The following is a 121,896-nucleotide window of genomic DNA, read 5'->3' as shown; positions in this document are numbered from 1 at the left end:
GGCTAGAGCTGACGTGCGCATGGGCTGCGGAAGTCCCAGGGCTCTCTGTGCAGAGGGCGTCTCTACAGGACAGCTGAAGCTGAAGTGTGTACGGACTGCTAGTTCCAGGCTCTGTGCTGAGGGCATCCTGCGAGGCCAGCCGAAGTTGAACTGGGTAAAAGCTAGGATATTTTGGGGTGCTCCATGCCCCCTGCGAGTCTTCTGGGGTGCTTTGCATCTGTGTCACCTCGGTGAAAGGCTGGAGCTACAGTGAGCCCTGACCAGGGATGTCCTGTTGTGTACCATGCTGAGGCTGGTGTGCATTAGGAGCCAGGGGCTCAGTGAGGCAGCAGGCCGACTAGGGTGCCCATACTCTGCTCCTGTCCATGCCATCAGGGTAGAGAAGAAACATAAACTGTGGTGCTCACCAGCCCTTTCAACCCACGGAGAGTTCCAACAGCTCCCCTGCTGTTTGGTAGGATTTTAGGCCTGGATCTTTTATGTTGCTTTTATAAACTGTGGCTTTTTTTTTTTTTTCCGTCCCCCAAGGCAGATGAATCTGCTCAGGGTCCCTCAGCACTACCCATCCCCACTGCAGTTTGCATCATCAAGGTTGGCTTTCCTTTGTAAACTATGTCCCCATACGTCACCATTCTCTATGTGGTTTCTCCATCTTTTGGTGTGTGGAAGCTGTTCAGTCAGCAGTTAGTTCTTTAGGAGAAATTGATCTATAAATAGGTGTCGATTTGGTGTGTCCATGGTGAAGGTGAGTTCAGGGTGTTCTTGCACTGCCTTCTTCGATTGGAACTCCCAAGATTTCTTTTTTTTTTTTTATTGAATAATACACATATTTAGTGAAATAATAGATATTTAATGTCATATAGTAATATTTCATTGTAATATATACACTGCGCTTTCTTTATCCATTCATCAATATACACTTAGGTTGTTTACATATCTTGGCTATTGTAAATAATGCTGCAATGTCCCATTAACATGGGAGTGCATATATATTTTTGAGTTAATGTTTTTGGGTTTTCTTGGCTAAATATACAGCAGTGGAGTTACTGGATCCTATGGTAGCTCTCTTTTTAATTTGTTGAGGAACCTTCATGGGTTTTCTATAGTGGTTGCACCAATTTACATTGTCACCACCAGTGTAGGAGGGCTCACTCTTCTCCATGTCCTAGCCAGCGTTTACTATCTCTTGGCGTTTTGATAATAGCCATTCTAACAGGTAGAGGTGGTAGCTCATTGTGATACTGATTTGCATTTACCAGATGATGAGTGATATTGAGACTCTTTTCACATACCCTGTTGGTCATCTCTCTGTCTTTGGAAAGATGTCTGTTCAGTTCTTTGGTCCATTTGTTAATCACATTGTTTGTTTTGCTATTCAGTTGTGTGAGTTTATATATTTTGACTATTAATCCCTTCTCAGATATATGATTAGCAAATATTTTCTCTTATTCAGTAGGTTGCCTTTTCATTTTGTCGACGGTTTCCTTTGCTGTATAGAAGCTTTTTAGTTTGATGGAGTCCCACTTGTTTATTTGTTCTTTTATGGTATTTGTTTTTGATGTCAGATCCTAAAAAGCATCGCCAAGACCAATGTCAAGGAGCACACCGCCTACGTTTTCTTCTAGAAATTTTAGGTTTCAGTTCCTACATTCAAGTCTTTAGTCTATTTTGAGTTTATTTTTGTGTACAGTGTAAGATAGAGGTCCATTTCCATTCTTTCGCATGGGGCTGTCCCGTTTTTCCAACACCATTTATTGAAAACACTGCTTTTTTCATGATAAATTTTTGGCTCCTTTGTCATAAATTAGTTGGCCATATATGCATGGGTTTATTTTTGAGCTCTCTATTCTTTTCCATTCATCTATATGTCTGTTTTTATTCTAATAGCATACTGTGTTGATTACTATAGTTTCATAATATAGTTTGAAATCAGGGAGCGTGATGCTTCTGTTTTTGTTCTTTCTCAGGATGCCTTGTTTGGCTGTTTGGTTGTTTTTTGTTTTTTTTTTTTGTGATTTCATGCAAATATCAGGACTGTTCTATTTCTGTGAAAAATGTTATTGGAATTTTGATGGGGATTGCATTGAACCTGTAGATTGCTCTGGTAAGGCTTAACATTTCTAAACAAAGAATGGTAGAAACTCAGTTCAAAGATGCTTCATTTAATGTCTCTAATTTTTTGGTTTAATCAAGAACTGGTAAAATTATCATTATTGGTAGGGATAGCCTTAAAAGAAGCACATAAAAAGAATATTACCACTGGGCTTCTTTGTGAGAAGATCAGGTTATGGATCCCAAATGACAGCCTAACTATTACCTGTGTGTAGAATTTTGACTTGAAAAAATGCTTGAGGGGTGCCTGGCTGGCTCAGTGGGTGGAGCATATGACTCCTGATCTTAGGGTTGTGAGTTCAAGCCCCATGTTGGGTGTATTTTTACTTAAAAATAAAATCTTGGAAAAAAAATGCTTGAGAGCAAAACTTACCTGGTTAATGTCCATGACCAGAAACAAACAGATAAACAAGGAGAGCATCACCTGAATTTCACTATTAGGATACATAAAACAAAACCACATAAGAAGAGAAAATTCACATTTAAGTTGGAAAATTTTCAATCTGATGCCATGAATTTTTTAATTAGGATGAGTTGTGGAAGACAAAAAAAATGTGCCTGGCTGGCTTAGTTGGAGGAGCATGAGACTCTTGGGGTCCACCATGGGTGTAGAGATTATGTAAAAATAAAATCTTAAAGAAAAATGTGTCTGGGATGGTTTCGAAGAATTGCATAAGTGAATACCTGGGAAATGCCTTGGAGTGTTGTAGAGTCTATGTAGGAAAGTATCTTAAATATTCACAAAGCTTGAGAGCTTTTCAGTTTATGTGAGACTGGTGATTTCCATTCATCCAAATAGTATATATTTCATCACAGATGAAAATATTAGGATGCACAGAAATAGAATTTCAACCAGTTAATCTCCTCTTAAGATTTTTTTTTCCTGATTCTAGAAAGGCAATGCTAAAGTTTTTAAAGGGCAAGGCATATGGTGGACATTTGCTGTTATTTTGACCACTCAACATCTGAAACCCTTTTCTACTTTAGAATTCCCTGCTTTTTTGATCTCGGTGGTAGAGGCTGAAAAATTCCAGATGCTTGCTTTCCCATGCTTCTTTGGAGTTAATATGCAGACATATGACCTGGGTATCATCATTCAGATTCATCTGTACCAGATTTAGACTTAGGAGCTACTAACGAGAAACAAAACAAAACAAAACAAAAAAACAAGTAACAGCATACCCAGAGCAAAAATAGTCACTAAATTTAGAAATGATGATGTATGTTCTCTCTCTTTGGAAAACACTGTAGTGGATGTTGGAAAAACCACTGATGAAGTCACTCCTGGTACAGAACTAGGGTCAATGTTATTGGGCAGGGTGGGCACAATTGTAAGATCTCATTCCCTGCCGAGAGTCACTTAATGTTTTTAATCAACTTCTCTGATTAAAAAAAGGTAGTAACTGCTCATTCTGCCAAATTTAGAGAATATAGAAAAGGTCAATGTGTGTGTGCTTCCATGTGTATATATGTGTGTATATACACATACATGTAGGAATTTCTTCACAAAATTGGGAGCATATCATATAGTTTTGTGCTTCCCTTTTTAATGGTACTCTTTTTTTTAAGGATTTTTATTTATTCATTTGACAGAGAGCGAGACAGCGAGAGCAGGAACACAAGCAGGGGGAGTGGCAGAGGGAGAGGGAGAAGCAGGCTCCCCACAGACTGGGGAGCCTGATGTGGGGCTCGATCCCAGGACCCTGGGATCATGACCTGAGCCGAAGGCAGACGCTTAACGACTGAGCCACCCAGGCGCCCCTTTAATGGTATTTTTAATGCCATTCTTTGACAATACAGTTCTAAATAGTTGTATCATTTAATTGTTGTTATTGAATATTTAGAATCTCTAATATTTTGCTGTCATAATTCTTCAAAGAATATTCTTGCATATAAATCTTAGACTAGATTTCTGCTTATTGCTTCAGGATAAATTTCTAGAGAGCAGATTACTAATTCCTGAAATTCAAAGATTTTATTTTTTTGGTAAGTGTACTCTTTAATCCTCATCACGTATGTCACCCCCCCCCCCCACCTCCCCTCTGGTAACCATCAGTTTGTTCTCTAGAGTTAAGAGTCTTTTTCTTGGTCTCTGTTTTCTCCCCCCTTTGTTCTTTTATTTCTTAAATTCCATATATGAGCAAAATCATACAGTTTTGTCTTTCTCTGACTGATTTTGCTTAGCATAATACCCTCTAGCTCCATCCATGTCATCGCAAATGGCAAGGTTTCATTCTTCTTTATGGCTGAATAATATTCCACTGTTATGTATACACACAATTATATAATTTCATATATCACTATGTTTGTCTATATATCACTTCATCTTTCAGTGGACATGGGCTACTGCCAAAATTTGGCTATTGTAAATAATGCTGCTACAAACGGGTGCATATATCCCTTTGAATTAGTGTTTTTGTATCCTTTGGGTAAATATGCAGTAGTGCGATTCCTGAATCATAGGGTAGTTCTATTTTTAACTTTCTGAGGAACCTCCATACTGTCTTCCAGAATGGCTGCATCAGTTTGCATTCCCACCAACAGTGCAAGAGGGTTCTTTTTCCTCCACATCCTTGTCAACACTTGTTTCTTGTGTTTTTGATTTTAGCCATTCTGACAGGTGTGAGGTAACAGCTCATTGTAGTTTTGATTTGCATTTCCCTGATGGTCAGTGATGTTGAGCATCTTTTCATGTGTATTGGCCATCTGGATGTCTTCTTTGGAGACATTTCTGTTCATGTCTTCTGCCCATTTAATTGGATTATTTGTTTTTGGGACAAAGTTCTTTGTATTTTTTAGATACTAACTCTTTATCGGATGTGTCATTTGCAAATATCTTCTATTCTGAAGGTTGCCTTTTAGTTTTGTTTCCTTTGCTGTGAAATTTGAACCTTTTAAAGTTTTTCATACATTGTAAAATTTCCCTATATAGGTGGCTTACCCATTCTTGAATCCCTATACTGACACACAACTTTTATGGAACTGGAATGTCAGACAACATTTCTAAAAAATAACGAATATGGCCCTTGTTATGAGAGTGTACTAGTCGCGTGACCCTGCTGTGCTCTAGAGACATCATCACGTTTGATCCTCCCAATGACATTTTTTGTTGGTACTTTTAGTCACATAAATAAAATGGGGGAAAATGGCCAAAAATCTTCAGGTGACATAACTCATAAAATGTGGACCCAGGAATAAAGCATTATTTTTCTGATTTCAAAGTTCATTTTCTTTCCCCTGTATCAATGCCACCCCAGAATTTAGATCATTTTTGAGTTTTGAAATGGATACTTGGGAGGAGAGAAGTATGGGTAGTTGGAAGTAGTAGAGAGGAGGTGAGATGCAGTTAAAAAGGCCATGTTGTCTTAGTTAAAAGAGTTTACAAACTGACAAAACACAGTGTTAGCAGGGCATTTTAACCAGTGAGTATTTATTAAAAGCCGGGGCGGGGGGTGCACCAGGCACAGTTCTTGTCCAGGAGGCTAACAAATACAAAAGATGTAACCAATTCATTTATTAGCTTATCTGATTAAACAAAATACATTTCATAGAAATGATTATAAAATGCATTGCCAATAGAAACAGAGTATCATTTATATTACAGATCTTATGGTACCTAAATAATTATTAATAAAAACCAGCCATCCCATATGGTAGATAGAAGTTAGGAAACCACCAGTTACTTCTTTTAGTCAGCAAAAGAGAGAAGCATGCATTTGTCATGCTGAGAGGGGTTTCAGCATTCCATATAGGCATCCTGTTTCAAAACTATAACATAGTCCACCTATAAACTTAAAAAATCAGTGTTTTTCATCCAGTATCAAATCATTTTGTACTTTTTGGTTTAAAGATTAGTTTTGGTTTCAGAGTAAGTTTAATTTAGTACTTGTCACATGTGGTCATAGATTCTTGAGGTGGGGTGGGTGACGAACAGTCCAATTAAGTGTTAGTTATAGGAACAAAACAAAACATAAACAGGATATCTTTAATCTGCTTTGTGGTATTCCTGCCTGTCCTGAATTGAGAAGATACACAGGGTGATTTCAAGCAGAACAGAACAGCAGAAGAGCGGAAAAGAAAAAATGCTGGTGTTTGTTTGAGGCAAGTCTGTTTTGGAAGAGTCAGGGCTAATTCTTGAAAGGACCGTATCAGGTTTCTGGCACATGATCTATCCCTTAGTTCGAAGGCTGGTTCAGAGGGGTGTAAAGGAGAGAAAAGGAGCACAGAAAGGACTAAGAAGGCACGGAGTGGAGTGTGTTTGCTGACACAGTCACGAGAACTGTGGAACCACAGTCATCCGAATGAGTGTCCACCAGGCCTGTCCTGAGACCTCCAGAGATGGGTCTGTGTTGTTCAGGCAGCAGCACTGAGAACTTCCTCAGAGACAGCGGGTCAATGTTTATTGCACAGGAACCAGAATTATCCCGCCCCCACCCCTTCCTGAGCTGGAGACCTTCAAGTGCAAACATGGCTGGGGATGCCCGTCTGTCCGCTCCTCTGGCCAGCAGGGAGCGCTCCGCCAGAATGCCGAGGGGAACACCTTCTTCAAAGGGAAGCTCGAGGTATCGTGTTGGCCTGAACAATCCAGTCTGTCAGTCACCATTCTCAAGCAGCTTCTGTAGGTTGTTTTGTATCTGGAAATAATGAGAGAGAAGTTCCTGTTACTAAATAGAATGGAGTCTATCAAGGGACCATTTGCCATGACCTGTGTAATGTTTGAGATTAATCTATCCTACCTTGAATAAAAAGCCACTGGGGTGCCTGGGTGGCTTAGTCGTTAAGCGTCTGCCTTCGGCTCAGGTCATGATCCCAGGGTCCTGGGTTCGAGCCCCACATGGGGCTCCCTGCTCCGCGGGAAGCCTACTTCTCCCTCTCCTACTCCCCCTGCTTGTGTTCCTGCTCTCTCTGTCAAATAAATAAAATCTTAAAAAAAAAAAAAAAGCCACCCCCTGGGTTCAATTTAGATCAGGCAAATGCTGCTTAATGGATCCCAACTCCGTTGATAATCCACTTTAAAATGAAAAAAAAAAAAAAGGGCTAAATATGAAAAGAGTGGCACAAAGATGAAAGTGTCAGGAGAGACCAAGAGAAATCAGATGGAAGGAAAAGAACAAAGCCTTGGCAACACCAAGTGTGACCTAAATGCAGAGATAATGGGAAACCGATCCTTACAGAGCCTGTGTGTCATGTGGTGTCTGATTCAAACCATCAATGTTTAACACTCCTACTAGATACTACCCATTTCCCAGAAGACTGAGTTTCAAGGCCCAGGGTCCATGACGTATCTTTGGATCTCGAGACTACAGTACAGTGTTGGGCATCAAAAATGTGCTCAGAAGATGTTTGTTGAGTAAGTGAACTTTCAAGAATTCTGAGCAAGGAATTCTCAACAAGCAATACTGTGATGGGAGTGGGGAACCCCATGGAAGAAAAGAAAGATTTTATATATATATATATATATATATTTTATTTGAGAGGGCACAAGCATGAGTTGGGGGAGGGGCAGAGGGAGAGAGAGAATCTCAAGCAGGCTCCCCACTGAGCGTGGAACGCAATGCGGGGCTCTATCCCAGGACCCTGAGATCATGACCTGAGCAAAAAGGCAGACTCTTAACAGACTGAGCCACCCAGATGCCCAGAAACCAAACATCTGTAAGCATGTCATGAAACATAAAAAAATTCTCTTCAATTCTCAGCAACTCACATTTTAGAAAAGAAAACACTTTGGGTGCCTACACCCGACCTTCTCTAGGATGATTTTGAGTTAAAAAAAGAAAAAGTTTCCAAGTTTGTCCACGGATTCAATAGGAATTCTAGGTCATCCTTTGGTTTAGAACTGAATTTTGGAAACTCCTTGGAGCTCAGTACTTCAGTAGCTGAATGCTAACTACCATTTAGTCTTAGCAAAACTAAGCTAATTTGGCTCATTTGTATTTCACTTTTTTTTTTTAAAGATTTTATTTATTTATTTGACAGAGAAAGAGAGACACACAGCGAGAGAGGGAACACAAGCAGGGGGAGGGTCAGAGGGAGAAGCAGACCCCCTGCTGAGCAGGGAGCCCGATGTGGGGCTCGATCCCGGGACTCCAGGATCATGACCTGAGCCGAAGGCAGTCGCTTAACGACTGAGCCACCCAGGCGCCCCTGTATTTCATGGTTCTTACCGAGTAATCGTGAGTACACTGTTAGGGGAAGCCACCACATGCTGGGCATTTGTGGTAACAGTTTGAACTGAACCCTGCACTTGAAACCTTTCCTTAAGGTTTAGGGCAGAAACAAACCACCAGATGGAAGAGCTAGACATACGCTGGAAGGAGAAGTGAAGAAATGTTAATTAGGTCTAACTCTGGGCCATTTCTCCTGTGTCCATCTTCCTGTCCGCCCTCCTCCTGGCTTTGAAGAATGACACAGGCTTCAGGACAGATTTGCTCGAGAACTGCCCTACTGTTAGATACTTCTAGAGGGTAAAGGTACATCAGTGGCTTTCCTGACAAGGCCTCAGGTTGGACTGTGAGGAGCAGCAAACACAACTTTGGAATCCGACCTGGTTCAAATTCCAGATCTGCCAGCTTTCTCTGCATGTCTCCTTGAGCCAGTTACTGGACTCTTCGTCTGTCAGAAGAGTGACATCCATCTGGCAGGGTTCTTACAGAGACTGAACACAGTATTTCACGTATGGCAACCATCAGCCTGGGTGGGGCCGGCTGTGTGCCTCCACTGAGCCCTGTGTCAGCAGTCACTGGCTACCGGGCCCTTGTGGTAGACAGAAATCTTTCTAACTAAGGAGGAAAAGCCAAAGACACACCCATAAGGAGAATGAGACTGAAACCAATTTCTTGGTGGAAATTAAAAAAAAAAATACTCTTTCGTATTTACTGTGACATCCCCTGGCTGGGTTTTTGGTCACGGAGGCTGCTTGCTACACCCTGAAGGTGTTTGTGTGCATAATCCCTGCTCTCTGGCTGTCAAGACGCACTATGGCTCCCGCCCCAACCCAGGAAATGAATGAGTCACCTTTTCTAATTTCATTATGTTAGCCGTCAGCTCTTGGCAGAGGACCTCCACATTGAACTGTACTTGTGACCCCAGGCCGGATGGTGCTGTCTGTCTGTAAGAACAAAGAGAAAAATGATTGTGGGCAGGGGATGGCAAAGGAAGAAGTAGAATGAACACATTTTAAATTTATTTGAACAGAAGACTCGGTTACAGCAGTCGACCATAAGCCTTTCACTTGTTAACGTCGGGAAGGCCCTGTGGTAGTCCCCCCGGGGCTGAGTGGACGTGGAGGGGACTGCATCTTAGAAGCTCAGCTGGATGTCTCTTGAGCTGTTTTTGTTGAGGTGGCAATGTGGTGCCCTGGCTTCAGAACAAAAAAATCAGGCAATTCTGCTCAAGCACATGGTTTCTTAGACCTCTTGTGCCCCTCAGATCCTTGCTGCCCCCACCAGAGCAGAAATGGGCAAGAATCATTGCTCTTCTCAGTCACAGGCTTATTTCTCATGGGAGGAGGGACCATTTACACAGGAACTTTCAGAATGTATAGGGATTTTAGTCAAATTGCTGCTCAAGTGTGAGACTTTTGTAGTTTTTTTTTTTGGTTTTTTTTTGAGACTTGGCCATGCCCATGTAATTGCCCTTGTCTTATAATGGAACATGTATTCATTGTGCACCATTTGAACTATTTATGGCAGGAGCTCTTCCCCAGGGCCCACTAGGGTCCTATACCAGCTGAAACTAGGAAATTGAGAGCTGTATGTACATTTTCCTGGAGAGATGGTCTAAAAAGCCGTTGATCAGATTTTCATATTAAGGTTAACAACCCTGGTCTCTATCTTCTCCATATTTCTTGGTTGTAATTTATTTAGCCATTAAGTTTTTATTTTATTTTATTTATTTATTTTTAAAGATTTTATTTATTTATTTGAGAGAGAGAGAGAATGAGAGATAGAAAGCACGAGAGGGAAGAGGGTCAGAGGGAGAAGCTGACTCCCTGCTGAGCAGGGAGCCCGATGTGGGACTCGATCCTGGGACTCCAGGATCATGACCTGAGCCAAAGGCAGTCGCTTAACCGTCTGAGCCACCCAGGCGCCCTAGCCATTAAGTTTTTAGATGGCAGTGATGGGTCTAATTATTTTACACATGTACTTGGTGAATGACTGATGATCGTCTAAACATTAAGAAAGCCATTATATTTTTCTGTTTACCCTTACTAAAAATAAACAATTCTTTCTTTATCCCTGAGCCATACCATCAAAATCTTAGATCCCAAACAGGAACCTGAAGGGGAATCTTTCAGTGTCTAGAGGCAAGAACGGAGACCCACAGAGCTGATGGGTCAACATGTAATTCTGACAGCGTACAAGCTACGGACACACTCACAAAGCCGGTAAAAGGTACGGATTCCGTGACAACTAACCAACCCACTTACAAGTGCAGGTCTAGCTACTGGGCAGCATGGCTGGATCACCTTGGCAGGGAGAGACATGGGAGAAGCTCAGGTCCCTATAAATTACTTTATGAACATCTTCCCGTCATGGGTGTTCCTGGTCTCATGTCATAAATAATCCTTGTGATTTTTCCTTTAAATGATGATTTTTCAGACTGTACTTCTCCCTAAGTTGATTATTTAAAGAGTGGACTGAATATTCCTTTTGTCCTTGTTAGTGGAGTTTCCCCCCTCATCATCACCGAGTTAACAAAATGATAATAGGACATGAGGTACATTTTTGTGTAAAAAAAAAAAAAAAATCAACCCTATATGATACTGAACTAGGAAGGCATGCTAGATTAGTGTAGAAAAAGTATGTTAACATTTTTTTTTTTAAGATTTATTAATTTGAGAGAGAGGCAGAGGGAGAGGGAGAAGCGGACTCCCCGCTGAGCTGGGAACCCGACACGGGGCTGAATCCTAGGACCCTGAGATCATGACCTGAGCCGAAGGCAGACGCTTAACCATCTGAGCCACCCAGGCACCCCTGTATGTTAACATTTTGAACAAGATGGGAGAGAGGAAGTAAGGGCAGGGTATATTTCTGTTCTAGACTGTTTTTATGTTTCCGTATTATTGGCTCAAAGGTATATATTATGGTTCAAAAAGAACCTGTATGCCAGCAGACGTGTAAGCCACAGAACAAGACTTTTAGGTAGTTGTTTGAGCATAAAGAGGCCCTAGAATGGTATAGTCTAATAGTTCTCCAAGTGTAGAACCAGGCCGGCACCATCAGCATCACCTGGGAACTTGACAGAAATGCAAATTCTCGGGCCCTCAGTTCTAGTTCATCAGAAACTCTGGGGATGGGCCCTGCAATCTGTTTTAACAAGCCATCCAGATGATTCCGCAGCACACTCTAAACAGCCTAATCCAATTCCTAGGCTGTACCTCACAACCAAGCCATTGGTAGACTGGAAAGCCTGTCCTCCATGTAGTCATACAGGTGTGCATCTGAGTCCTGATTTTATTACAAACTGTATGACATTAAATTATTTATTTGGTCTCGTTGTCCTCGTCTGTAAAATGGGAATAAAGGCTATCTTAAAAGGTTATGGTGAATAAAATGAGAGGAAATTGTGCATATATATATATATCTATTCTAATAGAGTCTCTAGCACATGGTATAAACTCTATAAATGAGTATCTCTACTTTTAGAACTTAAGTTAGGCACCTGGCTGGCTCAGAAGAGCACATGACTCTTGATCTCTGGGTCACGAGTTTGAGCTCCACGTTGGGTGTAGGATTACTTAAAATAAATAAACTAAAAAAAAAAAACCCCAAAAAACCAACAGTTAAACAAACAAAAAAAAAAGAACTTGGGTTAAAAGTATGCTTTCTAACATGGGGTAATTTATTTCACTTTTTAGGTAATGGATCAAAATTCTTATGTATATGGATTTGAAGGAAAGAGCTCTGTCTGAAAGGTTTAATTAGGTCAGACCTGTTAAAAATGACAGTGATGGAAAATCTTCACAGATGCATTCAGCTAATTACTAGTCACAGAGATCTTAAAAGTGGTCAAGAGTTTCGTCAATATAAGAGTTAATGCATGATAAATGAGCTGAGTTACTTCCACTGCTTCTTTCCTATTAATGTCTTCACCCACTGCCATTTTACTAAGATAAACTGGTATATTTTAATAAATAGGCCAAGGTCACAACTGAGTCTTAGGCTACCAGAACAAGATAATGTAAAATCAGGCTTGTTTCTTGATAAACTGGCAACACTCTAGCAAGAACAATTCAGAGTCAGGGCATTCATCTCTAGGACCCTCCCACCTACCCCTTTACTTCCCACAGATAGGCTTAACAGAATGTCTCATACAGAATGTAACCTCGACTCATGGTTGCTGAGAAGGATGGTAAGTGCCCAACATTACACTAGTCTCGGTAGCAAGCAGATGACAGCACAGGAGGGAATCGTCTTACTCATGATGCTGAGTGTCCACAATGGAGGTTAGCGACCCCAGCCTCTCCTCCAGAGTATTAATTCTGTATCTCATGTAGAACGTCGAGATGATTAGTGCACAGACACTGCAGAGGGATAAAAGAGAAATTCTCAATAGGCTCATGAACTGACACGAAACCATCAACTCAGAGCCAGTGTTGTACCTTTAAGGCAAGATATTCTCCAAAATTAACTTGCCACAGAGACTTGAAAAAGGTCTTTTTTCAACAGACTGATGCTTGTCAACAACTTGAGAGCTAGAACAGGATTTAAAATCTTCTGGCCCAGGTTCCTCAACTCACAAACAATGGCCATTCTACTAGGGTCCCGTGAGGCCTTGCCCAAGGTGGATGACAAAGCTGTGCTCCCTCTCCCCCGTGGTGCCGTGGCCCTTCCTACGAGGGTCTGGCCACTGAGTGCCCAGTCTTCACAAGCTCCCTTCTTTATCTGCAAACAAAAGTGGGCACATCCTCCTTGGTAGTAAGGAACAGCCTAGAACCGGGCCAGCCTATTTTCAGAAAAACAACTGGTTAAAGGCTGGAAGCTGAGGGGAAATGTCTTAAAGTCTATGCCTGAGTGTTCACAGTTAAAGGGATGATGGCATTTTGACGTTGTTTTGGTCTCCATCCGGAGAACATGGGATAGATGAGAAAATAAATAGTAAGGCTAAAGATGCTTCATCATCCACAGAACAAGGTTCTTACTAATAGTATCCACTCAGAATGTAGTCCTCTGCTGGAATTGACCCAATTTGGTCTTCCCTCCTCCCTCTATTTATTTAAATAAGGAGATGAATAGGAAAGTGTGACCTAAGCCTAAGGAAAACAAAATGCTGGAATAGGAGATAAAAATTGTAAAAGGAAAGATGTCACATGAGACAACTGAGATTTACAATGACTCTTGGAACTGTGAGATTATTCTTTTAGAGAAATGAATGATTTTAAGTCACTCATAGTAAATTTATCTACTTACATGATTGCGTAAAATATAAGAATATGGTGGAGAGTCGTACATGTCTGAGACCTGACCTTGTGTAAGACTCCAATGGTTTCTGACTGACCTGTTGTGGGGAAAGAAACAAAAAAACAAGACAGTTTTAAAACTACAGCACACCTCCTTCATCCAGCAAAGTCCCTATGGGGAAGAGGTACTTGAAAGAGGTAATTCCCGGATAACAGACACTGAAGAAAACATTGACTGAAGCCTTCCCGGTGTCTATCCTTGCTCTCATATCAGTATAATTGGTAAACAGCTATTAGAATACTTACTAAATAAGCAGTAATTTAATAATTTGAGTTTTATCACCAATTTTTGAATGACATTCTCAAAATACTAAAAATAATGAAGGGACCTCCAGGAAGGCTATTCACCTTTGTATCCCTCACAATAAAGCACAGAACTGGATACCGTTTGGTGAATGAGTACATGAATTAATATGCACAGAACGAAGACCTACAGCAAGAAGGGAGGGGATATGAAAGGCAGTCATAAAGTGAAATAATGAGGGCCTTTTATTTTTTACTGAAGATTTCATTTCTTTAGTGAGAGAGAGAGTACACTAGTAGAGGGAGGGGCAGAGGGAGAGGGAGTAGACTCCTCACAGAGCAGGGAGCGCGATGCAGGGATTGATCCCAGGACCCTGAGATCATGACCTGAGCCAGAACCAAGAGTGGGATGCTTAACCAACTGAGCCACCCAGATGCCCCTGACATCTGAGGGCCCTTTAAAAGTTACAAGCAGATGACCGCCACCACCCCCTTTACCCAAGACATTCTGTTCCTTACCATGTACAGGGAGATTCTTGGCTTTTCCTTCAGGCACTCTATTCACATGGGCATCTGCCCGAGTTGGTTTTGTTTCTCCCTTGGAGACATTCAGAACTGTCTGGGATTCTGTCACATGGAAATCTGTCAAGCCAAAATGGGGCTGGCTAAGTTTTCTTCCCAATGCATTTAAAAACACAGCATCAACCAACGGAGCAAATCAATCTCACAACATGCATAATGGCTGAGAATATAAATGGATCTTCTCACATGTTGGTTAGGTATTGAAATTCAATGCGTAAGGAAGTCAGAAAATTATATGACAGTCTGTCCTTAGCCCACTGACTCATGGGGACCGTTCAGCTAGAACAGTGAATAATATGACTGAAAGAAGAGGTAAAAAAGACATTTTGTGTTTTTCAACCACTCTACTATTGTGTCGATTTAAGAGACATTTATTAAATGTGTATAAAGAAATGGATTTTTACCATGGAGACACTTCCTTTCCCTAAAACTTTCGAACTACCCTTTCTCCAGAGTCCCTTCTCAATTGTTAATTAATTGCTAATTGGTCCCTTCTTAATTACTTGACAAGGTGGTTTTTGTTGGTGGTGTTTTTGTTTTAAAGGGGGGAGATGAGGATATTTGGTGGAGCATTACATTTTGGTTAACATACAGAAATTTCTCAGACCTCGCGAGTTCTCGGATTCAGGAGTCTGAGACCCAGAGCTGCTGTATCCTTCCATGTCTTGCCTTCTTTGTCGAACCACTCCATCCAGATCTGAGAATTCATCGTTGAAATCCTGAAGGGAAACAAGGAAGTGTACAGAGTCCAATTCCCCTCAGTGAACAGACAGGCCTCTGTAACCCCCAGCCCTTTCACTTAGGCCTCACCTATAAAATACTGAAAGAGAAGGGAGGATTATTCCATACCGCTGGGATTTCCCCAACAGATCAGAGCATCTGATGACTGAAACAGATTTTTCTGGGCAGTTAAAATCCTGTCAGCAGTGGCCAACTTGTTTGAAACAACAAATGTCTAGAGAAAGAACTGCTGATGACTGAAAAGTTTCCAGAGTCAAACTGGAAAACTCTCATTAGCACTCTGTCATGAGAAAAAGTGAATGACGCAGATGTATACGAGAAAAAAAGAGACGCACGGTTTTCTAAATCCATGTTCTAAATGTGAAGGTATCCTTTAAATCATAGTTTAAAAAAAAGGTATTGGGCTGGCTCAGTTGGTTAAGCGATTGCCTTCAGCTCAGGTCATGATCCTGGAGTCCCGGGATCGAGTCCCGCATCGGGCTCCCTGCTCAGCGGGGAGTCTGCTTCTCCCTCTGACCCTCCCCCGTCTCATGCTCTCTCTCTCTCTTTCTCTCCCTCAAATAAATAAATAAATAAAATCTTTAAAAAAAAAGGTATTGGAGATGAAAGAAAAAATGGCTTTAACAAATTAGACACTGAAAGCAAATTTTTAGCTTTTCTTCCCCCCTCAACCAAATCAAAAGAGAGTCTGTGCTATCACTTTTGAATTATAGAGGGAGGACAGAGGGGTGAGCAGTAGGGAAAAAGCAGGGATGTTTTACTTTATATCCCCCAAATGCTTAAGAACCGGTGTCTTAAGAACAGGTGTCTTGTACTAGCTCTCTTGGGATCGTTTCAATAATTCATTTCAATTTCATGCAAGAATATATAGGGGATAGAAAGCTGAAGAATTCAAGTCTCTTCGATTTAATAATTATTGACTGAATGCCTATCATGTATCAGGCAGTATGCAGAGCTCGTTCGACAGATGACTGCACTTAATCTTCACCCCCGCATCATGAGGTTGGCATTTTGCTGGATGAAGAAACTGAGTCAGAGCAGTCAAAGAGCTTGTCTGATGGCATAACTCAGCTGGGTGGAACCCAGATTTGAAACCAAGTTTGTTGGATTACAAATCATATGTGTTGGCTTTTATTTTGTACTACTTCCCACTCCTTCCCCCCCCCCAACCAGGTGTTTTTTTTTTTTAGTTGAGATAAAAATTTATGTAATATTAAAGTCGTCATTCAAAGCATATAATTTAGTGGTTTTTAGAATAATCACAACATCAAGCAGCTTATTTCAGAACATTTCCACCACCCCCAAAGTGAAACCCTTTACCTAGTAGCAGCCACTCCTAATTTCTCCTTCCCCCATCCCTCAGCAACCACTAATCTACTTTTCCTATCAGTTTGTCTGTTTGGGACATTTCGTATAAATGGAATCATACCATATGTGGCCTTTTGTGTCTGCCTTCTTTTGCTTAGCATCGTGTTTTCAAGGTTCTTCCATGTTGTATGTGTCAGTACTCCTTCCTTTATATTCTACTGTATGGACATACTACATTTTATTGATCCATTCAGCAGATGATGAATGTTAGAATTGTTTCTATTTTTAGGCTATTACGAACAGTGCAGCTGTGAACATTCTTTTTTTGAAGATTTTATCCATTCATCTGAGATAGAGCGAGAAAGAGAGGACTCGGGGAGGGAGAGGGAGAAGCAGACTCCCTGCTAGAGCAGGGAGCCCAACGTGGGACTTGATCCTGGGATCACGAGATCACGAACTGAGCTGAAGGCAGATGCTTACCCGACTAAGCCACCCAGGCGTCCCAGCTATGAACATTCTTGGACAACTTTTTATGTGTACAAGTTTTCAACCCCTGTACTATATGACAGCTCTCAAAAAGAAAGATTTGGAGATGTGAAAACCATGGGCTCATACCATTGCACTCAAGGTATTCCAATATTTAACTAATCATTTTGGGAATAAGCACTTGAAGAAATATGGCAAGGACTCTCTTGGGCCAACATTATACCATCATAGGTATAAATCTTGTACAAATGGGGGGAATTACTTTCCACTGGAGATTTACTATGTAGTCAATGAAATCGAAAGGGGAAAAAAAAAAAAACTCTTTCACTTGGTCACTACAGAGTTCTTTTACAATTATTTCTGGATATTCCTCATCTTTTCTACTAAGCTGTAAAGTCTTCAAAGGCAAGAACTAGTTTTGATTTTTCTTGGTGTCTTTACAGCATACACTAGCACAGTGCCTGGAACAAAGAAGACAATCAACGATTTGTGGGGATGAACCATGCCCCTACCCTAAGAGACTGGTGAATCCCTCTAAAACAACACTGACAAGCAAAGACAGCAAGATTTTACAAACACCTCCACTGACCACTCACTCGCCCAGACAGTCCACTATACTGTTTCTTTCGGAGGACAGCTCTTTAGTTACTTGAAAAAAGTTTATAGCCTCCTATGTCCTCCCTTTTCTTCAGCACAGAAATGTCCTGTGTCTTCACATTTTACCTCAGATATTAAGGTCTACACTTCTTCCATCCCCTGATCCTGGTGTAAGGAGAAGTGTGATTGTGGGACACATGCCCTTTTGGTGGGATTTAGATAGTTACGTAGGCAACTCACCAGAGGCAGAGATGAAGGACGGTCTGCCCGGAAACTGTTTTCAAGAGAAGATGGGTTGGGACTGTTCCCGACGCTCGTGTTCTGAAATTAATGAAAAAATGAAAAACCAGATCAACTAGGAAACCAGAGGAAATAGAAAAGAGAGACAGCAACCGAGGCTCAGGAATGTTGTACTCACTTCTAAGTGTCCACACACAGATTTTAGTAGCTTGTAAGTAGAATCTCTGGAGAGTAGGGAGACAAATATGTACTGAAAAACAAGACAGAGTCATTATTAACAGATACTGCCTGGAAAGGTGTGAGGGTTCAGAGTGCAAAAAATTTATCTGTGTATAATTTTTTTCCTTTTTAAATGATGGAGACTGTTCTTTGGTCTACAGTCTCATTCACCCACACATTTTTTTTATTCCATTTCTGTAATAAACCAAACCTCTTCCCCCACAACAGCAACAAAACCATCACACCTCATTTAAGTAATAAAGCAACAGAGAGCAACATGAAGGCTCTAATACGCTGACACGGATGCCCCAAACATGCGCAGGCAGGCTTAAAAATAATAATGATGATGATAAAAAAAAAAAGGCTAGTGATATTTGCTAGATCCTCTTTAAAGCTTGTTTAAGGTATTTAATAATTCCCAAGGGTCCTCTCTGTTCTGACCTAGATTTCCATTAACAATTTCCCAGAGGCTCTCACAGGCTTGTTCTTTTTCAAGCCACTTCCAGATTCTCCCTTGTACAAATACAGAGATTTTCTAGTGGATGCGTATACATACGCGATGGGAAAGACGTGAAATCAGATGAGACAAAGAATTTGCAGACACAGGACATAAGGGAAAACGATTTTACCAAGAACAGTATGTTAAGAAAATACTAAAACTCAGTCTTCCTCCGTCTGTTTGGGCCACAGAATCTTTTCAGAGCCCCTTTCCAGAAGTTTGTGATTATCCTTTCACTCATCGACAAGAGCACTTGATAGGCTTTCCCAGCAAGCACGTATTCCAAAGGAGTTAACACTGTGGATTCTGCCGTTAGACCTAGTTGCTAGGTCTGGCTCTGCTGCTTACAAGAGGGTACTGGGCAGACTGCTACCACTCTTGGCTTCACTTTTTCTTTTCTTTTGAAGATTTTATTTATTTATTTACACAGAGTATGCGGATGGGGGGGCAGAGGGAGAGAGAGAATCTCAAGCCGACTCCGCGCTGACTGCGGAGCCCAATGCGGGGCTCAATCCCACGACCCTGAGATCGTGACGTGAGCCCAAATCAAGTCTCACACTCAAGCGATCCTTGGCTCCAGTTTTAACACCTACCCCTCCTAGGTAGCAGTGTGGAATCAATGTAAAAACAGAAGGAAAGCATTTCGCATATGCCTGACGAGAAGTACTTAATGCTTGTTAGCCATTAATATTAAAACTTTTTTTTTCAAAATATTAACCTATTTCCCACCTCATCAGATTAGGCTCTTTTGTCTTTTCTCCACCCACCTTCCTTCTTCAAGTTACCCAGTAGGGTTAGAAATGGAATGCAGCTTTTTTGCTTTCATTGAAATAGTAGGTAAAATCTTAAAAAAATAATTTCAAGTGAGAAATGAGTAGGTGAACTGTTCCACTCCCGCTTTCTGGCCAAACTGAAATGAACAGCACTCTCAATGCAAATATTTCTCATTGCAAGTGTGTGGGGCAGCCCAAGTCAGGAGTAGCTCTAGAATTTCTATACAGAACAGTACTTGAAGCAACATGGAAGCAAAGGGGGAACTGGTCCTGAAGCTGACCATGCATGGCAAGCACCGGGTTGACGTATCTGGGGCGGCTCTGGAGAGGGACCAAGTAAGGTTCTGGGGAGGGTGGCCACCCCGCCCCAGAGACTCTTCAGTCTCAGCCTACCTCACCCCCTCAACCATGTGGTGGCTGTGGCTGTTTTAAATATTAAAGAAACTCAATATATCAGCTTAGCCTCTTCTAAGAGATATTAGGGAAAGGGAAGTTGGGAAAGAATTTTATGTTTTAGACCTTGGCCAAGCAAGTAGAATTAAGTCAGCAGGAAAATCAAAACTGTCAACAATTATATTAGAATAAAGCACCTTGTGAGGGGAAACAATATACAAACAGGACAAAGCGAAGGTGCCTCGCTCCAAGGCCTACTCACCCGGTCTGTGACTGTCGCTATAATCAGGGCATTTGGCACCAGGAGGGCAGTTTTGGTTTTCTTTATTAGGGTGACTGAGAACGCCGGAATAGAGATCTGAAACAGAATCAGTTAAAACTGGTTCAGGCTTCACTGAACACGACTTCAAATCTTTATGTTGAAGGTAAAAAAAATTTTTTTAAAGTTTAACAAAGAAATCAAAACCACCAGGGAGCTCTCCAGCCTGCAGGATGAAAAGCGAGTCTCCTCAACGTTTACAAAGCCAGAGGGTAAATCTGCATCATTAATTCTACTCAAGGGCTGGGCAAGAAACCTTTGTCTTGAGATAAGGGAGTGAATGCAAAATGCACAGTCATCTTAAAGATAGGCCCAGGGCTCTAAAGAAATTGTGTGCTTGTGGTCATCCACTTAGGGCCGATCTCCGCACTCCCGGCTCTCCTCTACCCTTAGGCACGTGCGGGCAGGGAAAACCTTGACAAGCACGGCATAGTGGAACCACACTACTGGACAGTCTGGGACCTCAATTCTCAGCTATGTTACTTTCATGACACTGAATAAAGGAAACCTCATTTAAAATACAGCCTGGAGGGGCGCCTGGGTGGCTCAGTCGTTAAGCGTCTGCCTTCGGCTCAGGTCATGGTCTCCGGGTCCTGGGATCGAGACCCGCATTGGGCTCCCTGCCCGGCAGGAAGCCTGCTTCTCCCTCTCCCACTCCCCCTGCTTGTGTTCCTGCTCTCGCTGTGTCTCTGTCAAATAAAAATAAGATCTTAAAAAACAAAACAAAAAAACCTCTTCATCTAAAAAAATTAATTAATTAAAATGCAGCCTGGAGGCCAGGAGGGGGCGCTCTCAGGCACCACCTCTGCTCCTCAGTTGCAGACCCCAACAGGAATAAGCCCACTTGACTACCCACCCCAGCAGGAGGAAGGAAGGATTTCTCCTTGCCCAGCAACAAGCTCAGTCAATGAGAAGGCCTGAACACTCACTTCTCTCCAATGGACTTTTGTCTAAACCAACTGCTCCCAACTTCCTTCTTTTCTCTGTAAGTTAACATTTCTCTCCTTCGATCTCGACTTGCCTATGGTTTGCCTACGGTTTGCCATGGCTTGCATGGCTCAAATTGTGATTTCTCTATTCCTGAATAAACCCGTTTTGCTGATAAAACAAGTGGCTGTTTTACTTTCCACAGTCCACTCTACGCGACCTACTCGACCTTACAAGCTACCCTTTCTAAGCCTGGTTCCTGATTTGTAAAATGGAGATAATCTGCCCTGCTTCCCAGGATTTTCTGTGGATTAAGTGACGTAATATATGGAAAATGCCTAGCACTCATGAAGAAAGTGATGTATTGTGCTTACTTTGGCAGGACATATACTAAAATTAGAATGATACAGAGAAGATTAGCAGGGCCCTGCCAAGGATGAGTGCAAGTTCATGAAGTGTTCCATATATATACTTTTTTTTAAAGATTTTATTTATTTGACAGAGACACAGCGAGAGAGGGAACACAAGCAGGGGGAGTGGGAGATGGAGAAGCAGCCTTCCCGCGGAGCAGGGAGCCCGATGTGGGGCTTGATCCCAGGACCCTAGGATCATGACCTGAGCTGAATGCAGACGCTTAATGACTGAGCCACCCAGGGGCCCGTGAAGTGTTCCATATTAAAACAAAAAAAAAAAAGTCATTTATTTCCTCATTCGTCTCATAAGAGGATGGATGAAATGAACTCTAACTTTATTTTCTGGTTCAAACGATAGAGAATTACAACAGATGAGAATGTCATTTAATTAGGACAGTCTTATGAAGTACATATTCTGAGAAATTAGGACGTGTTCAGAGAGGTAGGTGCTCGTCCAAGTTCATAAAAATAATAGGTTACAACAATGGAATTTGAACCAATCCAATCCAAAATGTGGGTTCTTTTTCATACAATGTATTACAAGCATGTACCAGATAACAGGAAGAATAGATGTTCCAATAGTTTTGTTATATCCCCCCAAGCCAGTCTAGTTTCAAAGAGAAAAGGATCATATCACTTTGATCCTGGAAAACAGAGTCACACACATCCACGGTAAAATGACTGCCCCTCCAAGTTCCAGATGGGAAGACCAGGGAGGAATGAGGGGCTGATCTTAATAAGACATTTCCTAAAATTGCCAAAGAACTCTACTGCCCCAAATGTTGAAGTGTAGGCGGTAACTCAGAAGTTATACACTGGGATAACTTTGGGGGGAAAAAAGTAAGGTCTACCAAGACCCGCCATGTTAGGTCTTTAGAAAACCAGTGTGTTAATGCCACTCCTTTTCCCTTTTTCTGTCTGGTCAGTTCTCTCTTAGGTAGATGTTGGATTTTAAAACCATTGCTAGAATCATATTGGCTTCAAAGTATACTTACTGAGTTTTAGAATTCCCCCATCCCTTAACAAAGACTCATTCTTCATTCACTAATATCTCCAACCCTGCTGCTTTGGTCAGAGGCGTTGGCTCTAAATTCCTGAGAATTATCTTATCACATTGAACTGGAGATCCCTTCTACCCAACCCCTTTCCTAGTCCATGAACAAGTTCTTGTAATTGAGAAATCTAGAAATACAGTGGAATACTGCTTAACATTGCTTTGCATTATACTGATTCGGGTGATACTATTTATCAAAATATGTTTGTCTAAACACAACTCTACATAATTACAAAACAACATTAAAATAACATGTCTGACCTAAAGAACAGTGTGCTAGTCATCTGACCCAACACCAACAAAATCAAGAATTTCCATTGTATTTGTTACATAGTCATTATCTAAAAGATTGCCAGGGGCTTTAGGGAGAATATTTAAAACATAACTACCACTCAAAATAAAAAGTTTTCAGTCAACGACTTCATGAATATAAAAGCTGCTTATTTATAATCAGGAATCAGAAGGATTAAGAACTCTTAGGTCACGCGAACCTAAGAAGGACCTTCTCGGACTCCTTGTTCTGGTGGCCTGAATGAACTGTGGTGTGACATTGGAGGACAAAGGGAAAGAATGTCAGTGGAATGGAATTATCTTCTTCCTTCTTATGACACAGTCCCAGGGTCCTTGCTTTGGAAGGCAGTGGCTTGGGAAAACTGCCAGTTCCTCTGGGCTATCCTCCTGAACAGCTCAGGTATCTTGGGCCTGTGTTCCCCCAAATCTGTTTCATGAATGAGAACTTTCAGTCATTGTCCCCTGGGGAATGTGGATGTGTGAGTCTTTCAGACCAGGCCTTAAGTGTTCCAATTCCTGCCTGTCTGGTGCTGCTGATGGTACAAAGTGAGCTCCAGTAAGTGGCTTATTTTTAAGCCTGGTTTTCTACATGTCTGATGTAACTGATAGGAACACGGTGTAAAAATCAATATTTATTTAAAAAAATGGTCTTGGGTTTAATATATGTCTTTGAAACAAATCATGGCACGCTCTCCAAATGGACAACTTTGAAGAGTTCTCTGGTGCCATCTGGGTAGAACGGATTTAGTGCAGGGCTGTGGGAGAGATCTATCTACATAAGGAAATAAACAGAGAGTGGTCTTTAGGAAAAAAGGGAAGTTAGTGTCATTTAGAGGCATTTAGAACCTGTAATATTTGGAACCATGATAAAGGAAATAAAGATATAAAGGTCTAATAAGAGTAAACTTTTATCAACATTGCTACGCTTAAAACAATTGATATTCACAACATATAATAAAGTGCATAGCTTTTTAAAAATTATACCAACCTTAGTGTCTTTTCCAAAGACTTTGGAATGGAAACAAATCCAGTTTTCTGATACAAAGAGCTTCCCCTGGTATAATATCTCTTTCTGTAGGGCACAGGTAAAACCTGGGAAAACAGACACAGGTATAAGAGCACTTAGAATTTCCATATGAAATAGAAATTATGTAACTATGTTGGTTCCCCAGGATTGGCAGAGATAGTACACTCATACTCAAAAGATCTTTCACCTGTTCGTCAGCCATCTTTCGTGGCATAAAGCTATGGGGATGAGAGTTTGTTTTTTAATTCAAAGTCTTTACATGCCTTAGTATGAAAGTCAAAATGGCCAGGCAAGTCTATCACTGTAAACGAGAGTTCCAGAATGGAGTTTCAAAATCTCCTCTGTTGAGGAAGGTGTGTCACCTGGAGCTAGTGGTGGCACTCCTGCCCCTCCTTCCCTGGGACTGTCACTAATGACTCCTTTTGAAATTGATGGTCTCAGTGTGGGAAGAGCATGTGACCCACATGTTTGGGCATCATGGCAGGAATCCAGCCTCCTGCTTAACATGGGTACACTGAGAGGCCACAGCGGAACCCTGGTCCTAATGAACCTAAGAGGAGCCAAGGAGGTCTTCACTGGCGTGCCGGGCAGGATGTCTGGGGGTGATCACAGCACCCTGCATCGTATAGGGTTGGACACACGTCTGTGCACTAGGATCTGTGTTTCCTTTCAGCCTTCTTTCAGCAGCCCCTCTTCCTCCAGTCTTGTTATCCCAAATCTCAGGACAACCCACACACAGTGCATTGCAGCAGTCAGTACAGAAGGTGAGGAGATCATTCCGGAATCACCTTGGAGGGTTCCCTGTCATGGGGAGGGATTCGGTTTCCCCTTCTACTCTCCTTCAAGGAGCTGGGTGACAGCTGAATGAAGCTGGCACACCCGTTACATAGTAACTTTCAAAAGACCTGTTCGCCTGGGTGCTTCAGGCCCCAGATGGAGCCCGCTTTCTTCCCCCAAACCAATTAGCATCTTGTCAAATAAGTCAGACAGGCCGGGACTTACTTTGCCTCAGTGGTTCCTCAGTTGGGACATCAAGGAACAACTTGTGGAAGTGCATATTTGCCTTGTACTACGGTGAGAACACAACACAGGCGTTACTGCTTGCATTTCTTGGTGAAACGTCGTAAATCTGAACTTCAATTTAAATTACATAACAAGGGGCGCCTGGGTGGCTCGGCCCGTTAAGAGTCCAACTCTTGATTTCCGCTCAGGTCATGATCTCAGGGTCCTGGGTTCGAGCCCCATGGCGGGCTCCGCATTCATCGGGGAGTCTGCTTGTGGATTCTCTCTCCCTCTGCCTCTGCCCCTGCCCCGCTCTCTCTCTCTCTCTCTCTAATAAATAAATTTTAGAATAAATAAATTACCTAACAAATTTCCCCTCCCTTGATACAGTCTCTAGGAATTCCTTCTGTCTGATCTTACAGTCTTCAACATAAGCCTTCAAAGTGGGCACAGCACAAAGGTTTCATTTTCCAACAAGATTAGTGACTTGCCGGTTGGACAGACATCTGTGACCTTGCTGCAGCTGGTGGTCACTGTTCTGCCCAGGAGGCTCGACAGGGTGTCCCTAATAAAAAATGACATGAAGCTCCAAGGAATCTCACCAAAGAAGGCAGGAGATCCCAGGGCACTACAGATACAAGGACTCTCAGAGGAGGGCAGTGGTTAAAGGGTCAGATCAACCTGAGTTCAAGTCTTGGCTACACCTCTCCCTGGGTGTGTGATTGTGGCCAAGTGAGGGAGCCTTGCTGAGCCTCAGATTCTTCTTCTGTGCCTGAGGGCAAATACACTCCCTGCCTCAGAGGGCTGCCATAAGGCTTAAATGGGACAATTCATCCGAAAGACCTACCACCTGGTATTGTCACTCCCACTACTTTTGTTGTAAGGGCATTTCCTTAGCCAGTGTCAGGGGGAGATAACTCTCTAGGGCGGTAGAAGGCATGTGTTTACACAGCTGTAACAACAACAATGGACAGCCAGCAATTTCCATCTGGTAACCTGCCTTCACAAACACCATCCCCAAAATAACCTGGGGAGCTGATGTTCCCATTCCATGGGTCTGGACAGTGTGCCTCAGGGAAACTGAGTCACTGAACTGGCGCCACACAGCTAAGAGGTAGAACTGGTCCTCCTTCCACTGGACCTCTGCCTGACAGGATGCTTTTGATTAAAAAAAAAAAAAAAAAAGGTCTTGTGAGCAGAACAGAGAGAGTACAAGCAGGCCCTTCATGTTTTATTATCCAAACTGGGAGTGGTCTCAATGGCAGGACCGGCCCTAGTATTGCTCCAAGGAAGAGTTTAGAGAGGTCTGCAGATGAAAGGTGATCCCCACAAGTCACCTATTTTATAAACACCTCATGTAAAGTAGGTCACCTTATGCTGCTTCCTAAAAGTACAGTTTGCATCTAAAACGTTACCTGGATTAAAGCTAGGTATTCCAGGGGCGCTTTCCTGAGATTTGTTTTTTGTTTTGTTTTGTTTTTAATGGCTACAGTGAGAATCAGCTGCATAACTTGATTTAAAAATAACCTGGGCCAGAGACGCCTGGCTGGTTCAGTCAGTTGAGCATCTGCCTTTGGCTCAGGTCATGATCCCAGGGTCCTGGGATCGAGTCCCACATGAGGCTCCTTGCTCAGCAGGAAGCCTGCTTCTCCCTCTGCGTCTGCCCCTCCCTCGCTTATATTCTCTCAATCTGACAAATAAATAAATAAATAATCTTAAAACAACAACAACAAAAAACCTGGGCCCAAAAGAAAAAAAAATCCATAATATAAAAAACCTAGAACATGGAGTCTTCAAAAATGTGAATGTAAAACGCAAAAAAAAAGGGGGGGGTGGTGGGAATGATCTATATTAAAAGCGACAGATAAATGTAATACATGCCTCCTGACTGGATTCTAGAGATAGGGGAGCAAAAAACATTTATAAAGGCATCCACTACTGGGACAATTATGGAAATCCAAAATGGATTTTACATTAATAATATTTTGGTATATTTACTATTTAGTTATATTTCTTGTGTGTCCCAGTGGGTTTTTGTTGTTGTTTTTGTTCTAGTTCTTAGGGGAAACATGTATTCAAGTATTTAGGGGTGAGGTGTCAATAACCACCTCAATCCATTGACCCCAGTAAGTATGCCACACTCTAAGACACAGAACGGGGCTTTGACACCCATCTGGGTGTGTTTTAGAGCAGAACTAAACTACTCCTGGATGAGAATCATGACCCTGTTCACAGGTCTCCCCCCTCCGTGTGCAGCTGGGTAGCCTTCTATTCAGACGGGTGTCGTATCAGACTCTAATTTTAATGCAAGGCCATCACAGCTCTCCTGGTCTTGGTTAATTATTAGACCAGCACATGACTGTGTGGGTCCCTGCTCTCCGGGCGCTTGTCAGAGTTAGGGGTTATGGCATGGAACTCACCACCACGCAGAATATACTGAAAGGTCAGTGGTGAAATAACAATATTGATTAAAAATCAACCGAAGGAACTGCATCCTGTTCTTTCTTCCAGATTCTCTGCCATCTCTGGCCATGTAAGTCCTGGCCAGCAAGAAGATGCACATTTGGGTTTAGTGCCCCTGCCTTGACATGACGCACACCGCCTTCCCAAGTTACCTGGCTGGAAGACGAATACTTTTTCCTGTCCATCTTAGATTCATTTTTGCTTTCTGTTTTACAGTCATTCTTATCGCTTGCTAAAGAGGCACCATCAAAACTGGATTTTGACCTGAGGAAAGAGAATCCAGGGAATTGATAAGATGAATTTTGTACACTACTCATTAATTGTATCGTAATAAATCTTGATTGTTATACCATCTCACGAGAAAACCTGACATTCGGTTTTCTTTTCTCCACCTCAGTGATCACTCATAATACTCTAGGAGCATTTACGCAGTACAGTGCGTAGGAGACCGGGATGGTTTCAGCAGCCTACAATCTCAAACTGCAGAGAAATGTGGACTTGTAGAAGGGAGAAATATCAACTGAATTGTGGAGATCATTAAACCATCTCAAAAGTATTCTAAGCAATAAAAGAGGAGTAGTATAGGCAAATTATTAAACAAAACTACAGCTACAGTTCAATCAAAGAATATTTTTGTTTCAGAATTCTATTAATATTTAACATGTGTTAATTGAGGAGGGCATTGTATGAAAGGCCATGAGGCACACAAGACAGTCTTTTTCCTTAAGGAGCCTGTGAATTCACCAAACAACTGTTTTAAAAGGGCAGTACAAGATTAGCACCAAATAATACATACCGTGGGTTTTAGGAGGAACTAAAGAGGCACTAAGTCCATCAGATCAATAGTACAATTTGGGTTTAATACACTGGGACTCAGAAGATGAGCAGGAGGTGGGTATGAGGAAAAGAGACAAAACATCCCAGAGTAGGGAAAACAGAAGTGAAATCAGGATAAAAATGACGAATGTGTCTGCAAGTGAAGTCTTCCTTTTTTCTGGTAAGGGCAGGGCTCCAGCATGTGTTTCTGAGATGATGCCGGTCCTGGCTCTCTGTTTGAGTACATATGTGAATTTACACATGTCTTCAGCCCCACAGACACACACAATCATTTCAGAGTGGAATGCATGTGTGATTTTTAGAGGTCTATATATGTGTGATTTTTTAGAGGTCTACCTAGGACCAAGTTTTAGGACACAATTATGTAGGGTTTTTTTTCTATATTATTATTGGGAAAAATGACACATGAAATCCATGATTCCACAATATGATTCCTTACAAAGAGGCTCAGTTAAAACTACTATTTGGTTCAAAGCAGATGTAAGAATCTTGAGTAATTCAGGTGGTATGAGGGTATGACTCAGAGACAGAAATGACTGAAGCCAGATTTTAGACTCTGGGTCTCTCCAGCTGTGAAAAGACGGGCTATCTGATGTTCCGGGCCCCTGCCAGCCCCAACAGTTTGGGTCCATGTTACTCTAACCACAGGTGAAGATTTGGATTTAGCTACAGACCAGTGACCCTATTCACAGATATAAGTTCCTCTTGAATTCTAGGAATCACTTTTTTTCCTTTGAAATTACGAGTAAACACTGAACTCAAAAATAAAACTATTTTTACAAATGTCAAATTACCTGCTATTTCTACTATCCACTGATCTGATTCAATCACCTCTACTGATTCACGTTTGTAAACGTTAATGGAATTGCCAAGGCAACGAGCTCTCGAAGGACCGTCAGCAAATGCAAAAAGGAGGGCAGCTGTGCCCTTGATGGATTCAATAGCCACAGCAGAATGGGCTTGTCTGCAGAGCTCTGTGAACGGGGTGCTGATTTACATAGTGCCGCGTCTTTGTGCCTCCTGAGCTGTGGTACTCTCGTTTGTCACAGGTGACTATGAGCTGGACGGAAAGCCCAGTGCAAAATGAAAATGCCGGGCCTCTTATTAAAAAATCAGGAATTTCCAGCCAGCCAGAGCAGAACAGAAAAGCCAGCGTGGGGCTCTCTGCGACTACACTGAGGCCCCGCCTGTGCCGGTTAACAAGCATGCTCTCACGGTGGGTGCTGGGTGCATCATTCCCAACCCAAGCCTGGGGGAGGCGGAGTTAAGGCACCCTTTCCAGGCTCCCGCAGGAGCCAGCCAGTAATGGTGCAAGATTCAAGAAACCACATGCTTTGTGCCTTTGCCCAGAGACTCGTGCGGTGAGTGCGGCGAGATGCGCGGACAGGAAACTAGAGAAAAGAGGGTTGAACGTGAGCTGTGTCAAGCCAGCCATGCAGAACCGAAGATGAGAGAACTGGAAGCAACAGAAAAGAAAAATCTGGGGGAGAGAGAGATGAGACTTACTCTTGGTCTTGAATGAAGTAAGGATTTGGAGAGAAGGAATGGGCTGGGTAGCCAGGAAGGAAAGGGAAAGGCAGGAGTTACTTAATTACCCTTCAGCAGAAGCCAGGACACCCCAAAAGGTGCAGTTCTGACAGTTCCAGGATCAGGGAGAAGAAAGGAGAGCAATCCCTCCACCGCTCAGTACAGACCCCCGGCCACACTGCCCCATAACTGACCATGGGTATAGCCATTCTCTTTTCAGGGCAAAAAAAAAAAAAAAAAAAGGCAACGTGAAGTTCCTACTTCTTCCTTGCATGGGAAAGCAAGCATGTAAGTGGAGGCTCTGAGAGTGCCAGGGAGCGTGGCTCCGCTCAGGCTCATGACCAGACTGCTACTGGCTCCCAGCACCGGCCCCCAGGAAGCAGCAGTCCCCCAAGACAGGCACAGCCTGGCCCAGGATCCCAGGCAGGTGGCTGCCAGGAAGGCAAGGCAGCAGGTGAGCACTCGCACAGGTGGAACGGGCACTCCCACCTGGGCAGGTCTCATGGGCTCCCTGGCCACCTTTGCAGGTGCTTCCGAGGTCTGTGCCAGACAGGGGGCTGTCCTGGCTTTAGGTAGCAAGAGCTGTCCCTGAAGAAAGGGGCAGATGTTCTCCCGTAGGCTGGGGCAGGGAGGAGGAAGGATGCTGCCAGCAAGAGACGAGGCAGGAAGGCAAGCTTCAGCTTCAAAGACAGGCACCCCACTTCTTGGCCAGGGGTTTATTTGCCTACAGTAGATCCTGACTCTTCACCACCACCACCAACCTAGAAACACGGGCTCCTCCCAGCAACCCCTTGTCCCCAAAGGCCCCAAAGAACAAAGTGTCACCGCCAGGACTCACCGCAAGGAAAGGATTCTCTTCTGGTCTGGGGACTCGGCCTCGCTGGACGGACTTGGGGACTGGATTGCTGGCGACTTGCAGATCTTCTTTTTCTCCTCCACACCATTCTCAGCCTCTGAGCTGGAGAAGAGAGAAGAACGCTTGGCCTTAGACATCCAGGGAAGGGGGTGGAAGGAAAAACGATGAAAACACCTTGCTTTCTGGAGAAGGGAATGATGTTCAATCCCCATAGCAGGCTGAAGTCAACCTGGACGGCCGTGCCCTTTCCAGATCTCCATTCTGCCGCCTCTCGGCTGGCCCCTCAAGGGCATGAGCTCCAGGTCATGCCTGCTGTGGCAGCTAAATGTCCGACTTTGTGGGAACTGGGTGGCTCCCAGGTGTGCGCACTGCTCAGCTCTGCCCTGCTAGCTGCGTGCTGGGGCGACAGATCACCCGGAGGCTGGGAGGGCCTGTGTACACACGTGCTCGGCGCACACGCTCACGCGTGGCCTTCTGCCAGGTGTGAGCCTTCCTGCTTCGAGCCCCCACCCCTTTGTTTGCATTTCTCTCGTGTCATTTGCCACCCACTGTTGTAGTTATATATAGCTCCCACTTTGGGTTGTTGGTATTTTAACCAAGCACTTCTCTAAGCCGTCTGCAGTCTCTAATCTACACAGCCACCCAGGCTGGGTAGGAATTATAACAACCCCCTCTTCAGAGATCTGGAATTTGAGGCTCTCAGATATCATCCACCTTGCCCAAGTTCACAGAACCGGCATCTGTCAAGCTTAGGTCTGTCCATCGAGGAGGCCTCTGGGTACACACCCCTTCTCACACCTTCCCTTTGCCCTGCCATCCACCCACCTCCCGCCCCCAACCACTTGTCCTTCCATCTAGCCCCCTCATTAGCTCTTCAGTGCGAGAGGGCTCCACGGCGGCGTGAGGATCTTAGTGATTTTTATACTGACCACAGGGTCTAGGTGAGTGCTGGTATCTAATCATCAACAACAGGCTTTTAGAAAACTAGGGCTGACTTTGGTGAAAGCAGGATTAGAGGGGAAAGCAAGTTAGGAGGGTTTGCACACGGCACCACTAACAAATGGAGGTAACCGGTGGGGTGGATGCAGGAGTTGAGCTCCCTCAATCTTGGGGACCAGGGACACGAATTCCAATTTGGGAAAGAAAGAGGAGGGTGAGGAACGTGGGAAGGGAGAATATGTGGTGTTTTACATGGGCCAGACCTTCTTCCGTGCCAGCCTGCAAAGCACAGAATTCACAAGACACATTTCTGGGAATGTGAGAGCTCCAGGGAGGCTGAACATAAAGGAAGACATATTAAGATAGCATTGCAATGACAGTTTGGCTACTTTGAATCCTAATTTACCACCATTTGGTGTCTTCACCTGCATGTGACCGCACGGGCAGGAAATGTGAGTGGTTAGTTGAAGCTTTGTGGTTGCTTGCTTAGACTTAGAGTTTTATCACTTTTCACAGTGTGTTCCAGTTCCAGCCCATTCCAGTAAGACTGCAGTAGTGTCAAAATCAAGACCAAGTGTATCTGACAAGGTAGCCAGTTAACAATCCCTACAGACAGTGGATGCCCTTACATTGTAGTTAGCATTCCTAAGTACGTCAGCATTCCCCCACCTTCCACTTCTTCAATTCTCAAAGTACTCAAAAGCACTTAGGTACGTTCGAAGAGCTCAGTCCATAATTGAATTGTGTGATGTGACAAAAGGCACATGGAAGTCTTTGCGATATTAACAGGAAAACACTGCTTTGGTTTGAAATAGAGGGTTCTATTTAATTTTAGCATCAAGTTGAATTCATAGAACGGTTAAGGGGCTGTAGAGCACACCTCTGCCCACCCACCCTCCCTAAGACACACACATTATTCGAGTTCTTCAAAAGCATCAGACGGTAATCCACTTGTGAGGCCCTCTTTAAGTAGGGAGAATAAGTGTATGTGGACCCTCAATAATCCACTCGGCATTTATTTATGTATTTACTGAATTTTATGCATGAGCCAGAGCCGCTGCTATCCTGTACAGCACCTCTGCGTACTGAGAAAGGATCCTACCCCCAAGAGGCACTCACCAAAAGCTGCCCCTCTGTTTGGAGGTAGCAGGCCTATTGCTACATGGCCTGGCAGATCTAAGGTACCCCTAGCTCTGGGCAAATGTCTTATTTATCCACCTCCTAGACTAAATTCCTTACAAACAGGGAACGTCTGTGTTTTTCCACGGCGCTCAGCTCAGCATTTGATGCTCCTAGTGGTCACTTATACGTGTTGACTGATGTGCGACTCATTCTGCAGTGTCTCCCAGAGGAAGTGAAATTCATGTAGGGGCCCATTCAGTTTTAGAGTTTTGTCGACTTAAAGATGCCACAGGGGCGCCTGGGTGGCTCAGTCGGTTAAGCATCTGTCTTTGGCTCAGGTCAAGATCCCAGGGTCCTGGGATCCAGCCCTCGTCCCCCCATGTGGGGGTCCCTGCTCAGCGGGGAGCCTGCTTCTCCCTCTGCCCCTCCCCCACCCCCCGCCCCCTGCTAGTGCTCTCTCTCTCTCAAATGAATAAAATCTTTAAAAAAAAAAAAAGCTGCTATGGAAACTCAAGCAAGTGAATTCCTAACACAGGAGAGCTCACCCCCACAAGCACCCCTCCCTGCTGAGGTGTTGTGGCAGCGGACTGAAACTACAGTAGAATCCAAACAGCAAAGACTGGCCAGGTGTGGGAGGGCAACAAGATGGTTCTACAAGGCCCCTCTGTAACTTTAAAGTTACTGTCAGTAAAGCTGCACTCACCGGCAAGGGAGATGAAATAACAGGTCTTGTTTAAGTCATGAAAAAGAAGAAACCAGGTATTTTTCTTTTTTTTATAGCCAAGAAGAAAAGGCCTTTCAGGGACATTGACCATAAGAGTCAACTAAAAAACAAAACAAAAACCAAACCAAAAGAACAAACTTCTCTTTTTTCCTTTCTCTCTCTCTCCCTCTGTCTCTCTCTTGATTTACTAATAGACAAAGCCTAAAGGTTTATTTCTTCTTGGACACACCCACGGTGTGGCCACCGCAGCCTGTGGTCTTGGTGTGCTGGCCTCGGACACGATGTCCCCACGAGTGGCGCAGCCCGCTGTGAGCCCAAATCTTCTTCAGTTGCTCCAGGTCTTCCTGGAGTTTGTTGTCCAGACCATAGGCCAGGACCTGGCTGTATTGTTTTCCACGCTTGACATGCTTGAGTCCGTTCAAGAACCAGTCTGGGATCTTACCCTGTAAGGATTCTGTATAATGGTGATCACCCATCCCACCTCCTCCTCCGTGAGTTCTCCTGCCTTCCTGGTGAGGTCAGTGTCTGCTTGTCCCAGCACCACGTGGGCCTGTCTCTGCCCCACACCCTTAACTGCAGTGACGGCAAAGGCTCTTTTCTGCCCAACCATCGACTGAGTACTCGCAAAATGTGCTGAGCCTCTCAGGGATCACTAGACATGGCCCTAGTGGCGACCCTAATGGCAGGTGTTCCAACCTTCCTCTTTCCACACATGTTTACTCAAAGGGTCCCTGCTGGCAGGGCAGGATGCTGAGCTGGGCAGGTGACACAGATAAGTGACTGACAGTTTTAAGTAGCCTCAGAAGAACCAGATGCTGGAAACACACGATCAACCTTCACTCGGCCTTGGCAAGTTTTTTCTTCTCCCAACTCCAACCCAATGTAAGTATCACTTGTGGGCCTTGAAAGCTTTTCGGTGGGAATTCCGGGGCACTGAGACAGTCCAGCTTGTACAAACCAAGCCTGATGTTACCCTTTGGGGGAATGCATTTTTATTACCAGCTAGGAAGTGCTGGTTTCAATAAGACACTGCCCCATAGGGTTACACAATCTATAAATAAAAAAACGGGTTGGACAGTCAGTCCCTATCGAGAGTGTAATATGAGTCAATTCCCAGACCTTATTAATCTGATGATGAGATGACTCAGATTTCACAATTTTTCAGAACTGGAATTCTTATATTCCTCCTGGAAGGAGTCCTCTCTGAGTTTAGGGTAAACTCAGCTCTCCTTTCTCCTATCCCATTAATCTCCCTGGCCCTTCGTCACTCACGCTGAGAATGAGCTGTACTCGGCTATCATCCCAAGCAAGTCAAGGTAAGTAGCTATTGGGCAGAATGATGATTAAGTTGCATCTCAGGTGAGTGATTAAGTGGCGTCTCAGGTAAACAAGTGCCTCCTACGGTTCAGTCCAGGCAGTTGTGTTCCTTTCTAATCACAGTGGCGAATCCCTGTGTTCGAATCTACCTTCAAGTTAAATCAGTCTAAGTTAAAGCATAAGAAATGTCATCAATTCCCTTATGGTAGCATGGATGAGGGTAGTTTTAAATCCACTGTTCCTTAAAAAAAAAAAAAAAAAATCCCTGATCACCAGATGCTGAAACCACAGTCTTGACCAACAAGGTTTGGAAGTGACTTGAAGATAGGCTAGGTTTCACCAGAGGATCTCAAACGGATAAAGTCCTGGAGGTGGGACTGTTGTGATTAAGGCCAGGTCTGTCACAATACAGTGTTGTGCTGAAACCCTATGCTGGAAACTAGGATACACCTGGGGAGGCCAAGACCTAGGGCACCAAACGCTTGTTTTTGTTTTTTTAAGATTTATTTATTTGAGGGGGGAGGTGGTGGGGGAAAGGGAGAGAGAGAATCTCAAGCAGACTCTCCGCTGAGTCCGGAGCCCAGCGTGGGGCTCGATCTCACAACCCAGAGATCATGACCTGAGCCAAAATCACGGATCAGACGCCTAACCGACTGAACCACCCAGGTGCCCCACCAAACCCCTGTTTTTGGTGTGTTGCTTGCTTAGTAGCTTCAAGGCTGGCTGGCAGGCGAGGGCGGCACTATGTGGGAACAAAGAGATGGACTACAAGAACAGAGGAGGGCTCTGGAGGTGGCTGGGCAGCAGCCATAGTACAAATCGAGACATCATGGTAACCATAAGAAGGGTGCAGAACAGGGCAAAAAGGAGGTGGTGATGAAGAGCAGGGCCTCTCTAAGACCCCTCAGCCTCTCCAACTGCAAAGTAATGCAAGATCTCCCAAACTAGATTTTGTAAGCCAGGAAAAAGTCTTTCATTTACAGTTCTTTTTTTTTTTTTTTAAAGATTTTATTTATTTATTTGAGAGAGAGAGAATGAGAGATAGCACGAGAGGGAAGAGGGTCAGAGGGAGAAGCAGACTCCCTGCTGAGCAGGGAGCCCGATATGGGACTCGATCCCGGGACTCCAGGATAATGACCTGAGCCGAAGGCAGTCGCTTAACCAACTGAGCCACCCAGGCGCCCCTCATTTACAGTTCTGATACAGTAGATCTTTGTCTAGAAACTTTAAATTTTATGCACCTGTCTACATATTCATTTCTGAATAAGTACTAGAAGCAGAAGTACACAATTCAAAAGTTACAAATGGAACTCTGAAAACTATAAACTACTGATGAAAGAAATCAAAGATGACACAAACAAACGGAAAGATAGCCTGTGTTCATGGATTGAAAGACTACTGTTACAATGTCTACAAGAGTATGGACAAAGCAATCTACAGAGTATAATCCCCATCAAAATACCAACAACAGCATCCTTCACAAAACTAGAACAAATAATCCTAAAATTTGTATGGAACCACAAAAGACTCCAAATACCCAAAGCAACACTGACAAAGAAGAACAAAGCTGGAGGTATGGTAATCCCAGATTTCAAGATATACTACAACACTGTAGTCATCAAGACAGTATGGTACTGGCTCCAAAACAGACACACAGATCAATGGAACAGAATAGAGAGCCCAGAAATAAACCCGCACTTATATGGTCAATGAATCTATGACAAAGGAAGCAAGAATGTACAATGGGGAAAAGACAGTCTCTTCAATAAATGGTGCTGGAAAAACTGGACCACTTTCTTACACCATACACAAAAATAAACTCAAAATGGATTAAAGACTTAAATGTGAGACCTGAAACCATAACGCTAGTAGAAGAAAACATAGTGAATGATCTCTTTGACACTGACCTTAGAAATATTCTTCTAGGTATGTCTCCTTAGGCAAAGGAAACAAAAGCAAAAACAAACTATTGGGACTACACCAAAATAAAAAGCCTTTACACAGTGTAGGAAACCATCAACAAAACAAAAAGGCAACCTACTGAATGCAAGAAGCTATTTGCAAATGATATATCCAATAAGGGGTTAATAACCAAAATATATAAAGAACTCACATAACACCAAAAAACAAATAATCTGACTAGAAAATGGGCAGAGGACCCAAATAAACATTTTTCGAAAGAAGAGATAGAGATGGCCAACAGACACATGAAAAGATGTGTCTAATCATCAGCACTCATCGGGGAAATGCAAATCAAAACCACAATGAGATACCATCTCATACCTGTCAGAACGGCTGAGACTCAAAAAGACAAGAAATAACAAATGCTGGTGAGGATGTGGAGAAAGGGAAACCCTCAAGCACTATTGGTGGGATGTAATTTGGGACAGCCACTGTGGAAAACAGTGTGGAGGTTCCTCAAAAAATTAAAAATAGAAATACCACACAATCCAGTAATTCCACTTCTGGGTATTTACCCAAAGAAAACAAAAATACCAATCTGAAAAGATATATGCACCCCTATGTTCACTGCAGCTATTCACAAGAGCCAAGTTATGGTAGCTGCCCAAGCATCTACTGATAAATGAATGAATAAAGAACACTGGGGAGGGATGTGCTATGGTGAGCACTGTGAATTGTGTAAGACTGTTGAATCACAGACCCGTACCTCTGAAACAAATAATACATTATATGTTAAAAAAAAAAAAGAAGAAGAAGAAGATAGCAGGAGGGGAAGAATGAAGGGGGGGGAATCGGAGGGGGAGACAAACCATGAGAGACTATGGACTCTGAGAAACAAACTGAGGGTTCTAGAGGGGAGGGGGGTGGGGGGATGGGTTAGCCTGGTGATGGGTATTAAAGAGGGCACGTTCTGCGTGGAGCACTGGGTGTTATATGCAAACAATGAATCATGGAACACGACATCAAAAACTAATGATGTAATGTATGGTGATTAACATAATAATAAAAAATTTTAAAGAAAAAAACTAATGATGTATGGTGATTAACATAATAATAAAAAATAAATAAAATAAAAAGATACTACAGTGGAAAAAAAGAATTTAATGGTAAAAAAAAGATGCAGTATAATACACACAATGGAATATTACACAGCCATTAAAAAGAACGAGACTTTGCCATTTGTCACAACATGGATGGGCCCAGAGGGTGTTATGCTAAGTGAAATAAGTCAGACAGACAAAGACAAATACCTTATGATTTCACTTATATTTGGAATCTAAAGAACAAAACAAATTAATAAATATAAATAAAAAGCAGAAAGAGACCCATAAATACAGGGAACAAACTGATAGCTGCCAGAGGGTAGGGGCAGGAGGATGGGCACAATGGATGTAGGGGCTGGGAGATACAGGCTTTTAGTTATGGAATCAATAAGGCAGGGGGATGAAAGGTACAGCACAGGGAATATAGTCGATGGTATTATAATACTGTATGGTAACTGCTTGTGGTGATAGCAGCATAATGTACAGACCTGTAGAATTACTATGTTGTACACCTGCAACTCATGTAACATTATGTATCAACTCTACTTCAATTAAAAATTTACAAATCAAAAAACAAATCTCCCTTCTATCCCTGTTTTATGGTGGCCCTGTTTGTCTCCCAGGAGGCACCCACTACTGTTCCTTGCTCGTGTGTGTCTTTCCAGCAAGAGTCTGTGAACATAAACAAGGCTACGTATTGTCTAAGCACAAATGAGAGCATGCTATCACAGCTTGCTTTTTTCTCCTTTTACTTACTATATATCTTGGTGCTCTTTCCCATATGAGTAGACACAGAGCTTCCTCATTCTTTTTAATGATTGCATAGAATTCCACCGAGATGGATAAATTATAACTTAACCAGTTCCTTATTGATGGACATTTAGGTGGATGTCAGTCTTACTATAAATACAAGTAACACTGCAACAAATGTCCTTGTATGTTTATTGTTGTGTGTCAGTATATCCACAGGATAATTTCCTGGAAATGGAACACCTGTGTCAAAACACACACAATTTAAAAAATGTATAGTTATTGCCAAATTGCCTTCAGCAGAGGTTTTGTAACCCACACCCACAATATAAAGCAGTGTTTACACATTCTTAATAATAAAGTGTTAAATGAAAAAAAAATTTTTTTTTCCCAGTCCCTAGCAGAGTACCTGGCACATACGATAACGAGAATGATTTTAGTGAAGACTAGTGTTAAATTTTTGATCTTTGAAAATGTGAGAGGTAAAAAAAAATTCCATTATAGTTTTGATTTACTGTTCTCTGAGTAAGGCTGAGTGTATTTTCATGTATTTTGAAATTTCCTGTTTTGTGATTTAGCTGTTTGTATGTACATGTTGCCAATTTTTCTATTGGGCTGTTGATTGAAACATTCAGGAGCAACACCTCTTATCACAACTATATCACTGATTCTTGCAATATTCCAGAATTGACTTCTTTTTTTTTTTTTTTAAGATTTTATTTATTTATTTATTTGACAGAGAGAGACACAGCGAGAGAGGGAACACAAGCAGGGGGAGTGGGAGAGGGAGAAGCAGACTTCCTGTGGAGCAGGGAGCCCCATGTGGGGCTCGATCCCAGGACCCTGGGATCATGACCTGAGCTGAAGGCAGACGCCCAACGACTGAGCCACCCAGGCACCCCCAGAATTGACTTCTTAAATAACTGATATTAAACAATTAGAAGCTAAGTGGATATTAGGGGTTGGCCTAACATTAAAATAATGATGTCGATGACAAATTAACCTCTTTTTTGATAGGTTTACTGGCAGGTAGAAAAAAAAAATGCCAAAAACAGTATTCTTTGGTTTCAGCAAAACCTTTAATGAAACCTGACAGGCTTCTAGTTCAAAAGGGAGGAATGGAGCACAAATGTTGGCCTCTCCTTTCTGAGGACTGTTAAAATAAGTATAAAACAAATAATATTCCTGCTTATAATCATGGAGGGAAACCATCAACTTACTTTGAGTAAGTTCCCAAATTTCTGGAATATGGAAAGTAGAAAGTACAGTGTTAACTTGTGCAGCAAAGTAAGGAAGCTGTAGTTAGAATATGGGCATCAGTGGAAGGTAAGGGAACAGTAATCTAGTCTGTCAAAGTCCAATGAGATGCTATAGGAGAAGGACTAAGAAGTCGATGAATACATTATATTAAATTAAAGGTATGCGTAAGAGATCTTTGACTGCCTCCTCCTGACCCGAGCCCCCATTGTCAGACCCAGCGTCAGGCAGGCAGACAGACACTTAGCTATGGAGGTCAAATATCAGAAGGGGTGTCAATGAAAACACAGAGCAAACTTAGTTGCGGAAAGCCAGGGTACCCAGCATGGAGAGTGGAGCCCTACGGTAAATCCTTGTCATCCTCCATGTGGAATCAGTAGTCCCCAGGCTAGGTGCTAATCCACTACCCATGTCCTTCCACAGATCCCAGAAGAGCTCTCTAATCCCTCTTTCTGAAATATGAAATGACAACAAAGGATTGCCAGACCCTTGAAGAAAACCTGAAGTCTTAATGACAAGACTGAGATAAACCAACAGGAAAGTAAACTCCTTAGGAAACTGACTTCAGAGAACAGAAGAAAACTTAAGACAAATGAGTGAGCAAGAAAAGCAAAACCCCAAAGCCTTCTAATGAATATCTTCAGAGAGAGAAGACGGCAGCCATGAAATGGATCACAGTATTACGGCAAGGGAAAGCCTCCCTGGACTCCTCAGTTCTCCTTGAGGCCAAGTCCTCAGTGGCTTTCAAGGCACATGGTGACCTGGGCTGTCCACCCCTCCTCAGCCCCTGACCCCCTCACTCATATTCTTCCAACTACAGCCCCAAGCTCTCACAAGAACACCTGTGCACTGGCTGTTCATCAAATGTAGGTTGATGTATTTTTTAAAGAGATAAAAGAGAAAGCAGGACTTACAAAGAGGGATATGCCTATGTAACATTAGGAGTAGGTAGACAGAGGCAGGGAGTGAGTTTGAGTTGACTCTTTTATGTTCCATCAAAACAGGAAGTGAAGAGATAAGGTTTAAAATTAATAAGCAAGAGGGGCGCCTGGGTGGTTCAGCCGTTAAGCGTCTGCCTTCGGCTCAGGTCATGATCCCAGGGTCCTGGGATCGAGCCCCGCATCGGGCTCCCTGCTCCGCGGGGAACCTGCTTGTGTTCCCTCTGCCACTCCCCCTGCTTGTGTTCCCTCTCTCGCTGTGTCTCTCTCTGTCAAATAAATAAAATCTTAAAAAAAATTAAAATAAAATAAGCAAGAAAGAGCAGGATACAAAGAATTTTATAGATAATGGAGTAACCACTGCAACTAAAATCAGACACAGAAGAAGCTACCGGGGAGGCAGATGGGGAATGGGAGAGGTGGAATTGAGTTCATTGTAAATTTTAATGCACTTTATTATTTTGTGAACACTTAAAAACACGTTAATATCCTTATAAAGAAGATGTAAAATATAGCACAGATCATAAAAATAGGTGGATTTGCTGTCTTCAAATGTTTGAGTTCCTGCTATGTGTAGAACATACTGACAGATGCTGCCCTCTCAGGGCTGTAGCCTCTCCTGGGAATTTTAGTTTAGCACCTAAATAAAGCATAATACAGGTTACAAGGGATGTCTACCATACACATAGTGTCTTGGGAATTCAGAAATCTAGTTGTGGGGGCGCCTGGGTGGCTCAGTCGTTAAGCGTCTGCCTTCGGCTCAGGTCATGATCCCAGGGTCCTGGGATCGAGCCCTGCCTCGGGCTCCCTGCTCGGCAGGAACCCTGCTTCTCCCTCTCCTACTTCCCCTGCTTGTGTTCCCTCTCTTGCTGTCTCTCTCTGATAAATAAATAAAATCTTAAAAAAAAAAGATATCTAGTTGTGAAGAGGAGAATCAGAGAAGGTTTGTGGGGGAACTCAGCATGACATGTGTGCATGTATGGGGGGGCAATATTTCTTTTCTCATTTAGCTGTCAGAAATACATTTCAGGACAAGAAACCAGAAGTATAAATGATATTTCTATTTGTGCTGTAAATAAATACATAAAAATAACTAAAAAAATAAATCCATTCCTGTGGATGAAGAAAATCAAACCCTCCCATTACGACACTGTACTCATCTCTGCCACCTCTCTGTCCGGGGAGACATTGTATTTGTGCAACCGTCACAGGGGAAGGACTGACGTTTGAGCTGAGTACATACAACAGACTTGTCGAGATACCAAAAGGGCACCAGAAATACAAGGGAAGGCAGTAGCAAAAACAGGCAGACAAGGAAGGGTCACACATGCACAAGGAAATCGAGCAGTCTGGTTTTCTCTGGAGTATAGGTAGCAGACAGAAGTGGCAATTACGTCCTTGGAAAGTTTGATTCCTAATGAGAGCGGGCTGCTTTTAGACTTCATTTGGTTGGCAGCAGGGATAAATGAAACATTTCTAAGCAGAAGGAATGAAGCGGCAGGAGGTGAAGTGCCCATCTTTTCCCACACAGCCATCGTGAGAGTCTAAAGAGCTATGGACTTTGGGGGGATTATACTACACTGGTGGCCGAGCATGGGGTGGGGGTGGGGGGCTGAGGGCGAAGGCAAGAAGCAGGAGACCGAACGGGACAATGAATCCAGAGATGACACCAAGAGAGAGAAGAGAGCAAGCAATGGAGAGCAACATCCAAGATAACCCCAAGGTTATCTGGGGGATGGAGAAGATAGGACTGCCACCAACAACTACAGGGAATGCAGCTGGGTGGGAGGGATTTTGCAAACCTAGTTTTAGATATAACAGACGTCTATTGTTAGCAATAGACATCTAACATATCGTGAAAAAGCTGTATCTAAGACACCAAGAGAACCCAAAAGAACAACAGCAAAAAGAGGATCTGATTGCAGAGGAGAGGTTCTGCCAGCTGGAGACTCTTTTCTGCTGAGTCTCAAGCACATGGCCATAGCCAAGAGTGGCAGCTCGAGCTCAGCTGCAATCCCAGGCACGGAGGAATGGCTCACCACGGGCCACCAACTGGCCCCAACACACCTCTTTAAACTGGTCCTACAGAGCCCCCCTCTGCTCGCATTCAAATGGACAAGTCTCTGCCCCAGGATCCATCATATGAGTCACTCCCACCTTTCTACCTCCTCCTGATTCTGTTTGCCCACATCACTGCTTTGCTTCCAAAGCCTAAGGCGACTCAACTCGAAAAAGCATTTAATCATCAGGATTCTGGTTCCAAAGGGACAGAAACCCAACTCAAATTAGCTTATGTTTACAAGAAAAGAAAAGAAAAGGAAAAAAAAAAAAACCCGAAAGGGCTTTTGTCCCTGCTTCCAGATGAAGTCACCAGTGCAGAAGAGCTGCAGCTGCAGACCTTTCCCTTCAACCTCTGAACACACAGCAGTCATCTCCGGGGTCCCCCTCTGCAAGTCGCCTGGGCCATCAATGCCTGATTCATCCTCCCAAGACACCACCTCCATTGCGTCACGCCACCGCTCCAGAACCAACAATGGCTTTCTCTTGGGCATCGGATTGCGGCGTCTGGATATGAGCCAAGACTTGCCAGAGTTTTGCCACATTCCTCTACTTTTCAAAAAGAGTTCTGCATTCCAGCCATGTTGGTCTTCTCCCCGTGGCCTCGCTTACGTCGTGTTCCACCCTCCCTCTGTGCATTGGCTCCAGCCTGGGCTATCCTCTCTGCTCCTTCCCAACTCCCCACAACTACACACTGTTCCATGCCCGGGGCATGTCTAATTATAGACCTGTCTGATCCTGGCCCCCTTCTCTTTAGCTCCAGTGTCTAGATATAAGAAATAGTGCAATTAATACTTACTGACCAGACAACTTTGAGTATATTTGTAGCACAGGACATAAAAAAAAAAAAAAAAAGGCATTTTTTTTTTTTTTTTTAAAGTAATCTCTACACCCAACATGGGGCTTCAGCTCAACCCAGAGATCCAGGGTCCTATGCTCTACTGACTGAGCCAGCCAGGTGCCCCAACAATCAGCATTTTAAAAAGGGCTTGGGCTTACATTTTCTTTCAACCTACATGGTAAACTCCTTCCCAGGTGTGCCGTACAACTTCTATTGGAAGGGGGCCATGCTGAATGTGCAAGAAGGGAGAAACATTGTCTTCCCACTTTCCCTTACAATGAATCAGCATTGTGTACAGACTTAGTCCTCACACTGATCATTAGTTAGGTGAGTGATAATTTGAATCCCCGTGACAACTCAAACAGACTGTCTTCATTGTTGGAAGAAGCAATGATCGCAAGCAAAATTATAATCAAACTAAGTAACTTCTCAGTAGTGGTACTTTGAGGCCAAGCACAAATGGAAAACAACAAAATAAAATGACAAGAAAATACATCAAGGAGACAGCAATTGACTTTTCCAATTTCCAGGAAAGGCAAATTGATGTTGCTGACGGTGAGTTCCCTGTTATTTACACCTGCGGCGGGTAAATAGTATTTTGTATGTTGCATTGCTCAGTGCTAACAACATTTCTAAAAACATGTTTAATATGGCTCCTTTAAACAAGAATATAATTTTCTCAGGGGCAAGGACTTTAAATAGTTTTTGTATTTCTACTTTTGTATTTCTCCCCACTCCTTTTTTGAAGTTGTTCTCTACCAGCAATTGCTAAATGTCAGAATAAGCCATTTTCATGTACCTAAGATAAATTCGAGGACATTTACGAAAGCTTTGGCCTGAAGGATGTGTTTGGGGAAGAAATAAATTTTAAAAGCAAAATGAAACACTTAGCAAAACAGAAAGATAGGAATACAAGAGAAAAGCGCATGAAATCCAGGGAAAAAAATACTTAGATTAAGTACAATATTAACAAATCTTTAGCTATTAGGAAAATACTCAAAAACATCATAAATATTAAATAAGATCAGAAAGTACCTCAGGTACTTGAGAAACAACTATAAATTAAAACCTAGATTATGGAGAGCCACTGGATCACTGGGAATATATTTATAGGACACGGTACAGAAAAAGAATATGCCCTAAAATAAAACAGCCATTTGCAATTACAGGCAATTCTGAAGGATAAAAGCAAAGCAGTTTTACATACGTTGGACTTGTAACTGCTCAAATTCATAAATGTGCCTATTGCCCAGAGCAGGAATGCTAGAATTTAAGGAAAATTAAGAAGTTCTTTCAACAAGCTTTGGGGAGGGCCACAATTTTTAAACACCTCTATACCAAAAGAGATCTGATACCCAAGATAAGAAGCCACATGCATCGTCTTTGAACCTACCGCATCCTGAACATGGCAAGGAAGAAGGAAAGAACAAACATGTAAGGACTCTCTCTGCTCTGAACAGATTTACATTTGAAACAAAGACAATTGGCACACATAAAAAAAAAAAAAAACAAATCCACTGTTCTATCAACCTCATTAAAACCTGAATAAAGATGTTAATGCCTGTGTGGGGTTCCATCAAAAAATATCAATTTGGGGGCGCCTGGGTGGCTCAGTTGGTTAAGCAACTGCCTTCGGCTCAGGTCATGATCCGGGAGTCCCGGGATCGAGTCCCGCATCGGGCTCCCTGCTCGGCGGGGAGTCTGCTTCTCCCCCTGACCCTCTTCCCTCTCATGCTCTCTCTTGTGCTCTCTCTCTCAAATAAATAAATAAAATCTTAAAAAAAAAATATATCAATTTGGAACCACATTTTAAAGGAAAAGAGGACCAAGGATAGTACAAAATTGGGAGGACAAAGGCTTCAGGAAGAAGGCATAAAACGTTACGGCGTGCAAGGAAAGAGAAAGGAACAATAACATGGATGTAGGAGTTCTAAAGAGAAGGTGTTTTTAGTGGAAGAGCCTGAGAGGTGAGTAGAATCATAAAAAATCAAGTGGCTGAGGTAGAAAGGTGCTGCTGAGCAGAGGAGCCTCAAGATTTTGAGAAAATAAGAGGGCCTTGCCCTAAGATGAGGCACAACTTTCTTAAAATGCTACTCATGAGGGGCGCCTGCGTGGCTCAGTCGGTTGAGCGCCTGACTCTTACTTTTGGCTCAGGTCATGATCTCAGGGTGGTGAGATCGAGCCCTGTGAGATCAGCTCTGTGCTCAGCGAGGAGTCTGCCTGTGATTCTCTCTCTCTCTCTCCCTTTCCCTCCCGCTCGCGCACACACACTCTTTCTCTCTAAAATAAATAAAGTCTTTTAAAAATGATACTCCTGAGAAAATGACGTTCATCTCTTCTGATAGATGGGTACTGGACGAGAGGAATGTGAGGGAGTCGGGATTTACAGGTACTCTTCCAGCAAAGAGAAGGCAGAGGACCAGGTGGTAAGAGACAAAGGGGACAAGGCAGACCCCCCACCCCAAGCAGGACATCCCTAGTAAACGACGTGGGCAGAACATGACTTTGTGTTAATACAAATGCCTCCTGAATTAAGTTTCATTTCTCTTGTTACCATGCATGAGAGTGACTTTTATTCCGGAAAGAGAGGGAATGTACCATGTCAGAAATACATGTACTTAACTAGAAGGGAATATTTTACCTATTAATAGCACAGTAACATTTAAAATTAAAAAAAAAAAAAAAAAAACAACAAAACACAACACCCCACCCCGACCCAGGGCCACTGGAAGCCGACTTAAAGAGCAATGTTTGTTCTTGTTTTGTGGAGCCCCCACTGTGTCTGTGGAAACAGGCTGTGCTGCTTTGGCCCTCAACTGCTGGAGGAGGCATTTGGACTGGAAACACTGGAGACAGGAGATGGGGCTGCCTGCTCGCACGCTGGCTGTCATCTGTGATGACTAAATTGCTCTCTTTCCTCTGACACCCTTCATTTCCTGGGACTCTTTCTGTTCTAGACAGGTTAAAACAAAACAAAACAAACAAACAAAAAAACCCCAAAACATCAAAAGCCCGAGAGCTAAAAGACCCACGTACATGGGCCTTGCAGCAGTTAAAAGTTGCCACAAGACTCCAAAATAGCACAGGCGAGAGCTTGGGCAAACTGTCCCTCCTTCGCTTTCCCTACTTGAGCTCAGCTGTACTACTTCCTCAGCCTCTGTACACTGATCTCACGGCTCAGAGCTGCGTGTGTGAGGACAGCTCAGGATGTTCACAGGGCTGTGCCATACAGGAATTTCCACGAGTCAGCTCCAGACTTCCTGCCACATCACCCCCAGTGATCGAAATGGGCACAGGCCCTTTGGATGTCATCAGGGCACGAGAAAATTCTCTTTGCTTAAGTGCTCTGTATTACTGAGGCTCAGGATTTCTTTCTAATGAAAATCAATGCAACTCAACCACTAGACAAGAAGGGCGCTGTCGCTTTTTATTTTTTATTTTATTTATCAATTAATATTTTTAAAAGATTTATTTATTTATTTGAGAGAGAAAGAGCAAGAGAGAGCATGTGAGTGATGGGAGGGGCGGGGAGAGGGAGAGAAGCAGACTCCCGACTGAGCATGGAGCCCAACGCAGGGCTCCATCTCATGACCCTCAGATCATAACCTGAGTGGAAATCAAGATTTGGACGCTTAACCGAATGCACCAGCCAAGCTCCCCTGTCATTTTTTAAAAATGCAATATCCATACAGTACAGAAAACAGTTTCCTCTAAGAAGCCTTGGTTTAACTAAAACACTTCCAAACAAGATACTTAAGCAAAGAACAGTTCATGCTATCTCTATGGCAAAAAATTATAAAAGAGTACTTTTTTGGATTATTTTTAGTTGTAAGATTCAAAAGTATTAATGTAACCTGCTCATGAAAGTAAATCCATTAACTGTCTCTTATCTGTGTTTTTCTCCCCTGGAATCTATCCCTGTGTTTTATATGTATTATTGTCAGAGAATTATTTGCTATTTATATCATTATATATCATATAGGACATAAACAATATAGCATATATCATATTTTGTTAATAACGTGATATAATCAAATACATGATATATCATAATTATTATATGTATTGACATATGTAATAATTATAGAGTAACTCCTCACTGCTGTTGAGAAGAAATGTTTATCCCAGTATTTTAAAGATAACTAACTTGCACAGGATGAAAGAATTAGAATTAGTGTAATTTATACATGAAAATTAGTACCTCTTTCAAGAAAGTATAAGCAGTAAGCCTAAATAGATTTTTTTTTTTTTTAAACTCAAGCATCTGAGATCCAGACCTGAGCTGAGATCAAGAGTTGGACACTCAACCGATGGAGCCACCCAGGTTCCCCTAAATACATTTTAACAGATCTTACATTTGACATCCTTATTTCCTGTTCTTAATTTCTCCCACACCAAATATGGATTTTCTCTACCTGTGCTAAAAATACACTGCTTGGCCAAACACCTGTTCTCTGCCTCCTCTCTCTTGCCACCCCTTTGTACTGGATTTTCCAAATGACTTTAAATTTGCATTGCTGTTCGCAAAGAGCATGCATACCCATACTGTGCATGATACCACACCAGTGCTCATGAAACTTGGACGAGGCGAGTGTGTACCACACCTATTATCCACATGTCACAAATAAGAGCACTGAGGGACTGACTACACAATAATCTGAGTGCCTAGAACCTCCATTACTCCCATACATTGACTACCTGTTTCGTGCCAAACTCATTCAGACACCAAGACCTGTGGAATTTACCTACTTAATATTCTCCAGTTATGCTCCTCCTGTTCTTTCCCAGGTCTGCTGGCTTCACCGGGGTCCTCAAGCTCTTCTGCCTGGACCATGTACTTCCCTACCTCATGTGAGCTCTGAGAGACCCTTCCTCCATCTCATGCCTTCTGTCTATATCGAAAATCACTTTACCCTGTGATCTTGGAAAAACCCAAATATGATAGGAGAGTTACATCATCTCCTCACCCCCATCCCATTGAAACACTTCCAATTCTCCAGTACCTACAGGATGCAGCTGAATATGAATTAAGGAGGCCCTCTGCAATTTGGAACCTCCCTCTTTGGCTTTTAACCTCCCATCATGTTGCCCCAGTTGTGCGCTTAGGCAGCCTAAGACGTCTTTCCTGGCCCCGGCAAGCACTGATTATCTTCAAAGATTTAGCTCTGGCTGGCCTTCGTCCTATAGGGAACCTTGCCCAGTGCCTTGTGTGCCCTGAGGACTGAACCTCCTTTTCAGAATGCTCCTTCCCAGTACTCTATAAGGTATGACTGCCATGGCAACTGCATGCCCTAACGCGGAGGTTTGTTTTAAAATTATGAATGCCTACAGTTTGCTTGTCTTTTCCCTCCTTGGATCATAAGCCCCTGGAGGGCAGGGTCCAGGGTTTTCTGTATCCCTTGGGGAAAAGGGCTCTACTCATTTCCCTTAAGTACTTCATGTTCCTCAAATCAGCACTAGAGGCCGGGCATTCTGATTTCAGCCCAGAGCCCTTTCTGGCTACACCAGACAGCATAAATAGCAACAGGAAGGGATGTATTTCACTGGGGATTCCTGGACCTGGGAAGAATGGCATGGGAAAGGCCAGAGAAATTTTCTACTGGAGGGTGGATCCTGTTCTGGCAAACTTGGACCAAACTGGTCAGGGGCATTTTAGTGAGGTGATGGTCTGCCCTTCCAATTCTCCCAGGCAAACATCTGACAAAAGGATACAGCAAATACTGTGGGTCAAGCAGGAACATTTCCATTGAGGAAGCTTTACTGTTTCTTCCCAGGAAACTGGATGAAATGTAGGAGAGTTGGCCTTACTAAGCCTGTATGAGCACATTACTGCTAGTGGGAAGGGCCATCACACCTTAGTTGGTTTTATTTTTTTAAGAGTCTAAAGGGCAATGCTTAGATAGTGCAGATTCCAAGAAACCTGAAGAACACAAGATTGCGTGTCTTCATTTTATACCTCTGAAATTGATAAGGCTCAAGGAAAAGGATCTGTTCCTGGATCTGTGGCTTCTTAAGAGCAGCCCAACACGTGGTTTCTGGGAGGGGCATCTTCATATAAACGTTGTTTATCACATTTCAGTGTCTGAATGAGACTCTGGCTTTCTTGCCTCCACACCAGGTCCCCACTCCCACAGCATGTACTACAGAGCTGCACTGCACAGAGCTGTTCTCTGTCCTATCACGCTTGAATTTAGAAAAATTTTTCCCCATTTTTAAAAATTTGGGGTAAAGGAGCTTAGGGTAGTATATGCATTTTCTATTTGACCAGTGAAGCTAGGTGGTGTTCACAGAATAGTGACAATGTTTGAAGATCAGTCAGAGATCTCATTAGAAAAACTCAGGCTGGCCTACTTTTGGGGATTACTACTTAGTTTACATCATAGCTAATTGAGTAAAAGTTCCCATTTATTTTCACAAATGATTAGAAAAAATTTCCATCTATTTACTCTGAGTTTTATGATATATACAAAAGAATGATTATTTACTCATGGCCAATCTTGTTTCATCTCTCTCTCCCCTTCTTCTCCCAACTCCCATTTATTTTGAAGCAAATCCCTACATTATCACTGCAGTATGCATGCTAGAAGTTGAATAAAAAAAAAAAGATAAACACAATACCAATATCAAACCCAAAAGGGATTAACAATTATAACTGATTAAAAAAATAAGTGAGGGGTACCTGGGTGGCTCAGTCGGTTAAGCGCCTGACTTTGGCTCAGCTCATGATCTTGGAGTCCTGGGATGGAGCCCTGCATGGGCTCTCTGCTCAGCGGAAAGTTTGCTTCTCCCCCTCTTCCTCTGCCCCTCCCCGCACTCATGCTCTCTCTAGCTCTCACAAATAAATAAATAAAAATCTTAAAAAAAAGTGAAATCTAGCTCTTGTTCAGGGAAGGTATTAACATTATGTATTATTATTGAAGAGTAGCAGGAGATGTCACCCCAAGAGATGTGGCTTCGGTGTGTGGACTGTTTTGAGCTGTAGGCATTTGAAGGAGAGCAAATGCATGGAGAGGCTTTCTCTGAACTCCCCTTCCCTGCCTAAAGACAGATTCTCCAGAAGGAATTCCCTGGGAGTTTCATCAACCATGAAGGATTGACTCATCACAAAAGAGTAGACTAGAAGTTCACACCACACCCACCCAGATAAACTGTCAGAAAAGGTCATACCTCCTGCCTATTCTTCTTCAGGCTCTTCATCTTCCGTAAAAATCATTTACTCTCCCCTGAGGGGCCCACATCCTCCCTCCCCTCTCCCTATAAAGATGGAATTTAATACTGAGTTCTAAAGCCACCTCTCTGAGTTACTCATTTTTCCCTGGGTATCTCTCACATATACATAAGACAAACATGTTAATAATGTTCTTCTCTTGTGAATCTACCTTTTATCATGGGACTCTCAGCTAAGAGCTCAGAAGAGTAGAGGGAAAATTATTTCCCCCCTCTGCAGTACTTAGGGTTAGAATGAACTAAATCATCTCCGGGCACATGCTGGATTTTCTGAGTATCCAGTATGGGACTTGGAAGAGTTCACATTCCCTGCATTAATCTGCATGGCTGTCACCAGCTTGGCAGCAGGAGGTAACCCTTTGGTATCTCCATGTGCTGGGGTCTCTTTTCTTGAGGGCCTCGCTGCTCTGGCTACTCTGGGGAGAAGAAACAGAAATAGCCCCTAATCTCAACACCTAGGCCAAATTAGGTCTTCTTGGGGATGAAGGAAAGGAGATTTGCAATTACATGGGTCAACAAGAAGCTGGTTGTCATTGTGAGCAGAATATATCTAAATGGATGAGCCCCCATGACAGTAGGTGAGATTTCGGTGCCACATCTGTATCCTACTTGCAGCTCATGCTGCACCTGCTTCTCTCCACCTACCCCCCCGCCCAACCCTGCCTTTCAAAACCCAAGGGATATTCTTGAGAGAAACATGCTGCTCAGCAGACACATATGGTGATGTGACAGCACAGCCACCCATTTCCTCTGGCCCATCAATATTATTTGTCAGTGAGGCCTTGGGCTGTGCTGGTACTTGAGGTTGTCTGGGCTTTCCCATAGATGTGCTCATTGGCCTTTGAGAATTTGCAGGGTTAGGTCAGCCCTCCCGGGCAAAGGAAAGGGATGGAAAGTAAGCATCTAAAAAGCAAACAGTATGTGGGTCTGAAACAAAACATGGCCTTCTAGGTGCAAAGATCAGCTCTCTCTCAAAAGTATTCGGTTTTCAGACTTTGTCCCATTATAAATATAGGCCACAAATGCCAGTGCCCCCTTATCTTTGCAAGAAGTTCTTGCCAATTATTAGAACAAAAACCCTAGAATCCTGTCCATGAAAAAGAGCTTTAATGTAACAGTAATTCCCACCCTCTCCTTGAACAGCTCCAGATACCAAGCTGTCAGGTTATCTTAGAAAGAATGCTGAGGCAATGTCTTTTTTAAGCTGAAGCCTAGCTTGTTTGAAGAGGAGCTTCCTGCAGAGCCTTGTCGGCTCAATCACGGCAGATAATGGGAAGCCCGTCTTTTGTAGTATACCTGAATCCCCTTCCCATCCCTGCTTGCTCCTCCGACCCCCACCCCAGTATGCTCCCCTATAGACAGAGGAGGAGGAAGATGTGGAAAAGAGTGCGAGCAGGCTCTGAAGCCTCAAAGCTTTTGCCTGGGGGGGCCCTGTTTTCTTATTAATTAATGGGAGCCGGGCTTAAGACATGAACAAAACCAGGACAGAGAATACAAATAAAGCTGAAGCACTTTCCTCTCTTCCGTGACAGATCATTTTGGGTAGGCTTGAGCCATATGGTTTCTGGTAAAATCTGTCTGTGAACTCCATAAATGAGTGGTTCTGAAAGTGGGGCCTAAGCACTTTCTATATCAGAACCACCTGGGAGATGGTGGGTGGCCTGTAAAAATGCACACACTTAAACCTACTAAACCGTCTTTCTTTTCTTTTCTTTTTTTTTTTAAAGAGGGAGGAGGTGGGGGGAGGGGCAGTGGAAGAGGGAGAGAGAGGACCTTAAGCAGGTTCCACATTGAGTGTGGAGCCTGCTATGGAGCTCGATCTCACCACCCTAAGATCATGACCTGAGCCGAAATCAAGAGTTGGATGCCTAACCAACTGAGCCACCCAGATGCCCTATTTCAAACTGTTTTAAGACTTAAGTCTTATGCCCACTAAAATCTTGGAACTACTGAGGTGAATAGAAACCAAGCCAAAGATTATTAGGCCAAGCAAGAAGCAAATTGGTCAGTTTTGATTCTTTCTTGCAGTGATCTTAGAATGTGGGCTGGCAAAGAGGGGTAAGTTTATCAGCACAAACTAGTACTTCTGGAAAAATAATCCCCACTAGGGTGCCTGGGTGGCTCAGTCAGTTGAGTGTATGCCTTCAGCTCAGGTCACGATCCCGGGGTCCTGGGATTGAGTCTCGCATCGGGCTCCCCTTCTCTCTCTCCCTCTGCTGCTCCCCTGCTTCTGTGCTCTCTCTCTCTGTCAAATAAATAAATATCTTAAAAAAAAAAAAGAAAAAGAAAAAGGAAAAATAGTCCCCATTAATGATGAGTATGTAATACTACCTTCAGGAATGAAGTTCCAATATTAGTTAAATGCACTATCCAAAATCAAAATACAAACCATGTTTGAATTTTCTTTTGGAGATAAAATTACTAGTGATTTTTGTTTTATTTTTTGCTATGACCTGTGGTGGTCAAGGTTACTACTGTGCACTTGTTCTAATCACATATGTTAATTTGTTTAAAACGTCTTTTAAAAAAAGAAGAAAGAAAAGGGATAACATTGTATTTTGGGATACCAGTTATGCTCAATGTCTTAAACCAGAGCATATTTCAAGTAAATGTTTAGGGAGGAATTTTACGCATGAGGCTCACAGGAAAATCTCTAAATTTTATAACGCATAAATTTGAATACACCTTGGGAAATACATTTTAAATAGAGTTTTGAATGAGTTTGTTTCAAAATTATGAGTGATATAATATTCAGTTAAAGAAGGTGGCTGGCAATGAGATCAGGAGCTAAAAGATTAGATGTGCTAAAGTTAAATCCTAGGGGTGCCTGGGAAGCTCAGTCAGTTGAGCATCTGCCTTTGGCTCAGGTCATGATCTCCAGGGTCCTAGGATCAAGCCCTGCATCAGGCTCCCTGCTCAGCAGGGAGTCTGCTTCTCCCTCTCCTTCCCCCCACTTGTGCTCGCTCTCCCCTTCTCTCCCTCAAATGAATGAAAAAAAAAATTAAAGAAGGTGGTTGGTGATGAGATCAGGAGCTAATGGATTAGATGTGTTAAAGTTAAATCCTAGAGCTTGAGAATCCATCATGACAAACCACAAGTCTAACTTCTATCATTCAGATTTAGCCTGCATATTCTTACATGCTTATTCTTTCAGAGGAATTTTAGATTCAGTTGTAACGTTGCAGTCACTGAAATTCTGTTTGAACTTAAAATTTAAGGAACACACTATCTTTATGATGTTAAGTTTTTCTTTCCTTTCAAAGAAGGTAAACCTCTCCATTAATTAAGTTGTCTCCTGTAGTAGCTATATTATTTTTAACTCCTCTTAAGCTTATTTCTGGCTATTTCATATTTCTTGTTGTTTGTACATTTTCTTCCAATTTCTTTTTTAAATTTGTTACTGTTGGTAAGAAGGTAGCTGATTTTAAAATATTTTCTGATGACCAGTTAATGTATTGGCTACTCTTGTTTCTGATTGTGTTAGTTCACTTGTGTTTAAAACATGAAGTCAATTTTCACCTCTACTTGGCATACAAAAAGTCCAACCTCCTGTGAGTTAGTGTTGACAGAGCTGCATTTAATGTTCCTTACTGCCTGCATCCTCCAAGATATGGACCACTTCCCTTTCCTGGAGAACTTTGAAACTTGGATCCTTCAATGTCCACGTGAATGCCATCTGCCCACTTGGTATTAACTCCATTAAGTCATTGCTCAGATTGTTCCATATAAAAATGCTCTCTCTTGCTGTCTGCCTGTAATCTTCTATCATCCCAGTTCCTGCCCCTCACCACTCCCGCCCAGGTACTTTTTTGGCCTCAGACACAGATAACAGTCTTTGATATTCCATGTTCTCCTAAGTTGACCAATGCCTTCTGGACTTATTTCCTGAAACAGCTCAGACAACCTCTGTGACAGATTCACCCTCAGTTTCCAGGTATGCCAGTCCTTTTGCCAGCATCAACACCACAAGATCAGCTCAACATCAGCCTTTTTATTTTCTCAACCCTAAATGGTTAGCACTGCTGAAGGGGGAAAATTAGCCCTTACTGTGGATTGATGCTGTTGTCACAGGCCTATCGGCAGCCCTTGGCTATCCTCCCTTCCTATTCCCCCAGCTTGCTTTCTAAACACTCTCCATGCTGCCAAGACCCTAGCCACACACAACCCATCCCTCTGGAGGAAAGGGGCCACATCATGACTTAGCTAGGAAAACAGAAAACTGAAGTATTCACAGGAGTGCAGCCATGTGTGTTCCCCTGATCTACAATGGCGTGTATTTGCAACTACTGCATCCGTGTGTTACCCCAGTTTCAGAAGACAAGGGCTCTCTCCTAGTGACATTCAAGCCCATGTTCCCACACCTCTGGGCTTGTTCTATCAGTCCACCTTTGTGGTACATCTTCATCTTTCCCCTCTCTGCTTGCTTTCTGGGAGTTTATGTACAACCTCACAAAGCTCTCACATTTAAAAACCAGTACTGTCAGCACCTGAGTGGCTCAGTCGTTAAGCGTCTGCCTTCGGCTCAGGTCATGATCCCAGGGTCCTGGGATCGAACCCCACATCGGGCTCCCTGCTCAGGGGGAAGCCTGCTTCTCCCTCTCCCACTCCCCCTGCTTGTGTTCCCTCTCTTGCTGTGTCTCTGTCAAATAAATAAATAAATAAATCTTAAAAAAAAAAACCAACCAATACTGAAAGAAGTGTCAGAGATGGTGAAGACCCTAGTTCTGTCTAGCCCCAGGAATCCAGCTAGATAGCTATCAAATCATTCTGAACACCTGTGAACTCAACCCGAGATCTAAGGTAAGAACAGATGTACCTTTACAAATAGAAGAACGACCACTGTCTGCAAGAATGACAAGACGGAAAAACCGCAAAAAAGAGAACAAGAGGCACTACTGACTGCCAGGGACCTAATCAGTATGGACGTAAGTAAGATGTCGGAACTAGAGTTCAGAATGACGAATATAAAGATAATAGCTGAGCTTGATAAAAGCACAGAAGACACTAGAGAATCCCTTTCTGGAGAAATAAAAGAACTAAAATCTAATCAAGTCAAAATCAAAAAGGCTATTAATGAGAGGCAATAAAAAATGGAGGCTCTAACTGCCAGGATAAATGAGGCAGAAGAGAGAATTAGTGATATAGAAGACAAAATGATGAAGAATAAAGAAGCTGAGAAAAAGAGAGATAAACAACTATTGTAACATGAGGGGAGAATCTGAGAGATAAGTGATACCATAAAGTGAAACAATTTTAGAATAAGTAGGATCCCAGAAGAAGAGGAAGGGGAGGGGGAGGAGGGGAGGGTGAGAGGCGGGGGGGAGGGGGAGAGGGGGAGGGGGGCGGACAGAGAGAGAGAGAGAGAGAGAGAGAGAGGCAGAAGGTATACTGGAGCAAATTATAGTGGAGAACTTCCCTAATATGGGTAAGGAAACAGGCATTCAAGTCCAGGAGGCACAGAGAATCCCTCTCGAAATCAATAAAAATAGGTCAACACCTTGACATATAATAGTGAAACTTGCAAATCCCAGAGACAAACAGAAAATCCTGAAAGCAGCTCAGGACAAGAGGTCTGTAACCTACAAGGGTTGAAACATTGACTGGCAGCAGACCTATCCACTGAGACCTGGCAGGCCAGAAAGGACTGGCATGATATATTCAGGGTGCTAAATGAGAAAAATATGCAGCCAAGAAAGCTTTATCCAGCAAGGCTGTCTTTCAAAATAGAGAGATAAAAAGCTTCCAAGACAAACAGAAACTGAACAAATTTGTGATCACTAAACCAGCCCTGCAAGAAATATTACAGGAGATCCTTTAAGTGAAGAGAGAGCCCAAAAGTAACACAGACCAGAAAGGAACAAAGACAATATACAAAAACAGTGACTTTACAGGTAATACAATGGCACTAAATTCATATCTTTCAATAGTTACTCTGAAGGTAAGTGGGCTAAATGCCCCAATCAAAAGACACAGGGTATCAGATTGGATAAAAAAGCAAGATCCATCAATATGCTGTCTGCAAGAGACTCATTTTAGACTAAAGACACAGATTGAAAGTGAGGGGGTGGAAAACCATTTTTCATGCTAATGGACATCAAAAAGAAAAGGGGATAGCAATCCTTATATCAGACAAATTAGATTTTAAACCACAAACTGTAATAGGAGATGAGGAAGGACACTATATCATAATTAAAGGGTCCATCCAACAAGAAGATCTAACAATTGTAAATATTTATGCTCCTAACATGGGAGCAGCCAATTATATAAAAAAAATAACAAAATCAAAGAAACACATTGACAATAATACAATAAAAGTAGGGGACTTTAACACCCCCCTCACTGCAATGGACAGATCATCTAAACAGAAGATCAACAAGGAAACAAGGGCTTTGAATGACACCCTGGACCCGATGGACTTCACAGATATATTCAGAACATTCCATCCCAAAGCAACAGAATACGCATTCTTCTAGAGTGCACATGGAACATTCTCCAGAATATATCACATACTGGGTCACAAATCAGGTCTCAACTGGTACCAAAAGACTGGGAACATTCCCTGCATATTTTCAGACCACAATGCCTTGAAACTTGAACTCAATCACAAGAGGAAATTTGGAAGGAACTCAAATACACGGAGGTTAAAGAGCATCCTACTAAAGAACGAATGAGTCAACAAGGAAATTAAAGGAGAATTTTAAAAAATCATGGAAACAAATGAAAATGAAAACACAATGGTTCAAAACCTTTGGGATGCAGCAAAGGCAGTCCTAAGAGGGAAGTACTTAGCAATACAAGCCTTTCTCAAGAAACAAGAAAGGTCTCAAATACACAACCTAACTTTACACCTAAAGGAGCTAGAGAAGGAACAGCAAATAAAGCCTAAACCCAGCAAGAGAGAATTAATAAAGATTCGAGGAGAAATCAATGAAACAGAAACCAAAAGAAGAGTAGAACAGATCAACAAAAATAGGAGCTGGTTCTTTTAAAGAATTAATAATACTGATAAACTCCTGGCCAGACTTATCAAAAAGAAAAGAGAAAGGACCCAAATAAATAAAATCATGAATGAAAGGGGAGAGATCACAACCAACACCAAAGAAATACAATCATAAGAACATATTATGAGCAACTATATGGCAACAAATTAGGCAATCTGGCAAGAAATGGATGCATTCCTAGAGACATATAAACTACCAAAACTGAACCAGGAAGAAAAAGAAAACCTGAACAGACCCATAACCAGCAACGAAATTGAAGCAGTCATCAAAAATCTCCCAACAAACAAGAGTCCAGGGCTGGATGGCTTCCCAAGGGAATTCTACCAAACATTTAGAGAATTAATACCTATTCTTCAGAATCTGTTTCAAAACATAGAAATGGAAGGAAAACTTCCAAACTCATTCTATGAGGCCAGCATTACCTTGATCCCAAAACCAGACAAGGACCCCACCAAAAAGAAATACAGACCAATATCCCTGTTGAACATGGATGCCAAAATCCTCACCAAGATACTAGCCACTAAGATCCAAGAGTACATTAAAAGGATTATTCACCACGACCAGGTGGGATTTATTCCTGGGCTGCAAGGGTGGTTTAACATTCACAAATCAATCAACATGATAGATCACATTAATAAAAGAAAAGACAGGGTGCCTGGGTGGCTCAGTTGGTTAAGTGACTGCCTTCAGCTCAGGTTATAAGCCCGGAGTCCTGGGATCGAGTCCCGCATCGGGCTCCCTGCTCAGCAGAGAGTCTGCTCCTCCCTCTGACCCTACCCCCTCTTGTGCTCTCTCACACTCTCTCTCAAATAAATAAAATAAAATCTTAAAAAAGACAAGAACCATATAATCTCTCAATTGATGCAGAAAAAGCATTTGACAACGTACAGCATCCTTTCTTGATTAAAACTCTTCACAGTGTAGGGATAGAGGGAACATACCTCTATATCACAAAAGCCATATACGAAAGACCTGCAGCAAATACCATTCTCAATGGGGAAAAACTGAGAGGCTTTCCCCTAAGGTCAGGAACACAATAGGGATGTCCACTATCACCACTGTTGTTCAACATAGTACTTGAAGTCCTAGCCTCAGCAATCAGACAACAAAAAGAAATAAAAGGTATCCGAATTGGCAAAGAAGAAGTCAAGCTCTCACTCTTTGCAGATGACATGATACTCCACCCCAAAATTGCTAGAACTCATACTGGAATTCAGCAATGTGGCAGGATACAAAATCAATGCACAGAAATCAATTGCATTTCTATACACTAACAATGAGACAGAAGAAAGAGAAATTAAGGAGTCAATCCAATTTACAATTGCACCCAAAACCATTAAGATACCTAGGAATAAATCTAACCAAAGAGGCAAAGGATCTGTACTCAGAAAACTATAGAATACTCATGAAAGAAATTGAGGAAGACACAAAGAAGTGGAAACACGTTCCATGCTCATGGATTGGAAGAACAAACACTGTTAAAATGTCTATGCTACCTAGAGCAATCTACACATTCAATGCAATCCCCATCAAAATACCATCAACTTTTTTCACTACATTTGTATCTTTGGGGTAAATACCTAGTAGTGCAATTGCTAGGTCATCACCCAGTTACCCCATGCCTCCACCCCTTTCTCCTCCAGCAACCCTCAGTTTGTTTCCTATGATTCAGAGTCTCTTATGGTTTGTCTCCCTCTCTGGTTTCCTCTTGTTTTATTTCTGAAATAAAAATCTTAAAATTTGGATACAAATAATCCTAAAATTTGTATGGAATCAGAAAAGACCCCGAATAGCCAAAGGAACGCTGAAAAAGAAAACCAAAGCTGGTAGCATCACAATTCCGGACTTCAAGCTCCATTACAAAGCTGTAATCATCAAGACAAAATGGTACTGGCACAAAAAAGACACATAGATCAATGGAACAGAATAGAGAGCCCAGAAATGGACCCTCAACTCTATGGTCAACTCATCTTTGATAAAGCAGGAAAGAATATCCAATGGAAAAACGACAGTCTCTTCAACAAATGGTGTTGGGAAAGTTGGATAGCCACATGCAGAAGAATGAAACTGGACCATTTCCTTATGCCACAAACAAAAACAGACTCAAAATGGATGAAAGACCTCAATGTGAGACAGGAATCCATCAAAATCCTGGAGGAGAACACAGGCAGCAACCTCCGTGACCTTGGCCATAGCAACTTCTCACTAGACACGTCTCCAAAGGCAAGGGAAACAAAGGCAAAAATGAACTATTGGGACTTCATCAAGATAAAAAACTTCTGCACAGCAAAGGAAACAGTCGACAAAACCAAAAGACAACCAACAGAATGGGAGAAGATATTTGCAAATGACGTATCAGATAAAGGGCTAGTATCCAAAATCTATAAAGAACTTATCAAACTCAACACCCAAAGAACAAATAATCCAATTAAGAAATGGGCAGAAGACATGAACAGACATTTCTCCAAAGAAAACATCGAAATGGCCAACAGACACATGAAAAAGTGCTCAACATCACTCAGCATCAGGGAAATACAAATCAAAACCAAAATGAGACACCACCTCACACCAGACAGAATGGCTAAAATTAACAAGTCAGGAAACGACAGATGTTGGCAAGGATGTGGAGAAAGGGGAACCCTCCTACACTGTTGGTGGGAATGCAAGCTGGTGCAGCCACTCTGGAAAACAGTATGGAGGTTCCTCAAAAAGTTGAAAATAGAGCTACCCTATGACCTAGCAATTGCACTACTAGGTATTTACCCCAAAGACACAAATGTAGTGATCCGAAGGGGCACCTGCACCCCAATGTTTATAGCAGCAATGTCCACAATAGCCAAACTATGGAAAGAGCCTAGATGTCCATCAACAGATGAATGGATAAAGAAGATGCAGTGTACATATATATACACAATAGAATACTACTCAGGCATCAAAAAAATGAAATCTTGCCATTTGCAATGATGTGAATGGAACTAGAGGGTATTACACTAAGCTAAATAAGCGAGTCAGAGAAAGACAATTATCCTATGATCTCACTCATATGTGTAATTTAAGAAATGAAACAGAGGATCATAGGGGAAGGGAGGGAGAAATAAAGCAAGAGGAAACCAGAGAGGGAGACAAACCATAAGAGACTCTTGACTCAGAGGAAACAAACTGAGGGTTGCTGGAGGAGAGAAGGGTGGAGGCATGGGGTAACTGGGTGATGGACATTAAGGAGGGCATGTGATGTAATGAGCACTGGGTATTATGTAAGACTGATGAATCACTGAACCCTACCTCTGAAACCAATACTACACTATATGTTAATTAATTGGATTTAAATTTAAAAAATGGACCTATCACCCATGATGAAGCTGAGATAAAGAAAGGCTCATCTCTGAGCCCATCACTTTAAACCCTCAGCTCCCAATCACAGGTCCTGCTGCTGAATCTACCACGATTCTTCAACACTCACTCTTGGTTGAGCTTCAGTCTTGAACAGCTGTGGGGATATAAGCCCAGTTTTGATCATGTCACTGCTCAAGGACGGTCATTATCTTCCTAATTTTTTCAAAATAAAGTTCTAATGTCTTTGTGTGGGGGGGAAAAAAAACCTTGCACTGTATATTAACTAGTATTTAAATTAAAAAAAATTAAATAAAACACAACACTTTCCTTTGACCTCACTTCCTCTAGTTACCTCCCTCCCCTTCCTTCATTTCTCAGTGGCGTCTCTTGAAGCCATAGCCTACCCACGCTGTCTGCTTCTTCATTTCCCATTAACCCAATTCACTACAGTCTGGCCTCCATTTTCATTGCTCCACTAAAATTTCACTGGCAGAGTTCCCTGGTGATCTCTGTATTGCTAAATGCCAAGGGCCCTTCAGGGGTTCTCTGAATGCTGCTATTGGCAGCACCTGCCCTCGCTATGTCTTGAGAGTCTCCTTCCCTTGATCATTTTTTTTCATGATTCTATTTCAAGCATTTAATATTACTACTGCTTTTTTTTCTGCTGTGCCATTTATTTTCCATCACCTTTGTGGCCTCTTCATTTGTCCTTCATTCCAACATAAAATCATTCCTAGGTTCTCTCTTTGGGACTCTACTCTTCTCTCCATTGGAAAATTCCAACTATTCTCATGATTTACTTTATTTACTCAGTCCCCCACACTGGGCTACTTTCTCCTCTGCTATTCTCTTAAAAGTAATTTGTATGTATTCTTATTTATCACAATAGATTGAAATTCATATTTAATGTCATATTAAGATAGTGCTCAAATTATAGAGAAATCTGCTCTAGATGGCAGGGTCCATGTCTAATACAACTTAATATCCTTATAACATAGTACTGTGAAACTTAATAAAGGAAACCTCATGGAAGGTTTATGGAAAGGTTCATGGAAAATTCTTTACACAAAGGCCGGAAAGCGGGGAGCCCAAGTTGTACCACTAGTTGCCCCACTTTGCAGACTCAATAGAAGGAGACAGACCTTGCATTCCCAAAAGGAAAAAGCCTACTTTACTACCAGAGCAGGAGGAAGGAAGATTTTTCTCCTGGCCTGGCAACAGCCCAGCCAACGAGAGACTGTTGCCAATCAGCCAACGAAAGGCCACTACGCTTCAAATTCCCAGTTTACACCAATAGCCCTTTTGTTTATAACAACAGTCCCTCCCAACTTCCCCTTTTTCTCTATAAAGAAGCATTCCTTTCCTTTGTTCTGTGGACCTGCCAGTGGTTTTTGCTATCGCTTGCTCGTCCCAGACTGCAATTCCTCTGCTATTCCAGAGTAAACCCATTCCGATGGTAAAATAACTGGTTGTTTTACTTTTAAGATGGACAACACAGCACCTAACAAGAGTAAGTTCTCAGAATATGTGTGTTAAATTCAACTACTGGTGTAAATGAAAGTACTTTAAAAAATATAAAGTGCTTTTAAATGCTAAAATAATTATTAAGTTGAAGTGGTAAGCAAATATCCCTGACTTCATTTCTGAGGCAAAAGATCTTTTAACCCTAAATTGTCATCTGTATTCCAGTGCAATATACCATTATTTTCAGACCCGAACTATAGCTGAGAAGCTTGCAATTCTACTCGTAAGAAGTTTGGTCTCCATGTGTGCTACAGGTTTGACATTAAGTTACTTGATTTGACATTTCTACTATGACTGGTCCAGAAGGCATTGTGACCCTGTCAGCTGCAGCCAAAGGGCAAAACCGGGATGTCTAAATGCAACATGAATGCTGATAAGTATCTACAAATTTGTGAGAGGACAGTTTAGGTATGTTCCAGTGGCAGGTCTGCCTTAACCAGGTGTAAGTTTACCTAGGGAAAGGAAAGAAAAAAATAAAAGAGCACAACACCAAGTAAGAAAGCAAGGATTCTATTCATACTCAAAAAGCTTTCCTTGGTTTGCTCCAGTCTGATAGAATTCTTTACACAAAGGCTACAGAAGAGTGCAGAGAAGTAGGGCAGTTTCTTCAAAGACTCTTCCTCTCCAGGTTGGAAGGAATCTAATAAATCAGGTCATTCAGCTCTCCTTCTTTAGAGAGGAAAGTAAAGCCCAGAGCGAATGACTTCCCTAAAGTTCCAAAGAATCAGAAGCAGAGCCAAAGCCGGAAGTAAAGAAAGAGAACAAAGCAAGGAAGAACATTCTAAATGCGGGCACCAGGTCTGCCCCCAGTATGCTCTTCCTAGTTCTCCTGGCACCATTCCAGCCACAGGAGACCTTTACATACGTGTCAAAAACATGATTTTGAACTCTCAAGCAACCTACCTTTGTTCTTCCTTCTGCCTGGAATAATTTTCTCCCTTCAGCTGAGGCCAAATTCTCTACTGCCCCTCAACCATGCTTCAACATCACTTCTTACCTCAGCTCACCTCAAGGAAAACAAATTGCCTACATCTCTGTTCCCATTAGCAGCAGAGAACTACCGTGAAATTTTTATCACATGGTATTAGTTATATGTGTGTGCACCCATATCCCCACTCTCTTCTCCCCAGACTGTGAGCTCCTAAGGCCAGTGCACACATGTCATTTAGGCTTGTATGCCCAGCAGAGAGTAAGCGGTAGGGAAATGTCTGTTGAAGTCCAGTAGATTACAGAAGAGTGGAGACAAAGCACATACAAGTTACCAAACACTACAGCACTAAAATCAGATCTCAGATAAAACTGCTATGCTAATAAACCCATTTGGACCAAAAATTAGGAACAAGAAAAGATGCTTATCTTTAATGCTCTTTATCTTTATCTTTAATGCTCGAGGACTTAACAGGTAGTAGTAGATCAATCATCTCACAGATATTAACTAACAGGGGACACTTGGACAAAAGTGGAAAGTTTCATGCTGAGAACTGATAGCCATCCTGTGAAAAAGTCAGGAGTGATGCCTTGCATACGTGAAAAAAGTCCATCTGGTGTAAAGTTCTGATATGGAGAGGGGGACTGAAAAAATGTAATTAGCACACATATTCCCTTAATCTGTAATGAAGGACAAGATAATACAAGAAGATTGTGACCGCTGAATTTCACTTACTTTAAACTCAGGGCAAGTTTTTCACAAATTGTTTTCCCTAATACATAGGGAATACACTTCAATGAAAAGATATCACATGTTACATTTGCATACTCAATGTATTTTTTTAATGCTTATGATATGTCTAACACCTACCTGGGTATATTATAAACACTGAAAAATGATTTTAGGACAATAAAAACTGTAACATTTTCCTGTTTTCATAATGAGGTTACAAAGTAATAACCTGAATTTGGACATATAGAAACTAGTTTGTAAATATCACTAGAAACTCGGTCTTATTATTTTATAGTCACAACTTGGTTTTGGATCAAAAATGATCCTATCCAAGCGTGGTTTAAAGGTATTTAATTTATTCTCATCCACCGTATTCACCACATTTGGCTTCAGGTTATTTCCAGAAACTGAATTCATTCCCAAAGGACGAGGATTTGCCAACCTTATGACCATTCAAAGAATGGGTTCCAGGCTTTGAAAGTAACTCTGTAAGAAGAGTTTCAAAAAGGTTTTGTGCAATTGCAGCATTTTTGGAAAAGTTCTTGGGTTCCTTTGGTGACGACTTTTAGAGAGACAACATTCACATGTTTTTATAACAAAGCAGTCACATTACTTTGTAGAAACAATCTGTGCTTATGCAAAGAAGAACCCAACCACAGTTTTTAAAAACTGGAATCTATGAATGACTGTTGCACAAATCACAGCATAAAGCTGAAACTGCTATGATTAAGTTCCCTGTGGTCAGGTCTGAGCAGAAGGAGCCAGAGAGGGGGTACCTGTGTCTGACAACACACAGAGAAAGTTCCAGTGCCCCAAAGTTAGCTAAAGGTGCTCCCTCTACTCTGTCCTCTACATAACATTAGAAATCCTTTCAATGTTAGAAGTGTTGAATGGAAAGGAATCTTGGTTTATAGTTGAGGAAACAGGCCAATCAAAGTTAAGAGATCTACTCAGGGATCAGAGACACTTCATGGAAGTACTTTGCCTTCTGTGTCCTTACTCTCCTAAATCTACTGAGGTTGTTTGTGTAAGTAACGATCTTAAGGGGCTGGTTCAGATTAGAATGCGCGGGCATTTGGATTTTGGCTTCAGTACTTCAGAAGCTGTTATGATCCTGGGCAAGTCGCTGAGTCTCTGTTAGGCATAAAATTGTGATGAGAACTGTACCTACCTCATTACATGTATATATGTAAAAGCACTCTGAATGGTGTCTAGTACATAACAATGATATCACACCTCATCTAAGCTTTAATATATTTTCTGAAGCTACCTTGTCTCTTCTTTGAAAAAAAAGATCTGATCTCAAAATATTCCTTTCCTCTGCTCTTATTTTCCTTATGGGCAAAGGCCTTATATTCTTCAACTGGGGACTGCCATGACACCCAACATGATGCCCAACATACAGAATTACTGAGTCAATGTCAGCTGAGAACATGAGCAAATCTTTCTGGTCATTATCAGTTATTAAATATTGCCTTTCTCCTAGTTCATATGCCACTGATTATTCTCTCATTTCAGGTATTGATGAAAAATCTGATCTTCTGTGATTTTAGTATCAGATTTCTACAAAGGTGTTGTGATTCTTTGTAAAATTTTCAGAAAAGATTCTGATCAAATAAAAAACAAATGTAAGAAATCTACCAACTTCATGTGAAAACTAGTCTAACTTTATATACTACAGAACTTTATTATAAGAGGAAAGGAAAATATTCTTGATGTTTCCTATAAGCTCTCAGAAGACCACATTATATGTTATGTAGCATAAAATTTAAGTTGTTAGGATCAAATGAGGTGCTATTTTCCAAAGAATTATAGAAACAATACTGTGATAATAAAAGCTGTCATGATGAATTTTTTCATCACTGTTAACCTATGGCAACTCAACTCGCAATACACCCTTTATGGCACTACATCCTAGAGGTTTCAGAATAATTTGTATGGGATGCCTGGGTGGCTCAGTCGTTAAGCATCTGCCTTCAGCTCAGGTTATGATCCCAGGGTCCTGGGATCGAACCCTGCATCGGGCTCCCTGCTCCGTGGGAAGCCTGCTTCTCCCTCTCCAAGTCCCTCTGCTTGCGTTCCCTCTCTCGCTGTGTCTCTCTCTGTCAAATAAATAAATCAAATCTTAAAAAAAAATCATTTGTAGGATCCCAAGATCACTGTCTTTCAGGTAATAATCCTTAATAGTAAATGACACAAAATTTAGCCAATTTCTAAGGTTCTTCCCAGTTTTTAACTCACTGCATAAGATGGAAGACATAATTCGAAAAATCTAGAAGATAACAAATATGGGTATAATCATAAACCTGATATATAGGGACTTAAAGAAAACAACAACATTTATACACAGCTCAGTACACAGCTTCCCTTACTATACACCGCTTCCCTTCCATGAGGGAAGAAGAGGCATGTCTGCTCCCCACTGCAGTGCCAGAGACTTCACCAACAGGCTACCAAACAGCATATGGAGAGAAGACGAGAAACATCTGCTAGGAAACAAATGGAAGATCGCACACATTAATGGTAAATTAACATTTTTTTTTCTCTTCTCCATGTAACTCGCTATCCCTCCTGAGTTTTTCTAACTTTCTTCACTCCTCATTCCCTTACTCATTGTTGCCACCTTCACATTTCCACTTCTCCGCTCCATTACTTCTTTTTTAAACCCATCTCATCACTACTGTGACCTCCATCTAGTTGTTCACATGGCAGCCCAGGTATCGCTACCTCATGTCACCAGGGGCCTGTCTAGGGTCCCTCATTTAGGAGGGGAACAGAAGAGATGAGAAAATGAACTGATAACTGGAGGATGGTGCAGTCAGAAATCTGACCCTCCACTTAATGCCATGTTCCTAAGGTCCACTCAAGAAAGTCATGTTCTGATGGATTTATTTGTCCTTCAATGCTAAAACCGAGGAGGCCACTTTACTGGTAGATGACTATTTTGCAAAGAAGTTTGAGAAAACAGTGCTTTATGAGAATACCGTCTGCCATTTACTGAGCTCTCCTACGGTATGCTGTCCAAGTAGAGTATGATCACTCATAACCCTCCCACAGTCTTTTGTTTTACCAAGTCCAACATACTTTCATGCATACTGGGAGGTGGATATTCTAAAACAAATCAAACCAACAGAAAACTTGATTCTGGCCGTAAGTGCCAACAGCAAAAGTACAAAACAAGAACCTCAGCAAGCGGTTACCTTTGAGACAAGGACATGAATATGGGAGACAGAAATAAAGCTCTCATTTTTCATTTTGTACACAGCTTACATTGTTTTCTTTTTCTTTTTTTTATTAGATTATATTTATTTATTTGACAGAGAGAGAGAGAGAGAGACAGCGAGAGAGGGAACACAAGCAGGGGGAGTGGGAGAGGGAGAAGCAGGCTTCCCGCTGAGCAGGGAGCCCAATGCGGGGCTCGATCCCAGGACACTGGGATCATGACCTGAGCCAAAGGAAGAGGCTTAACGACTGAGCCACCCAGGCGCTCCCACTGTTTTATTCTTCTAACCTTATACACATATTGCTTTAAAATACATCAACCCAGATGGGAGAGATTATGGTCCAATTTTTAAATTTCTTCTTTGTATTATTCTGTCATAAAAAAACAGTGATAAAAATTACATGCAAAATTTTAAGAGGTTGTAAAAAAAAATGTACCCAAGTATGACAGCCAGAGTTGTCTTTGTTAACACTGTAACATCTGTTCACATCTTCGATAACACTGCAGTTTGGAGGAGTTTTCAGAATTTTAAGTATGAATGTTGCTTAGTCGGCAATCAACAGATATTCATTATGTTACAAAGTATAAGCCACAGATGTACATTTAAAGTGCTTACAATCTTGTTTCCCTGTACTGTGAATGCATTTTCTCTTAAATCTACACCATGGGCCCTCACACATTGCTAGGAGAAACATCAAATGGTATAGCTACTTTGGAAAAACTCTGCCAGTTCCTCCAAAAGTTAAACACAGAATTACGATATGACCCAGGAATTCCACTTCTAGGTATATACTCAAGAGAATTAATAGCATATGTCCACAAAAAGGCTTGCATGCAAATATTCATAGCATTATTCATAATAACCAACAAGTGGAGACAAGCTAAATGTTCATGAACAAATGAAGAGACAGACAAAATGTGGTATATCCATATAGTGGAATACTATTCAGCAATAAAAAGGAATGAACTGCTGACAAGCTACTTCACAGACGAACTTCAAAAACCCAATGTTAAGTGAAGGAAGGCAGATACAAGAAACCAGGTATTGGGGCACCTGGGTGGCTCAGTCAGTTGAACATCTGCCTTTGGCTCAGGTCATGATCTCAGGGTCCTGGGGTCAAGCCCTGCATTGGGCTCCCTGCTCAGTGGGGAGCCTGCTTCTCCCTCTCACTCACACACACTCTCTCTCTCAAATAAATAAATAAATAGATAAATCTTAAAAAAAAAAAAGAACATATTATATGATTCTATTTATATGAAATGCCCAGAAAAGGCAAATTTGTAGAAACAGAAAGTAGACAAGTGGTTACCTGGGGCTGGGTGGGAATGACATTAAATATAAATGGGTGTAAGGAATCTTATGGGGGAGGGTGAAAATGTTCTAAAACCAGGTATGCCAATGGCACACCACTCAGTAACGTTACTGAATTGTACACTGGAAATGGGTAAATTTTATGATATGTTCTATATATCTCAATGAACTTGTTAAAAATAATCTGCCTCTTGAGACATCATGTCCCATCCTGAATGGGACAGAGTGACCAATGACAGCATACAAATTAGTCTCCCTTATGGAATGCAGTTTAAGTGGGTTTGGCTTCTCTGCTAGGAGTAAATAATCAAATTTAAGTTCAGATAAAAACACCCGCTTTCCTTTAAGGAGAAAGAACAGTCATTAAAGTGACTGTGGAGGAGTCTCTCTCGAGGACCTCTGCTTTACACCATTTGAAAATGTGTGAAATGCCTAGAGCTGAGCATTTAAAGAATTAGAAAGACGGTGAGGGAGAGTTCTACTGGAGTGTAGCAAATGAAAAACAATCAGCAGTTTAAATATGAGGAGCCATGAGATAAAACTCAGTGCCAGGAAGCAGGATGTGAAAATTAATGGCTCATAGATAACAGTCCTGGACCACAGATGGGATAACACCAAAGCAGTAAGCAATATTTAAATAAGCTGGTAGGTCACTAAACAGTTACAACAGGAGATCCTCTTGGCATAAACTAAAAACCAAGGTGCCATGTTGGTTTCATGGAAATGCTTGGGTACTGTCCCGAGTGTCCTCAAGGTCTAGCTGATGTAACAGAGGCTCACTGACTACAACAAGGGGGGCATGTGACTGTCAGAGTCAGGCCTGTTGAATTTTGACTAATTTAATTACATTTTATGTCAGCCTCCCTCCCTCACCCCCCACTCCACAGCAAGTCCCAGACCTTCAACAGCAAAGGTGAACAGAGCTACCATTATTGAGAGCTCACGATGTCAGGCACTAGGTGAAGTGAATTTCTACATTTCTCATTTAAACATGAAAGCAAACATCTACGAAACAGCTGACTTAAGTATTTCCCTTTACAGATGATGAAAGGGAGACTTAGTGGTGTTAAGTAACTGGCCAGGGTCACACTTCAGGAGACAGGAAAGTTAGATTTCAAATCCTTGTTTCCTAGAGTCTTTTTTTTTTTTTTTTTTGGCATCAGTTTTTAATTTTTTTTTTTTAAATTGTGATACATGTGTGGGCTGCACTAGGATTTTTAAAAAAAATCATTGCTCTATTTTCTTATTGTAAAGTAGGCCCGAGCCTGCATTCTCAACATCTTTATGAACTACCTTAAATCAGCAATTTCCTAGGATAGTACCCTCTAGCTAGAGGACTGATTTGATTCATTAAATTCCTTTCCAAAAACATTTTAGACAAGCACACTATTTAATTTTTCTCCATCTTTTCAAACTCCTCCAATTGTTTAATAAAATTTTAATAGTTTCTAATGTTACAATTTTTTCTTCCTATTCCAAAGTTTCTATTAAAAAGTACACCAGATAACCTGTCAGAACTGGTGACCTGGAAATTAGAATTTTAGAAAAATGTGGACACACCCACACATACACACATGGAAAGATAGATAATATGTAGGTAATATACAATATGGAGATTTTCTTTCTAAATGAGCACTTTGGAAGTTTGGAATTAAGCAAGCACTAAGAAATCAAGCTATCCTCAAACATTTGTCTTTGCTCCTCTTGTTTCCAATGCAAGACCAATTCTTAACTTCAATCCTTATTCTGTTTGCATGATAAATGCTTTCACGGTCAAACATGTCCCTAAAATCATTATTTCTTCTTGCTAATACAAGAGAGTTTCCTTTTAAGGTAAATGTTTATGTTGTCTACATCCATCCTTTCTCCATATATATCGAGTTGAATAAATGTCTAGAATTCTTACATCTCAAATTATTAAAGTATGTTAAAAATTAAAATTGCATTATAAATATGTTACATGTGATAGAATTCATTATTTGAAATATGAATCAAGATAACTTTTGTCTAGAAATATATCAGTCATTTTACATACTTTTTGCAATTCACTGAAAATAATAATAAATCAGATCTACAAGAGAGTTTATGAAATAAAAGTGTATCTCAGAAAATGTGTGTCAAAAAAGTTAGGGTTTGGGGCGCCTGGGTGGCTCAGTCGGTTGGGCGACTGCCTTCGGCTCAGGTCATGATCCCGGGGTCCCCGGATTGAGTCCTGCATCGGGCTCCCTGCTCGGCGGGGGGTCTGCTTCTCCCTCGGACCCTCCCCCCTCTCATGTGCCCTCTCTCTCTCTCTCATTCTCTCTCTCAAATAAATAAAACCTAAAAAAAAAATAAATAAAAAGTTAGGGTTTGTTAGAAATGTCTATATATGGGGAACATAACATTCAGAATGAAAAAAGTACTGAAAGGGAAAAACTAGGATCTCAAAAGGAAATATACAGCTAGATTAACAATTTTTGGTAAGGAAGGGAGTTATTTTTTTAAATCAAATATGCATTTTGGTGATGAGTAAATGGGCAGCCTCAGCTCACCGCTAATATAAAGATGAATAACTAAGTCAGAATTCTCGGGCAAGTCAATGTACCTAAAAATTCTAAATGCTACTGATAGAAAATTTGATTAAGAAATTCTAAAAGAGTAAGATTTCCCCGGAGACAGTCAAGTGGAGTGTCAGCTGTAAGTATATTCTATACCTTAATTAGGGGGCTGGGGTCTCAGCCTCTCTTGCTCACCAACAGATGGTTATCGGAAGAGATTATTTGTCGGGCCCTCTGAGAAATTCAGTAAGAAAAAATGTGATCAGAGTCTGCAATCAATTTAAGGTTAACTAATATACTCTGGATTAGTGTGTGAGTTAATATCTGTTAACAACTTAAAACAGTACTTTGTACATAATAAATGTTCAGTAAACATTACTGTTAATTAACAGCAATGATAGTGGCAGCTAAATTCTCTGGGATCGATCACATACATGCAAGGTGAGCCCAGATAAGGAAGAGCTAAGTATGGCCAGTGACAAGGAAAGACTTTAAAGGAAGCTAATTTTGAGTTGATTTGTAGAAGTACACTGAGATAAAGAAGAGAGGGAATTGCTTGAGCAAAGGTACAGAGGTGAGAAGGAGAGAATAAGGGAACCTTACTCAGAAGTACATTTGGCATACCTGTTCCTTATTCTTCTGCGTCCTAACCTCCTAAGTAGAGGGCCGCTAGTGCAATTGTTTAGCTATAAAAGATGTGCATGCTAATATTAGGATTGAGGTTGAAATGGTTTAAGTGTGCTCAGATCATGAAAGGTCTGACCTTCTTGGCAGAGGAGAGGAGGTCGGGAGGACCATCATAGATTGTGGAGTACAGAAGTAAGGATAAAGTATTCAGGTTCAGGCTCTGAAGCAAGCAGTCCCGGCCTTGAATTTGAGCTGTCCTATATTCACTGGGTCTCTGCCTAGTTCCTTAACTTCTCAGACCTTCCATGTTCTTATTTGTAAAATGGAGATGACAGTATCTGCCTAATCCTGTACGAAAATGAACGTTGTGTTGAGCACACTGCCTTTCAGTAAAGCGAGGATTCTCAGTAAAAGCCAGCTATGATTAATTACGAGTCTGCGTTCTAGGTGATGAGGGCTGTGTAGGAAGAGCAAGCCATTCTAACACTTGAGAAGAAAATGTCCCTAGGGACCCTTGGACTCCCAAAGACTCTGAGCTTAGTGATAATTAAAGTTACAAAGTTCAAAACAAAGAAGTTAGACTGGGTTTCTAAGCATCAAAATTGTGCTCCTCAAATGATTTTGAACATGCAATTATCACAAAACATATAACACTGATAATGTATCTACCTCCCTCTTAAAATCAGTCCTACTCTGTTACCATAGCAAGAGTTCAAAAGCTCAGGAAGTAGAGTGTCTAAAGTCTTCGACTGACTCAGAAGTGACTTGAACAGGCCAGCAAATTACCACTTTGTAACAAACAAAACAAAACAAACAAAATCTCCATAAACCAAGAAAAATTTACTAAAGATTGCCAAATGGGCAAACATCCTAACTGTGGAGAGGATTCAGTTACAGGCCAAACCTTTTATAGTGGTATCTTGTTTAATGGGTTTAATATGGCCACGGACACCAATGTCCTCTGACCCGCAGTAATAGATATATATGGATACAGATCTATTTATCCATATATGTACGTCTCTCCTCAACACGGCTCTTGGGTTCCAGAATGGCAGATACCACATCACCTTCATTCTGTATTCCCCACCATTATGGAGCCCATAGTAAGTATCCCAATATTTGTTGAACTAAAATGAATTTGTCAAACTAGGTGTTCCGAACGAAGGTCTGGCTCTTTGGGGTCTTCCGCTTTAATATGGTTATGATTATCTCCTATAAAATTATTTTGCCAACGTCTGAAGAGTTTTAAGTTACGAGAATTCATCTAAACAGATAACAGACTTTCTCCATCTACTAAAACGTGATCTCCTTAACTGAGCAGACTATTGGGAATGTGAAGATGTAAACACTTAGGAGCTGTTGGGTATACTTGAATCATTCTGCTTTGTGTAACTGGAACTTAACACTGCCTGGGGCTGACTTCTGGACTAGGGCTTCACAGTCCTGGGCTCCAGCCTTGTTTGTGCCCCTTAACACTCCTGTCACCTCAAATGTCTATCAAGGCTGCTTAAGAATGCCACAATGCCTCTTTTTAAGAGAAGCTTATAAAAGAATGTGCAAAGGAGATAGATGTCCTTTGCTAGTTTACCTTCTTCTTGGGCTTGAATGATTAGAATAGAGTTAGGATTTTATTTGGGGCTAAGAAAACAAAAACATTTTGTGAGGGTTATACCTACGGGATTTTTTCCCTCAATCATGTGTTATCTATCATTGAAGAGGAAAGAGCATCAGCTTAAGTTGACAAAGCTTGAGGGGCAGAAGAAAGGGTAGCCAAGGAAAGCGGACACTGGAAGAGAATATGACCAAAGGCTCTGAAATAATAAATCAAAGCAGCTAATAAAAGCTATTCTTCTTCCAAAACTTCAGCCCAAACTCTGATACGCAGATGGAAGATGCTTTTGTAAACGCCAGACTTTAAGTGGAACCAGGCTGTGTCACAAAAAATGAGTACATGTTGAAATGAAGCAGATAGAATTTTAACTATTTTTTAGGTACCCCCAACAGGTTGGTAACAACAACAACAAAAAATTGGGCTTATTTATTCATCTTAACAATTTATATATTTATCTTAGTACCACTTAAAGTTACAGTATATAGAAAAAAAGCAAATGCTGAAAGATTCTTTTCCTGTTTCAAACAAGAACGTCTGGGAATAACAATCATGGAAATACCACTTTGGGATTAAAAAAAAAGTAGTACGGGGAAGATAAATAAGTTTTATTACAGGAAGCTAATCCTTGTGATCCAAATATTTCAGTTTTCAGTTTCTGAAACCAGAAGAGTTTATAGGCCCAACAATACGCAAATCCTATTATGAACATGAATCTTTTAAGAGGACAGTCACAACCCAATATTTGAAGTGTTTTATATTATTATATATTCATTGTGATCCCCCACCCCACTCCTACACCCTCTCTCTCTCTCTCTCTCTCTCTCAAAAAAAAAAAGTGCTTAACAAGTTTGTATCAAGTTCCCAAGCAAAGTCAGTCTTTAAGGGGAAAGATAAAGCGTATTTCATGTTTTCCACCACTTTTCCCCCTCTCTTGAGGGGCAACAGTGAAGGGGATGGGAGAAAGACACCCTGAAGCTCTGAATCAAATGACAAAACACACATCACCGGTCAGGTAACGACCAGATGCCATCTAGGAGACAACTTCATCTTCACACACGTCACGAAGAAGTAGGGCAACAGAAATAAACCTTAGCGCTGTTTCCTGACCTGCCTCAGAGATCTGACCGCCTGCCCCAGACCTCCCTTGGGAATGATAAAGCTCCAATCCTTCACATCCCCACCGGACTGCAAGCTGCAGTACATTCCCAAAAGGCTGCCGTGCCTTTTCCTCCGACACAGCATCGGAGAGAGAGAGGAAAAAAAAAAAAAAAAAGCGACCGGGCGCCCCCGAAAGAATTCCAGCCACAGGGCCGTCTGTCCACGCTCAAGTTCCACTCCAAAGCAGTCCCTGGCAGAGGCGTTTGGGCTGCGCGCTCTCCGCCACCGGGGCTAGGTCCCCGCGGAGAATACTTACTGGGCTGCGCCAACTTTGCTCTCTCTCTTCGCGAGCACTTTGGCAGGCTTTGTGTCTTCCACATCTTGCTGGAGTTCGGTCATCGGGGCCGCGTGCGGAGGGCACCTTCAGGCGTCCCCCGCTCCCAGCGGCTGCCAGCGCCCGGCGCGCAGGCCCTGCGAACCGCGCCTTCCCCGCGCCCTCCCCGCGCGCGCTCAGGCGCTCGGCGCATCCAGGCCGGCCCGGCGCGGCGCGGCGCGGCCCCGCGGGGCAGCCAACCTGGACACGTCCGGCCCGCGGCGATTGGTCGGCGCCGGCGTGCGAGCCAGGGAGGGAAGGGGCGGGCCGAAGCCAAGTGACGGGCTCCTGCCCCAACCCGGGAGGCCCCGGCCGCGTGCGAGGAAACCTGTTGAACTAGTCTGGCTCGGGGAGGGAAGCTAATTGGCCACGCAGGTGAAACAGTGGCCTAACTAGGCTCCGTAGATTTAGCCTCCTGGTAAGTGGGGCCGTTTGCCCTCCCCGACTGTAACCGGGGGGCGGGGGGGGGGTAGTGTTTGAGAAACGGGTTGGTCTGGCTGTAGCGCCAGGAAATGGTTACGACTGAGCGAGGCGCTCTCTCACACTGATGCGCTGTGTGGGCTGGCCTGGGGCCCGGCCTAAATGATTCAAACAGGATGTTGCCTCACTGGGGACTGCTCCATCGGGGCTTCAACAATAGATCGGTTCAGTGACAAAGGTAGTGAGACGTGGTTGTCCCTAGTGGTTGTCTGGTTAACCCTTCCCCGGGCGGGGGCGGGGTGGGGCTGGGGAGGCATTCATCACAACCTCCTTAGCCGCTCAGCACGGACTGCGCCCTCGCCCAGTGAAATGAATGCCTCTTCTTCCATCTGTTTGGTGAGGTTTGGACATGGCGAGTCCGTCTGAAGTTTTGCATTTCAAACATCATTTATCTCACAGATTTTTGAGAGCTCCCACCTTCCAGGTATCATTCTAAGCATGCCCTTATTATACCAAGTAATGTATGTGTTGGTGGTTTTCTACTTCTCTACAGAGTAGTTGAGAATAAGAGTAATGTAAAAGCTACTTGTTGGAAGCCCGCATTTACTTTAAAACAATAAGAAGTGGCAACAGTAGCTCATGACATGGCTGGGGGAAAAAAAATCACTAACTCTGTGCTCTGTCTGGGGCTGCAGAACAATGACAAGTGGCAACAGTAGCTCATGACATGGCTGGGGGAAAAAATCACTAACTTTGTGCTCTGTCTGGGGCTGCGAGTCCTTCGTTTTTCTTTTAAAATTGATTTTAGGTTTCAGAATAAGTACAAAGACTAAAGAACCATAGTGTTTACGTGTATGTATGTATATGTGTGTATGTGTGGTGTGTGTAAAAGAAAACACGTACCCTTTCAGATAATTGCAAACATTTTGGAGATCAATTCCCATCCAAAGCTTTCTTTTTTCCCTCTGCATTTAGTAGCTATATGATTAGGCTGAGAGAACAAAAGCATCTTTTTGTAGCCTGCCTGCTCCAAAATTGATTCTCTTGACACTTGAAAAATAAAAGTAAAAGAAAAATGTTTGTGTAAATTCCTTGAGAGTTGGCCTGGTAGGTTGTGCGTGCTCTCTTTCTCTCTCTCTCTCTCCCCCCTATTTTTTTTAAAGATTTGTTTATTGACACACATGCACCCCAATGTGTATAGCAGCAATGTCCACAATAGCCAAACTATGGAAAGAGCCCAGATGTCCATCTACAGATGAATGGATAAAGAAGAGGGAGTGTGTGTGTGTGTGTGTGTGTGTGTGTGTGTGTGTGTGTGTGTGTGTATTACTCAGCCATCAAAAAGAATGAAATCTTGCCATTTGCAATGACATGGATGGAACAAGAGGGTATTAGGCTAAGCAAAATAAGTCAGTCAGAGAAGGACAAATATAGGATTTCACTCATATGTGGAATTTAAGAAACAAAACATGAACATAGGGGAAGGGAAGGAAAAATAAAATAAGATGAAATCAGAGAGGGAGACAAACCATAAGAGGCTCTTAACTGTAGAAAACAAACTGAGGGTTGCTGGAGGGGAGGTGGGTGGGGGGATGGGGTAACTGGGGGATGGGCATCAGGGAGGGCACTCGATGTAATGAGCACTGGGTGTTATATGCAACTGATGAATTACTAAACTACCTCTGAAACTAATAATACACTATAGGTTAATTGATTTTAAATTAAAAGAAAGAAGATGTTAGTTGAAAAAAGGATTTGTTTATTTATTTTAGCGGGGCGGGGAGAGAGAGAGAGAGAGAGAGAGAGAGAGAGAGAGAGAGAGAGAGAGGGTAAGAGTGGGAGGGGCAGAGGGAAAGGGGTAAAGAATCTCAAGCAGACTCCTGGCTCACCATGGAGCTGGAGGCAGGGCTGAATCTCACCATCCTGAGATCACTACCTGAGGGGAAACCAAGAGTCAGAAAGTCAACAGACTGGGGCGCCTGGGTGGCTCAGTTGGTTAAGCGACTGCCTTCGGCTCAGGTCATGATCCTGGAGTCCCGGGATCGGGTCCCGCATCGGGCTCCCTGCTCGGCGGGGAGTCTGCCTCTCCCTCTGACCCTCTTCCCTCTCGTGCTATCTCTCATTCTCTCTCTCTCTCAAATAAATAAATAAAATCTTTAAGAAAAAAAAGAAAAAAAAAGTCAACAGACTGTGCCATCCAGGTGGCCTCCCCCTATTTTTGGGGGGGGAGCTCCTGACCAATGACCCCTGTGGAAGCCTGGCTGGGTGTGGTGGGGAAGGCTCTGGGTGACCTGAAGGTTGAAAGCTGTCTCTTAGGTGTCCACAGCTGGCTTTTCCTGGGAACATTACACCTTCAGCCTCCAGGTCCCTTTTCTAGCTACCCCTCCTACTCGGGGATAGGTGTGGGCCTGAAATGTAGGTGAGGTTAGCATCCTCCTAACTTCTGGGTAGTGACTCTTTCCCTAAACCTCACGTGTCTGGTACAGCTCAAGGAGAGCTCAGTTTTTGCCCCAAGTATTTTTTTTTTAATTGCAGTAAAATATACATAACATAATATTTATCATTTTAGCCTTTGTTAAGTGTACAGTTAATGCCACTGTACAATTCAGTGGCATTAAATATAATCACAATATGTGTAACAATTACCACTGTCTATGCCCCGAACATCTTATCATACCCAATATCAACTCTATACCCATTCAACAGTAACCCCTCCTCCCCTCTTCCCTGTCTGTGGTAACCTCTATTCTCCTTTCTGTGTCTATGAATTTGTCTGTTCTGGATACTTCATGTAAGTGCAGTCATATAATATTTTTCCTGCTGTGTTTGACTCATAATCGCTATATATAATGTTTTCAAGGTCCATCCAAGCTGTAGCATATCTCTGTACTTCGTTCTTTTTAATGGCTGGATAATATTCCATTGTATGTATATTCCCCATTTGTTGATCCGTTCACCTGCTGATGAACACTTGGGCTGAGTTTACTGCCTTGTGGTTCTTGTGAATAACGCTGCTGTGAACATTGATGTACAGATACCTGTTTGAGTCCCTGCTTTGAATTCTTTTGGGTAAATACCTAGGAGTGGAATTGCTGGTCAGATGGTAGTTACATGTTTAACCTTTTGAGAAGCCTCAGTCAGGCCCCTTTGGATGCATGAATAAGGGCAAGTGTTCAAAACTTCTTCAGCATGGGCGTACAGCTCAATTAATGAGCATGTGAGTACCCTAGAACTTATTCTGTAGTGTGTGGGATGAGGACTTACAATAATGTGGTCTTAAGTGAGAAAGGAGAGGAGGGGGATGGGTATAGGGACAGGTGGAAAAAATAGCACATAGTCCTTTCCTAGAGTGGGGAGGAATTAGAAAGGAGCAAGTAGGGAGTGACTGGGTGGCTCAGTTCGTTAAGCATCTGCCTTCAGCTGAGGTCACGATCCCAGGGTTCTGGGATCTGAGTCCCACATTGGGCTGCTTGCTCAGAGGGGAGTCTGCTTCTCCCTCTGCCTGCCACTCCCCTGCTTGTGCTCTCCCTCTCTGTCAAATAAATAAAATTAAAAAAAAAAGGAGCAAGTAAACTGCATTATTTTACTTAGTAACATTTGCCTGTGTTTAAATTGTCAAACAGCTTCCTAATTTGATTATTCATAGGGTTATTATACAATAAAATGGAATGCAGTATTTAAAAGGCAGTATCGGCAAACATTAGGGGAGGAGTTCTAGCTGTTACTTTTTCCAGTTACCGAACCAGGTCCCATAGAAAATGCCTAATCCATCACTTTTCAGGAGGTAGGAGATTTCTACCTAACAGCTTGGAATATCGATCAAAATTGGTCTCTTTTTCACGTTGATCAGATACACTGTACATCTGTCCATAGTCTCAGAGGCAGAGTTCAAATATGAGCTTGGAGATTTGAGTGAAGATAATGGTGCAATGTATGGGTCAAGTAACTACCTAATTGATAACACATGGCAGGCTATGTACTTATTAGCCAATATAGGTACACATCAAGTGTCATCACATACCTGGGATTTTGTGCCTGTTGTCTGGTGACATGTTTAAGAAGGTGGTTGATGCTCTTATCAAGGTATAACCTGTAATAATTCATGCATAATATTCGATGTATCAGTGTCCTAAGTCAAAGAATTTCATGAGCACTCATCAGACCATTCCTGTTTTCAATTTAAGTTCAATATCCAAAGGAGAAAATGGAAAAACACAGAGTTCAGAAGCGAGCCATACAGTGACACTGAAGAATTTGATTTTCAGACTTCTAAACAGAGTTTTAAGAATGAAAGTTGAGAAGCATTATGTGAAGGGGACCTTTACTGAGATGAAGGGCAATTTCCTGATGAGTACAGCCATTAAACATTGTAATGGGAATCTATAGTAGGGCATGGAATCTCCTACTCTCTAGGTTTTTGAAAATAATATAAAGAAAAACTATATAGAATGGTTGTAAATCAGTATTTCCCAAGTCAGGTTATACTGCAGATGGGGAAATTTGAACTATTCTCTTCCTCTCTAGGGATGAAGCACCAACCAAGCTTAGCACCCATGTTTGGAGAAATGGACAAGGTGGTAAGGGCTTACTGGTCTAGGATAGGTAGTGGTTGGCACACATTAGTGTAAATCTGGTTCTGTGAGAAAGAGGAAGCAATAAAAAACTCTTACAGTCCAATATTATTTAAAAATTAAAATACACGATGCCCCGGGGCGCCTGGGTGGCTCAGTTGGTTAAGCGACTGCCTTCAGCTCAGGTCATGATCCTGGAGTCCCGGGATTGACTCCCACATCGGGCTCCCTGCTCAGGAGGGAGTCTGCTTCTCCCTCTGACCTTCCCCCCTGTCATGCTTTCTCTCATTCTCTCTCTCAAATAAATAAATGAAATCTTAAAAAAAAAGATAAAAATAAAATACGCGATGCCCCATAAGTAAGACATTAAAATCAATCCCGAAGTTTTAAAGTAGATGTCTATTTTCTGCATGGTTAATGTCACAGATCATATGTGATGTAAGGAGGCCTCTGAGACCATCCAGTATTGTGCTTTTCACACCAGGTTCTGGGGGAGTCAGGGTGCTTTGAACTAGAGAGAGAAGGAGCTGGTGTTCGAATGTAGGTCTTCTGACGCCAGCCTCCCTCTTTCCACCACTCAGACACACGGCCTCTCTTGCCTCTGCTAGACCACTTCCACTTCATCTCTCTCATGTATTTGTGTTCTGTATTGGGTTCTCTTTCAGGGAGGGGGAGAGGGTTGCCTGCCACACACTAAACAAAATCGAAAAATAAAATCTACCGTAATTTTTCAGAGAAAAGCCTGAGCTTCAGAGGGTGTAGGGGCTTGGCCAAGATGACAGCGATCCCCTGAGGATGAAGATTCAGCTTTCCTGACTTCAACTGGATGGTTGTTGGCATGTAGGAGAGTGGACAGGACAAAAGGAAAGTTCATGAATCACAGAGACGCATGCCTTACTGGAGAGCGTGTGTGAGGGAAAACCCAAGGACCCTGACACATCTATAATGTCCGTCGGCAAGGAAATGTTCGAATCTAGAGCTATCTTTGGTGGCTGCCCTTTTAGTTATCTTTGCTACATAACTAACTACCTCAAAGCTTGTGGCCTAAAACAATAATTTATTATTTCCGCTCATGGTATGGTGGGCTGACAGGGTTCTCAGCTGGATGGTCTTCACTAGGGGTCTCTCATGCAGTCGCTGTCAGATGGTGCCCAGGGTTGGAGCACCATCTGAAGACTCAGTTGGGAGCTACAGGGGCACTCCCGTGTCTGGTGCATTAGCTGGGATGGCCGGAGCAGGTGGGGACTAGCTGAGCATTTTGTCCCCCTCCATGGCCCACCACATGGCTAGCCTGGGCTTCCATATGACATGGCCATCTCAGTATACTTAGACTTCTTACTTGGTGCCTGGCTTCCTCCAGAGCACGTGTTCTGTAATGCTAAGGGGGAATCTGCAAGGCTTCTTATGTGATAACCTTGGACGTCAGGTGGCTTCACTTCTGCTGCTTTCTCATGGTCAAGGGTGAGCCACAGGGCCTTCCCACGTTCAAGGTGTGAATAGCAGGAGTACAGTTCACTGGGGACCGTCTCTGAAGACTGGCTACCATAGTGCAGATAATAATAGATAAGGCCCTCTGACTTTAGATACTTGGTCAATGTGGATGTGAATAAATGAGCATTTCTAACAGCACTGTTCTAAACGCATGTGATATACAAGTTAACAATACGGGCAAAACCATGGTGTTCGTGGGTCTTGCATTCTAGTGGAGGAACTGAAAATGAGAAAAGTAAGCACATAAAGAACACAGTTTCAACAGATGGGAGATATAAACAAAATAAAAGAGAAAACGGTGGAGAGTGAGGGAGGCCTATTTTACATAGGAGGCCGGGGGAAGCCTCTTTGAGAGGTGATGTGTCAGAGTTGAAGGAGGGGAAGGAGGGAGCGTGTGAAGTCTGGGTGCAAACCTTGGTGGCCAGTGGGGAGAGCATGGGTAAAGGTGTTGAGGCAGCTCTGAGCTCGGCACATTCTAGGGAGGACAGCAAGAAGTCTCCTGTTCTCTACTGTGCCTGGAGTAAAAGGAGGGAAGAGGAGGTTGGCAGGAGATAGTCTTACAGAGATAGTATCTTCTCTGTCCATTTGTTATCTGTCCACTCCCATAAGATTGGAATTTTCTCCAAAACAAGGGACTTGTGTGTTGTGTCTGCCATTCTATACACAATGCCTGGTTCTTATTAGATGCTCAATAAAATGTGTTGAATGAATGAAGGAATCATTGGGTGGTTGTTTCCAACCAGTGTTGCTCAACTATGATCTTTTGGAACTCTAGGTGACCTGAGATGTTCTAATGTTGAGTAGTAGTAATCCTTCCTTACTTTCTTCTTCTTCTTCTTTTTTTTTTTTTTGCAATTTGCAGGGAAAAAAAGAGAATGAATGAAAAAAAGAAATTTAACTCAAATTCCTCTCACCTCAGACCGCCAACTAAAAAAAAGAAAGTAGCTCATGCTACTTATCACTTGTCTGCTAGTTGACTGCAAGTGTTTCAAACAGGTCAGAGAGGTCCCATGACTCCCAGATGGTCTGGCTCCAAAATAAGTCCAAGAATCACTGTTTATAATCCACAAGCAGTGATTTAAAGTTAGGGAATCTTTCATGTTTTCTTAGAGAAACATCCATACAATAACTTCCTTTCCTTGTTTTGGGAACTAATGATCACGCCATGCTTATGAAGGCTGGCCCTTCTCTTCCCTTGCGTCTAGGTTTTGCGTGCTCTCTTTTCCTCTCTGGGAAATGTTCTGATGATGCAGTCTGCACTGTGCAATTAATACACAGTTTGGAAGCAGTTAATACTTAATTATTCAAGGAGTTTCTGCAGGTTACGTTTTTTTCTTTATATCACCTACTGTGTACTTTCTATTGTTTTTTTTTTTTTTGGATTTTCATTCCTTTTTACATACTTTCTTGTTATTATTCCTTTCTGACCATTCCTATTAGCATTTTGTTATCTTTTCTTCCAATTTGTTTTCTAGTAGTATTCCTTTTTAAGAATTATTTAACAAAAAAGAGAGCAAAAGGGGAACAGGGGAGGAGCGAATGCTGAAAACACCTCAAGCAAGTGAGAAAGTTTTTCTTTTTCCCTCAAGTAACCACAGCTTTACTTTGCTTTTGTTTGAATTTTATAAATAGACCCTTCATTTGAGGTAGATTTTGCAGTCTGTCTGTCCATTCCTTCCTTCCCTCCTGCCTTCCTGCCTTCCTTCCTGCCTTCTTTACTTCCAACCAATATTTTTTTGGTGCCTTTGATGTGCCAAGCTATATTTTGCGTGATGGAGATGTAAAAATAAATAAGCACCTACGTGCTGTGAGTTCATAGTCCACTGGGAAAGAGTTCAGTAAATGGTTATTTACAAAATGTACATACACAGAACTTGAGTCAAAACCTATCACAATTGCATATCACAACCAGACACGTGGACCAGACACTTGGGTATCAGATGGTGGGAAGGGGCCGGGGGTGGCTGTGGGATACTTCACATTCTCCTGTTTTGGGTCACACACAAGTCATACCCACTCCCTCCCTAGCCCCCTTACATATCCACGCAACTTGTTGAAAAGGCTCTAGGCTGGAAGTCAGAACTGGGCTCTGGTCCAGGTACTGTGCTTTGTGCTGGAATGTACATCTATTAATGGAACACAGCACTGAAGTAAGAGAATGCTGGCCTCAAGGAAAGGGCTGTATACTTCATGGTTACAGCTGTATCACTTTCTGTCTTACAGAGACTAAAAGAGGGAAGGGGAAAGAAAGTGTTTACACAGAAATGTTGGAAGTACCTATTGCAAAATGACAGTTTTCAATAAATTTCATGAGGCAAGAGTAACTATTCAGATCTATTCACTGGGGAAACCTAAGTGCATTTACCTCCTTCCTATAGGGCTTTCTGCTGCTTTATACAGGCTTCTACCTTTAAAAGCCTACCAGATGAAAACAGAATGTTTCCCTGTGTGTTATGATCCCAGGCTGATTCAAATCAGAATTTATTTTCTGTTTTTAGTAGTAGTCCAAGAAACAAAAGTTCAACTTTTCTTTTTATCAAAAAGATAAATAATAAGCTCGTTAGCAAAACACACATTAGAGGGAGATTCAGACATTGGAAATGCTTGGTCCTATAGAATCCCAAGCCTCCAGATTTCATAAAAAAGTATAAATCAGTAGTAGGTACTACAAAGAAACAGGAGGTGAGAGCTGGTGGCTGTGGTCTTGATTCCTGGTTTCTCTGTTGCACTGTTCATGCGGTCCTACAGTATTTGTTCTTCTGCCCTTTCTGAGTCTGAGGGATTGTCCATGGTGTTCTTTCAGTAAACAACCCCCCTGTGGGAGCTCCTTCAGGGACTTTGTCCTGCGGCAAGAGAGTCCCGGCAGGGGAGGGGCAGGGATGAAGTGAGGTCAAGTGATTGAGATTCGGACTGATCTAAGAGTCCTAATACACACTTGACCACCTTCGACACCTGGCTTACCTTCTGTAAAACTCCATTTCCTCATCTGGGAGGAGAAATAGGAATAGCAGTAGTATCTATGTTATAGGATTGCTGGGGAATTTAGAAAGCTAATGTGTGTAAAAGAATTAGTAAAGCATGCCAGGTACCTAGTAAACACTCAGTTCATTTAAACTATTGATTATCATCATCATGTTATTCTTGACCAGAATAATATTTTGACAAATGGAGGCTACTGCCCTCCCTTAGATCATCAGCCCTCATTATTTAATGATAACCCACAGTGTGTGAAGTATTATGTCATGTGTGAGAAGGCATTACTAAAGCAGTAGAAGGTGTAACATCTATTCCCCTCTGAGTCCTCAACCCTCTTCAAGCTGATATTCTTGTATCAGAAGCTAAGGCTCCATCCTTAGATCAGTGACATTGATATGTTTAACTTGCTAGATCTCATCTTTAATCCCTCATGTGTCCTAGGTTTTTTCCTCTCTAATGTCTTTGCCACCATAAAAGCCTTAGTTTAATAGTAAAGAAGTCATTGGAATTAAGAGGTAATCAATATGAACGCTGAGGCTTGTGAAGGCTTATGATAGCTAGGGTGATTGTACATTCTCATTTGCTTGAGAGAGTCCTGGTTTAGTCACACTATTATGGCTTATTTACAGTAGGGTCCCCTTTTAAAGGTGTCCCTGTTTGGAAAACTTATTGACAGTCAATCTATAGTTTGACCAAACTAAAATACTGTATTAGCTCAGGTGTTTAGATTAAGCATGAACCAAACTCTTGGATCTGATTGCCTTGCTGCCCAGTAGACTACCCTCTGTCACTCATTGTATTCCCAACTTTTACTAGTTGACCTGAAAGTTACCAGAAAAAATGTGTTGGAAAAAAATATTTTCAGACCACAACGCTATGAAACTTGAAGTCAAATACAAGAAAAAATTTGGAAAGACCACAAATACATGGAGGTTAAAGAACATCCTACTAAATAATGAATTGGTTAACCAGGATATTAAAGAAGAAATAAAAAAGTAAATGGGAGCAAATGAAAATGAAAACATGACAGTCCAAAACCTTTAGGATGCAGCAAAGGTGGTCCTAAGAGGGAAGCATATAGCAATACAGGTCTGCCTCAAGGAGTAAGAAAAGTCTCAAATACACGGCCTAACCTTACACCTAAGGGAGCTAGAAAAGGAAAAGCAAATAAAGCCTAAGGCCAGCAAAAGAAGGGAAATAATAAAGATTAGAGCCTAAATAAACGATATAGAAAAAAAATCATTAGAATGGATCAATGAAACTAAGAGCTGGTTCTTTGAAAGAATTAATAAAATTTATAAACTCCTAGCCAGACTTATCAAAAAGAAAAGAGAAACACCCAACTAAATAAAATCATGAATGAAGGAGGAGAGATCACAACCAATACCACAGAAATAGAAACAATTATAAGAGAATACTATGAAGAATTGTATGTCAGCAAACTGTGCAATCTGGAAGAAATGGACAAATTCCTAGGAACCTACAAACTACCAAAGCTGAAACAGGACGAAATAGAAAATTTGAACAGACCCATAACCAGCAAAGAAATTGAATCAGTAATTAAAAATCTCCCAACAGGGGCACCTGGGTGGCTCAGTTGGTTAAGCGACTGCCTTCGGCTCAGGTCATGATTCTGGAGTCCCGGGATCGAGTCCCGCATCGGGCTCCCTGCTCAGTGGGGAGCCTGCTTCTCCCTCTGACTCCCCCCCCCGCCATGTGCTCTCTCTCTCTCTCTCTCTCTCTCTCTCATTCTCTCTCTCAAATAAATAAAATCTTTAAAAAAAAAATCTCCCAACAAACGAAAGTCCAGGGCCAGATGGCCTCTCAGGGGAATTATACCAGACATTTCAAGAAGAGTTAATACTTACTCTTCTCAAACTGTTCCAAAAAATAGAAATGGAAGGAAAACTTTCAAAGTCCTTCTATGAATCCAGCATTGCTTTGATTCCAAAACCAGACACACACCCCACTAAAAAGAATTACAGGCCAATATCCCTGATGAACATGGGTGCAAAAATTCTCAACAAGATACTAGCAGACCTGATCTAACAATACATTAAAAGAATTATTCACCATAGTCAAGTGGGGTTTATTCCTGGGTTACACAGGTGGTTCAGTATTCACAAATCAATCAACAATGATACACCACATTAACAAAAGAAAGGATAAGGACCATATAATCCTCTCAATAGTTGCAAAAAATAGCATCGATTCTTGATAAAAAAAACCTTCAACAAAGTAGGGATAGATGAAACATAAGTCAACATCATAAAGGCCAAATATGAAAGACCCACAGCTAATATCACCCTCAATGGGGAAAAACTGAGAGCTTTTCCTCCAAGGTCAGGAATAAGACAGCGATGTCCACTCTTATCATTACTACTTAACAGAGTACTAGAAGTCTTAGCTTCAGCAGTCAGACAACAAAAAGAAATAAGAGGCATCTCAATTGCAAGGAAGAAGTCAAACTCTCGCTATTTGCAGAGGACATGATACTCTGTAGAAAATGTGAAAGACTCCACCCAAAAATTGCTAGAACTAATATGTGAATTCAATAAAGTCACAGGATTTAAAATTAATGTACAGAAATATGTTGCATTTCTATATAACAATAACGAAGCAGCAGAAAAAGAAATGAAGGAATCGACCCCATTTACAATTGCACCAAAAACCATAAGATGCCTAGGAATAAATCTAACCAAAGAGGTAAAAGATCTGTACATTGAAAACTATTGAACATTTATAAAAGAAATTGAAGATTCAGGACACAAAGAAATGGAAACGCATTCCATGCTCATGTATTGGAAGAACAAACATTGTTAAGATGTCTAGACAACCAAAGCAATCTACACATTTATTGCAATCCCTATCAAAGTACCACCAGAGTTTTTCGCAGCCCTAGAACAAACAATCCTAAAATTAGTATGGCACCACGAAAGACCCTGAGTAGCCAAAGCAACCCTGGAAAAAAAAAAAAAACCTGGAGGCATCACAATTCCGGACTTCCAGCTACATTATGAAACTGTAGTGATCAAGACAGTATGGTAGTGGCACAAAAACAGACACACAGATCAATGGAACAGAATAGAAAACCCAGAAATGGACCCATAACTATATGGCCAACTAATCTCCGGCAAAGCAGGAAAGAATATCCAATGGAAAAACAGTCTCTTCAACAAATGGTGTTGGGAAAACTGGACAACCACATGCAGAAGAATGAAACTGGGCCACTTTCTTATGCCATGCACAAAAATTCAAAATGGATGAAAGACCCAAATGTGAGACAGGAAACCATTAAAATCCTAGAGGAGAACACAGGCAGCAACCTCTTTGACCTTGGCCGTAGCAGCTTCTTGCTAGACACGTCACTGGAGGCAAGGGAAACAAAAGCAAAAATGAACTGTTGGGACTTTATCAAGATAAAAACCTTCTGCACAGTGAAGGAAATAATCAACAAAACTAAAAGGCAGACTAGGGAATGAGAGAAGATATTTGTAAATGACATATCTAATAAAGGGTTAGTATCCAAAATCTATAAAGAACTTACCAAACTCAACATCCCCAAACCAGATAATCCAGTTAAGAAATGGGCAGAAGATATGAATAGACATTCTCCCTAAGAAGACATCCAGATGGCTAACAGACACATGAAACGATGTTCAGCATCACTTATCATCGGGGAAATACAAATCAAAACCACAATGAGATACCACCTCACACATGTCAGAATGGCTAAAATTAACAACACAAGAAACAACAGGTGTTGGTGAGGATGTGGAGAAAGGGGAACCCTCTTGCACCTATTGAATGCAAACTGGGGCAGCCATTCTGGAACACAGTATTGAGGTTCCTCAAAAAGTTAAAAGTAGAACTACCCCCATGTTCCTGCAATTATACCACTAGGTGTTTACCCAAAAGATAAAAAAATACAGATTTGAAGGGGTACATGCATTCCAATGTTTATAACAGCATCATCAACATTAGCCAAACTATGGAAACAGCCTAAATGTCCATCGACTGATGTATAAAGTAGATGTGGTATGTATACACACACACACACACACACACACACACTGGACTGTTACTCAGCCATCAAAAAGAATGAAATCTTGCCATTTGCAATGACATGGATGGAGCTAGACTGTATTATGCTAAGTGAAATAAGTCTGTCAGTGAAAGACAAATACCATATGATTTCATTCATGTGTGGAACTTAAGAAACAAAACAGGTGAACATTTGGGCAGGGGGAAAAGAAAAAAAGGTGAGAGGGAAATTAACCATAAGAGACTCTTGGGACGCCTGGATGGCTCAGTCGTTGAGCGCGTCTGCCTTTGGCTCAGGTCATGATCCCAGGGTCCTGGGATCAAGCCCCGCATCGGACTCCCCACTCAGCGGGAAGCCTGCTTCTCCCCCTCCCTCTCTCCCTCTGCTTGTGTTCCCTCTCTCGCTGTCAAATAAATAAATGAAATCTTTAAGAAAAAAGAAAAGACTCTTAGCAATAGAGAGCAAACTGAGGATTGCTAGAGAGGAGATGGGTGTGAGGATAGGCTAAATGAGTGATGGGTAGTAAGGAGGGCACTTATGATGAGCACTGGGTATTATATGTAAGTGATGGACAACTGAATTCTGTTCCTGAAACCAACATTGCACTGTATGTTAACTAACTAGGATTTAAATAAAAAATTTGAAAAGAAATGTATTGCAAAAAAAGAAATGTACGCAAGAATGTCAAATTATCACAGTTAGAAAACAACTCAAACTTCATGCTCCATTGATGTCAAATCAGAGGCATCTCTGTGCACAATTGATGGCTTCATGATCCAATCAAGAGTTTGGCCCTAACTGACTCATGGTTATTACCTATCTTGGCTTGGCTAACCACAAAGCAGAATTTGAGTCACTTATGAGTCATTCATATTGACACGGAGTTTGCAAAGAGTCTGGCTTAATTCACCCAATATGTTCTTTAATCATTTTCCTCTAGAAGAAAGAAATGGGTCATTTGACTCTTCCAGAGTAAGAACGTCCCAGGCTGTGGCTTTCAGTTTATCATCCAGTGAGCAAAATCCTTAGAGCCTTGGGTATCTCTTGGTTACTAAACTGCCCATGAGTAGTCTTTGTAATGAAAAACTCTAGCACGCACCAGAAGACACAAATTAGGTTTAGGACTTCTTTACTTTTTCATTGACCATTGCCTATTTTTGTGACAGTGCTGTATTTAAAAGTGTAGATAGAGGTTACCTTTTTGTATCTGAAAAGGGGGTAGGGAACGTTCAGGGGTGCTGGAAATGTTCTATATATTGATCTGGGAGATGGTTACATAGGTGAATGCATATGTAAAAATTAACTGAATGTACACTTAAGATTGGCGTACTTTAATATATGTAAGTTAAACCTTAGTTAAAAAGAAGTAAAAAGGGATGAAAAGTCTCGAATCTCTTGAGCCAGCGCTGGTTAAGAAAATGTATTCTGAGTTAATGAAAGAAGAAACAAAACCTCTGTTTATATACTCTTTTTTTCTCTTGGATATCAATATGATATCTAGCTATTCTTTTCTATGGGTATGTGTCATGATCTCTATCTTTACTTAATCTTTGGCAATAAAGCTTCAAATTATGGCAGGTGTTTTTGGATAGGACTTTATTGTCCACTTCCGTTCACATTTATTTCAGTATGTAACATCACAAAGTTTTTCATTCTTTTAACAATGCATTTTTGCATGACTTAAGGAATGTTGAAAGCTTCCTAGGCCATATGAATCATGGCTTATAAATAGTACAAGTCTTCACCTCTTGGTTTCCAGTTTATCACGTGACTGTTCAGTAAGGTAGTTGAGTTGGGTAATGAAAGAGATCAAGAGAAGGACAAAGTGTTTTAAAATAAAATGGATGCATTGCAAATTAAAACCCTGCAGATATTTTAGGAAATATTTGATGGCCTCAAAAATCCCATCTTTTATTTTTTAATCTCCCTCCAAAGGGTATTCTACTAGTGTGTAGCCAGTCACACATCCAAGTCCCTCATCTAAGGTTTAGGGGAGTTCAATAACTGTGAGATTTTTATGCAATTAAAGCAAAAGGAAGGGGGCAAGTAGAGATTAAATTTAATTGAGTGCCCCCTATGTGCCAGGCACTGGGTAGACTACTGAATCTCTACAACAACCTTATGAAGATTATTCCGTCGTGTCAATGAAGAAAACTAAGATTCAGAAAAGGTACACAACTCTAATGTCACATAGCTGTTATTCACTTGTTTTCTTCCAAGCTGTTTTTGTACTGTCTCTGGTGATGTCACAAGAGGTGACATACTGAGTTATGATGTGATGAAAAGATTCAAAGGGACCTGAGAGAGAAACTCATGAGTCTTGCTCGGAGATAAGGAAACTAGGTTTAGGGGACCCAGTATTTTGTGGGAGGTTATATTGTGTTCATTGAGGCACCACACACCTCAATTGCCCTTACTTTCTGGAAGCTCCCTCTTCTCTCCCCACCTCCCTACCTCATCCTGCCCCCATAAATTACCACAGACAGAATTAGAATCCTTTGCATGCTCTCCTGTGTGGTGGGCAGGGGTAAATGGCATCTGGAGCCTGGGTTTAGATCGCTGATATACCACTTAGGAGCTGTGTGACATTAGGTAAGTTACTCAACGTCTCTGAGCTTCAGTTTTCTCACTGTAAAATAGCAGACTAATAGTACCTGTCTCATAGAGTGGTTGTGATAATTAAATGAAATAAAACATGGAAACCCCTTTAGAATGGAGTGTGGCATGTAATGGATGTCTCATGAGTATTAGCAATTAGCTTTTGTTATTATAACGCACAATACTCAATTTATGGTTATATGTGTAGAGGCTTACCTCCCCAAAGAGATGGAGGTGATGTGTTGGACATCTTTGTAATTCTGCCTTCAGTGCCAAATTAGTGTCTCATAATTCGAGACACTGAACAAAGGCCTACTGGATTGATTTCACTTTCCTAGTTAATGACCTTCCAAATTTTCCACATTGTCCAAATTTCCCCAGTGAAAGACCTCATCAAGTACAGAATCCACACCTCCCAGACCTTATTCTGCTACTCTTGAGGATCCTGATTATTGCTTTGCAGGCTGGCATTTCCATCCCCAGGGATTTGTCATTGCATTTAAAAATCTCAAAGTAGAGAGGGAGTTGCATATGCCCATGATTCATTTCAAGACTTGGTTATTTCTTTGTTGTTCCTTCAGGGGATTAACATCAAGTATGGACTGACTTTCTGTCCTTGGCATTATGTGGTTGATACAATCTGGGCTAAGGTAACAAGCACGTAATTCTTCTATGTGCTTTCTACATACAGCTTCCCATTTCTGTTGACACTGGTGCCTTCATCTACCCCCCTGGGAACTGCCTTGTGGAGAAGTAAGGCCTTTGCTCTTTTTGCTTCCCTTCTACCAAATAGCACTATCATGAAAAGGATGCCTGGGATGCCTGGGTGGCTCAGTCAGTTGAGCATCTGCCTTCGGCTCAGGTCATGATCCTGGGATCCTGGGATTGAGTCCCTCATCAGGCTCCCCTGCTCAGCGGGAAGCCTGCTTCTCCCTCTGCCTGCCACTCCACCTGCTTGTGCTCACTCTCTCTCTCTCTCTCTCTCTCTCTGACAAATGAATAAATAAAGTCCTTAAAAAAAAAAAAAGCATGTGTGTAAGTCCAAGGCTTTGTTTCCTTGGGTTGTGTTGTGGGATACTGGGATTTCCTGATTTCAGGGAAGGTAGCTGTTATTTTTTCGGTTTCCACTTAGAAAATTTAACCTTGGCATTTCAATAACGCTAGACTATTGTTTTTGGAAGGTTGGTATGTAGAATGTTGAGACAGGTTTTCTAAAAATGTGGACTGCAACTATCAGATCAGACATTAACATTCCATCTTCTTTTGGCAAAGTTGGGATTTTTTTTTTTTAATGATGAACTTCAGCACTGTTGTTTTAAGATTCAAATAGTGCTCCATGTCTCACTTTTGGGAAAATGATGCTTTTATTCTACTGAGACTTTGTAAATTGTTCTTTTCCAGGTAGCTTCTTTCTTTCTTTCTTCTTTTTTTTTTTTTGAAGATTTTATTTATTTATTTGACAGAGCGAGAGACAGCGAGAGCAGGAACACAAGCAGGGCAAGTGGGAGAGGGAGAAGCAGACTCCCCTCTGAGGAGGGAGCCTGATGCGGGGCTTGATCCACCCAGGTGCCCCTGGGTAGCTTCTTTCTTATTAGCAGAACTTGGAGGATAAATATATGTAATTAGAAATTTCTTACACTTGTGAAGATTTGGAGGCTTTTATGTTACTCAGTGTGAAACTTTTAGCATGTCAAACTCTGGATCAGAAAATATGCAGCTGCTTTTAAGTAAGATGAAACTCATCTTAGGAGACTTTGGATGTATAGAATTATAACTAGAAAACTGTGACTTCATTGCATACTTGATTTTACATTGAGAGGTGTTTACTTCAATCTCTATTACATTTCTCCCCTCTCATCTTTCTCCCTCGTATCTGAACAGTGTGAGGACTGGTTCATTGTCTCTAGTTGAACCTTCTGTTCCTAGAACCTGTTAATAAAAGTGCCCAATAAATATTTCTTGGACAATAAGTGATGATGCTTAGAAGAACACTACATATTACAGCTAACATCCAACTTGGAAATGCATTGTGTTCCACGTGGCATTTGTATGCAGAATACATTTTCTCATGTAAAAGAGTAATGTAAAAAGAATTTGGATTCCAGGGCTGGCTCATAAAAGTGAGCTTATTCCATATTGTGGATTCTATTGCTTTTGCTACTCCATAAGCAAACTTTTCTGGCTTAGTGAGGGAATCAAATCATCATTTAAAAACTTGTTTGTAGGGCGCCCGGGTGGCTCAGTTGGTTAAGCGACTGCCTTCGGCTCAGGTCATGATCCCGGAGTCCTGGGATCGAGTCCCCCATCGGGCTCCCCCTTCTCTGTGGGGAGCCTGCTTCTCCCTCTGCCTCTGCCTGCCACTCCCCCTGCTTGTGCTCACTCTGTCTCTCTCTCTCTCTATGTCTAATAAATAAATAAAATCTTAAAAAAATTAAAAAAATAAAAACTTGTTTGTATAGTGAAGGCAGTTCTTACCCTATGATGAGCTCCCCACTGAATTCAGGAATGGATTTCCCTCTCTGTACTCTTCCTTCCTGGGTGAATGTTAGCCAACGGTAGACAAAGAGATGAGATGCTAAGGGGTAAATATTGTCTTCTCTAGGGCTTTGGGGGTGACTCTACCCTAACCCCTGGCTCTCTAAAAGTACTCCCCTCCCATTAAATTCCCCACTAAATTATGAGGACTTCTAATTTCTATATGTGACCTTTTCCTTTTAGCTACAATATCCTGTATAATTCATTCAGCCCCCTGAGGGAAATAGTGAAGGAACACTCTGGAATTAATTTTGAAGCTACTACAGATCCCCAGGCCTTGATCCAAAACCCGTGGGGCCAGATCTGTTTTGGATACAGAGGGATTTTTGGATTTTAGGAAACACATATGCTGCGTGTTACAAAATATCCCCAGCTTGTGATTCAATCAGATAAGATTTCTTCAGCTAAACGTGTGAATATTCCCACCGAGTGAGATAAATAGATGTTGCTTTGAGTCTCACATCACTTCACTTCAGGTTCTGCTAGCAAAGTTATAAAAGTTGTATGGTTTCAGCGCTCTTTCTACCTCAGATTCATTGATAGTAGGTTGTGGGCCTGTAGTACCATAGAGATTATGCCTCAGAGAAGAAACCACTGAAGGTTGTCCTCGTCTCAGCCTGCTGGATGGGTTCTCGAGCAGCAGGGATCCCACCTAGAGATAGAGGAGAATCACCTCCTTGGACCAGAAGGCTGAGAATATCTTTCTCGCTGCTATTTATCAGCACTTCCTGGTTCTGCCAATTCTTAGGTTCATTAGCTGTAGATTTCTTACTGGTGGGCCTCTTCACTCATGAAGCCAGGCTTTCTGAGTTGGCTGAAAGAACTGTCATACTTGGAGAGAAGACTTCTTTCCACTTGGGGTGGGGCGATTGGAAGGCACATGGATGGCCTGGAGCCCCAGTGGGCATGTTGGCAGAAGCCGCACAGACAGAGGAGAAGGCAAGATGCAAGGGAAAATGCCGCAGGAGAGGGCTGATACTGAGACAGGTTTGGGTCTGAAACCTGATTCAAGGACCCACACCTACACTTTTGATTTTTCTCTCTGGCTGGTTCCACTGTTAGGAAATAGTGACCCTCAGCTAAGTATGCCAAATAGTGTGTTTTGTTAGATTTTGAAAGCCTAACAGTGAACTGAAAACTTGCCAATTTACTGTTAGCCCCATGATCCTTATTATCTTACTTCTGTGATTTATTCGTTTGTGATCCTGTGCGTGTGTATGACTAGGGGTCATAGGGTTATCTCAGCATTTAACTGTCTGAGCCTAACCAGCAGCAGAGATATGGTCTGCTCAAGAATATGGTTAGAAAACTGTATAGTAATGTAAGGTATTACTGTTCTTTTTGATAGTAAACCTTTCTCTTTAAGTACTAGGTAAAACAGGTCTGTATCTAGAAGTTTCTATAAAACATTCTCTCTTGTTCTGGAAACTGAGTAACAAGTTCTCTCCTGCTGCTTATGACTTTTCAGTCCCTGATCTTGTTCTTTTTCTTGTTTTTTAAACTTTTAGCATTTTAGCATTGATTAATACATAATTTGCTAATAGATTTTTTTTGGATTAGTCTTAGTATTTAAAATATGCTTTAAAAAAAAGGTGAAAGAGCTTTTGTTAGGGCCAGTTTATTTTCCCTGAAGACGTGTTTGTGAATTCTGTGTTGCCTGGAGCTATTCTGGGAGGTTCACTAAAGCGAACTTCCTGGAATTTTCCCAAAGCTTCTCACCTCTGCCCCCTGGTCAAGTTAGGCAAACCCGAAGGGGCCTTGTAGTTACAACAGGTAATCTTTCCAAATCATCAGGTGATCCAGTCTAAGATCACAGTTGTGAAATTAAGATTAAGGTAAAATGATCATATCTTGAAATGTGCTGATTACCAAAGTGATTAGAAAATGAACTTCACTAATTATAACTAATAGGCAAGACTAGATTGTACTTAACAGCGTTGTGTGTTAAGGAATTAATTGTGAGAATAAATGTGAACCATTAAAAAGAATCATTTGTCATCTGTTTCTTCAGTGTATACCGGCCTTATGTGATGTTCCTAATTATAAAATACTGTCATTCTATTTTTCCAAAGGCCAAGTATCTTCTAACCATAAAGCATGTGTAACTCTAAGTTACAAGAACTGTCACCAAGAGCAAAAGGATGATTCTAAGAGCTCCCTTTAGGAAAATGGATTTGAGGCTTCTTCCTTAAGGTACTTTGGAGACTCACAGTTAAAAGTTTAAAGCCCTAATCCCAACAGTCTCCCAAATATTCTTTAAGCTAGCTGAAAGCTGTTCCATAGCTAAGAGTTATTAATCTGGCTGGCTCATTCCACATTTGGGGCTCTCCAAATGTAGAAAAACCCATGGCTTTGTTTCATGGAATGTTTCCTGAGATTCAGAAAAACTTGACAGGTCCTATCTGGTTGTATGTTTTGAGTCTTCTCTAGCAATTCCCTGAGTCTACCTCTGAGCAAATCACCTCACCAGACTCTCAGTTGGTTAAGAGCAGGAATCATAACCATTTCATTCACCTCTGTGTAGCCAGTGTTGAGCCTCTAGAGTGAACACTTGATAAAGGAATGCAGAAGTTGAACGAATCTATCAAAAGCTTGAATACCTCTGGCTACAGGGAACTCATTATCATTCACAGCAGCCCAGTTCATCCTTGGGAATTCTGATTGTTCCAAGTTCTCTTTTATGATGATTGGAATGTCATCTCTTCTCTCTTAGTTGTTCCTTTTTAGCCCTTTGGGCCATGTACACTGACTCTACCACATGACAAACCTTTAAATATCTACGTTGACCCTCCAATGCTCTGCTCTCCCCACCTGGCTTCTGAGCTCTGCTTCTGCAGACTAATAGCCCTGGTTCTTGCATAGCCGACAGAGATTTGCATGTTCACTCATGCTCTCAGATCTCTGAGTATGCTCCAGATTATCACCTTTCCATAGAACCCACGATGGTTCAGGGAAGGCCTGAGAGACATAGGATTGTTACTTATTTTAAAGTCTACTTATGCTATTTGATATCAAATTGACTTTTTAATTTTCTGGAGGAAGCAATTTTTTCAGCTTTTCAGAAAAAACTTGTCTTTTAGTCCTAGTAAGACCCTGCCTCACTGGAAGGCAAATGAAATGGAAGGCTATTATTATCTTGGGGACAGGCTTACCTGCTAATGGTTCATCTGTTGTGTCTTGTTATCTAAGTTGACTTTCTTAGATTCAAGACAGTTTGACTCTCTGTGAAGATTAAACATGGATAGTTAGATGCAGGGGCCCTCCCCGGGTGACTGATCTCTGCCAGGAATGTCTCCTCCCTCTCTGTCAAGCCAGTCATTGGGGCTACCAAGTCTGATTCTGGGAAATTCTGATTTTTCCTATATAGCTGCCTGATCTTGAAGGCAGAGCTTTGAAGATTTTGAAAGGCGGCTGCTAAATAAGAATTTACTGTCTATTTTTTCATAGGGCTAAAAGTACAACTTAGCAAAAAAGAATTTACTGATTTTCATGAACTTTAATATTTATGGAAGGTACCATTTAAAAAAAAACTATTCATGTGGAAGACACAGGTACATGCATATGCTAACATGCAGGAATTTTTATTAGAAATCATGTTAGTGAGCTGCCATCTTATATCCGGGTAATTGGAGAAATGAAATTGTCAAAGAAAACAATTGGCTGCAGATATTTGAACCCTTTGAAATTCCAGTTTCTAACTGTCGGGGGAGATGAGAGTGATGGGAAGGGGGAAGGAGGAGGAGGAGGCTGATGGGTGAAAGCTACGTGTTATTCCATTGTTTGGATATACCAAACTTAGGGCATATCTAATTCTAAGGCACTTGTTCCTTTCTTGTCTTTTACTACTATAAAAAGAGGTGGAATAAATATTTTAATAAAAAGAAAGAAAGAAAGTAGAAGGAAAATGATGAACCCGTGATAAAAGAAAAAGATACAGAGAAAGTAGAAAGCCTTAACAATTCCAAGCAGCTGCAGAAACTTAAACTGTTTTTGTGCATGGCATGCGCTTGGAGTCCTGCCCTGTAATGATGAATTTTGTAACTCACTGGTCAAAGTTAAACAATTCTTATGTAACAGAAGTATATTCTAGGGGGAAAAAAGTTACCCCTTCCACTTTATTTTTCAAATATATTCTAGCTGATTTGTGGTGGTTACTGGCTCCCAGAAGAGTTGAGGCAGCAAGTAAATCCTTCCAGTCTTCTATGAGATAAATTCTTGATATGAGATAAGCATTTGCAGGAGAGAAAAGGATGACACGAGGTACCCCCTGTTTAGGGTTTATTTCTCAGGGTTGCCCCTGTGACCTTTACATCTGGGCTCCAGGGGCACCTGGGCTGGTAAGTGTTTCATGAACTCTGTTCTTGGTGATAAACCGTTTCAACATCTGTCTATCTGTGAGGATTCTTTCTTGAATACCACAGGTGGAAGGTAAAGGTCAGAGACCTCTGCACTTCATCTCTCTATCCTTTTATCCCTCCTGCGAAAGACACACCGATTCCAGGAAAGCACTAAGGCGGGGGGCAGGGGGGTGCCTTCACCCGGAGGACTAGACAGTGGAAGGCAAGGATGGTGGTAGGAACTAGGAGTGAAGCTAGAAAATCCTGGGATCACTTCAAAGAGATCAGGCCTAACTGACCCCAAGGCTATTCCTTGAACCAGTCCAGCTTTTCCCAGGTCATGGATATGGGTAGACTTTTGAGCTAGGAGCCAAACCTATGGTGTCTCCTTGGCCTTGAGTCCCTGCTAACCCTGCTAACCCTTCCAGAGCTTCTTAGTCCTCTTTGTCTTTCCCTCAAGAATCTGTGTTTCACTGGATGGTGGTTTTGACGTCCTGGTTTTCCACCCCTCTGCAGAAGAGAGTTACCGTAGCAAACCTGGGACAGGTCTTCTTGGAAAGAAGCAATGTATTTGCAAGCTTGATCCTTGGGAACTTGGGTTTTGGGGGTGTTTCCACTTTTCCCAAGCTGATAAAAGTGGCTCATTGGGCCTAGGCTGTGCAAGCAGTATGATTTATGCTCAACGTCTGCTTTCCTTCTAGGAGATTCCATTTGGAGCATGTCTAGGCAGAGGGTGCCTATGTGACCAGCCTCCAATAAAAACTGTGGATCCCACCTCTCTGCAGGGCTTCCCTGGTCAGAAACATTATATACCTGTCGTTACATTTTCCTTGCTTGGGGAAGAGGGTTATTTATTCTCTGTTACCCTTCTTGGGAGGGAAAGGGCATAAGGAAGCTTATACGTGGATTCCCCCAGACTTCACCTGCATCTTTGTCCATTATGACCCAGTTTACTATGTCACTGTAGTAAGTCTTAGCCTTGTGTACTACTATATGCTGAGTTCTGTGAGTGCATCTAGTGAATCTCTCAGTGTGAGGTGGTCTTATGGGCCCCTGGCTCAAACCCTTTCTTATTATTAACTTATTCTCCCACATCTTTACCTTGATCTGGCATAGTTTCAGTGAAAAGATGAAAGGGAAATGTTTTCAAAAAGTTAAATGGTGTGTGCTATTCCAGATCTCGGGATTGTGAGTTAGAGTCACATGTTGGGGGTAGAGATTACTTAAAAAAATAAAATCCTAGGGGCACCTGTGGCTCAGTCAGTTAAGCATCTGACTCTTGATTTTGGCTCAGGTCATGATCTCAGGGTGGTGAGATCGAGCCCTGTGTTGGGCTCTGTGCTCAGCAGGGCGTCTGCTTGAGATTCTCTCTCTCCCTCTCCGTCTGCTCCTCACCCAGCATGCACACGCACTCCCTCTCTCTCTCTCTCTCTCTGATGAATAAATAAAATCTTTTTTAAAAAAGTTAAATGGCAAATAAAGAAAATATCGATCTATAATATCTAGTTTAATAAAAATGTGTCATTCCTTTTGAAAATCAAGAGGCCAGTTTGTCAGTCCTGGAAAAATTACATTTATGCTTTGTACTCACAGAGCATGAGTTTAAAAAAAAAAGAAAGATTTTTTTAATCTTTCATTAGCTTTTTTTTCAATAACAGCTTTTTGAGACATAATTCATACACCATGAAATTTACTCTTTCAAAGTCTCCAGTTCAATGGTTCAGAGTTGTGCAACTATCACCACTAATTCCAGAACATTTTCATCATGACAAAAAGAAGCTCTGTAACCATTAGTAGTCAATCCCATTATACTTTCTTCTAGCCCCTGGGAACCACAAATCTTTTATCTCTGTGGATTTGCCTATTCTAAACATTTTATTTAAATGGAATCATGTTGGGGTACCTGGGTGGCTCAGTGGGTTAAGTGTCAGCCTTCAGCTCAGGTCGTGATACCAGGGTCCTGGGATCGAGCCCCGCATTGGGCTCCCTGCTCAGCACGGAGTCTGCTTCTCCCTCAGCACCTCCCTGCTGCTTGTGCGCACTCTCTCTAATTGCTTAATAAAATCTTTCTTAAAAAATGGAATCATGTGGCCTTTTTTGACTAGTTTCTTTCATTTACGTTGTGGCATAGAATAGTACTTCATTCCTTTCTCTTTTATCCAATTAATATTCCATTCTGTGGCTAAGCCACATTTTGTTCATCAGCAGATGGACATTTGGGTTGTTTCCAGATGGTATTATGATATCCATGTACAGATTTTTGCATAGACATGGGTTTTTAATTCTCTTGGCTATATGCTAAGGAGTGGAATTGCTGGGTCATATTGTAACTCTGTTTAACCTGTTGAGGAACCGCTAAACTATTTTCTAAAGTGGTCCCACCATTTTACATTTCCACCAACTTTTATAGAAGCGTTCTGATTCCTCTGCATGCTTGCCAACAGTTGTCATTTTCTGTCTTTTTGAGTATAGTCATTCTCGTAAGTGTGAAGTGGTACCTACCTCATTATGGGATTTTTTTCTCTCATTGTTTTACTTTTCTTTTTCCTTATGACTAATGTGGAGCACCATATTGCATCTTATTGGCCATTTACGTATCTTTGGAGAAAAAAAAAACTATTCATATCCTTTGCATTTATTTATTTCTTTGTTTGTTTGTTTAAAGTAGGCCCCACACCCAGCGTGGTGCCCAATGCGGGGCTTGAACTCATGACCCTGAGATCAAGACCTGAGCTGAGATCAAGAGTCAGAGGCTTAAACTGACTGAGCCCCCCAGGTGTCCCCACCTTTGTTTAGTTTTAAATGTGTTGTTTTCATTATCGAGTTGTAAGAAATCTTTATATGTTTTGGATACTAGACCTTTATCAGATAAATGATTTGCAAATATTTTTGTCCATTCTGTGAATTGGCTTTCACTTTGTTGTTGGTGTCTTTGTATTAAACTTTGATGAGGTCCAATATATTTATTATTCTTTTGTAGCTTATGCTTTTGGTGTCACATCTAACTCTCACATCAGATGTTAAGCACTGCACTTACTTTATTTTTTTTTAAAGATTTTATTTATTTATTTGAGAGAGAATGAGAGATAGAGAGCACGAGAGGGAAGAGGGTCAGAGGGAGAAGCAGACTCCCCGCTGAGTAGGGAGCCCGATGTGGGACTCGATCCCGGGACTCCAGGATCATGACCTGAGCTGAAGGCAGTCGCTCAACCAACTGAGCCACCCAGGCGCCCCATGCACTTACTTTAGAAGGTCTACATCCATTAGCCCAATTCTGTTACTCTGCATTGGAAGGAGATTAAAAGTTATAAGATCTGGAGTACAGTGAAATAGGAAGAACATGGGATTTAGAGTCTTAAGATTGAGTCCAACTCTTACATCGTGGGAATTAAGTACTTCATTTTTTTTTTTTTTTAACTTCAGTTTTCTAGCTGGGAAGTGCAGTAATAATAGTTCCTATTTCATGAGATTAAGGTGAAGTTTGAATTAGCTAATCTGTGAAAAGGGCTTAATATTGTACCTGGCACATAGGAGGCATATAATAATTGTTAAGTTGTTGTCATTTTTATGACAAGATTATGGAACCAAGGTTGGCCCATATTAAGAATTACCTCACAGAACCATGGTCATCACTCTGCTCTTAACCATGCTTTTTTGAAAGGCTGCAAAGTTTACATAAAGCTATAGGTTTGCTTATGGTTATATAGCCTCTGGCACCATGGAAAAACCTGATAGGCACATAGTAGGAAGATTTTATTTATTTCGAATTCAAGAATAAACAATGCTTTTCCTTTTTGGGATCCAAAGAAGAGATGAGAAACTGGTATCAGCATGATTGAATGTTCATCACAATGTGTGCTTTCTCTTATTTATCATTAATTAAGGGCCACTGATAGAATTACAAGGAAATTAGCCAACTCCTTCCCTGTCATTCAGATATAAGACTTTAAGAAAGATGGTTTGATATTTCTGTTAAATATTTACCATGCTTTATGGCATTACCTCAGAATTTACATATTAATGGCCCAATCATTTAGTGTTTACAGGTACATCATGGTTTAGGGCCACAGTAAAACACTGTGTTTTATTATTGTAAAACCCAGATATTGTTGGAAGTTCAAAGTCAAGTCAGCCTCTCAGTCAGCTGCTCCTACAGGCTGACAAAGGAGGCAACTTCCAATAGAGATATGCTTATTAATTCATAACTATATTTCCTAGGGTGGACAATTTAGCAAATATTAAAAACCCTTTTGAAATAAAAACACATAATAATCCTATGCTGTGAAACATTTAAGTGAAGCTACAAGGTTTTCTGTTTTAGCTAATTCTCTATTAACTTGGAATCCACAAATACTCTCAGGGATTACTCCTGTCCTTGCTAAGGACAGAAGTCTAAATAATACTCTTTGGGAGATACCAAGATGAATCACATAGTCTTTTCCAGTAGAAATGAGGCAATTCAATGCATGATCTAGAAGCATGATGGTATCACTAGTGGGAGAATGACAGTGGAATAAGGTGAGAAATTTTCAGTCATTGCCCAGGGTGCTAAAGCAGTTTGTGAGACTACAGTCTAAGGTAGAAATCAGCCTAAAGTGTTTTTAAATAACGCTTATGCAGTGCTTGCCTATGCTAGGTAGGTTTCTAAGCACTTCACAAGTAGGGTAACTCGTTCAATCCCTGTGAGAACCTCATGAAGTAGAAGCTATCACTCCCCCTTTAAGAGGAGCAGAAACTGAAGTTCAGACTTTCTTTTTTTTTTTTTTAACTTTTTTTTTTTTAAGATTTTATTTACTTATGTATTTATTTGACAGAGAGAGACCCAGCGAGAGAGGGAACATAAGCAGGGGGAGCAGCAGAGGAAGGAGAAGCAGGCCTCCCGCGGAGCGGGGAGCCCGATGCGGGGCTCGATCCCAGGACCCCGGGACCATGACCTGAGCCGAAGGCAGACGCTTAACGACTGAGCCACCCAGGCGCCCCTGAAGTTCAGACTTTCAAACCACTTCAGTGAGATGGGACCCCATGTCAGTCTACTTGCTGTTCTTTTCTCCCTCCCTCCCTCCCTCCCTCCCTCTCTCTCTCTTTCTTTCATATTTTATTTATTTCTTTATTTTAGAGACAGAGAGTGCACGTGCGTGCAAGTGGGGGGAGGGAGAGGGACGAGCCTGCTCTGCACTGAGCTGAGCGGAGCCCAAAGTGGGGCTGGATCTCAGGACCTGAGATCCTGACCTGAGCTAAAACCCAGAATCGAACGCTCAAACTCACCAGCTGAGCCACCCAGGCGCCCCAAGGAGCTGCTCTTCTTAACTACTCTTCTATGCTACTTCTCAGCTCAGAAAGGGATTATTATCAGTACAGGAACTTTTGAATTTCTGGAATCTGTATTTCTTCAAACTCCCCAAAATGTGGGCCATAATAATATAGATAAATAAAAGATTTGGTAATATTTTTCTTCTCTTTTGAGAAGGAAAATAAAGATACTACCACCTTTATCTATGTTTTACGCTAAAATTAAGTTCTACATTAAATATGTTATATACTCTAGTATGTGTGGTTCATGAATTATATGGTTTATGTAATGTGATCATCCTGTATAAATGACAATATGAATGTTCTGAAAAATAATACATGCGTGGAGGGGATAAGTTTTATTTCCATCTATTCCAGGAATCAGTCATTTTGGAAATACCCATTCATACTGTAGTAATAGCTTCTTGTATAGATTTGTTAAGCTGTTGGTAGGACATTATCTCATTTACTGATAATGATGAGACACCAGTGATAATATTAGAAAATTGATCTTGGTTGAAAAATGTGTATTTGCATTAACAGCAGCGACGGGGGCAGATTCCATTTTGTAGGGCCTGCAGCTTATATGATATGGGGGACTTCTTTAAGAAAAAAATAGAAAATTAGGTGCAAACAGAGAATATTGAATTAGAAGAGGTTAATTCAGGTGATCAGCCCTGAAAGTTCAGCTTTATTAGCTTTGTGGTAAATCCACTACTTCAGATAGCAACTAAAATAAATCTTAGCTACCATAAGAATGAAGTAATCCCTGAAAAGAATTCTTCATTTTTCCCCCAGAAGGAGCTTATAATTAAATCTCTCTCTCTCTCTCTCTCTCTATATATATATATATATATATCTATCTATTTATCTCACCTCATTTCATTGCCCCCCGCCCCCTTTAACTTCTCCATTGTCTGGAAAAATCCTCTTACTGGTAGATTTCTCCATTTTGTGAGATGAGGAAAAGGAGAGGGTCACTGATTTGTTCCGGGTCACAGAGGGCTGTCAGGGCCAAGCCTGGGCTCTTTCCACTTAAACTTTCAGCGCATGAATTTAGAGAGTTAATATTCTGAGTACACACATGAAGAAGCTTCTTCGCATAGTGTCCTTACTCTTATTTTACTGGGGAAGAAGCTAAGGGTGGAGAAATTTGCATCAAAGGCAAAGCCCAAACTCTCAAATTTCTGAGTAAAGAACATACTTTAACCTTATAAACCAGTAGCCCTGTTGAAAAAATATTTCATTTTGACATGAGACACAACTTGACCAGTGGAACTTGTGTTTTTCTCTAGAGACAGTCACATTTTTTTTCCAGAAAAACTGTGATTTTGAGAAAACTCCAGAGCGCAGTACATTTCCCCCCACGCCTTACCTAATTTCCATGTTTCTTTAAGGTCATCATAATATGGACTTCAGCCATATGGGAAAAATGCAATAGCCTGACGGCCATTTGGTTCAAATTTAGATCTTAAAAGTTTTCATGGTTTCTACTTCTATTCAAATATATAAACAGAAATATGTGTTTTTTAGCTTTATATACTGTCCCCACCCCATGTTTAGCTTTAAGTCATTTGTAAGTTATAAAAGAATATATGAGCATAAAGAAACAAATCTAAACAAACCCTTAGAGTTGACACAAGGTTGTGTGGGTAAGGACTTCCAACTGTGTTGCTATAGTAACATTTAGCCTACTTTGTAACTATAATAGTTAACCGTTTTCTGAGTGCTGAGTGCTCGGTATTCATCAGCATATAGGTTCTCCATACCTAATCCTCAAAACAGTCCTCAGACGTAGGTGTTATTTTTCCATCTTACAAATGAGAAAGCTGAGGTTTAGAAAGTTCAGGTAACTGGACTAAGGTGACACAGCTCATGCCAGCATTGTGATCAAATACAGGCCTGTGCAAACAAAACAAAACAAAACACAAACACAGGCCTGTGCAACTCTCAGCCGGCTGTTCTTCCGGCATATACTACCTTCACATTAGAATTATGTGTCAGCCTCGGTGTCACCGCCATAGCTCTTGTGGTCACCAGCCTCCAAGACGGCTCCAAATGATCCTCCTTTCCTGGCATTCTCACCCTTGTATTGTCCCCTTCCATACTGAATACACAGGGCTGACCTGTTTCACCAACAAGATATTGCAAAAATGGTGGTGTAGTTCAGAAACTGGGTCATAAAGGACATTGTGTCTTTCACGGTCCTGTCTCATGAATCACTCGCTCTGGGGGAAGGCAGCTGCCATGTTGTAAATAACCTTCTCTCCAGTTGGAGAGGAAATGAAGGCTCCTGCAGACACCAGCACTAATGCACCAGGTGTGTGAGGGAGTCACTTGGGAACGCACCCTCCAGCCCCAGTCAAGCCTTTGGATAATTGCAGCCATGGTTGATAGCTGGCTGCAACCTCACAGGAGTCCCTGAGTTAGAACCACCAAGCTCTTCACTTCCAGATTCAAAACACACAGATACTGTATGAGATAGTAAATGCTGATGGTTTTAAGTGGCAAAGTTTTGGTATAACATGCTGGGAGGCAGTTGGTAACTCATACAGCCTTTGTCGGCCATTCTTCCTCATTTTGAAGTGAGCCTCCTGGTTGACTTCATGTTCACGTAAATGGCTGGCTTGGAATTGGATTTGCCTTTGGATGTTGGGTGGTGTGGAATCATCCAAGGGTCAGCGGGTAGAGCTTGGGTGCTGATGGTGAGGCAGAGCCACAAGGGAGAAATGAATATCTTTTGTTCTCCAAAGGTGGCACGTGGAGAGAGTAACTGCTAACTCAGGGTTTGTATCAGCTGGATACTCTCTCTGACAGGGGGAGAAATAGGGATGTTATTATTTCTGGAGGGTGTTTTATTTTGTCGGAACTTGGGACAAAATTAAGCCTCTCTGAGTTTCATTTTTACTCTTTGAGGAAAGTGTGTCTGAGCTCTGAGTCCTTTCCTCTGATTCTCCCACCCCCTCTGTGTGCTCCAGAGATGCAGCGTTCTGTCAGTAGTTTGAAACGCATTCTTCTCTTCCACAGAGAATAGTAAGATGCTATTTCCTCAATGTTGGGTTCTAGCTCTTTCTTTGCCACCCCCTCGCTTCATACTCAGCTCACCTCTTATGTTTCATTTCTTTATAAACAAAGTATTATTATTTTTATGGAGATATGATTGACAGATAACATTGTGTAAGTTGGAAGTGCACAACCTGTTCACCTGAGACATTTCTGTATTGCAATGTGATTACCTCAGTAGAGTTAGCTGACACCTTTATCATGTCACAGAATTACCATTTCTTTTTCATGCTGGGAACTGCATCTCCTCTGCCATCGCTTTACAGCCTGGAGGCTGGATTGATACCCTGTTCTCCATTTACCTGTGCCCTATCCTCCTCTACACAAGACACTCAAAACCCTGTTCATGTGTGACTTCCTCTGATGAGAGTAGCATAGGAACATAGACCGCCCTTGTTGTATTCACCACTGGATTTCTAGTGATGTACGGCACAAGAGACACTTGTCGATTTAGTGCCGTTGGAGGGAGATGTTATTCCAGGGCAGAGAAAGCAAGTGCAGAGGCGCTAAGGTAGGAAAGCGTGTGGCGTATGTGAGGGATTATTCATTAAATTAAAAACCGATGTTTTGTTACATTCTTTTTTCACTTATATCGAGTTTAATTCAATTTCACAGTCCTTAAGTTTATTTGTAAACTGAATTCCGTGTGAAAATAAGTTATAGTCAGGTTTGCACTTCAATTTATGAAGACAGAAATCTCAGCCTCTATGGCTCCTTGTAATTCTTCTTCTCTCTTTTCCCCATTGCAAGGATAAAACATTTGGGACCATTGGTATAGGCAAATGCTAGTTCAGATCTAATAATAAATCACTGTGGAACAGCGAGAGGGTCCAGGACGGTGAGTCAGAGGATCTGCTCCATCCTTTGGCTTTGCCTTTAGCTGCTCTCCCGCCCTGAGCCGATTCCTCCCTTGTGTGCCCTCACTGTTCTGCTGAGCCTCAGCCTTCCTGGGGCCAGGCCAGCAGCCCCCCAGCAAGGACCAGCTTTGCCTGTCATCTCAGGGGAGCTTTTCACTGCTCTGTCGCCCACCACCATCTGACATTTTTTGTTGTCTATTTTGTGCCAGGAACTGTGCAGTACGGTTGGTTAGAAACAAGGCAGCCAAGTGAGGAAGAAAGACAAACATAACAAGAGTAATGAATATAGCATGTGATAAATGCTGTCATGGAAGTAAGCAAAAGATATCACGTAGCCCAGAAAAGGGTGTCAAGGGAGGCTCTCTGAAGGCAGAGATGTCTGGTCCAGTTTTGAAGGACTGCACAGAATTTACTCTGCCGGAGCGTTGTGGGCAAATGAGAACGTGCAAAGGCAGGACTAGCGTGCATGCCTGGGGTGGAGGCTTCTCTGGAGCAAGACAGAGGACCAAGGAAGCCAGTACTTCCCAGGGTCCAAAGGACAAGTTTGGGAGATAAATGCATGCACTGCATTTATATGCATGCATTATAAAAGCATGACTTCACCATTCCTGCTTCTGGCTTTATTTCCCTTTCACAGGAGCGTGTTTGGAGTGAGGCTTATTCATGGCACATTGTTCTGCCCCTATGCATTTATTGGAACTAATAAAACAGGTTTCCCACCCCCCCGGGAGAGTCCCAACAGCCATTAGTTTTTCACATTAGGTATGGTTTATTTTGTGGCGGTAAGCATTTGAAATGTGCAGTTATTTCTAGATGTAAGTTTTGCAACATGGGGATCGGCCATAAACATGCAGAGGGAAATTATAGATGGGAGAGTTAGGCTAATAATTTAATCTTCATAGTGCATGAACATTGCCTGTCTTGTGAGCCTGCAGGTGTGTCTGTTACCCACAGAAATCAGAGCCTAAAATCGGGAGCTGGGTTTACAGCCATTTATTTACTTTGCAAGGCTCTCTTTTCATTATAGAGTTTCTTCTCTGTGCCAGATGCTGTAGATAGAGAGGAAAGGATATATTTCTAGCCTCTAAGAGTTCTAGATGGATATACCATTATTCCTCTGTGGATCATCCCTAATGCCTTACAATAACCTCGTTAGAACATTTGCTGTGCCCCCAAGCATTTCATGTATTATCTTGTTTAATATTATCTACAGTCCTATGATTGTCCCCATTTTACCATTAAGGAAAGTGAGGCACAGAGAGTTTCCACTGCTAGTAAGTGTCGAAACCAGATATACACCAGGAAGTCTTCCATGTAAAATATCCCTACACAGGGATTATAGAAAGTATCCCATAACTATTTGTTAAATGAAATTACCCATCGTACTGGTTCTTTCACCACTCCTGGAAAGTATCTAGGACAAATACCCTTGTCTTTTCTACCAATAAATTTAACCGAAACCCAGAGAATCACATCATGGGTCAATAGAGAATAGAGAAACTTCTAACAAGCAGTCACTTATAAGCCAGCCTGAGTTCCACTCAGGGATTCATTCCCAGGGAATCACATCCATTCCTTTGCTCAGCAGACTATAAGTACATAGTCTGTGTCAACATCTACAGATATAAAAAGCTCAGATCTGTAGGAGAACACAGATACAGAAGTAGTTAGAATCAGCGGCAGATCCAGGTTTTGTGGTCCTGAAGCTAATAACAACTTTAGGGTCTTCTTTAAGAAACATTATGAATAAAAAATTAGATATGAAAGTGAATATTTACTTAGACTGCAGAAAGAAATCAAATTATTAATTTGAAAAAGCCAACAAATTCCATAAACACCTCCCAATTCAGAGAAGTAATTTAACACTCTTATGAACTAACTGCCTGACGTGCTATATGATACTTTCTTATAATTTTTATTTATTTATTTTTTTCGATTTATTTATTTATTTATTTATTTATTTGACAGAGAGAGACACAGTGAGAGCAGGAACACAAGCAGGGGGAGTGGCAGGGAGAGGGAGAAGCAGGCTTCCCGCTGAGCAGGGAGCCTGATGCGGGGCTCGATCCCAGGACCCTGGGATCATGACCTGAGCCGAAGGCAGATGCTTAGCGACTGAGCCACCCAGGGGCCCCTCTTATAATTTTTAGATGATACTCATTGGTGTCTTCACATGGCAACAGTTTTGTAATATTTTCAATAAAGAGATAGTTTAGTCTTTTCTCAAGAAAAACCTTATTTTTTATTGATAGGCTAGATATTTTCTTTTGGATTCTAACCCCCTCTTAATAATGTCATACTAAGATGTGATCTATTATGTGACACACACAGAAAGGCAATGACTGTTTTTAGTATTACCTTGGGTTTGTGTCCCATAAACCGGAAATTCTGATAAATCATACAATTACCACAAGGAAGAAAAACAAAAGTTTGGTGTACTTGTAATGATAGCAGCTGCATTATTGAGTTTATGGTCCCAACAGGAGAGAACTTCTGTTTTGTATTGGCATTAATGAGGACAGAGTCTACCACTTAAAATTTATACATCTGATGACTGGAAGAATTTACCAGAAACTAGCTTCTGGTCTTACACATTTCCAGTCTTGTTTCTCTTTCACTGCCTACATACTGCTGATAAACTGTACCGGGAGGACATATTCCTATCATGATATTATCTCTGGCCCTTAGTGGGTGGTGGGAATATTCCAGGAAGCCAGGTTGGCTAGGAACAACTTAATGTACACATGACAAATCGCATAAACAAATTCCAGCAATCCCAAACTAAACGTATCTTCAGACAACTTCCTCTTAGTCCGTAATGTCAAAAAAGCCCTTGCCCACCTGACGGGAGGGCAAGTGTGACAGAGAAAATTGCTGTAAAGAGAAAATTGCACTCATAATTGTAGTTAAAGTATTGTCCGAAAGGCTTACAGAAAGGTATGCTATGTGAAGAGCTTGCTACAGACACTCCCAGGGCCTTGGAAGGGGCTTGTGTGAGGGTGGAAGCTTAAACTTCATTGATTTTGTAATAAATACACCCTCCTGATTCTGATAAGTGGTTAATATTGGATATGGTGCCAACAAATAAAAAAGGTGACTACTTCTGAGGGTTGGAGATAGAAAGTCTTCCCAGATGTTAGAGTAGACCGTTCTGGAGGTGCAACATGAAAGATGAATAGGAATTTTTGAGACAGTCAAGGGAGGGCTCCCAGCAGGTTCAAAAGCCTGGTGTGAGGATAGAACATGTTTATTGAGAGAATATTGAGTGCTTGGTATATGTAGACTGGGGGGAAGTGTCTGGCAAAGTTTGGGGAGGAGACTGCAGGTCTGTTGTCTCCTGGCCAGGTTAGCTGCTGGGGAGTTCTGATCTCTCTCGCTTGGAAAATTCTAACCCTCCTGTCAGAGATGCCTGTTCCTGTGTACTTTACCTCCTCATTCTCACTTCCACAGCCCCATTTCACTACATCCTGGCATATTTCATCATCTCTTTGCTTTCTGAAACCTGTCTTTCACTCTCCTCTGAGGCTCAGCAGAGTTCCCAGGTCCTGCTGATGAACCTTGCCCACTAAGAATAGAGGTATGCCATTCACTGAAATACTCCACGCTTCGGACACTACGACTACTCTATCTTCTTCTTTTTCTTTTTTAAGATTTTGTTTATTTATTTATTTATTTGACAGAGAGAGAGAGAGAGAGAGAGAGACAGCGAGAGAGGGAACACAAGCAGGGGAGAGGGTCAGAGGGAGAAGCAGGCTTCCTGCTGAGCAGGGAGCCTGATGGCAGGACTCGATCCTGGGACTCCAGGATCATGACCTGAGCCGAAGGCAGACACTTAACAATGGAGCCACCCAGGCGCCCCTCTAATCTATGATCTTAACACAGTCCTGATTTTTTTGATTGTTACCTCCTCATCCCTTCTCCTGGAGAAGGAAACCCATTTCTCAGAATTCAGCTTCCTCCAGGTTCTAAATATAACCCTTATCTCTACAACTCCATTGAACAGAAGCTGGGACGATGGGCTCATCTAGTGAAAATGGGTCATAATATGATGTCTATAGTGTTCCTCTTCTTCAGGTACCAAAAGTGCTCTTGTTCTTTCCCTACTAGCAGGAGAAGTGGGTGTTGCTAAGAAAAATCAAGGCTATTGGGAGAGGAGAGAAGGACCAACATTTCCTCTGCCATTTACTGGGGGCAGCTGGGACAGTAGATGAAAAGAAACAGAATCAGTGGGGCCACTGGGTGGCAGCATCATGAATGTGACTGCAGGGCTACCTTGGACCTGCCGTGGTCACTGTTGACTGCAGCCTGGGGTGATCCCCAAGCCAGCACTGAAGGAGTCTGAGGAGGCCTGGGCTGGTCCCACCCTGGTCCCACATTCCAGCTGAGTGCTCCCTCATCTTTCTGGTTCTTTTTTTTTCCCTTTGATTTGTCTCCTCAGGCAAGGACAACAAAAGCAAGAATTGACAAATGGGACTACATCAAACTAAAACACTCCCGCACAGCAAAGGAAACCATCAACAAAATGAAAAGGCAACCTACTGAATAAGAGAAGACATTCACAAATGATATATCTGACAAGAGGTTAACATCCGACATATATAAAGAACTCATGCAACTCAATAGCACAAAGAACACACAACCCCATTAAAAAATGGGCAGAGGACCTGAATAGACATCTTTCTAAAGAAGACATACAGATGGCCAACAGACTCTTGAAAAGATGCTCAACATCACTCATCATCAGGGAAATGTAAATCAAAGCCACAATGAGATATCACCTCATGTCTATTAGAATGGCTAGTATCAAAAAGACAAGAAATAACAGGTGTTAGCAAGGCTGTGGCAAAAAGGGAACCCTTGTGCCCTGTTGGTAGGAATGTAAATCGGTGCAGCCACTACTGAAAACAGTATGGAGGTTACACACACACACACACACACACACACACACACACGCACGCACACACACACACAGCAGAATAGTACTTAGCCACTTAAAAAAAAAGGAAATCTTGCCATTTGTGGCAACATGGATGGACCTAGAAGGTATTATGCTAAGTGAGATAAGTCTGACAGAGCAAGACAAATACCGTATGATTTCACTTATATATGCATTCTAAAAAACAAAACAAAGAAAACAAAACAGAAACGGACTTACAGAATCAGAGAACAAACTGATAGTTGCCAGAGGGGAGGGAGGTAGGGAAATGGATGCAATTGGTAAAGGGTATTAAGAGGCATAGACTTTCAGGGGTGCCAGTGTGGTTAGCAGTGGATTCTTGATTTTGGATCAAGAATGATTTCAGGGTCCTGGGATTGAGCCTGTGTGGAGCCCTGCCATTGGACTCCATGGGAACTCTGCTTCTTTCTCTCTTCCTCTCCCTCTGCCCCTGCACGCATGTGCATACACACTCTCTAAAAATAAATAAGTAAATCTTAAAAAAAAAGAGTATAGACTTCCAGTTATAAAGTAAATAAGATATACATGGGGATGTCATATACAGCATAAGGACTATAGTCAATAATATTGTAACCACTTTGTATGGTGACAGGTGGTAACTAGACTTATTATGGTGACCATTTCATTAGGTATAAAAATATCACTATGTTGTATACCTGAAACTAATACAGTATTGTCTTGTCAGTTATTCTTCATTAAAAAAAAATAAACAAACCTCTTCCCAGGAAAAAAAGAAGAGATTAGGGTAACATATTTTTCAAGACTGCCCAGTGTTTTTTATATTTTGAGAAATGATGATTTCTTGTGGTTTTGAATGTTGAGGTATTATGCGCATTGTGAATGTCAAAGATTTTCAAATGAGGATCATCTTAATGGAGGCCAGGAAAACACTCAGTAGTTTCAACAACGTCTTGGAAAACCTCAATTGGAAGGGACCTTTTTTAACCTGGGAGAGAAGGACTGATAAAAGCTGAAATGTTAAAAGCATTCCATTTAAAATCAGAAAAAAAAACCAAGAATGTCTGGAATTACTACTTACACTCAACATTATCATGGAGTTTTGTCCTTGTGTGGTAAAGATTTAAAAGGAGCAAGGAATGGAAATGTAAAAACAAAATTTTTATTATTTCAAATAATATTACTGTCTACAAAGAAAATCTCTTAGTCTACAGATTGTTAAAATTAATAATAATTTAGCAAGAATGTTGAATATAAGATCAACTCCCAAAATTTAGTTACATTTCTATGTAACATCAACAAAAGAAAATGCAATTAAAAATATATTTCCAATGGCAAAAAAGGTGTAAAGTACCTAGGAATAAATCTACAAACGTGTAAGGTCTTTGCGTAGAATATTCTAAAACTTTATCAAAGGATATATATATTTTAAAGATTTTATTTATTTATTTGGCAGAGAGAGACACAGCGAGAGAGGGAACACAAGCAGGGGGAGTGGGAGAGGGAGAAGCAGGCTTCCCACAGAGCGGGGAGCCTGATGTGGGGCTCAATCCCAGGACCCTGGGATCATGACTTGAGCCAAAGGCAGACGCTTAACAACTGAGCCACCCAGGCACCCCTATCAAAGGATAGTAATGAAGGCTTAAATAAATGGAGGGACATACCATGTGCACGAATAGGTATATTTAACACAATAAAGTGATCAGTAGACTTAATTTCTTCAAATTGAGTAGTAGACTTAATACAATTTCAACTAAGAATAAGTCTTCATTTGATAAACTGATTCTAAAATTTAAATGGAAAAGCGAAAGGGTCAAGAATAGCCAGTCATTTTTGACCTAGGTAAGGAGTCCTGTCTTATCAGACAGCAAAGCTTTTATTATAAAGTCGTATTAAGACAGCAATGTGTGACAGAGTAAGAAAACATACTTTTAGCAGACAATATGTAAGAACATTCTAATGACCTCAGTCAGGGTTGGGCAGGATTTCGTAAACAAGTCACGAAGTGCAAATCATTAAAAAAATAAGGCACTGATAAATTAAAAATAAGAACTTGGATATGATAGAAAATGCAAACAGACAAATCATATGCTGGAATAAAATGTTTACACCATATATAACTAACAGAAAATTAGTATCTGGAGTATTTTTAAAACTATCTAAAAATAAGGAAAAGATAATAACCCACCTTCCCCCCTGCCTTCTGCCCCAAAGGGTCATAAACCCATAAGCAGGTGTTTTATAAAAGAGGAAATGAAAATAATCAATAAACATGTTGAAAAGATGCTCCTTTTGTATTAATAAGGGAAATGAACATTAAAACCCCATTGAGATGCTACTTCACAGCTTCTGGACTAGAAAAAAATTAAAAAGTCAGACACTGCCAATGTTGTGTGGACAGCAGAATTGTTGCGGGTAGGAACATAAATGACACAACACTTTGGAACACAAGTTGACATCATGAGCAGGGTTAATCGTGCCTGTAATCTGCTGGGTCCATACCTTAGAGACACTCTTACCCAAGCACACAGGGAGATGTGGGCGAGATGCAGTATTGCTTGGCTGAGCAGAAACCGGGAAATCACCCAGAGAGGGGCCAGAATGCCCTTCTAAAGGGAACAACACATTGTGATACTCCCCTATTCTAAACCACCCAGTGGTTTCCCACTGCACTTAAGAGAGAATTCTAAACCCCTTCTCCAGTTTCATCAGATGCCACTCTCCCGGGGTTTCTCAAGACCTAAGATCTTCCCCCCCACTCAGGGCAACAAGTCCTTTCCATGGTCATTCCATGGTTGGCTCTTTTCTCATCCTCGAAGACAGCTGAATTATCACTTCCTTAAAGAGTCCTTCACTTGCCATCCCATCTAAGTTAGTTTTCCCTATCTGCTTCTCTTTCTCAGCCCTATACTTGTTGCCTATAATAATAAATGTTAATATAAGAATTATGTATATATGGGTGTATGCAGTCATGCATTCATAATTTTTTAGCCTTTCTTTGACATTAAACTAATAACCTCTTTGAAAGCAGAGACTAGGTTTGTCTGGCTTATGATTGTCCACTGTGTGTTCCACATAGCCTGGCATATGATAGTCACTCAATAAATCTTTGTTGAATGATTGAATAAGAGCACTGCATAAACTGTATCTGTGCCTATTTGAAGTGGCTTGTTGATCTCAGAGTACATTTTATTACTTCTGGTTTGGGAAATGATAATGGGATACCACATCAGCCACATAAATTCTTAGTATTTCTTTAGAAGGTAAAGGGAAGTGTTTACCTGGTGTTATTTTTTACCTCAAATAATTAACCAGCATGTGCCTAAATGCTTCCACAAATTATTTTGAATGATTTAATATATAATACATTAAGTAGATTTTTCAACCAAACAGAAAGTCCTTCAATGCCCAAACTGTTTGGAGATACATGTAATGTTTTTAGATAGGTTCCAATACACATTAAAAAAAAAAACATTTATAGATACTAATATAGACATTTGATATTGAGTATTCCAATATGCAGGTAAAATAGGCCTGGGCTGTTTTTGAAAGAGCCCTGAATTTAGGTTGATGCAGTTTTTATTTTATTTTTATTCTATTTATTTAAATTTATTTAAATAATATGTATGTTTATTTAAATTATACTTTCTGTATTTTATATATTTTAAATATTTGTTTTGCAATTTAATTTTGTTTTTCCTGATTAGACCTTGAGCTCCTAGAAGAGTTGGCATTATCTACGGAAAAGGTGGATTAAGCAGACAAAATGATTCGAGAAACATTCGAAATTCAGCAAAATATGGAAATAATACAGAGGTTTTACATTCTCAGTCACAGGAGTGGTGCTCTTGCTCAGACAATGCAAGTCAGACAGATTCATTTTCATAATGGATGGAAAAACTAAGCTAACCTAAAAATAGAGGTATTATGCAACATTTAGCATAAATTCAGGCTCTTTGTCCCTGAAACTTCTTTTTAAAATTATTTCACTTATTTTTGTAACCTGACATTCTGATATGCAAACACCATTAAATGAAATGGGATTTCTTGGTTTCCATTTAATTTTTAAAAGCTATAATTTTGAGGAGCACCTTTTTGTATAAATGATTTAAAATGGTGAAAAAAACAAAAGAAATGATCAACTTTCTGGCTACGGTGTTGTGTAAAAGTAAACTTCCAGGGTAGAGGTCATTTTTCTGGCTTCACTTGGGAGGTTCACATGAAAGTAACATTAAAGTTTACATCAAAGTTGGGTGAGAAACTTTTCCTTGTAATTGATTTCCACTTGGATTTGATTTCTACATTTTGTAAGTTCCTAGAGAATTATTAGGAGGCCAAAATGAATAAAGAGTTGATAACCTGAATTTTCATTAAAAATATGTAATTATCGGGGCACTTGGGTGGCTCAGTCGGTTAAGCATCTGCCTTCGGCTCAGGTCATGATCTCAGGGTCCTGGGATCGAGTCCGGCATCGGGCTCCCTGCTCCGCGGGAAGCCTCCTTCTCCCTCTCCCTCTGCCGCTCCCCCTGCTTGTGCTCTCTCTCTCTTTCAAATAAATAAATAAAAATTTAAAAAATCTGTAATTATCAGAGTGATGTTTATATAGATATTAATATTTATAGCTAAAAAAGAGTGTGTTCTCAATCAGGCTTTGACAAAGCTGCTCTAAATCACTGTAGAGTAAATAGTTGAACCCACAGTACAGCTAATACTATTTTGATAATTAATTTAGAAAGCCCCCAGATTTACTCTTTTGATAATAACATAGGTAATTCTGACACCCAAGTAAGTTTTTGGCTCAACCATTTGACTTCATTTCCTATGAACCTGAAAGTGATCAAGAATTAAAAAAGGGCGGAGTTGGCCAGTCATCCAGTACTAAAAAAGTCCTAAATAAGGCACTAACCATTATTTTCCCTTAATAGCGGTAATAGTTCTATTTGCTTAGCAAGTCACATTCTTTGCTCTGTACCCCCTTCCAACCCCCTGGCCCAAATGCCTAGGCTATGCCTTCTCCTTCCCCTCGGCAGATTGCGGCCTCCGGGGATGGGGACGGAGCTCTCCAAGGAACACCTGTCGGGTGGCTAAGGCCACCAGGGCGACCCACAGGAGGTACCCACCTGAGAAACACAGAGCCGGGGCTGTCTGTGGAGCTGTGTGGGGCCTCAGTGCTTGCCTTTCTTGGGCTGCCCGGAATGTCAAACTGGAATACCGTGTCGCTGGAGGACAGATTTTTCTTTGCCATTGTGCGCATGTCGATCACCAAGTCACGAAAGAAGCTCAAGGGCTCATTTCTGAATCCCCCCAGTCATGTGAAAAACTCTGCGTTTTAGCTTTGCTCCGTTCCCACATTGCAGGAAACTCTTTCTTCATGTGACTCCTAATCTAGCTGAGGCTGTTTTTTTTTAAGTCAGTTAATGAGTAACATGTAAGTATGACACAGAATGGTTTTCATCCTACCCACACTGGTTCTAAAGGAAAAATAAATGTGTTTGGGAAACGGACCTTTCAGTTTACCAATATGAACACCGCACGACCATGGATTTTGGTAAAGAAAGTCCACGGGAAGGTAAAGACGTGAAAGAGTGAGGTGCACAAACTTGCAGCATCTAGACATTTAAAGTGGGGACGCTTTTCTTGGATCCCCTGGGCCTGAGCAACAGGGTGGAGAATGTGGATGTGCTTTGTAAAGCTTTTACACATGCAGGAAATAATCAGCCCACAAGCATGCCACGGCTGATGTTTGGGAAGATGCACTAGAGCTTTCAGGCTGCCCCGCGTCATTCTTGGGAACTGAAGAGTTCTGGAATTCTTATGGAAGGGAAACGTACAAAGTCAAGCTCAACATTCAGGTTGTGCCTTTTGCTGGGTCACAGGCAGCTGTGACCTCTGTCACCGCCACCACCCCACAAAGACAGAGAATCACCAGAACGTGAGGGTTCCAGCAGCATTTCTGCTGCTTTCTGGCTCTGGAACCACAGGTGATCCCAGACCAGACCTGCTGAGCTTGCTGTCTGCCAGGCCTGCCTCATAGTATTAGAATGAAATCGAGGAGATTCTGCTACATATTATTGTTATTTCAGACCCATATAAAGCAGGAAGCTCGCAAGGAGAGTTTCTTTGTGTGACATTATTCACTCACTCAGTGTTCGTGCCCAAGGAGAACATCAACGTCCCTCCACCAACGTTCCTGGCAGCGGCGAAGGATCTGGTCCAAAGTAGCTGCGCTTTCTCTCTCCTTGTTCCCCTTGTGATTGGTCAGTGACATTGGAGGACGGCTGGCTCAAGTGAAGCACACCGACTCTGACCGTGGAAGAGAGCAAAGTTTCCCAGGAAATCAAAGCTTTAGCCTTGGCCTTGTGAGCTCTTTGCTCTAACCAGCTGATAACCAGCCAGGGATGTGCTTGTGCTGCTCGGTGTGCGGTACTGACTCCCAAGTGCACTTTGGAAAGTAGCGGAAGTGTGTCTTTTGGTGGGAGTTTAGTGGTTCCTAATAGGATAACCAACTTATCCCAGTTTGTCTGGGATTTTCTGGTTTTAGCCCTGAATGCCTTGCATCTTTGGAACCGCTGGGCGCAAGGCAAACCATGACAGCCGGTCACCGTGGTTCCTGGTGCCACCTTGATGCAATTCTGATGCTACCTGCATCCCACTTTACTCCTTGTCCTCCTCTGTAGTGCCATATATGTATTTTTCTTGTCCCCCTTATTTCTGTGTTGCAGTTATGTTGGAAAGACATCAAATAAAGTAAGTTCTACTAAGGTGTTGGATTAAACAAACCCATATCATACTTCGCCTACTAGCAACAATCTGCAAGCTAGTTTCTGCTCCTTGTAAACAAAAAAGTCTAACCAGTGCATATATTAATAACTAATGCAACATAATTTGTTACTGTCTCCCAGGCAGGTTTGGATTTTAGGTGGGGCAATGCTTAACTTGTGAGAGAATGTCTCCAAAGGAGGGAATTCCAGTGTCACCAATCTTTGGACATATTTTTCAATAGAGAAGCTATTGACTCATCAACAATATTTTAATTAGCAAAACTCCATGCTAGCCACTGTGAATGACAGAAAAAAATTTTAAGAAATGGGTCCTTGATCCAATAATGTAGCTAGGAAGAGACACTATACATAATGGAAAAGTTAATTAACAACTCAGGAGGGAGGGAGGCAGTAAATCAGGCTGATACTGCCTAATATCTCTTGAGTCTCTGTAGCACCTCTGCTCGATATTTCAAAACAATATCTCAGTCTCTTCTTGTCCAAACCACATTTTTACAGATGATGAAACTGTATGTTAAAAACGTTAAGCAACTTGGCCATGATCAAGTGGCCCTAAGAATGTGGTCGCACTGGAATTCATTCATTCATTTACCAAGTGTTTATTGAGCATTTAAATGGAAGTGAGACTATGTTTATTTACATTTAAAAGGAGGCAAGATCTTTCGAATCTGGGATGATTTAGAAAAGCCTACAGGAAAAGGTGGAGTTTGTGTTAAACTCTGAAGAGTGAAGGGAGGTTGGAAAAGCAGAGAGAGAAGCGAGCGAATAGGTACACGGGCCAGGTGTGTGTGTGTGTTTGTGTGTGTGTGTAAGTGGAGACTTTGTGTTGGTGAAGAAGGTAGTAGCTTTACAAACAATGAATCATGGAACACTACATCAAAAACTAATGTTGTAATGTATGGTGATTAACATAACAAAAATTTAAAGAAAAAAAAAGAAGGTAGTAGCTTTGAACACTTAGGTAGAGCCTGGATGATGAAGGACCCCGCATGCCAGTGGCTAGGTCAAGCTTTATCTTATAGGTAATAGGAATAAACAGATGAATGCTGAATTTCATGGCCATGTACATGATGCTTTGAAAGCTGAAAATGACAATCATCTGATGATAGATTATTTCACTTAGGCGGCAGCTACCAGTCTATGGGAAGCAACTCTGAAGTCGTTGAAACAGTACTGGCTGAACTCTTATGTAAGATGTTGAGTTGATTCCTAATCATAAGACATTGTGTCAAAGATGAGGTGTGCTGAAAGTCTAGAACCCAGGGGTCACGAACTCAAATACCTTCAAGAGCCAGAAAGGTAAGACTGTGAGGTAGGGATGGAAGCCAGCAGAAAGTGCCTTAGAAAGGGGCAGGGTGCATGTTCTCCCCAGAGACATTCAAGTTGTTGTTGTTCTTTTAAATTCTAGTATAGTTAACATACAGTGTTGCATTGGTTTCAGATGTACAATATAGAGATTCAGTGATTTTTTTTACCTTACTCAGTGCTCATCATCATAAGTATATTCTTAATTCCCTTCACCCGTTTCTTCCATTCCCCCACTTACCTCCCCTCTGGTAACCACCGGTTATAAAGAACTTACATAACTCAACACCAAAAAACCAAATAATCCAAATAAAACATGGGCAGGAGACAGGAACAAACATTTCTCCAAAGAAGACATCCAGATTATGTTTGGACCTTATGTTCAAACAGGAATGAGGTTCTGAAGGCATATGACCACAGAGAGAAAAATGTGACTTCTGATGCCTTATTTTTAAGATTAATGGCAGTCGACTGCTGGATAGCAATCCACATCAGCAGGCACGGAACTACCACTGTTTGACCCCTTCAGCTGTTTAGACATGACCTTTGTTTAAGGCACTCCTAGCCTTTGCAGCAGCTTTCATTTTTGTGTGTGAAGATTAAAACAAAGGCCAGGCGATCAAGGATAAACAACTGGTGTAGGACATTTATAGAAACATAGCTATAAAAAGAGCATACACACTGGCAAAAAAATGATAATAAGTAGAATACAACTAAAATAAAGATAGCAGAGACCTTATTATCTCCCCCCATGGAAACTGAGATTATGGAGACCTAACAAGACACAGAAACTGACAATTAGCAAGCAGTTTGAAGCAAGACCACCAGTGATTCAAATGTCTCATTTTGCTGATGGTCCCCAATAAGTCACCTGTTACATCTTTGTAAGTAGAGATTGTAAAGAGCTTGTAAACTAGAAAACAGAACAATGAATTTGGGCTCTCTCACTGGGTAAGTTGAGTTAACATCTCTGGACTTCTTTCTCTTCTACCGAATGAAAGATATTAGGCTAGATTTGGCCTGCTGACAGCTTCTGTTTGGCCTTTGCCATGTTTCATAATTAGGAGTTTCTTAAACATTTCATATAGAACATTGTTATCTGACCTTGCCTGAAAAATAGGATCCGTGTGGTAATAGTTGGCTGATACTAAGTCATAATGTCCCCTTGTGGTGGGGCTGATCTCTGCAGTCTGCCTCTGTCCTCAGCCCTCCCCAATTGCTCATTCTGCCTGCTTTGATTCACTGGGTTCTCAAAATATGCTTTTGGGTTTTAAACCCCCAGCCTACATAATGTTGAAAGTCTTCTCTAGCTCTAGCTCCTTAAACTCGCCTCACTGAATTCTCACTGTAAGAATTTTTTTCTTTTTAAATAAATTTTTTTTAAGATTTTATTTATTTGAGAGAGAGAGAGCACAAGTAGGCAGAGCAGCAGGCAGAGGGAGAGGGAGAAGCAGGCTCCCTGCTGAGCAGGGAGCCCAATGCAGGGCTGGATCCCAGGAACCTGGGATCATGACCTGAGCCCAAGGCAGACGCTTAACTGACTGAGCCACACGGGTGCCCCAGAATGTTTTTCTTTCTTCAGTGAAACAAGGTCCATAGTTCCAGAAATTTAGTCTTGTGCAATGATGATAATCTTTGGTTATTATATCCAGCCATTCTGAAGTCCAAAAATATGGACCTTATATGTCTGCTGGTGTTCGGTTAGGTAAAGGGTGGGGAACTCATGCCTATCTATGTTCTTCCTCCTCCTAGAGGTGTGGGAATGGGATGTTGAGGCACAAGACCAAGCTGAAAACACCAGATAAACAACAGAGCTTCAAAACTGAGCTTTCCAGGGGCATGGAATGTAAATTTCCACGCAAAA

At 41.7% G+C, this 121,896-nt stretch overlaps 1 protein-coding gene and 1 non-coding gene across 4 annotated transcripts; one reads left to right on the top strand and one right to left on the bottom strand.

The window, feature by feature from the left end:
- Nucleotides 1-5,500: 5,500 nt before the first annotated feature.
- On the bottom strand, nt 5,501-74,994 carry GRAMD2B (GRAM domain containing 2B). Of its 3 annotated transcripts, XM_028103642.2 has the most exons (14): nt 74,792-74,992; nt 30,353-30,472; nt 27,303-27,414; nt 24,688-24,754; nt 23,647-23,750; nt 19,917-20,012; nt 17,949-18,020; nt 17,771-17,851; nt 15,006-15,117; nt 14,336-14,458; nt 13,524-13,611; nt 12,533-12,637; nt 9,127-9,220; nt 6,619-6,746 (listed from the first exon to the last, which is right to left on the bottom strand). In XM_028103642.2, the coding sequence occupies exons 1-14, from the start codon at nt 74,872-74,874 to the stop codon at nt 6,705-6,707; spliced, it is 1,299 nt and encodes a 432-aa protein (XP_027959443.1). In that variant the 5' UTR covers nt 74,875-74,992; the 3' UTR covers nt 6,619-6,704. The 3 variants fall into 3 exon arrangements, with proteins under 3 accessions (XP_027959440.1, XP_027959443.1, XP_027959442.1); XM_028103639.2 differs by lacking the exon at nt 9,127-9,220 and having other exon boundaries at nt 5,501-6,746; nt 74,792-74,994; XM_028103641.2 differs by lacking the exon at nt 74,792-74,992 and having other exon boundaries at nt 30,353-30,793.
- Nucleotides 21,267-21,370, top strand: LOC114209646 (U6 spliceosomal RNA). The gene has a single exon (XR_003609378.1). It is a non-coding gene; the product is annotated as a U6 spliceosomal RNA (small nuclear RNA).
- Nucleotides 74,995-121,896: the final 46,902 nt, after the last annotated feature.

This window comes from Eumetopias jubatus, unplaced genomic scaffold (genome assembly GCF_037043125.1).
Source record: "Eumetopias jubatus isolate StellerSeaLion01/CBP00866 unplaced genomic scaffold, mEumJub1_p1.0 scaffold_5, whole genome shotgun sequence".
NCBI classification, from domain to species: domain Eukaryota; kingdom Metazoa; phylum Chordata; class Mammalia; order Carnivora; family Otariidae; genus Eumetopias; species Eumetopias jubatus.
Note: the sequence above shows the minus strand (reverse complement) of the source record. Positions and strands in the feature narration are given on the sequence as shown.

Bases quoted from the DNA above. Each gene is read 5' to 3' on its own strand.
- GRAMD2B (XM_028103639.2), bottom strand. From the start codon at position 74,874: ATGACCGAACTCCAGCAAGATGTGGAAGACACAAAGCCTGCCAAAGTG. The intron at 15,118-17,770 runs GTGAGTTGCCTA...GTTTCCCTTCAG, and splicing joins GTCCTTCATCTCTGCCTCTG to GATTTCAACGATGAATTCTC. The intron at 13,612-14,335 runs GTAAGGAACAGA...TCCCCACAACAG, and splicing joins CAAGAATCTCCCTGTACATG to GTCAGTCAGAAACCATTGGA.